Source organism: Musca autumnalis, unplaced genomic scaffold, assembly GCF_047663935.1.
Source record: "Musca autumnalis isolate F117 unplaced genomic scaffold, ASM4766393v1 scaffold_5, whole genome shotgun sequence".
Lineage (NCBI taxonomy): Eukaryota > Metazoa > Arthropoda > Insecta > Diptera > Muscidae > Musca > Musca autumnalis.
The window spans coordinates 203,292,783-203,436,961 of NW_027412088.1; positions in this window are offsets into that span (position 1 = coordinate 203,292,783).

The following is a 144,179-nucleotide window of genomic DNA, read 5'->3' on the forward strand; positions in this document are numbered from 1 at the left end:
AACTCATAGATAACTACGCGTAGAAACTACGGCCGTTATACTTTATACTTTTTTTCTGAAATTTATAAGTAGGGATCGCCCTTTAACTAAAATTCAGCGCTCACATTTTGAACTTTGGTGAAATATTTGAAATATAGTGTGTACCCCACTCAGCACGTAGGCAGATGGATGTTTTCGTGCATGAAAATATTCTGCAAAAATTGTATGTAGGGTCGGTCCACTAGGACAAGAAATCGATATTGTCATGTTTTCATTGTCCTTTATCATTTTTGCCCGAACCTTTCTCATGAAAAATCTATGATAATGTTTTTCATTGAATTTCGTATATGCAGTTGATTGTGTAGACAACTCGGGTACACATGAACTATATCTGTTCCTGGCGAATAGATCCGGTCCTGACCGGTTTTAACATGGCAAAGCCCAGGATTTATCTTGGTCCCTCTTTCATCTCAAGTGGACACTGACCTCCCCGTGGTGTCACCTGGGGAACTGCCTTTAACACCCGTTAAAGGTAATGAGCTAACATGTGCCGCGCGTTCAAAAACGTTTTAAGGACCATGATCTGCGAATCTGCACCTGGAATGTTCGCACTCTTTATAGAGAAGGTGCAGTCTTCGCATTGGCAGACGTACTTGGAAAGTACAAAGCCGATATTACTGCCATACAGGAAATACGATGGACTGGGAAAGATGTCACAACAACACCTAAAGGTGACGCACTGTATTATAGCTGCCATGACACAAAGCATGAGTTTGGTTGCGGTTTTGTAGTTGGTCGGAGGTTAAAACATCTGGTCTCCAGCTTCACCCCAGTAAATGAAAGACTTGCTACAATTCGATTTAAAGCAAAATTCTTCAACATCAGCTTTATCTGCGCTCATGCCCCAACCGAAGACAAGGACGAACAGACCAAAGATATATTCTACGAGAGCTTAGAAGAAACATATGACCGTTGTCCTGCCCATGACATTAAAATTGTTCTAGGCGATTTTAATGCCAAAATTGGAAAGGAGAATATCTTTGGACAAACAGTTGGGAAATTCAGTCTACATAGTGAAACATCAGACAATGGAATGAGGCTGATAGACTTCGCAGCGGCAAAAAACATGGTAGTTAGCAGTACCAGATTTAAGCATCTCGATATTCATAAGGGCACTTGGCTGTCTCCAGACCAAAGAACAATAAATCAAATTGATCATGTTGTGATAGATGGAAGACATTCATCGAGCGTGTTGGATGTACGATCGTTCCGAGGAGCAAACATAGATTCGGACCATTACCTCGTTGCAGCAAAGGTACGTACCCGTCTAAACGTTGCAAATAAAGCACGGACAGACACAACACGAAAGTTGGACATCGCCAAGCTGCAAACACAACAGATAGCCACAGCATATTCCACTCAACTGACCCAATTGCTTAATGATAGCGCTTCTCGTCCCGATAACATATCAGCACAATGGCAAAATATTGCCCACTCCATGCAAACAGCCGCAAAATCAGTACTTGGATACCAGAGACCTCCACCAAAGAATCCGTGGTATGACCAGGAGTGCCGTGCTGCTACCGAAGAAAAAAATGCGGCATATAGGGCTACTTTACAATCAGTAGCAACGCGTAGCGCACGAGAGAGGTATCGGGAGAAAAGGAGAGAGGAGAAACGTCTTTTCCGCAGGAAAAAGAGAGAAATGGAAAAGAGGGAGTGTGAACAAATGGAGATGTACAGGAGACAGAACGAAGTCCGAAAATTCTACCAAAGAGTGAAGCATCAAACTGATGGCTTTGGTACAGGAATATCCTCCTGTAGAGATCAACAAGGTAATTTGGTAACTGATACAGATAGTGTGCTCAGGATATGGAAAGAACATTTTTCCAAACTGTTGGTATCCGATAGCAGTGAAGACGGCGAAGATACCACAGATCCAATCCCAGATGATGGTATTGAATGTATACCGCCCAGCCAAGATGAGGTAAGGACAGCAATAAACCGGCTCAAGAATAAAAAGGCGGCAGGAGCAGATGGCCTACCAGCCGAGCTGTTCAAAACCGGAGGCGACACGCTGATAAGGTGTATGCATCAGCTAGTTAGCACCATCTGGCAGGAAGAACGCGTACCCGACGATTGGAACGTGAGCATCCTATGTCCAGTCCACAAGAAGGGTGATAAGACTGTGTGCTCCAATTATAGGGGCATAAGTCTGCTCCCTATTGCATATAAGATAGTATCTGGCATATTGTGTGAGAGACTAAAGCCTATGGTCAATGAAATTATTGGACCCTATCAGTGCGGCTTTAGACCTGGCAAATCCACCATTGACCAGATATTTACCTTGAGACAAATCCTGGAAAAGACCCAAGAAATGCAGATCGACACCTTCCATCTTTTCGTCGATTATAAAGCAGCATTCGACAGCCCTATACGTTCAAAGGTGTTCCAAGCCATGTCTGATTTTGGTATTCCTGCAAAGCTCATTCGACTTTGTAGAATGACATTAACTGAGACGAGATCCTCAGTTAAAATTGGAAAGAACCTCTCCGAAGAGTTTACTACCAAAAGAGGTTTCAGACAAGGAGACGGCCTGTCGTGTGATCTATTCAACATCCTGCTGGAAAAGGTCATACGAGACGCGAAGGTCAAAAGAAATGGAACGATATACACGAACAGCCACATGTTACTGGCTTATGCCGACGACATTGACATCATGGGTCGATTGGTAAAGGAAGTAACTGACACCTTTGGAAAAGTCGAAAGAGAATCTGCTAAAGTTGGTCTGGCAGTAAACGGCGTAAAAACCAAGTTGATGGTATCGACGCGTAATATGTCCATAAACACCGCACCATCTGTGAATGTTGGTACCTATAATTTTGAGGTAGTAAAGGACTTCGTCTACCTCGGCACCGCCATAAACACAACAAATAACATCAGTTGTGAAATACGAAGAAGAATAGTGTTGGCTAACAGATGCTACTTTGGGCTGAGTAAGCAGTTTAGAAATAAAGCCACCTCTCGTCAAACAAAAATAACACTGTACAAAACACTGATACTACCCGTGCTAATGTATGGTTCCGAAGCATGGGTACTTGCTCAAGCAGATAAGGCAGTGCTTTGTGTGTTTGAGAGAAAAATTCTTCGAAAGATCTACGGGCCAATCTGTGTTGACGGCGAATATCGGCGTCGTATGAACATCGAGCTGTATCAACTATACAATGACATCAATATAGTTGAACGAATCGAGATACAACGATTGCGATGGCTAGGCCATGTTATAAGAATGAGTGATGATGAACCCGCTAAAAAGGCGTATAAATACGGGCCGCATGGAGGTTCTCGCAGATCTGGAAGGCCAAAGCTTCGTTGGAGCGAACAAGTGAAACGAGATATCACAAAGCTACATATCCCAGATTGGGAAAATACAGCAGCAAACAGAGAGGATTGGAGATTTTTTCTTAGTTCGGCTTATGGAACAAATGTTCTGTAAAAGGCCAGCTAAGTAGTAAGTAAGTACATCTAGGATTCATTATATAATCAATGAGGGCTGAGTATATAATGAATCCTAGTAGAAAGATTCGCTGTTTGTCAGACTTCTGAGTTATAGCTGGATGAATCTGTCGTTAACCAACAACGAATTTATGATGCCTAATTCAGAAGCGTAACCATCCGAATTTTATATGTATATAGTTAATAGGTTATGCGAAATTTACCGAAATACATAAACATACGGTTTTTTTGAGAAAGTAACGAATAAAACTGAAAAAGGACAATGAAAAAGTGACAATGTCGTTTTCTTGGATATGGGAAACCTACATATAATTTTCGGTGGAACATTTTCCTCCTCCAGATCTTAACTTCCATTTTGTGTCACAGGGTATTCAGTAAGATTTCCCATAGAGTTCACAATGTTTTTAATAGACAAGACAAGGATGACTTCTCATAAAAAACAAGATGAGAATACCAATAGATCTTTCTGAGAAGACCAGTAAGACTTCTGACGAAAGAGGTTAAAGGTCCAATCTTAATTCGATTGTCATAGATCTTTACTTTTGTTTGCAAAAATGTAACGAATCAATTGGATCAACAAAATAGGGATAGTAAATATCCTGTGAATTGTCCTTTAACTTAGTATAATATATAATTTGCATATATATTTTCTTATACCTTCCTTTTAAAAAAATAATGATTTTTTAAAAAAAGTTCTTGTTCCAAATTTAATGTTATATTTCTATAAAGTGGAACAAATTTTGCCCGGAGTCGGAGTCGAGTTATTTTTTTCGCCTCAGACTCCGACTCCAGCAAAATTGCTCGACTCCGACTCGTAGACTCCGACACTGACTCCGAAACGCTGGTATGTAGGCGTTCTCAAGTCACTTTGACTTTTTGCCACCCAATGCCACATCTGTTTTACAACCCATAGACCAAGGAGTAATAAAATCATTAAAATCGCATTATTGGGATCGACAAATATCCACTATCCTGGCAAGAATAAAAAACGATGAAAGTACGAAATTAAATGCGTTGGATGCAGTGTTATTGTTGGATGATGAAACCTTGGAAAATTTAGCGTCTTCTGTCATCGCTAACTGTTTTCATTATGCGGGATTAATGGTCCTTTGAACGATTCTGAAGACATTTGTCTTTATTCCCATTTCTCCCAACATGTAGTAGATATTGATGAATTAGTTGCCATCGATGCCATGTATAATGACGACGACATAATATTGGAAGTTTTAGATGAAAGCAATTCTAACTAAGAAATTGAGAATACTACAGAACCAGAATTTCAATTACCGTCAGTGTCAGAAGCATGCCTAAAAGTAGAAACTCGTTAAAAATCTCTTTACTCAGAAGATATTACAACAAAGAATGTGTTTTTGAAACCCTTTCAAAACTCAGATCTGAGTTAAATTTAAACTTATGAATATGAAAGCCAAAACTAAAATAACAGAATAAATAAAACCATATTCTACGAATATATTGACGAAGAATGAATTGAATGTACTTATATTTTATTATTTTGTTTTTAAGTTTTGTATACGTATATAGAATGAAAATGTACAAAAATTTAATTGAATTTATTGATTTACTTAATAAAACAACGTATTTGTACCCAAAAGACACTATACATAATATAATTTGACCTCGTTTATTAATATCGTTTATAACGACTTTCGCTTATAGCGTCCGAATTTGTTCGGTCCCTTGACCGACGTTATAAGCGATTTCGACTGTACGTTGTGGGTTTTAAAATGATTATTTTGAGCAGTTACAAACGGAATGACAAACTTAATGTACCCCCCATCATAAGGTGGAGGGTATAAACAATCTCTATTCTGGCATGAAGTTTTTTGTTGTGAACTGTAAACGAGAGAGTTTTGAATATAAGACCATCAAGTGGTGTTCTATGGCAATATTAGTCCAGTTACTTGTCTTCTTAAGAAGTATAAGACCTCTCATGTCTTATATAATAGTCTTACTGGTCTTATATAATAGTATAAGACCAGTTACTGGTATTCTATAGCAGTATAAGACCTCTCACTAGTTTTATATAGCAGTATAAGTCATCTTACTGGTTTTTTATAATAGTATAAGATCAGTAACTGGTTTTCTATAGCAGTATTATATCAGTTATTGGTGATCTATAGCAGTATAAGACCAGTCACTGGTCTTCCATAAGAATATAAAGCCATCTACTGGCCTTCTATAAGAGTACAAGACCAGTTACTGGTCTTCTAAAGAAGTATAAAACCAGTAACTGGTCTTCTATAGCAGTATAAGACTAGTTACTTGTCTTTGTTAGCAGTATAAGACCAGGCACTGGTCTTCTTTAGGAATATAAAGCCACCTACCGGCCTTCTATAAAATGACAAGACCAGTTTCTGGTCTTCTATAGCACTACAAGACCTCTCACCAGTTTGTTATGTACGAAAACCTCTTGCTGGTCTCTTATAACAGTATAAGATCAGTTACTGGCCTTCTAAAGCAGTATATGACATCTCTAATCTTATATAACAGTATAAGACATCTAACTGGTCTTCTATAATAGTACAAGACTAGTTACTGGTCTTCTATAGCACTAGTCTTATATAACAGTATAAAACCTCTTACTGGTAACAGTATAAGAGTAATTACTAGTCTTCCATAGTAATATAAAACCTGTTACTTCTCTTTCATAGCAGTATAAGACCAATTGCTAGCCTTCTATACCAATATAAGACCAGCTACTGGTCTTCTGTAGCAGTATAACCAATCCACTGGGTTTCTTTAGAAGAATAAGACCATATACTGGTTTCTACCAAAGTATAAGACCACTTACTGGTCTTCGAACACCGAATAAAACCAGTAACTGGTCTTCTATAGCAATATTAGATCTCTCACTAGTCTTCTATAACAGTATAAGAGGTTTTACTGGTCTATAGCAGTATAAGACCTGTTACTGATAGCAGTATAAAACCTCTTATTAGTCTTGTGTAACAGGATAAGACCTTTTACTTTTCAATCCCACGCCAGGGGGTTCTCTCGTACCGAATTGACCCAGGAACCACACAACATCCGTGTTCCGGTTAGCGGCTGCCACCTCAGTGTACACATGTTTGTATTTGTATTGTTTTTCTGTGTTGGGAGCAGCATATCCCGGGACGGAGGATAACCCAGGACCAAAATATTTGTGCTCGGTTTGTCACATCCGCATTATCACGAAAACCCCATCTTCGGTGAGATGCAATAGATGTCGGGAGTGGGTGCAACTCAGGGGTTGTTCTGCATGCTGCGTGAACACAACCCCCAGTGAGTCATCGTCAGAATAACCGACTCCCCCGCAGTCGCCCCAAGAACAGTCGCACACACCGCACTTAACACCAACCGTTGTTGCTCCGAGGTAAGATCGTGGAAATAGTGGATTTCATGAACGGTAAGAATATCATGGTCGCAGGAAACCAAGCTCAATAACTGCAGCTTACAGCGATGTGCAAGTTACATCATAATGACGAAGGATCGCACCAGAAGTGGAAGTTCGGCTTTTCTATTGCACCAGTCTGTTCAATACAGACCTATCTCACTTGGGTCTGGCTCTAATGACCCGCGCATGGAATGTATGAGGATAACAGGCAGGTGTGGAACTGCCGAGATAGAGTTGATGAACGTATACATCCCGCCGGTAAATAGGTGTTCTCCAGGTTATAAGCCTAACATTAGCCCGCTTTTGGAAGGTCATAACCGTCTGGTCTTGGGGGACTTTAACACATTCGGTCCTCGGAAACGACCAGAGGTGTACCGGGCTGGATGGACAGATTGATAGCTCTACGTTTTGTACGTTCAATGAGGATGTCCCTAGCAGAATTAGCGGAGAGTGTCACAGTTCGCCAGACATAACCATCGTATCACCCGGTCTGACAAATGACATCATCTGACAACCCGTCGTTTCTCTTGGATCAGACCATCTCACCATAGTTGTCTCCATCAGTGGACTGGCCGATTTCATCACTTCTAAACCCAGTGCTTTAGTCAATCATGGGAAATCTAATTGGCTCAGTTTCAGAGAGTTCAGTAATCACGGGGTAGCGGGAAGGACGTTCCGAGACATCATCATTGAGACCAAACTTCCCAGCAGAGGCGGCAGGACTAGCAAATGAGGGTGATGAGCTTTGTCGTGCAAATCCCAGCAAACCCCAGAGTTAATGATCTGCCACTGGAAGTTAACAGGTTGGTCGGTGAGCACGAACGGAACAAGTGGTCAAATCATTTGAAGAGTTGCAACATTGGAGCCGGTATAAATGAATTGTGTGTAACGGTGTGTTGGCGCCAGTCGTAGGTGAAATTCCCCCCAAGATGGGGGGATATTTCCGGAAGTTTTTAACCTCTACCTCTATTATATTCCACCTATTATATTCTACCTCTATTATAAAGCAACCGAGAGAGTCATCCCAATCACCACATGGTGGATAGGCCCCGACCACTCAGGCAGGCCAAGAGGGATCTTGATGATCTAGATGGAGAGGTCCAGCGTTACAAGAGAGAACCCCTAGATCATCAAACATATAGCATCGGTTTGAATAACATTCATACGGACTCAATAGCAAATGCCATAAGGAACGATCGGCGGAGGAGCGTTAGCTGCCACGACCAACCAGATTAGTTTTGGGTCAACTACGCTCGGAATGGTGCAGCCGCCTGAATTCCTATAGGACAAGGATCGAAGACACCGTGCAAAACGTCTACCTAGCATGCGGCACAGACAGCTTTTCACTTCCTGCTTCACTAATTCCATTGGATCTGTGGTCACATGCCATCGAAGCAGCCACATTCCTGGAAATGGAGATTTATCCAGGGCCAGATAAAGCAGAAGAACGAACATATAACAATAAACACTTTTACAACAACAACAACCTTTTACTGGTCTTCTATAACAGTATAAGACCAGTTACTGGTCCTCCTTAGCAGTATAAGATCAATTGCTGGTGGGTGTGGTAAATATCAAATGGAGGTGATGGTATTAGGCCAGAATAGCAAACCCTCAAATGTATTTTAAATTCTCAGGCCAAGTTTTCATTTTATAGTAAAGTCCCCATATAAAGGTACCTCCCCATATGAAGGTAAGTCCCCATGGGAGGTACCATTGTATGAGGACTTTATCATAACATGAAATTTTGAACTGAGAATTCAAAATTCGTTAGAGCGCTTGCTCTCCTGGTCTAATACTATTACCACCATGTGAAATTTACCACACTCCATACCAAATCGGTTGGGAACCTGGACTTGGGAGGTACCTTTATGTGGGGTCTTTTCCATAAAACCGAAATATGGCCTGAGAATTCAAAATACTTTTGTGGTTTTGCTCTCCTGGTCAATATCATCACCTCTATTTGAAATTTACCACACCCCATACCAAATCGGTTCGGAACCTGGACTTTGGAGGTACCTTTAAACGGGCACTTTATCATAAAATAAAAATTTGGCCTGAGAATTCAAAATACTATTTAGATTTTGCTCTCCTGGTCTAATGCCATCAGCTCCATTTCGAACTTACCACGCCTCATAACAAATCGGTTCAGAACCTGGACTTGGAAAGTACCTTTATATGGGAGAGTTTATCATAAAATGAACAATTGGCCTGAGAATTCAAAATACATTTGAAATTTAGCTCTTCTGACCTAATACCATCACCTCCATTTGATATTTACCACACCCCTACTGAATCGGTTCGGAACCTGGACTTCGGAGGTACAGTTATATGGGGTCAATACCAAACTATATATACCTACATTGAAAATCTTCTGCCGAGACATTGTCTACCCCAAAAGAAACCGAAATACAAAATGTCAGCCAAATCGTTTGGGAAATATGGACAAGACCATCGAAATAGTTAAAATCAGGAGCTACTTTTATATGGGCGCTACTCCGCAACATGGACCAATATAGAAAATTTTCTACGAAAAGGTGTGGTACCCTTTGATAAACGAAGATGCCAAATTAGAGCCCAATCAATTGAAAAATATGGCCAAGTCCCTCGAAATAGCAAAAATCAGGGGGTATCTATATGTGAGGGCTACACCAAAAGGTGGACCTTTATTAATGATTTTTTCATAGATAAGAACTAAAAGTACCCATATTTGGCGAAATTAGTTGGAAATAATGGGTAATACGTAAAAAATGCTGGAAATCGGGATATACCCTTATAAGGAGGCTATACCAAAAAGTGGACCGACATGACTAATTTTTTGTACCAATGACTCTATATGTAATCCAAAAGTCTTTATTAATTTTCAAAGCATTCTCTTTAATCTTGCGAAGGTTATGTTTTTATATAGGGGACTCTAAAAAAGTTTGGCCTGAGAACCCTTTTGGGGTTTTTATTGCACAGTGTTACTAGTCGTCTGTTCGATTCCCCGGCCAAGCAACATCAAACATTTTTCAACGGTGGCAAAATACCCCTCAGTAATGTTGGCGACATTTCCTGAGTATTTCAGCCTTGAAAAACTTCTCCATAAGTGGTGTCTTAAGACACGCCGTTCGGACTCGGCGATAAACAGTAGATCCCATATTATTGAGCTAAATATGAATCGGGGTGCACTCATTGATATGAGATGTTGTGGATGTATGGGATGTTGTGGAACAATGTTTTTTTTTTTTTGTTTTTGTTTTACTAGTCGTCTATAGCAATATAAGACCAGTTACTGGTATTTTGCTGCAGTATGACGTCAGCTATTGGTCTTCTATACCAATATAAAACCAACTTCTTGTTTTCTATAGCAGCATAAGACCAGTTGCTGGTCATCTAGAGCAATATAATGTCCAACCAATAAGTATGATAACGCATTGTGGAGTAGTAGCCACTAACCTCTGGTATAATTACAAAATTACACTGTACAACAAAATCGAACTTTTTTAAAAATTACAAGAAACCCCGCACATGTTATGAAAGAGGACCGAAAAAAAGAAGACACGTATATCGGCGTTTTGAAAATTTACGTCGGGAAGTAACCTAAATAGGCGTGGCAAGTTCCGCCCATTTCTACAGGTTTTGAAATATTCGACATAAGATTCCTTGGAATCCTTGCATTTTAGGTATAAAGTGTCTTTGGCAATATTACTGACAACAATACGGGGTATCTTTTTATGAAAAAAATTAACCCTCATGCGGGTCACCAAAGAGGTCTTTTTGGTCTCTTTTTTCAGAAACGTTTAAAAACTCCTTTAAAATGTGTTCGTATCAAATCAAACTATTCTACAAAATTATTTGTCATAAAATTTTACTATAGGTCCCCGAATACACCAAAACTCTAAATCGTACCTAAACGCCAGGAATCTGCCAAAAGTAAAATCACGATTTAGGGTAAATGTTGTAATTTAGCTGAGTTTATTAAGTTTTGTCCCACAAAACTTCATTCTAGATAAAAGACGTTAAAGACAAAAATGTTCTCCATCCAATTTCAATGTAAGTCGCCAAATAAATGAAATATGTATTTGCAATATATATCAAGAAAATATATACATCAAGTTTGCCAACAAAACACCCAAATATTTTTTTTTTAATAAATTTGTTTTGTTCTTTTTTCGAGTTGATGCATGAAAGTAACATGAAATTTAGTTCTAGACGAAAGGTGTTAAAAGAAGAAATATTCTACACAAAATTTCATTGTAAGTCCCAGAACAAACTAGATATCGAAGTAAAACACTTCGTTAAGAAAATGACGTTACAACAGTAGATATTATAGGTAGAAATTATTTGTTAAATTTTTTTTTTTTTGGGGATTGTGTCAAAAGCAGAAATGTTCCAAATCAAATTTCATTATGAGTCTCTTACCAAAAGAAATTTGTAACTATAATGTTTAACATCTCCAGAAGCTGTCTCTTTTTATATATGATTTAGGACCATATTCTACCGTTTTTATTCACAGTTTGGTTATCTGCGGTCACAAAATATATTTTATTGAAGTTTTTTCATAATAAATTCTTTCAGAAGATTACATGTGCTCGATCCAAACTGTTTTTGGAATATCTATGGTGAATGTATATAGGGAAAATATTGACAACCCAGATCGCACTTTGTCTAAAAGTTTAACAAATAATTTCTACCTATAATATCTAATGTTGTAACGTCATTTTCTTAACGAAGTGTTTAACTTCGATATCTAGTTTGTTCTGGGACTTACAATGAAATTTTGTGTAGAATATTTCTTCTTTTAACACCTTTCGTCTAGAACTAAATTGCATGTTACTTTCATGCATCAACTCGAAAAAAGAACAAAACAAATTTATTAAAAAAAAATATTTGGGTGTTTTGTTGGCAAACTTGATGTATATATTTTCTTGATATATATTGCAAATACATATTTTATTTATTTGGCGACTTACATTGAAATTGGATGGAGAACATTTTTGTCTTTGACGTCTTTTATCTAGAATGAAGTTTTGTGGGACAAAACTTAATAAACTCAGCTAAATTACAACATTTACCCTAAATCGTGATTTTACTTTTGGCAGATTCCTGGCGTTTAGGTACGATTTAGAGTTTTGGTGTATTCGGGGACCTATAGTAAAATTTTATGACAAACAATTTTGTAGAATAGTTTGATTTGATACGAACACATTTTAAAGGAGTTTTTAAACGTTTCTGAAAAAAGGGACCAAAAAGACCTCTTTGGTGACTCGCATGAGGGTTAATTTTTTTCATAAAAAGATACCCCGTATTGTTGTCAGTAATATTGCCAAAGACACTTTATACCTAAAATGCAAGGATTCCAAGGAATCTTATGTCGAATATTTCAAAACCTGTAGAAATGGGCGGAACTTGCCACGCATATTTAGGTTACTTCCCGACGTACATTTTCAAAACGCCGATACACGTGTCTTCTTTTTTTCGGTCCTCTTTCATAATCTTGTCGATTTATCTTGTAATTTTTTTGTGTTGTACAGTGTTATCTACTGTTCTTTTAACCAGCAACAAGTTATTCATCGACAAACTGTCAACCAAAACAGTGATTATTGATACTCCATCATTAGGGCAATCAAATCCATACAGTGAAACAGAGAACAACGAACAAAAAGAAAAAAATAATGAAAAAGGAAAGGAATTAGGGAACGGTGAATATTTTTTATGGGAAATCAAATACTGGCATAGATCCACACGCATCAATGTAAATAGCATACAGATCAATGCGAAGCTTACACACAAAGGATTGTGTGTGTGTACTGACACACACACATACATTCGTGTACCATTAATATTTACAAATGTCAACAGACACGCTCTTAGCTATGTAAGTAGGCAAGTATGTATGTGTGTATCTCAGACACTTAAGCTCGCTTAACGACGAAGAAGAGGCATATTTTTAGTCTAACACAGCAACTCAATTAAACGTAGGCTTCCACATAAGGCTTGGTGGGTATGTGTGAATGTGTATGTGTGTGTGTGTGCGTGCGTCAATGATATGAGTTAATCACTATTTAATCCAATGTTGAAATGTTAATTGGATTAGGTGTTTTTAATTTATGTACCTACACCAATGCTCATTTACAATTTACCCATGGCAAACTCTGGCAAGTACGTATGGATGTATGGAGGAGCAGGTTAGGTGCAAGGGACAAAGAGAGGGTCGCTTGCAATGGGAATAGAGACACAAACCTATATTGTCGTCGCAGAAGATAAGAAAATGCGACTTGGGTTGTGGCAATTGCGTTGCTGTGATTACATTTTGATTTGGTCTACAACTTAAAACATGACTACGCTTGTCGTTTAGATAGCAGCTAGCTAAGTTCGGTCGGTTGTGTGACAGGCAATCCAGCAACCCTAATGAACTACTTGTTGTTGTCGTTGACATGGAAATGCAAAATTAGATTATATTCTATTTGTTATGGTGAACTTTGACCTTTGGGTGTATGTGTGAACACAAGTGTGCGTGTGTTTTGTCAACACAATATATTTTCATCAAGGATTAAATCTCTAGCAGGATGTTGGAAGTTATAAATTAAGATATACAATTATTTGACAGGAGAACCAGAAGCACTTATTCGGCCAGGCTGGATTACAGGAAATACCACGATCTTCTATAGAAAAATTTGTTTTTCCAAAAGAAAACGTTAATTCCTATTGAAAACGTTCTTCTGCCAAGCGAATAGTATGTTTCTCAAAATAAAATAATAGGTTTCCTGTAACAAATCCCATTCAACATCCTAATTTTTTGTAACTACTGTTTGAATCTATGTAGAACAAATATTTTCCTCTACAATATTTATTTGAAAGTTGATTGCAAACACCAATGTTTACAAACATCATCTCGACCATATTGCCAAAACAAAATCAACTTCAACCCTGAAAAGGGACGGAAATCGAATATTGCTTCTATTTTTATGACACTTTGTAAATCGGAAATAAACGAAACTCAAATCAATGACCACAGAGAAGCTATGCAAGAATTAACAATTCCAGAAAAAAATTTCCTTTTCATTGTTAAAAGAAAATTGAATGACAAACTCATGCGGCAAAGAATACCTTCCAAGGAAAAGGAAAATTGAATAGCATTAAAGCTCACCTTGGAATTAATTTTTTGGAAACAAATCGCAAAAAACTATAGGCAAAAATCTCGTCAATCTTTCAATTTTATAAATCTCAAAACTTGACAAATTTATGTATAAGTTACCACACCTACACTTTAAGGCAATAGGGAAATACATTCAAAGTTCCTTTTTTAACTCCTTGCCTGAAATTTGCTTGCTTGAAATTTGAAAACAAACACTTTCGAAAAATCCCATTTTGTTTCAAGTGGTAACCTCAATGTGTCACATATAAATCTTAGGTTACACACATACATATATGTGTTACAATGTAAGCCACAAACACACATATGTATGTACTCCATAAGTATTTACAATCATACTCCCTCTATGTGGCTTTGAAGATTCTCCTGGCTTTCAGTAGCTTCAACTGCCATCAGTGATAAATGTTATGCCAATATAAGAAATACGTTTTCCTTATATGATTAGAATGGTAAGCAGGAAAAAATGCAGAAAGTGTTGTTGTTGGCCTTTGCGGTTCAAACCTATATTCAGAAAACACGTAAATCATGTAACAGCAGAATGCACAAAAGCACACTTTTTTAGGAAGAAAAAGAAATCGATAGAAAAACCAGTAAAGAAAGGATCATAGTCGGGCGGGGCCGACTATATGATACCCTACACCACTGTGAATATGTAAAATATTCAAATTTTATCAAAATCGGACGTATATAGCGTGTTTGGTGCAGCAAATACGTGAAATCGGTCGAAAATATATATGGGAGCTATATCCAAATCTGAACCGATTTTCACCAAAAGCAATAGCGTTATTCCTATGGCTAAAAAAATTGTAGTCCCCAATTTTCAGCTGAATCGGACAAAAAATGCGACAGACGGTCGGACAAGCAAAAATCGACTCTTTACCACTGTGTGGTGTAGGGTATAACAAGTAATCAGCGAAACGGAAAACACTATTCGCCCAGGCTGAATAGTATATTTCCTAAACCGTTCCTATGGAAAAGAGACCAACGTCTGGTTTATATTGCTTTAGAAGACCAGTAACTGGTTTTATATTGCTATGGCAGACCAGTAACTGGTCTTATACTACAACAGAATACCAGCAACTAGTCTTATATTGGTATAGAAGACCGGCAGTTGATCTTATACTGCTAAAGAAGACTAGTAACTGCTCTTATACTGCAGTCGTTGATTATATAGAAGACTAGGAATTGGTCTTACACAGATACCGAAGACCCGCAGTTGGTCTTATACTGCAACAAATTACCAGTAACTGGTCTTATATTGGTATAGAAGACTAGCAATCGGTCTTATACTGCTGCACAAGGCCAGCGGCTGGTCTTATACTGCTAAAGAAGACCAGTAACTGGTCTTATACTGCTAACGAAGACCAGCAACTGGTCTTATACTGCAACACAATACAAGTAACTGTTATTATATTGGTAAAGAAGACTAGCAGTCGGTCTTCTACTGCTAAGGAAGACCAGTACCTGGTCTTATACTTCAAAAGAATACCAGTAACTGGTCTTATACTGCTAAAGAAGACTAGTAACTGGTCTTATACTGCTAAAGAAGACCAGTAACTGGTCTTATACTGCTAAAGAAGACCAGTAACTGGTCTTATACTGCACAAGAAGACCAGTACCAGGTCTTATACTGCAGAAGAAGATCAGTAACTGGTCTTATACTGCTAAAGAAGACTAGAAACTGGTCTTATACAGCTGAAGAAGACCAATAACTGGTCTTATACTGCAAACGAAGATCAGTATCTGGTCTTATACTGCAACATAATACAAGTAACTGGTCTTATATTGGTAAAAAGACTAGCAATCGGATTTATACTGCTGCAGAAGGACAATGGCTGGTCTTATACTGCTAAAGAAGACCAGTAACTGGTTTTCTACTGCTAACGAAGACCAGCAACTGGTCTTATACTGCAACATAATACAAGTAACTGGTCTTATATTGGTAAAGAAGACTACCAATCGGTCTTATACGTCTACAGAATGCCAGTAACTGGTCTTATACTGCTAAGGAAGACCAGTACCTGGTCTTGTACTTCAAAAGAAGACCAGTAACTGGTCTTATACTGCTAAAGAAGACCAGTACCTGGTCTTATACTGCAAAAGAAGACCAGTACCTGGTCTTATACTTCAAAAGAAGACCAGTAATTGGTCTTATACAGCTGAAGAAGACCAATAACTGGTCTTATACTGCAAAAGAAGACCAGTATCCGGTCTTATACTGCTAAAGACGACCAGTATCTGGTCTTATACTGCTAACGAAGACCAGCAACTGGTCTTATACTGCAACACAATACAAGTAACTGGTCTTATATTGGTAAAGAAGACTAGCAATCGGTCTTATACTTCTACAAAATGCCAGTAACTCGTCTTACACTGCTAAGGAAGACCAGTACCTGGTCTTATACTTCAAAAGACGACCAGTAACTGGTCTTATACTACTAAAGAAGACCAGTACCTGGTTTTATACTGCAAAAGAAGACCATTACCTGGTCTTATACTTCGAAAGAAGACCAGTAATTGGTATTATACTGCTTAAGAAGACTAGAAACTGGTCTTATACAGCTGAAGAAGACCAATAACTGGTCTTATACTGCAAAAGAATACAAGTAAGTGATGTTATATTGGAATAAAATACCAACACTCGGTCTTATACTGCTGAACAAGACCAGTAACTGGTATTATACTGGTGTAGAAAAGCAGTGGACAGCCTCATATTTCTAAGGAAAAGCAATAATTAGTCTAATACTGCTATATAAGACCAGTATCTGGTCCGGTTTTGGCTGGTTTTATGCGGCTAAAGAAACTGGTTTTATACTGCTATAGAAGACCAGTATATGGTCTTATACTGCTATAGAAGACCAGTATATGGTCTTATACTGCTAAAGAAGACGAATACCTGGTCTTATACTGTTAAAGAAGACCATTAACTGGTCTTATACTGCTAAAGAAGATCGGTACCTGGTCCTATACTGCTAAGAAGACCTTATACTGTTAAAAAAGACCAGTAACTGGTTTTATACCAAAAACAGAAGATCAGTTTTTTGTCTTATACTGTTAATAAAGACCAGTATCTGGTCTTATACTGCTAACGAAGATCAGTACCTTGTCCTATACTGCAAAAGAAGATCAGTAACTGGTCTTATACTGCTAAGGAAAATTGGTACCTGCTCTTGTACTGCTAAAGAAGACCAGTACCTGGTCTTATACTTTTAAAGAAGACCAATAACTGGTCTTATACTACTAAAGAAGATCAGTACCTGGTCTTATACTACTAAAGAAGACCACTAACTGGCCGTATACTGCTAAAGAAGACCAGTAACTGGTCTTATACTGTTAAGAAAGGTCAATACCTGGTCTTATAATGCTAAAGAATGCCTGTAACTGGTCTTATACAGCTAAAGAAGACCAATATCTGTTTTTATACTGCATAAGAAGGTCAGTAGCTGGTCTTATACTTCTAAAGAAGACCAGTAAATTTTCTTATACTCATGTAGAAAAGCAGTAGATAGCCTTATATTCCAAAGGAAGACCAGTAATTAGTCTAATACTGCTATAGGTCTTATACTGCAACGCAATACCATCAACTGGACTTATAAGTTACTGGTCTGGTAGGTTATATAAAAAGACCAGTGGCTTGTCTTGCACAGCTAGAGAAGACTAGTAGCTGGTCTCATTCAGCAACTGAATACCAGTAACTGGTTTTATATTGGTATAGAAGACTAATTGGTCGTATACTGCTAAAGAAGGCAAGTAGCTGGTTTTCTACCGTTAACGAAGACCAGTAACTGATGTTATACTACGACAGAATACCAGTAATTGGTTTTATACTACGATAGATTACCAGTAACTGGTCTTATAATACAACAGAATGCCAGCAATTGGTCTTATATTGGCATAGAAGACTAGCAATTGGTCTTATACTGGTAAAGAAGGCCAGCAGCTGGTCTTATACTGCTAACGAAGTCCAGTATCTGGTCTTATACTACAACAGAATGCCAGTAAATTGTTTGATATTGGTATAGAAGACAAACAATTGGTCTTTTCTGCTAAAAAATGATCAGTCGTTAGTCTTATACACTGCTAAAGAAGACCAACAACTGGTCTTATATTGGTATAGAAGACTAGCTATTGGTCTTATACTGCAAAAGAAGGCCAGTAGCTGGTCTTATACTTCAGATGTACTTAAATTTCTAAAGAAGACCAATTATCGGTCTTGCACTGAAGAAGGAAGATCAGTAACTAGGGTTTTCTATGTGAAAACAACTATTCAGCCTGGTTGAATAGTGTTTCCCATAGGAAACCTAGTATTTAGCCTGGCTGAATAGTGGTTTAGCCATTGAAAACTCTATCTGTCAAGCTAAATAGTGGTTAACCTATCGACAACCATATTCAGCTTCGCTGAATTGTGGTTTTCCTAGTGAAACCCCTTTTCAGCCAAAATAAATAGTGCTTTTTTCTACTGAAAATCGTATTCAGCTAAGCTAAATTGCTATTTTCAGCTTAGCTGAATATCTAAATATAGTCAATTCTAAATCATTTACTCTATATCTTTAAAATTTCCTTACGAAATTTATCACCTCACCTATTTGTCACTTTTCAACTGCCTAACAATTAAGCTTTGCTGCGGCATCGAGATAAGGCAACGAAAGAAAAACATAAAATTGAATTTCAAGATGTGTAAACGATAAGGTTCCGAATACAAATACCATAAACGAATCGTTTAGGATAAATTATGGTTACGAATGGTGCATTCTACACAACCGTAACCTTAACTAAAAAAATACAGCCAAAATATCAAAGTTTACAGCCACACAAGGTGAGGAAGAGCCTGGGAATCCTTCGAAGAAGAGAAAAAAAACGAAACTGTAAAAAAACTCATTTGCGTGCCATACATAAATAACAGTTTATTACCATTCCTCTTTGGTGGTCAAGTGACTTTAAAGCTAAGAATTTATTACGAGTTTTTCTCTGCCTAGACATCCCAACCTCCCTCAATCAACTCTCTCAGGCTATTGACTATCTAAAGTTATTTGAAAATTCAGGGTCAGCTTTCTAAAAAGTTAAGTAGGCAACTAAAAGGTTTGAAGTATTTTAACTTAATTTATAACAAAAACGTGATGAAAACTTCATCACATCAAAAGTTTGCGAAGTGCCAGCACACACAGACACACACCTAAGATCATAGGTAGATACAGCACCAGAACATACATAACTTGTGGGGAGAAAATTAAACATGGAAAAGTCAAGGAGTCAAATAATTTGTAAACGAAAACTATAGCCCAAAGTGGATTAGAATAACAATAACAAAAACACAAAAGAAAAAGATGCAAAGAAATGGAAACTGAACATCTTGTTTTCATGTCAAATTAACATAAAGCTGCCGAGGTCATGGTGAATAGCAGCACATCGAATTGATGATAGAGATAACGAAGACAGCCTGGTTGAGTATTGTTTTCAATGGGAAAGGAACTATTCGTCATGGTTAAATAGCGATTTCTATAGGAAAACAAATATTCAGCCTGGCTGAATAGGCTTTTCTATAGGAAAACAACTATCCAGCCTGGCTGAATAGGCTTTTCTATAGGAAAACAACTATCCAGCCTGGCTGAATAGGCTTTTCTATAGGAAAACAACTATCCAGCCTGGCTGAATAGGCTTTTCTATAGGAAAACAACTATCCAGCCTGGCTGAATAGGGTTTTCTATAGGAAAACAACTATCCAGCCTGGCTGAATAGGGTTTTCTATAGGAAAACAACTATTCAGCCTGGCTGAATAGGGTTTTCTATAGGAAAACAACTATTCAGCCTGGCTGAATAGGGTTTTCTATAGGAAAACAACTATTCAGCCTGGCTGAATAGGGTTTTCTATAGGAAAACAACTATTCAGCCTGGCTGAATAGGGTTTTCTATAGGAAAACAACTATTCGGCCTGGCTGAATAGGGTTTTCTATAGGAAAACAACTATTCAGCCTGGCTGAATAGGGTTTTCTATAGGAAAACAACTATTCAGCCTGGCTGAATAGGGTTTTCTATAGGAAAACAACTATTCAGCCTGGCTGAATAGGGTTTTCTATAGGAAAACAACTATTCAGCCTGGCTGAATAGGGTTTTCTATAGGAAAACAACTATTCAGCCTGGCTGAATAGGGTTTTCTATAGGAAAACAACTATTCAGCCTGGCTGAATAGGGTTTTCTATAGGAAAACAACTATTCAGCCTGGCTGAATAGGGTTTTCTATAGGAAAACAACTATTCAGCCTGGCTGAATAGGGTTTTCTATAGGAAAACAACTATTCAGCCTGGCTGAATAGGGTTTTCTATAGGAAAACAACTATTCAGCCTGGCTGAATAGGGTTTTCTATAGGAAAACAACTATTCAGCCTGGCTGAATAGGGTTTTCTATAGGAAAACAACTATTCAGCCTGGCTGAATAGGGTTTTCTACAGGAAAACAACTATTCAGCCTGGCTGAATAGGGTTTTCTATAGGAAAACAACTATTCAGCCTGGCTGAATAGGGTTTTCTATAGGAAAACAACTATTCAGCCTGGCTGAATAGGGTTTTCTATAGGAAAACAACTATTCAGCCTGGCTGAATAGGGTTTTCTATAGGAAAACAACTATTCAGCCTGGCTGAATAGGGTTTTCTATAGGAAAACAACTATTCAGCCTGGCTGAATAGGGTTTTCTATAGGAAAACAACTATTCAGCCTGGCTGAATAGGGTTTTCTATAGGAAAACAACTATTCAGCCTGGCTGAATAGGGTTTTCTATAGGAAAACAACTATTCAGCCTGGCTGAATAGGGTTTTCTATAGGAAAACAACTATTCAGCCTGGCTGAATAGGGTTTTCTATAGGAAAACAACTATTCAGCCTGGCTGAATAGGGTTTTCTATAGGAAAACAACTATTCAGCCTGGCTGAATAGGGTTTTCTATAGGAAAACAACTATTCAGCCTGGCTGAATAGGGTTTTCTATAGGAAAACAACTATTCAGCCTGGCTGAATAGGGTTTTCTATAGGAAAACAACTATTCAGCCTGGCTGAATAGGGTTTTCTATAGGAAAACAACTATTCAGCCTGGCTGAATAGGGTTTTCTATAGGAAAACAACTATTCAGCCTGGCTGAATAGGGTTTTCTATAGGAAAACAACTATTCAGCCTGGCTGAATAGGGTTTTCTATAGGAAAACAACTATTCAGCCTGGCTGAATAGGGTTTTCTATAGGAAAACAACTATTCAGCCTGGCTGAATAGGGTTTTCTATAGGAAAACAACTATTCAGCCTGGCTGAATAGGGTTTTCTATAGGAAAACAACTATTCAGCCTGGCTGAATAGGGTTTTCTATAGGAAAACAACTATTCAGCCTGGCTGAATAGGGTTTTCTATAGGAAAACAACTATTCAGCCTGGCTGAATAGGGTTTTCTATAGGAAAACAACTATTCAGCCTGGCTGAATAGGGTTTTCTATAGGAAAACAACTATTCAGTCTGGCTGAATAGGGTTTTCTATAGGAAAACAACTATTCAGCCTGGCTGAATAGGGTTTTCTATAGGAAAACAACTATTTAGCCTGGCTGAATAGGGTTTTCTATAGGAAAACAACTATTCAGCCTGGCTGAATAGGGTTTTCTATAGGAAAACAACTATTCAGCCTGGCTGAATAGGGTTTTCTATAGGAAAACAACTATTCAGCCTGGCTGAATAGGGTTTTCTATAGGAAAACAACTATTCAGCCTGGCTGAATAGGGTTTTCTATAGGAAAACAACTATTCAGCCTGGCTGAATAGGGTTTTCTATAGGAAAACAACTATTCAGCCTGGCTGAATAGGGTTTTCTATAGGAAAACAACTATTCAGCCTGGCTGAATAGGGTTTTCTATAGGAAAACAACTATTCAGCCTGGCTGAATAGGGTTTTCTATAGGAAAACAACTATTCAGCCTGGCTGAATAGGGTTTTCTATAGGAAAACAACTATTCAGCCTGGCTGAATAGGGTTTTCTATAGGAAAACAACTATTCAGCCTGGCTGAATAGGGTTTTCTATAGGAAAACAACTATTCAGCCTGGCTGAATAGGGTTTTCTATAGGAAAACAACTATTCAGCCTGGCTGAATAGGGTTTTCTATAGGAAAACAACTATTCAGCCTGGCTGAATAGGGTTTTCTATAGGAAAACAACTATTCAGCCTGGCTGAATAGGGTTTTCTATAGGAAAACAACTATTCAGCCTGGCTGAATAGGGTTTTCTATAGGAAAACAACTATTCAGCCTGGCTGAATAGGGTTTTCTATAGGAAAACAACTATTCAGCCTGGCTGAATAGGGTTTTCTATAGGAAAACAACTATTCAGCCTGGCTGAATAGGGTTTTCTATAGGAAAACAACTATTCAGCCTGGCTGAATAGGGTTTTCTATAGGAAAACAACTATTTAGCCTGGCTGAATAGGGTTTTCTATAGGAAAACAACTATTCAGCCTGGCTGAATAGGGTTTTCTATAGGAAAACAACTATTCAGCCTGGCTGAATAGGGTTTTCTATAGGAAAACAACTATTCAGCCTGGCTGAATAGGGTTTTCTATAGGAAAACAACTATTCAGCCTGGCTGAATAGGGTTTTCTATAGGAAAACAACTATTCAGCCTGGCTGAATAGGGTTTTCTATAGGAAAACAACTATTCAGCCTGGCTGAATAGGGTTTTCTATAGGAAAACAACTATTCAGCCTGGCTGAATAGGGTTTTCTATAGGAAAACAACTATTCAGCCTGGCTGAATAGGGTTTTCTATAGGAAAACAACTATTCAGCCTGGCTGAATAGGGTTTTCTATAGGAAAACAACTATTCAGCCTGGCTGAATAGGGTTTTCTATAGGAAAACAACTATTCAGCCTGGCTGAATAGGGTTTTCTATAGGAAAACAACTATTCAGCCTGGCTGAATAGGGTTTTCTGTTGGAAAACAACTATTCAGCCTGGCTGAATAGGGTTTTCTATAGGAAAACAACTATTCAGCCTGGCTGAATAGGGTTTTCTATAGGAAAACAACTATTCAGCCTGGCTGAATAGGGTTTTCTATAGGAAAACAACTATTCAGCCTGGCTGAATAGGGTTTTCTATAGGAAAACAACTATTCAGCCTGGCTGAATAGGGTTTTCTATAGGAAAACAACTATTCAGCCTGGCTGAATAGGGTTTTCTATAGGAAAACAACTATTCAGCCTGGCTGAATAGGGTTTTCTATAGGAAAACAACTATTCAGCCTGGCTGAATAGGGTTTTCTATAGGAAAACAACTATTCAGCCTGGCTGAATAGGGTTTTCTATAGGAAAACAACTATTCAGCCTGGCTGAATAGGGTTTTCTATAGGAAAACAACTATTCAGCCTGGCTGAATAGGGTTTTCTATAGGAAAACAACTATTCAGCCTGGCTGAATAGGGTTTTCTATAGGAAAACAACTATTCAGCCTGGCTGAATAGGGTTTTCTATTGGAAAACAACTATTCAGCCTGGCTGAATAGGGTTTTCTATAGGAAAACAACTATTCAGCCTGGCTGAATAGGGTTTTCTATTGGAAAACAACTATTCAGCCTGGCTGAATAGGGTTTTCTATTGGAAAACAACTATTCAGCCTGGCTGAATAGGGTTTTCTATTGGAAAACAACTATTCAGCCTGGCTGAATAGGGTTTTCTATTGGAAAACAACTATTCAGCCTGGCTGAATAGGGTTTTCTATTGGAAAACAACTATTCAGCCTGGCTGAATAGGGTTTTCTATTGGAAAACAACTATTCAGCCTGGCTGAATAGGGTTTTCTATTGGAAAACAACTATTCAGCCTGGCTGAATAGGGTTTTCTATATGAAAACAACTATTCAGCCTGGCTGAATAGGGTTTTTATTGGAAAACAACTATTCAGCCTGGCTGAATAGGGTTTTCTATTGGAAAACAACTATTCAGCCTGGCTGAATAGGGTTTTCTGTTGGAAAACAACTATTCAGCCTGGCTGAATAGGGTTTTCTGTTGGAAAACAACTATTCAGCCTGGCTGAATAGGGTTTTCTGTTGGAAAACAACTATTCAGCCTGGCTGAATAGGGTTTTCTGTTGGAAAACAACTATTCAGCCTGGCTGAATAGGGTTTTCTGTTGGAAAACAACTATTCAGCCTGGCTGAATAGGGTTTTCTATTGGAAAACAACTATTCAGCCTGGCTGAATAGGGTTTTCTATTGGAAAACAACTATTCAGCCTGGCTGAATAGGGTTTTCTATTGGAAAACAACTATTCAGCCTGGCTGAATAGGGTTTTCTATTGGAAAACAACTATTCAGCCTGACTGAATAGGGTTTTCTATTGGAAAACAACTATTCAGCCTGGCTGAATAGGGTTTTCTATTGTAAAACAACTATTCAGCCTGGCTGAATAGGGTTTTCTATTGGAAAACAACTATTTAGCATAGCTGAATTTCCCATATTCTTCAATTTTATTGTTAAACCCTGAATTTGAATTCAAATATTAATTGAAAAATTCTTATAACATTGAAATACGACCTTCCCTCTAACCACAAGTTGTGTTGAATTTAGTTGCGGAACAATGAAGAAGGGTCAAAATGTCTTAGACAAAAAGATAACAGCCATAACGTGTCATGGTGTCAAATGGAAAGTGTGGGATCTGGGTCTTGTGTTGAATTAACTTTAAGCGTTAAAGCTTAACGCGCATAAAAACACACCTACTTCGTTCGCTTGTTTCTTTCGAGAAACGTAAACACAATGGTCTTTGTGTTTAGGCACGTAAGTTATTGCTGGGCAGACGCCTAAAAGTGTGCTTCTCTTTTGTTTATTATTAATAATACCTTTCACTGGCTGTGTCACTGTGTGTGTGAGTGGTGAAACAACGAAAAACTGAAGTTGTTTATTATTGTTTGTCTGTTAGGTTATTTATAATTTTAAACTAGTTTACACTCTGCGCGCTACTACAACTCCTTCTCCTCCTCGTCTTATCACCAAAACTTGTGGTCGTTGTCCTGTCTGCTTGTACCTCCTTACTTGTCCTCCCTCCCCGGCTGTTGAGTAAATAAAAAATATATTTCATAAAGCTGCCATTACAGTTCTAACCAAAAATAGACATGAACTAAAAATGTGTGGTGTTTGAAGATTTTTTTGTTCGAGAAAGTTATGACCACCATAGCGAACGTGAGAAAATTTATGAAGCTATTTACCGCCACCATTCACAGGCTAAAAGTTAAAATTAATTTATGATTGTTGGTTGGCCTTTTTGGGCTAATTCGTTGACGTTTTTTAACACAAAACCAAACAATCCAACCAATATGTTACGTATGCAGACCAAAAAATAAACAGACATGTCCTAACAATTTCCGCCACGTTTTAAAGAAGAAGCACCACACGCACTTTGCTTTTCCAAGAAAAGAAAAAAAACCAGGCAGTCGCAAAATGATTTATTTGCTTACGGAAGTTAATAGTTGTTTGCGCGTCGTATGGTTATTTTTCTCGTAGTTATTGTTGTTGTTGTTGCTGTTTGATTGCCTACTTGTGGGCCTGTTCAGTTGCTGCTGGGTGGTGGTATCCTTGCGTTTTAAATAATAATGACATCAATATTAATTCCCATTAAAATGGTGTTTATGAGCATTTAATAAAACAAAGAGTGAAAAGAACAAAAGAAAAGAACAGAACAGATACGCAGGTCTTCAGTTGACATCAGCAATTACAAGCTACTTTTACGCTCATAGAAAAATAAACACGCCGACACACACGCTTATACACTCCCCCTTTGGCAATGTCATAAATGACTAAACATGCCTTTACATACCTCCTTGAAACGGAGGGGTCAATGAGTTTCTGTTGCCGGGTGTAATGCTGTGTCTGTTTGTCTCCTCCTCCTCCCTATTAAAATAGGTGTGTTGTAGTTTATATTTGTGTAAATGTGACGGCGTGTGTGTGTTTTTTTTTTTTTTGTTGGTCAGTCATTAAATTATATTAATAAAAACTATTGTTATTTTACGTACGTCACAATATTTGACAGTTTCCCACTGATGTTTCGAGAAATTTAATATGCCATTTCTACCTTGCAAGAGTTAATTACACTCGAAATTTGTACGGGAATTTTTGTAAGGAGAACGTCCATCTCACATATCCCAATAATACCTTAAAAAAAACCATCCTTCATTCGAAGCTGATAAAGATGGGGCAATGTGAAGGCGTAAACCTATACCTACAAATTTCAGGTGGAAAGTTCTGCAACCCCAACGATAGATTATTGTGTCCATAACCTTGAAAATACCGAAAATCGGGAGGTACCGTTCTATGGGGGCTATATGAAGGCGTGGACCTATACCGGCATATGGAAAGTTTTATACCCCAAATGAAGACTAAATACCAAATTTCAGCCATTTCGGTGGAATATTAAGGCCACAACGTTCAAAATACCGGAAATCTGGAGGTACCTTTCTATGGGGGCTATATGAAGGCGTGGGCCTATACCTTCAAAATTCTGGGGAAAAGTGTTATACCACCAACGGAGACTAAGTACCAAATTTCAGCCGTTTTGGTGTGATAATGAAGCTATAACCTTCAAAATATCGTAAATCGGGTGGTAACGTTCTATGGGGGCTATATCAAAACATGGACCGTACATAGCCCATCTTCAATACCAAACATCCTTGGAGTAAAAGAAACTTCCATACCAAATTACAAAGCGCTATCTTAAAAAATGTGAGCTGTATCTTGATTTCAACAGACGGACATGGTTATATCGATATAGAATTTTACCCTGATCAAGAATATATATACTTTATAGGGTCTCCGATGAATATTTCGATGTGTTAAAAACGGAATGACAAATTTAAACCGAGAATATGCTAATTATCTACTTTTAAAGCATCCTCTCTGAGAGAAGGTGCTTTTTGAAAATAGATGAATGCTCTCACCGTGCATTTGTATGCAGAATCGTAATTTAAATTAAAGATGTGTGCTCTTTTTGGTCATCACTGTTTTAGAGTTTCATCTCAAAGACTACCTTCCTGTTCCCTCAAAAAGAATTTTCATTTTGGTGCATTTTCTCAGTGAGAAGGTGGTCTTAGTGTGAGAAGTTACTTTATGCACCTTCCCTCTGAGATATGGCGGTCTATAAAGCATTTTCTCAGAGTGAAAGTGCCTTTAATATTTTTATCCAAGAGAGGAGGCATTTTTAGAGACTACTCTCAGGGAAAAATTGTTTTTGAAAGCCATCTCTCGATAAGAGGTGTTGGCGTTAGAGGTAAGAAGTTATTAATTGTACTAATCCTCTCAGCGAGAAGGTGCCATCTCTCCGAGAGAAAGTGCTTTCAGAGCTTCATCTCAAGATAATTTTCCAACCATCACACTCTAAAGCAGGGGTGCTCAGAAAAGTTGGTGTATTAGTAGTGGTAAGGCACTCTCCCCATTGCTAAGCAATGACAAATCAGAAATAAAGAGAGAATACGTGTGGTTTGTTTTTACGCTACCGTAAGGAAGCGAGCACCAATGCTCTAAAGACACACGTTGAAACTTTCATATTAAACTTTCACAGGTGAAGGAGCTCCTTCATCTCCGCTCACTCCCAAAAGCTGTTAAAGTTTCAACGTGTGGCTTTAGAGTAAGATAATGTTCTTCTTGTTGCACATTCTCAGTGAGAGCATGCTTTTTAGAGTCTTCTCTTAGTGAGAAAGAGCGTAATAAGCAATGATGAACACGAAGAGCGAATTTGAATGGTGTTCATCTATGGTTATGAGCCCCTCTTTCTCCTAGAGATTGCCCATTTCAGTGAATTATCTCAGTATAAAGGTGCTTTGAAAAGCCTTCTCTCAGTGAGATTGCGTGTTTAAGGCTTTTCTAAAAGAAACGTTACTTTTGAGAGCCTCCTCTCCTATAGGAGGTTCATTTTATAATCTTCTATCAGAGATACGACACATTTGAGTACACTCTCTCTCAGAGAAAAAGTGCTTTTTAGAGATTTCTCTCAAAGACTTTCCTTGTCGTTTGCAGGTCAGGAAGTGCTTCTTACAGACATCTCTAAAAGAGAAGGTTCTTCAATGTCTTCTATAACATTAAAGGTGTTTTAGTATCTTCTCTGCAATAGAATGTGCTTGTTGAACCTTTCCCTAGGAAAAACTGCCGTTTAAATCCTTTTCTCAAAGAGAAATGGTTTCAATAATTCAAAAAGAATAATAATAAACTTATCGATAGAGAATAGTAGAGCTTCTCTGAAAGAAAATGAATATGTTATTACACCACAACTATCACTAAGGATGAAGTTTTCTTAAGGTCATTATCTAAGGGAGGAGTCCTCTTGGAGCTTTCTCTAAGAGAAAAATGATTTTTACAGCGTGTTTTTGTAAAAAGTTTTTGCCCTTTCGTTCGTCGATTTCATGAAAGAAGACACAATTTGGTTTTCATAGCGGTTGACGTTTGTATTCGTGTGACAAACAAATGAAAGCTTTTTATTTTCGTAATTTTTTGGTTTTCGTAACAAAATCAGACGAACGTATACATCAAAAATAAACGAATGGAAAAGACCCATCGTTTTGAATGAAAATTAAATAATTTGAGTAATAAATGGCACAAAACACACGAAAACTGGAAGGGAATGCAATTTTATTTATTTCCATAGAAGCACACGCGTATATGTACATCCGTTTCTTCATATTATCAAAATTATTTTTGGACAAATTTGATTACATTTTTTCTTATTTCTTGTTTTTCATCTGTTTATCGGGGTTGCCATCAAGTAACTCATTTTACGTGCAGATGCCTATGCAAAATTCACAAAATAAGTATCATGGAAACCCTGAAATATAAAAGCTTTTATGAAATAGACGAAAGCTTTCAGATAAAAATGAATGGTTCGTAAAATTTTACAAGAACCAAAATTTGAACGTATACGTTTTAGTACGAACGGTTCGTGTGACAGGCAAGCATTTTTACAAAAACACCCTGTTAGTACTCTTTTGGTCTCTCTCAAACAGAAGTTGCTGTTTAGAGATTGCTCAACTCCAAGTGAGAAGAGCTTCACACAGCCATTTCTAAGAGAGAATATTCCTTAGCATCCTCTCTCCCAAAAGAAGAAGTGATTTTAGAACCCCCTTTCAGATTAAAACTATTTTTGGAGATTTCACTCACAGAGAGAAAAAGTGTTTGAGAAATGTCACCATAGACAAAAGATGCGGTTTTTGGCCTCTCTAAAAGAAATAATATTTTTTTATTGCCTTCTCCTCGAGAAAGTTTGATCTTGTAAGCACTCTCTAAGGGAGGAGATGCTCTTAGTACTTTCTGTACTCCTTCGATATTTCGCTAATAGAAAATTGTGTTTTTGTGAGAAGTTTACCTTTTTTAGAAATTTATTTCTTCATATGAAAGGTCACACCTTGAGCAACATCCGATTTTTTACTAAAGCAGTTGGTGGTGCCCACTGTAGCTCAAAATTTCGATGTTAACGAAAAAAGTTTACAGTTTCTTCGCTATAAATCCGTAAAAAAAATTTCAAAGTCTCTCCCATAACGACAATCTTTTTGTGTGTGTGTGTGTAATAATCCCACAAAAACATATGAAGATCGGATAACGAATTTTCCCTTTCTAACGCTCATATCTCAGCCCTTTTTTGTCCGATCGATTCGAGCCTCCTCTATCCGTACCTTAAAATGAGCCAATAAAACAATCCGATTTTTCTTTTTAATTTGTAGATGGCCGTAACCCCTTCTAAGAGAACAGGTGTTATTAGAGCACTATGAGAGTTCTAAAGGGCTCTCTTCAAGAAAAATTGTGCTTTTACATATTTCTTCGGAAGAAAAGGTACTCCTTAAGACTTTCTCAAAGAGAAGGTACCTTTTCATGACTTTCCTCAGAAAAATGTGATTATTAGAGCAATCTACCAGGGAAAGGATACCTTTGGAATCTCCCTTAGGAGAGAATGTACAGTTTAGTGAATTCTTTTTAAAAGAAGATAAAAATGCCCTTGGAGATAATATGCCTTTCAGAGCCTTCTCTCAGAGATGTTTTTTTAGCTGTCGTACTAAAACAGAGTTCTATAAAGACCCAAAATTCTTCTGCATAGAACAGAGGACTTAACTGATCTTCTTTTTGATGTCTTTTGCAACACAAAGGACCGCATAAGACCTGTAATGTGTTTTTCGAAGCCCCTAAGAGAATTCGAAGGTCTCATAAAAGGTCCACGAACACTTTTTATAACTCCGGAAGGTTCTTTGTAAATCACAAAAGCCTTATGAGGCCACATAAGTCCTCTGGTTTACACTGTGCAACATTTTTAAGATAATCTTGTGCAAACAATTTGAACTGAGGATTTTTGGAAAGTACAAACCCAAACGACAAAAACCCAAGTTGGGTTTTGTTGTGTCAGATCCAGCTTGGATTTTATGGCCCCATCTAAACATGGTTAAATATTGACTTTTTAAAGCTTTACGGGGCTATATCTCTGAAACTAATGCGAATCTTCTTCTGACCTCTGAAGCAAATTTTTAGATAAGGGCAAGAATAAAATATTTGGAGTAATAATGAACTCGAAAAACTACATTTATTGCCTCAAATTTTATAAAATATCTAAAATGCCGATAATTTGTATACATTTCGCAACATATCTCCAAAACCGTTAATTTTTTTCTTAATGGTTTCTTTTGGGAAAATATTCGCTGGAATGTGATACACAACTCCTCGGAACATACAATTGTTGTAAATTGTTTCTAGTATATTTGTCAACGACCATTTATCAATTATGTGGTGAAATCCGAAATGCGAGAATAAACTGTTGGTGTGAACTGTATTTGAAATACGTGTTGTTGCAAACTACCGCTGAAACAACATGAAGTAAGCAGTTTAGAGTTTCAGAATTTTCTGAAAAATTTTAAGATCTTTATTTGGAATAGGTTACTTGGTTCAACTCCCAGTAGTTAAGCTGATACTGACCAGAATTTCAGCAATTATATAAAATTTTCTATATTTTATCGATTTTGATGCCCTAGATGGAGTTTTTCTTATATGTTCAAAATATAGGTTTTACTAGTTTAGGGCTACAATATTGCCAAAGATAGCAAGGCCAAATCCCTAATCGTTTCTGAGATACAGGCCCGATAAATGCAAAACACTTTAGCTTTAGCCCGGTTTAGATGAGGCCATAAAATCCGAACTGGATCTGACCCTACTTGCGTTTTTGTAGTATCAATATGTACTTTCAAAAAATGCATACTAGAAGTTGTTTGCATTTATTCTTTATATCCACATACATATCTTTAGTCTTTTGTATTGTTGTAGAAGGTTGCCGGAGACCACCGAAACCTCTGGGACATTCTATATGTTTCCAATTGATTTTACAAATTTGTATACACCCAGAAGGTCTCTAAAGATCATTCAATAGCCCCAGAAGACTTTTGACACCTTGTGCGGCCTAATGTATTCTACCAATCTTCTCCGCGAACTTCAGAAGACCCCCTAAAGAGTTCTTTATAGCCCCAGAAGCTTCCTATGAACGCTATCTGCGGAATTCGAAATAGCTTACAGATAAATCGTTTTTTAGTTGTCGTACTAAAATTACGTTTTCTCAACGTTGAGTAGATGGTGATTTTAAGTAGATTCTACCATGATGCTTGGTGGTACCACCGCTCAAAGAAAGTACTTTAAGGGACTTTTTTTATAAAGGGAAACTTAGTTGCTAAATAAATTAAAATTAGCATTTTGGAATCTTCTCCCAAAAAAGTGTGTGATTGAATATTTGTGCTATTTTAATAACACAGTAATATCAAGATCTGAAATGACCTGGAATACCATTGCTCGTACTGGGATTTCGAAGGCAATTTTTAGTTAATGAGAGAATTAAATTTTTTTCATGGATTTATTGTCGGATTCAAGCCTAAATCAATATTGTTGTTGTTGTAGCAGCACAGAAACCTACGTAGATGCATAGGTTTAATGCTTCATGATTGATATTGTTCGGTTGTCGCGCTGGCCCTATAATACCTTCCCAAATTATTGATTCTTCCTTATTTTTATGTCACCACACATTTAAGCAGGTTCGTCGTTTTTACTCTATGTTTAAAGGATAACATTATAACACTGAAGTTTCTTGGAACGATTTCAATTGTGACAGTTGTGCATTTTTCCCTGAGTGTAGTTTCCTCATCACTACTTCAAAAGAATGCAATAAATGGATGAATTTTATGACATTTTATTAGCCTTCGCATATGACTTGTAATTTGTTCTCCGCAATATCAACATCAGCGTTAATAACAACAACGTCAGGCGTAGTAATCAATTATAACGAGCAAATATTTGTTTGACATTGGTTGGCATCATTCATGTTCCCAATTCGCAAGAACTGGAGGACAGAAGAAGTTCTTGTTAACAACACAAAATAATATGTGATAGGACATTTGCCCACAAGACAGCTAAGCTATTTTCCAATATTGTGAAATTATTAGTATTTAAGCCTCATATAGACAAAAATTTCCTCCATTTTTTAGACGTAACATGGAGAACAAACAAGGAACTAATTATGATCATATCCTCCACATATGTATGTATGTACCTAGTTCTTGAGTTCACAATATTGCTATTAATAGCATACATCTTTAATTAACTTTAGCCAAGGCAACCTAAGTCAACATATTTGGTAATTCCTTTAGCCAGCATCACTTTTTAGCCTGAACATTGTTGGCATTGCACCACAGAATCGTTTGTAACCTAATACAAATTACTTTTTCCCATATTCAAATACTAAGATGACTCTTTTAATATTGAAAAGTGCACAGCCTAGTTTGATTTGCTTTCATTTTACGGCGCCTCCATCCCCGTCTCCCTCTCTCCCCCCTTGATATGTCATTGGATTTATGCCAGTTATGGTTTGTTTACTTACTTACACCATGACACTGTTACCAACTGTAGAGCAAAAAAACGACTAATTCCACTCCGTTAAGAAACTAGAATACCGCTTTGTACCACACATTTGCAGACAAAAAGACCGCCGATGCCACCAAACTGTGAATGCAGGATGCTTCTACAAGGACTCACAGCACTTCATGCTAAATTACATTTACCCGCTGCACTAAAACTAAGAACTGCACTTAGATGTTAAGAAGTGAACTGTTGGCTTGTGGTTTCCAGTTTGATGCACAAACTTAGAAGATGTTTGAGGTTTCGACAAAAACAAAATGAACACAAAACTGCATTAACATTCTAGCAAAAATTTGTGTGACACAAAATATGAGTGTAAGTTAATGTGTGTGTGAAGGATAAAATGGGTTATTAGATAAGTAGCAGGACATAGATGAAAAATTTGACGAATGATATTCTAAAATTAAAAGGAAGACGATGTCTCGATAAATATTTAATATTTCCTGTCCTCCTTTGGTAGTATGAAATATTCGCCTAAAATTATGCACAAAAATTTAAAATAATTTGTCTATGCGGTATATTTTGAAATATAGATGGCGCCATCGTATACAGATATTACAGTTAAAATATTCGTCTTGCAGTTTTCGTTACTTTTTAGGACAAAAAAAAATCTTTTAAAACTAAAATTCTCTCAGAAAGACTGAACTTTGAACTTAGAACTTTTACTTAAAGATAAAATGCTTTTCACGACATTCTCTCAGGGATGCTTTTACCTATCGTACTAAAACAAACCTCTATAATGGCCAGAAATTATTCTGTATAGCACAGAGTTCTTAGCTTATCTTCTTTTGATGCCCTTTGGTCCACAAAGGACTACACAAGACCTCTTATGAGTTCTTCGAAGCCCCTAAGAGACTCCTAAGGTCTCATGAAAGATCCACGAAAAGGTGTTTATAACTTTAGAAGGTTTTTGGGGTTTCTGTATAGTTACATATAATCTCCGAAGTCGCGTATAAGCCTTGTCAGGCCACAAAAGTTCTCTGAACTATTTTTTATATTTCCGAGAAAGTTTCTGAAATTTTCGCATAAAACAATTTGTCCATGTCGTATATTTTGAAGTATAGATGCGCCATCGTATATATATATATTACAATTCAAATATTCCTCTCGCAGTTTTCGTTACTTTTTAGGAAGCATATTTCAAAAATACCACGTGATCATCTAACTTATAATAAGCAGTTGCAGACTGTAGCAAAAGTTCAAGGCCCTAGATTAAGCCGTTTGCCTAGGGAGTTCATAATCAAGCAGTAAGTGAATTTCCATTAAATGTTGATAACCCATAAGTAGCTGAACAAAGAAAAAAATCCGACGAAAAATATTGAAGAACAGAAGCTAGAAAATCGAAGACGATGTCTCAATATAACATATTCCGCCAGGTAGTATGTTCGTAAAACTTGTCTAAATATGATGCTGCTTCTGAAATATAGAAGGCACCGTGGCATATATACAGCTCTACAAGAATCTTTTCAGGGTAAATACAACGCAAACGTTTTAAGGACCATGATCTGCGAATCTGCATCTTGTATGTTCGGAATGTTTATAGAGAAGGTGCAGTCTTCGCATTGGCAGATGTACTTGAAAAATACAAGGCCGATATTACAGCCATACAGGAAATACGATGCATTGGGAAAGGCGTCACAACAACACCTAAAGGTGACGCACTGTATTATAGCTGCCATGACGTAAAGCATGAGTTTGGTTGCGGATTCGTAGTTAGTCGGAGACTAAAACATCTGGTATCCAGCTTCACCCCAGTGAATGAAAGACTTGCTGCAATTCGAATAAAAGCTAAATTCTTCAACATCAGCTTTATTTGCGCTCATGCTTCCACTGAAGAAAAGGACGAACAGACCAAAGATATATTTTACGAGCGCTTAGAAGAAACATATGACCGTTGCCCTGCCCATGACATTAAAATCATTCTAGGCGATTTTAATGCCAAAATTGGAAAGGAGAATATCTTTGGCCCAACAGACTCCACAGTGAAACATCTGACAATGGTATGTGGCTGATAGACTTTGCAGCTGCAAAAACATGGTAGTTAACAGTACCAGATTTAATCATCTCGATATTCATAAGAGCACCTGGCTATCTCCAGATGAAAGAACAAGTAATCAAATTGATCACGTTGTGATAGATGGAAGACATTCATCGAGCGTGTTGGATGTACGATCGTTCCGAGGCGCAAACATTGATTCGGACCACTACCTTGTTGCAGCAAAGGTACGCATCCGCTTAAACGTAATAAACAAAGTACGAACAGACACAACACGAAAGTTAGACATCGGTAAACTGCAATCACAACAGATAGCCACAGCATATTCCACTCAACTAGCCCAATTGCTTAATCAAAGCACTCCTCATCCCGATAACATATCAGCGCAATGGCAAAGTATTGCCCACTCCATGCAAACAGCCGCAAAATCCATACTTGGATACCAGAGACCTCCACCAAGGAATCCATGGTATGATCAGGAGTGTCGTGCTGCCACCGAAGATAAAAATGCGGCATATAGGGCTACTTTACAATCCGTAGCAACGCGTAGCGCACGAGAGAGATACAAGGAGCAACGTCTTTTCCGCAGGAAAATATCAGCGAAACCGACGAAGATACCACTGTCCAATCCCCGAAGATGGTATTGAATGTATACCGCCTAGCCAAGATGAGGTAAAGACAGCAATAAATCGGCTGAAGAATAATAAGGCAGCAGGAGCCGATGGCTTACCAGGCGAGCTGTTCAAAACCGGAGGCGACACGCTGATAAGGTGTATGCATCAGCTAGTTAGCACCATCTGGCAGGAAGAACGTGTACCCGACGATTGAAACCTGAGTATCCTGTGCCCCGTCCACAAGAAAGGAGATAAGAATTTATGCTCCAACTATAGGGGCATAAGTTTTCTCCCTATCGCCTACAATATAGTGTCAGGGATATTGTGCGAACGACTAAAGCCCATTGTCAACGAAATAATTGGACCATACCAATGCGGCTTTAGACCTGGCAAGTCCACCATTGACCAGATATTAACCCTGCGGCAAATCCTGGAGAAGACCCAAGAGATGCAGATCGACACCTACCACCTATTTTTCGATTATAAAGCAGCCTTCGACAGCCCGCTACGTTCAAAGGTATTTCAAGCAATGTCTGAATTTGGTATCCCCGCAAAGCTCATTCGGCTTTGTAAAATGACTCTAACTGACACAAGATCTTCAGTTAAAATAGGAAAGAACCTCTCCGAAGAGTTTGGTACCAAAAGAGGTTTCAGGCAAGGAGCCAGCCTTTCGTGTGATCTTTTCAACATCCTGCTAGAAAAAGTTATACGAGAGGCAAACGTCAAAGTAAGTGGCACAATCTACACAATAGTCACATGTTATTTGCTTATGCTTATGATATAAACATCGTGTGACAATCAGTAAAAGAATTAACCGATACCTTTATGAAGGTCGAAGGAGAATCTGCTAAAGTGGGTCTGGCGGTAAACGGCGAAAAGACCACGCTGATGGTATCGACGCGCAATGCGTCCATTGATATCGGACCAACTGTTGAAGTTGGTTCCTATAATTTTGAGGTAGTAAAAGACTTCGTATACCTCGGTACCGCCGTAAACACAACAAACGGCATGAGTTGTGTAATAAAAAAAGAATTGTATTGGCCAACATATGCTACTTTGGCTTAAGTAAGCACTTTCAAACAAAGCCACAACTCGTCAAACAAAAATAACGCTTTACAAAACACTGATACTACCCGTGCTGATATATAGTTCCGAAGCCTGGGTACTTGCGCAAGCACACAAGGCAGTGCTTGGCGTATTTGAGAGAAAATTTCTTCGAAAGATCTACGGACCGATCTGTGTTGACGGTGAATATCGACGACTTATGAACCACGAGCTGTATCTGCTATACAACGACATCAATATAGTTAAACGTATCGAGATGCAGCGATTGAGTTGGCTAGGCCATATAATAAGAATGAGTGATGATGAACCCGCTAAAAAGGCGTATAAATTCGAGCCACATGGCGGTGCACACAGAATTGGCAGGCCAAAGAATAGATGACGCAAACAAGTAGATGAAGAGATGACAAGACGCGGTATTCCAAAAAGCGAAGCACGAAACAGAGAGAATTGGAGATCTTAGTTCGGTCTATGGAACAAATGTTCTGTAATGGGCCAGCTAAGTAAGTAAGTATATTTTGAAGTATAGATGGCGCCATCGTATACATATATTACAACTCAAATATTTGTCTAGCAGTTTTGTTTACTTTTTAGGACAAACAATCTTTTAAAATTAAGATTCTCTTAGAAAGACTGTGCTTAGAATTTTTATTTTTCAGGACCTTCTCTCAGAGATACTTCTACCTATCGTACTAAAACAAAACTCTGTAATGGCCCAAAATTATTCTGTATAGCACAGAGGACTAAGCTTACCTTCTTTTGATGCCCTTTGGACCACAAAGGACCATATAAGACCTCTTATGAGTTCTTGGAAGCCCCCCGAGACTTCTAAGGTCTCATAAAAGGTCCACGAAAATTTGTTTATAACTTTAGAAGGTTTTTTGGGGTTTCTGTAAAGGTACATATAATCTCCGAAGTCCTATGTAAGTCTTGTCAGGCCACATGAGTCCTCTGAAACTATCCGAACAATAATTTAAAACAATTTGTCTATGTCGTATATTTTGAAGTATAGATGGCGCCATCGTATGCATATATTACAATTCAAATATTCCTCTGGTAGTTTTCGTTACTTTTTAGGACAAATATTTCTAAAATACCGCGGAATCATTTAACTTATAAGCTGTTGCGTCCTCTAGCAAAAGTTCAAGGCCCTAGATTAAGCCGTTTGGCTAGGGAGCTCATAATCAATCAGTAAGTGAATTTCCATTAAATGGAGTATCAAATAAGTAGCTGGACAAAGAAGAAAAATCTGACGAAAAATATTCAAGAACAGAATCTGGAAAATCGAAGACGATGCCTCGATTTAACTTATTCCGCCTGGTAGTATGTTCATAAAACTTGTCTAAATATGATGTTGCTTGTGAAATACAGATGTCACCGTGGCATATATACAACTCTACAAACCCTCTCGCAGATTTTAGAATCTTTAAATACAGCGAAAAATACTGCCGCTTCATCCAACTTTGAAGTAGTTTCGCTCTCCTGCAAAATATCACGGCCCTAGATTAAGCCATTTGGTTCGAGCGTTCGTGATCAATCAGCAAGTGATTTTTTATTAAATAAGTTATCAGATAAGAAACTGCACAATGTTGAAGGGTATTCAAGGACAGAAATCAGAAAATCAATGGCAATGCTTCGAATTAATACTTATGGCCTGCTTCTCTAAGGAATTCGAATCTAGGGATTCGAATTAAAATTCTTTCGAATTAGTACCTACCAAACTCCTGCTGCTGTAGAACAATTTTGTTTCTATGACAACAAAAACCAATCATAATGTTGTTTACTTGGAAGTATAGATGACAACGTTGCACATTTTAAAATAAAGATGGCGCCATGGCTTACATTACAACTGAAGGTTCATTAGGGGTTTCTGTAAAGTTACAAATTATATCCGAAGTCTTATGTAAGCCACAAAAGCCTTGTGAGGCCACATAAGTCCTCTGCACTATTTTTATATCCACAGAAAGTTTCTGAAATATTCGCATAAAAGAATGCACAATAATTTAAAACAATTTGTCTAATGCTGTATATTTTAAAATATAGATGGTGCCAGCATATACATATATTACAATTCAAATATTCCTCTAGTAGTTTTCGTTACTTTTTAGGACGCATATTTGAAAAATACCACGTGATCATCTAACTTATAAGCAGTTGCGTTCTGTAGCAAAAGTCCTAGATTAAGCCGTTTGCCTAGGGAGTTCATAATCAATCAGTAAGTGAATTTCCATTAAATAGGTTATCAAATAAGTAGCTGGACGAAGTTGAAACATCTGACCGAAGGCGATGCCTCAATATAAACTTATTATTTATCCTCCTCCCTAAGTTTTATTACAAATCAATATCAACATTATCAACAAATACCAGCGCATTATCCAACTTTAAGACCAAAAATAAAGCCGATTGTCTTGGGCGTTGATCATCAAGCAGAAAGTGACTTTTTCAGTGCGCTGTGAACTCTTTTGTGTTACCGTAACAGATCAATTTAGCCTCCAAAAAGCCTATGAGGACTTCTAAATAGCTATAAAAGTTTTCTGTGGCCACATGTACCTTAATGGTAGACGTACTTTAGGTTATAGCGGGCCACCAGAAATAGTATAAGGAATCTCAAAGGCGTTTGACATACCATAAATATCCTACAGATTTATATTAGTATCCAGAAGTTTAATTTTGGTCTTCTGGGTTCTTTTGGGTCTTTTAGGTACCAATATTAGACTTGATATTGGAGTTCATTAAAAACGTAAAAGTCTCTTTGGGATTTCTATAGAGCTAAAATGGTCTCTGAGACCGTTTCTTTATGCCACGCGTACCACGTGCGACCTACTTCATATTATTACGAAAGTAACTGGTGTATTTTAGTTAATTTGGACAAATTTCTGCTAATTTGGGAAATTTGAATTGTAACGTAAATTTTCATTAAGCATTTAGTTTATTTAAATCAAATTTACAACAACAATTACAGTATAGAATTCCAGTCACTACTTTTATTTTAATCAAATTTACAACAACAATTACAGTATAGAATTCCAATCACTACTTTTCTATGTTTGTTTTGTTATAGTTCTTATCATACGCTTTTAGTTCTCTATTTCTCTCTTTTGCAACAACAACTGTATGGAGTTTCCAACAATTATGAATTTATCGCTTAGTCTTAATTTGCACTGTTTACCTAGCTATTGTTGTTGTTCTATTTCTTTTTATTTATTTTGACTATTCGATTATGCTTCTGCATTGAACCCCTTCTTCTCTCCCTTATTTACTACCACAGCCCCGTCCTTAACACTCACCGGTCTGTTTGTATGTGCGTACATGTGTGTATTTGCCAATCGGTTACCAGTTCGCCTGAACATTGTAGAACATCCCAGATCAATGGCACTAGAACAGTCTATGTAGCAGCGGGCACATATAAATACGGGAAAGGAGCGGCTGGAAGTTTAGTTGTGATTTATAACGCGATCTGAAACCGTAAGTGTAAGTAAAGAAGTAAAGTGAAAACTAACTGAACTGAAGTCTTGTGTGAATAACTGAAGTAAAGTCAATAAAGCATTGTATAATCGTAATCTAAAACGAACCCTCGTTTTATTTGGTACAAATCGTACCGGGGAATAAAACAACGTCTACACGGGATTAAGTTAAACCCTAATTCCGTTACAATATCACACATGACATTCTCCATTGCATATAAGTACTTTGCGGTTGTCCTTATAGCCAAAGAAAGTTTTGGAAGTCTCTTCGAGATTTCTATGCCGACAAAAAAGGACTTTGAGGTGTTCCACATCTCACAAAAGCACTTCTTCAAATGTCGTATTAACAGTATAAAGGCTTTAAAATGTTATTCTTAGCTATAGAAGTCTTTGGCGTAACCAAATCAAGCTTGTGAGAATTTTTTTAAGGCCGTATTAGTCTTTCCGGGATTTCTATGGACCTAAAAATATCTCAGAGAGTTTCTGTGTGATACCAAAGACATGTGCGATCATTACATGCTCGTCTTTATAGCCGAATAAGGTTTTTTCAAGTATCTTCGAGATTTTTATGCCGCTGAAAAAGGTATCTGCGGCATTCAATATGCCACAGAAGTCGTGTGGGGCCCTCTACATGTCGCCCAACAACTTCTACATGTGTTCTTAGGACTTAAATGGCATTTTAACAGCCCCAAAAGGTTGGTGAAGTCGTCTTCATGCCACCGAAGAAGGCTTTTGAAGCCCTGAAAAACATCCCTGAAGTATTCTGTATACCATAGAAGGATTTCTATGGAGCTGAAAGAGGTCTCAGATGGCATTGACAGGCCACACAAGTCATCAACTACCATTACAACACCTTCTGCATGTCCTATAACTACTTTGAGCTCGTCTTTATGCCAATATAAGGTTTTTGAAGGGTCCTCTAGACTTGTGTGCCGCTTAAAAATATCTCTGATGTATTACGTATGCCACAAAACACGTGTGAAACCCTCTAAATTTCACATCAGAACTTCTACATGTACTATGAGAACATCAGTGCCGTTTCTTCATGCCACAGGTAACAGCAGGTTTTTAAAAGCCTGGAAAACGTCTCTGAGGTATTCTGTATATCATAGAAGGATTTCTACGGAGCTGAAAAAGGTTTAAGATGGCATTGGTAGGCCACACAAGTTTCGAAGCGTTCTCGAGTCCTGTATGCCGCTGAAAAAGGTATGAGGTTTTCTGTATGCCACAGAAGTCATGTAAAGCCCTCTACATGTCACAAAAGAACTTCTTCATGTACTATGAGAAACTGAGTAACATTTTAAAACCCCAACAGATTGGTTAATTCTTCCTCATGTCGCAGATAGCCACGGATGGTTTTTGAAGCCCCCCCCCCCCCCTGAAATTTATGTGTCGCTGAAATAGGTCTTTGAGATAATCTGTATGAAACAGATGTTGTGAGAGACCATCTACATGTCAGATAAAAACAACTAAAAATTCGGAGTTTGTCTTAAAAGCCTCGAAATTTTGTTTGAATGACTTCTGCTTAACGAGACAAGGTTACTGAGGTCTTATATATGGCACAGAGGCCCTTGATGTAAACTTAAGACCCCAAAAGATTTTTTCTATAGACTTCTACTGATCTATAGAATGTCCAGTCTGTCCTTCTTTAAAGCTGTATAACACAGATAAATCAGTCAGTCTTCATTTGATAGCTTTGGGGCAACAGAGAACCACTTAAGGCATCTTACAGGGTCTTCGGAGCCCCCGACAGTATTTTAAGGCCTTTTGAACAGCCCATAGGTTTTCTGCAGACTTCTACACAGCCAGAGGTGAATTACTGGGACTGATTTATTACTATAAGAGGTCCACGGGAAGTTTTTTATTTCCAGAAGACTCTAAGGGACTTCTCTACAGTCACAAATGTTCCCCTGACGTCCTATATATATGTTACAGAAGTCTTTTGGGCCAACATATGTCCTCTGAGTTAATCAATATATCCAATGAAGGTTTCCTTAGTCTTCTGTATAGCTGTAGAAGGGATTCGAGAGACCAACTAGTCTTCTGAAGTCTTCCGTATATTATCAGCTAATTTTGAGGATTTTAAACATCCGCAAAAGGAATTGTTTATGCCGCAAAAGTCGTTAAAGACATCGCTATGTTAGCAGAAGGCTCCTTAAGTTTTTTGTGTAGTCGCAGAAGATTTTTGTCACCACAGACAGCTTGTGCGGTCTAACGTATTCCACAAAAGGACTCTGAGAACCACATAAACACTCTAAGCAGTTTTTTGTAGCTCCAAGAACTTTTAAATAGCCACAGAAGACCTTCAAGAAAATCCCAAGAATTATGAGAAGAAGTCATCCAGAACCACAGAAGACCTCAGAGGAGTTCTTTAAAACTCCAAAAGCCTTGAATGAAGTTTTAAATAGTCACAGAAGGCCTTTGTTGTGAGGAGTCTTTTATAGCTCCAAAAAGGTTAGGCAAACTATCATCCAGTCTGTGGGGACTGCCGTATACCACAGAGAGCACCTGGACAACGCAAATTTCGGAGGTTTTATATAGCCACAGAAGACTCTAGAAGACTAGATCCAGTTTCGAAAACCTTAGAAGACTTCCATGGAGTTATTTACAGTCCCAACAGGCACAGAAGGCCTCTGAGAAAATTTGGAGAGTTGTGAGGCGTCTTTCATAGCTTCAGAAAGCTTCTGCAAAATATTATCTATTGAGGTCTTCTGTGTGGCATATGAGAATGCATAGGAATACCTAGATCCTTAAAATGTCCGAGGGATGTTCTTATAGCAACAGAAAACTTCTAAATATATTGAGAACTTAAAAAGGTATGAAAAGCCCAAATATTGTTTTCGAGAACACAGAATACCTTTGTGGGACTCTTTATAGCCTCAGAAGTCTTTTGTTGGGGTCTATCCTTCCACAAATGGTCTCTGAGGACTTCAGCATGCCCACAGAAAACATCTGATGAGTTATTTATAGACACAGAAGGTTTCTAAGGGCATAAGGCGTTCTTATAGCTCAATGAGGCTTCTGTGAGGTATCCTTTGCATTACAAAAGGCTTCTACGATCGTAAGAGACACACGAAAAACTATTTGCAGCCTCATAATGTCACAAAATATTCCTAAGGTACTTTTTGGACTCTAAGGCCACAAATGATCCTTGAAAAGTTCTTCGTTTACCTCAAAAGACTTCTGCGTATCTCTATAATCCCACCGAAGATTTTTAAATTTTTTTCATGAGACCTCAGAGGACCCTAAAACACATCAGAGGAGTTTTTTCGTAGCCACAGAGGGCCGAATAGTTAAAAGGGGTCTTCCATAGCTCCAGAATGGTTATACAGACTTTTATCAGGACAGCTACTGAAGGCTTCTTCACTGCATATAATTTATCTTCAAAATTTTTAAAAACACTGGAAAATTCCTAAGATTTTTTGCTTAGACACAGAAGACTCCTGAGACCCCATAGGACTAGTATACCACCACGGTGCTCTTGAAACAATTTTAAATGGAAGGTGCTTACACCTCGGAAGTTTTTGCGGATTCTGAAACTACAATGTTCACAGATGAGAACAATCAAAAAACAAAAAAAATCGCCGGAGCGCTTTTTAAATAAATCGCGATTTAAGTTGACATTTTTAGGGGTTGTTTAGGTTTTCGCGATTTTGCTTAGAAACCGCATTTCCTATCAAAATGGGACTAAAGCAAATATTGTAGCTATGAAAATTCTCTACAAGATCGACCTTTATGGTATTTTCGTAATTTTTACCATTTTTGAGATATAGAAGTTCAACTTGGGATAATGCACTGACTGTATCGCCCCCTTATAAAACAATGTCATGTAGGGTGCGCCTTAACTAACTTTTGATGATAACCGCTTACACAGGGATAGTTTTTGTGAATTCTGAATCAGCAGTGTTCATAGATGAGAAAAATCCAAAAACAAGAAAAAATCGCTGTAGGGATTTTTAAATAAATCGCGGTCAAAATTCACATTTTTACGTGTTTTTTAGGATTTTACGATTTTGGTTGCAAACCGCAAGTCCAATCGAAATGGAGCTAAAGAAAATGTTGTAGCTGTCAAAATTCTCTAGAGGATTGACTTTATCATTTGTTCCCAGCTTGTACCATTTTTGAGATAGGGAAGCTTAGTTTACATTTTTAGTTTTTTTTGTTAGGGTTTCGCGAATTTGCTTGAATACGGTAAGTCGTATCGACATGTGACCTGAGAAAATCTTAAAGCTGTGAAAATTCTCTACAAGACTGGCTTAAGTAACTTATCCTTAGTTGTAACATTTTTATACCCTATACCACAATGTGGAAAAGGGTATAATAAGTTTGTTTTCCCAAAAATTCATGTAACGCCGCGAAATATTCGTCGTAGACCCCTCATGTGGTATACCAAACTTCATATCTCGACGAGATAAAGCGATTTAGCGATGTGTGTCCGTCCGTCCGTCCGTCCGTCTGTCCGTCCATTAAAAATTGTAATCAAGCTAGAGGCCGCAATTATGGACCGATTGTCACGAAATTTAGTATGGAGGTCGGGTTTGGACCAGAATAGAACTGATTAGTTTTTGGCGATGATCGTGAAATGTTAAAGGGATGAAATGGACCAAAAACAAAATTTTTGCTCGATTTTGTAGCCGCTCTGTAGGTCGCAATAATAGTCCGATCGGCGCGAAATTTTAAACGTAGTTTTGGTTTGAGATGAAGAAGTAGCGTGCAAGTCAACGGTATGATCGGATAATATTTAGCGGGTTAAATTGATCAAAACTTTTGTGTGAAAATTGGTAAAATTTCTAATGCACATCTTATAACAGCTAGCCCGGAAAGCTAGTGCACAGGGATAGTGGTATAGGGTATCACATGGTCGGCCCCGTCCGACTATAGTCTGTTCTTACTTGTTTTAGATATATAAGTTTAAGTTGGGAATTTGCAGTCATGACATTGTTTTATAAGGGGGCGATACAGAATTGAATTGAATTTGAATTGTCCCAATTTGAACTTCTATATCTCAAAAACGGTAGACCCACGAGAATATCAGAAAGCGCAATCTTTTAGAGAATTTTCATATCTACATCATTTGTTTTAGTCGCATTTTGATAGGAAATGTGGTTTCTAAGCAAAATCGCGAAAACCTAAACAACCCCTAAAAATGTCAACTTAAATCGCGATTTATTTAAAAAGCGCTCCAGCGATTTTTTTTGTTTTTTGATTGTTCTCATCTATAAACATTGTAGTTTCAGAATCCGCAAAAATTTCCGAGGTGTAAGCACCTTCCATTTAAAATTGTTTCAAGAGCACCGTGCCACACAAGTTCTCTGAGGGCTACAAAAGACCTATGTGAAGTTCCAAAACCCTCAGAAAACCTCTCAGAAAATTATTTGTAACCCAATAATGCCACCAAATGTCCATTAGGTACTTTTTCGCATCTAAGGCCGCAGATGACTCTTGAAATGTTATTTATTTACCTTATGAGACTTCTGCTTACCCGTATATTTCCACAAATTAATTCTTAGGTGTTCCTTATGCGAACTCAGAGGACCACAAAACATATCAGAGGAGTTTTTTGTAGACACAGAAGGCCGCAAAATATTTAGGAGTCCTTCATAGCTCCACAATAGTTATTCACACATTCTCCATAGCTCCAAAATAGTTCTTCAGGCGTTTATCTAGAGAACTAGCGAAGCCTACTACATGACCATATAAGGAATTCATAATCACACCGGAAAATTCCCAAGTTTTTGTATATAGACACAAAAGATACCTGCGACTCCTGAGACCTCAAGAAGGACTAATGAGGACTTAAGTATACCATAGAAGTTCTCTAAAGGCAGCGAAAGACCAATGCAAAGTTCCGAAACCCTCAAAAGACCTCTGAAAAGTTCTTTGTAGCCTCCGATGAACTTCAAATTCGCCCTCGAGAAATTCAGAAGTATTTTTAGGAGTCCGTTATAACTACAGAATGGCTTTGCTGGCTTTTATCTTGTGTTTGGGCACTTCTGTATACCACAGAGGTCTTCTGTGTGAAATAAATAGCAGCTGAAAATTTCCAATTTTTTAATATAACCCCAGAATCCACGAGGGGATTAACATTGTGTAAAGTTTAGAAGGTTTCTGAGACATTTCTCAGTGGCCTCAGAAATGGTAAAAACATGGCCCACTAAATAAATTTTAAAATTTGTCTTAATTTTTGAACCTATAACCTCCACACAAGGCCACACAAACACCTATGTAGTGCATACATGTCATACAAGTTAATGTACTACAACATAAAAAACGCAACAACAAAGCTAAGTATGTGTTGACAGTAAAATTCGATGCCAAACATAACCCTTTACACAACCACATAACATGTCCTTTTCGTTATACGACATGATGCGTTGGTAAGATGTAGTGCACTCCTTCGGTTTCATCAGGGGAAAAAACCAGGGACAGAAGGAAGTAACAAACGAACGAACGTAAAAAAAACAGAAAGTGTGATGGCTTTGTTGGGTTTTAAATTCAAAATGTTTAGCTGAACTATTGCCAAAAGTTCAGTAAAAGACCAACTCTCTACCCCTGGGGTGTTTGAGTAGGGGACAGAGAGGAGAGAGCAGACGTGTGGTTATGTGCGTAAGCAGCACAGGAATCAGCTCCTTTATTGTAGCCACAGCAAATTGTGTTGCAGCTGCTGGTGCTGCATTCGTTGTGGTTTTTTTGTTAAATAGAATTTGTTAAATATGCTAAGTGGAAAAAAGAGAAGGAAAGTCATGTAAAGACTCCGTTTTTTTTTTTGCTTATACATTTTTGTTGCTTTCTGTGTATGTAGTTGTGTGTCAGCTCTTTCGGTTTTGTCGAGTAGCATCTTGCGTTTCCGTTGCAAATAATTTTACAACAATTTGTGTGACTTTGTTTAGCGGTCACTGCGTAAAGTCGCCTGTTTCCTTCCGTTTTGCTATTTTTGGTTTTGTTTGGTCTGTTGGCCTGCCTTTTTGTTGTTGGCGTTCGGTGGTTTCCTTTTAATGTGGTTACAACAGCAGCAATCAGCGCCAGCGTTACGTTCCACTTCCTTTTTTGGCATAGAAAATATTTTTTTACAACATCATCTCCGTCTTAAAGTAGGAAATAATGTTGTTACGTAAGCAATGAACTTTGCTTTATGAGTTCGACTTATGTTGTGGGCTAAGGTAGGTATTGGAAGGAGTTTGGGGGACATACTCATTTTTACCTTTGTTCAGTGGGTGTTGCTCATTTATGGGTGTTTATTATAGGAAGCGTGTTATAGTTTCTGTTTTTTTTTTTTTTTTTTTTTTTTTTTTTTTTTTTTGATTATTCATTCGTCATTATGATGATGAAGGAAAGTCCGCTGATGGTTTGTTGGGAAGAATTGAAAGAAGAAGGAAGGAAGATGTTAATAATCCATCAGAGTCTGCAATGTAGGGCTCCTTCTTTCCACAGAAGACCCCTGACCCCACTTCCACTAAAAGCATGCAATGTCTTCTGAAAAGCTCTGATAAGGTCTTTATAAACTCAGAAAGCTTCTGAATACCACTGTAGGGGGATCCGACCTTCATAAACTTCTTACGGCTACTTAATCCCACTGAAGGGGTCCCACGTCTTCTGAAGACCTCTAAGGAAGGCTTCTAGATCCCACTGAAGCCTTTTCAGATCCTCTTCTTTCCACAGAAGATCTCTAAAGACCCCGAATGATCAACGATATCTTCCTTGCAGCCCCAGAAGGCTTCCGCGGACTTATTGGCATAAGCAAATGCTCTTTGCGAACATTTGTTATGGCACAAAAGCTCTCCGCAACCACTGAAAATCTCTAAGATGGTTATAGCCAGAGAATGCCACAATGCAAGAATGTTGCAAGTCCCAAAGTAACTCTTGATAGCCCCAAAACACATCTTCGGATTAGTATTGTCCTCTGAAATTATTTTGTGCCACTGAAGACCTACGATTTTTCTGAAGACTCCTGAGGAGTTTCTTATAAACCCAGAAGCTTCCAAATGTCGTTGAAGGTTTCTTAGATGTGCTTCTTATTTCCACAAACAACCTCTGAGGACCACAAAAGAGCCCTGAGGAGATCTTTAAAGTCCCAGAAGGCCTCCATGTATTCATTAGCATCCGCGAATGCTTTCTGAAATGTTCTGTATGTTTCCTCTGAAGTCTCTTGACACAAAAGCTCTGTGCACTCACATAAAATCTCTAGAAAGTGCTACAGCCGCGGAAGGCTGTAAACACGCGACCACAGAAGACTGTTGAGAGATTCTTCATAACAATAGATGTCTTTTGTAGGTTTCTATTCACGCACAAATGGTCTGTAAGACTCTCTGAGACTCCCAATGTCTTCTTAAGTTCTCTGAGAAAGTCTTTATATACCCAGAAGGCGTCGGAATGCCTCCGAAAACTTCGTATATCCTCACCTTTCCACATGAGATCTCTGAAGACCTCAAAAAACATACAATGACTTCTTTGTAGTCCCAGAGAGCTTCAGTGGACTCATAGACATATACAAATAAATTTTGAGATGTTCTGTATGTCTCCCCTGAGGACACTTGTATGACTGAAACCACCTCAAAAAAGGAGTTATAGCCCCAGAAGGCCTCTATATACGAATATAAGGCCCACAGAAAACTTGTGTGGAGTTATTTATAGACTTAGAAGGTTGCAAAGGTACTTCTTCATGCCGCACAATAATCCTAAGTAGTTCTTAATAGCCCCAAAAGACATTTTCGAAGGTATATTGTCCTTTGAAACTTTTTTATGCTCCTGAAGATTTTCGATGTCTTCCGAAGGCTTCTGGGAAGGTCTTTATATATGCATAAGGCTTCGGAATGACACTGAAGGCTTCTTGAACCTGTGAAGACCACAGATGACCAGTGATGCTTTCAGAAGACTTCTGAGGACGTCTTTAAAGCCTCAGAAGTCCGTATGCTAAAAAATTTTCTGAGGAGCGATTTATAGACGCAGAAGGTTGCTAAGGGAATCTACACGCCAGAGAATCCTTCTTCTTGTCATTGAAGACCTCCGAGGATTAACGGATTTCGCTGAGGCGCTTTTTATGCCGAACAAGACGTCTAACTTTCTAGAGACCGCTGAGGAAGTTATGTACCCTGATGGCTTTTGAATGCCTCCGAAAGCTTCGTAGATCTTAAACTTTCCACAGAATATCTGTAAGGACCTCGGCTCCGGTGGACTTATAGGTACCTGCAGATCTTCTGTAAGTCTTTCTGTGGTCATTTGTACGACTCTATAGACCTTTGTAACCACAGAAAACCTATAATTAAGATTATAGCCTCAGAAAGACTCTATACAGGTACGAAAGGCCCACAATTTGCTTCCGGGAACAAATAAGAACTTTGGGGATTCTTCATTCTTTTGTAGGCTTCTATTGACCCACAAATACTTTCAAACACACCCTTTCTGAACAGTTATTTATGGAAAATTGCTGAGGCACTTTTTATGCCACTGAAGCCTTCGAAGTCTTCTGAAGACCTCTGAGGAGGTCTTTATATTCCTAAAATCGTCTGAATGCCTCTGAACATTTTACAGGTCTCCAACTTTCCACAGAAGCTCTCTGAAAACCTTAAAAAACCCAACAATGACTTCCTTTAGGCTCCAGAAGGCTTATTTTTGCATGTCTCCTTTTAGACCTCTTGTATGACACAGAAGCTCTCTGCAACCAAAAAAAAAAATCCAAAAAGGGTTATATCCCCCAGAAAGGCTCTATATAGATATGGAAGGGCCCCAAATTACCGCGAATACAGCATATATATTTTGTCCCTGAAGACTTAAGTCTACCCACAGAAAATTTCCGAAAAGTTATTTATAGACTCAAAATTTTGGAGAGCGCTTCTACATACCAGTGAAACCATATTTTTCTTGTCAATGAAGACCTCTGAGGATTAATGAAAATCGCTGGGGCGCTTTTTATGCCACTGAAGCCGCCAATCCTCTGCTGGAAACCTCTGTGGAGGTTTTTAATTTCCTAGAAGGCTTATAAAGGCAACTGAAGGCTTTATAGTTTTTTTTTTCCACAGAAGAGGTCTGAAGACCACAGAAGAAGGCCAACAATTACTTCTTTATAGCCCCCAAGTCTTCCGTGGACTTATAGGCACTGAAATCTTTTATGAGGTCTACTACATGTCTCCTTCGAGGACTCTTCTATTACCCAAAAGCTCTCTGCAAACACAAAAATCCTCAGAAAACTTTGAGAGATTCTTTATAGCCGCTTAAGTCTTTTATTGGTTTATGTTCAGTCTCTAAAGACTTCAGTCTATCCGCAGAAAATTTCCGAAAAAGTTTGGTAAGAACTTATACGTGCAGAGAATCCCACTTCTTCTTCTTCTTGCCATTGTAGGGGTCTTCAATTACAGGATTACTGAAAGACAATTAGGCGCATTTTATACCACCATAACCTCCTATGACTTCTGAAGGCCTCTGAAGAAGTCCTATATAGGTATAGAAGAGCCACAATTTGATTCCGAGAACACAGAAGGCCTATGAAATATTCTTTATAGCCACAAATGTCTTATGTGGGCTTCTATCCAATGTTCTCCGAGGGTTGCTTTATGCTTTTGTATCCTCAAAAGGTCGCTAAGGGCTATAACATGTCATATAATGATCTGAAGAATTCATTGTCAAATGGCAAAATTCTGGTGAATTGGCGAACTATTCACTTTGTGAACTTTTGAACTTTAAGTGAACCAGTGAGCTGATGAACTCATAGTGAACTGGCGAACTTCTAGTGAGTTGATGAAATCTTTGTGAAAATATCTGTTGGGATTGTTTATTCATTGCGAAATGCGAATTATATTGAGCTGGTAGACTTGCAAAGAACTCATGGGAAGTTTTGAACCCTTAGTGAACGAACCAGTGAGCGGATGAACTCATAGTGAACTGTCGAACTTCTGGTGAGCTGTTGAACACAATGAAAACTGTAGATCTTGTTGTGAGCTGGAGAACTCATGGTAAGTGGCGAACTAGTGGGCTGGTGTGAAGTTTTGAATTCTTATGTGCATTTTTGAACTCTTAGTGGACCAGTGAGCTAATGAACATATAGTGAAGTGTCGAACTAGCGAAGTATTCTGATCTGAAACTCAATATGCACTGACGAACTTCTCGCAAGACGACGAATTTAATGAAAACTGATGAACTAATAGTAAAGTGGTAAACACAGTATGAAATGACGAACTCTTAGTGAGCTGCTGAACTCATTGTAAATTGGCGAACTTCTAAGAAGTTTGTTTATTTATTTAATGCGGATTTTTATGAGAGAGAATGCATCTTCTTGTCATTGAAGACCTCTGAGGATTAAAAAAAGACAATAAGGCGTTATTTATAGCCATAAAGGGCTACGTGAATTATAGTACATCCAAAAATGGCCTTTGAGGTATCCTGTATATCACAAAGAGCATCTACGACTATGAAAACTATGTTCATCATTCACAAAAAAATGCCTAAAGTACTCGTATACTTTTGGCTTCGAAGACCTCAAGGACTTGTGCGTACCTATATATATAGCCACAGGAGGTTTCCCAGGTTTTCCTCATGTGTCAAAAGCCCCCAAACGGACCAAAAAATATTTCTAAAAAGGTTTTTGTAGCCGCAACAGACGTCTGGGGACTTTTGCATACCCGCAAAAGGCCTCTTTGAAGTTACTTTGCTATGGCTTTACTATACAATATAAATACGAAAAACTCATAGGACTTCTATATATAAGTTTCGGTGTTTGTGGGCAAGGTATATAATTAGAATTTAAAAAAGTGATGCGCAGCCACAACGAAATACAAGTCACTGTGTGTGTGTGCGCGAAATGTAAGTCACTCTGTGTGGCCCAAAACACGTGTTTTCTGTTTTTTTTCTGTTTTTTTTTTTTCATGGCCCAAAACAGTTAGCGGAAGTCCTCCGGTGTTATATTAAATTAAATTTCCAACCACGTATTAACGTAGATATGAAATTCACACATACTTACATGAAGGCTTTAATTTGCATCCAAGTGGGACGGGGGGAAATGCTTAAAAAAGAAGCCTTTACCTCAAGCATTGTACATTACAGGTCGCTGAATTTCCAATTGGATTGAATGGGTTGTGAATTGATGATGACATGTATATATGTATGTATGTATGCTGAGGTTATTTATTTTTCCAAAGGAATTAAGCAGTGCTTCCATAAAAAACGAAAGCCAACAAGTCACCCACATTTCCCAAAGCTTGATGACGGTTATCAGGTTAAAGTGTTGAAGTTAAATTGGGGGGGTTATTTTTCTGATTTAATTTCTTCGCAGTTAATTAGTTAGTTAAATTTTGTTCGTGAATTGTGGGTTATGAATGCTGTTATTACAAAAATAGTGGAAAACCCATCCAAAGGATATTCTTGGGGTTGTATGTTCCAGAAATATTGATAGCTATTAATGTAATAATATGCCGTCCTGCAATGGATACAAATATGGAGTTTATTTACAAATAATCTCCAAGCTATTGAATTCAATAAAAATGCTAATAGGAAAGAACTTTATGTCATGTTCACACGAGCGTTTCAATTACGTTGTTCGCCTGTCGAACTACGTACACGAATTAACCCGTTTCCGCGACACCATTCGTAATTAACAGAAACACAAACAAAATTTCCTTCATTTCACGAAAATTTGAACCGAAAACACATAAAATATACAATAAATGAATAGGAAAAGCAATAGACTTTCCTTCAAATGTATCTTTTATATTTAACTACACACATTTCATTCATTTTTTCTATAAATTCTGAATAATTTTGTATTTTCAATATATTTTTATACGTTTCTATTTTCAAAATCATGGTGTAATCATGGCTCGCCTGGGGGGTTCAGGCATGTCCACCAGATGGTGATTTGGGTTATCTTGCCTATAGCATCCAACCAAGAACTGCATCGTCAACATCCTGTTGTGTCGACGCACAGGAAGGATCTTGGTCTCCTCATGTAAATGGTCCACTGCAAATATTCTGGCAGATTTGTAAGTTATCCCATTGCGTATCACTTACATCAGCAAACCACGCTGGCGACGCATAGCTTACCACAGACCGACCTATCGCGTTGTACTTGGTTAACAAGGTTTCTTTATCCGCACCCCAAGTGCTGCCGGCTAGAGACTTGAGGACCTTGTTCTTGTTTCTCAGCTTATTGCAGATAACTGTGGCATGCTCGGACGACTTATGCATGCTATCGATTGTGACCCCTAGGACTTTGGGGTAGTTTATGGTCAGAATAATTGCACCGTCGACCTGTACATTCAGTGGGAGCTTCATTTGCGCCGTCCTGAGGTGAACAGTGTGGCTGTTGACTTAGTGGTGGATATTTTCATATTCCTCGCGTGGAAAAACAATAAATAAGATAGGCGTTTAGCCTGTCACAAACGTTACCGATGTTGGAACCTGACGGGTACGTAATTAACTCAATGCCGTAGGGAGGGCGTGGAATTGCAGAAAGGTGGAGGTTAAACAGTTCCGGAGATATCACCCCTCCTTGCGGAACTCCCTGCTTCACTCTACGGGGTTTGGACTTCCTGTCTCTGAATTCAATTTATGACTGGCGACCACACAGATAGTTGATGACCCAGCGTTTCATGAGTCCTCGTCCAATATATCAGGAAATGGCGTGCAGCGCTGTTGTGGTACTATGCTGCTTCCGGAACCCGTGTTGATGATTCGCAACTGGATAACACGTTCTTTATGCTGGGGAGGAGTAACGCCTCGAGTATCTTTGCTACTGGCGATAGAAGTGAAATCGGCATGTATGACTCACCTTTGCTGGCATCTTTATCAGGTTTCAGCAGCGGGACCACCCTGCCCATCTTCCAGGCATAGGGAACTATTAGGGTGGCTAGCAATAAGTTGAGGACCTTACATAAATACTCGACTCCCGGGTCATCCAGCTGTTTTAGCATCACCATTGAAATTCCGTCACGTCCAAACGCTTTGGATGACTTTGCGCCTCGGATAACATCTGCAACATCATCCATCGCAAATTGTGGTGGTTCTTCCTCGGCTGGAAGAGATAGCAAACGACGTAAAACACTTCTCTTCGCCCGGTCGCTATCGGGGTGCTCGATAAATTGTCGGCAGAAATAGCCTGCGCACCTCTTCGGATCTATCACAGCCACGCCGTTCAACATGACAGATGTCCGATCGTCTCCCGTACCAGGATTCGATAGCGCCTTAACCGTTGTCCACAATTTATTACAACCGGCTCCAATGTTGCAGCACTTCAGATGTTCTAGCCACTTTTTCCCGGCTAATCTATTAACTTCCATTGTCAGTTCTCTGACTCTGGGGTCATTAGGGTTCGTGCGGCAAAGCTCATCACGCTCATTAGGTAATCCCGTCGCCTTTGCTGGGAAATTAGATCTTATTTCAGGTATTCGACATATTTCAGAGTTAAACCACTATAACTTAGAAATTTTTTAACCGATTTAAAAAAATAATAACTTGTTCGAAAGATATTATTCGCCCCTTTAAAACGAATAAGGATCAATAGAAATCCGTTCTGAAAGAAAGAAAATATGTCCGTTTAAATTTGAAAATGTAAGAAACCCTGATTTTCACTACTTTTACCGTTATAAAAAATAAAACGAAGTGACCCAAACGAACTAAGGGCATTGTCGTTGTCCATGGATTCCAACAGGATATAATTTTGCATCAGAACGCTTGAATATTTTTCTGGCCAACTTTTGTAGCACAGTGCCATTTATTGACATTTTTCTAAAAAGTTTGCACCTTCTCAAGGCCAAAACTGCCAGAAGTAGCGTTCCAATGCTTTTGCAATGTATTAGAGAATTCTTAATTACTGCCTTGGCTACAATTTTTGTCCTTGTGTTGGATCGAAAATCTCAATGGTTTGGCTGTTATATGCCAAAATATCTAAAAACGTGGATAAAAAACTTAAAGTCAAAATCGGGAGGCTCGATTTTCACCGACGACCTATGGTCGGTGGACTTTTTTGCTTAGTTCAATCCCAGGAATAAGAAACGCGAAGGGCCCATTAAGGTTTTCAAATCGCCCCGGCCTAGTGATGATGTCTCGGAATTTCCTCTCTGCTACCCGAACATCAGAGGGATTGGGCAGTTCTCTGAAGGGTTGATTAGGTGCCTTGTTTTAGCTGTTCTACATTTTTTCTCACACTGTATAGAAATCTCTCCTATGTATCCTTTTTGTTCCAACAAAGGTCACAAAAATTCTATCAAAATAAAATATTGTAGATTGAAAAGATATTCTTGTTCGGATTTATGGTGCAAGCAAGCCCAAACCACGAACCACCTACACCAAAACTACAATTATTTATTCATTCAAAGCTTATTGGAATGTGAATGTTTTGTATCACTATTTTGTATCTATCGCCATTCAGGCCATCAGCAGCAGCATAGCAGTTAGTGTGTAGTAGCATACAACAACTACAACCCATAATTTACGATCACCATTGGATGGTTTTATGTGAGATTCCGATTCGTGATTACAATTCATTGTTAACATGGTTATTACATTAGATGTTTTAGTATGCGGAGGGAGAGATGGACAGCTATGTGGGCGAGGGGGGGCGATGAAGGACAAATTGTAACAAGCAACTGACGTGCTGATAATAACATACCCGGTCACACGCACACACATATACACACTTCAATCAATTATATTAACTGCCAAAGTATATATTTCAACTAAAATCTAACCTCGTTGTTAGTTGAATAGAGACAGGATTATGGCAACTGAGTTGTATATTTAAGCTATGAATTTCACATCTTCATATGTGATATAAACATGTTTTCATTTCAATAATCCCTCAACAATACCCCTATTTCCGCCATGGTCCATTTAACTAACCCTTCTGCCATAGATACCATCCCAATTACCGCTATCATTCTATCACTTGATAACATTGCAAATTGCTATCCATGCCATTCCGATGTGCAATGCATTGCAATTTTGGTACTAAACAAATTGTTATCATTTTTATTGTTGTTGGCCTTTATCCTTATCCCATATTATTCTCTATCTCTCTCTCTTTCTCTGTGTTGAAATTGGAATTCTAACGACTTTCAAATGCACAACAAATGCATTATTGATTTATGATGCCATCCATGGGTGGTGTGTGTTTATGTATGTGTGACTCTGTGCGTGGTCAGTCATTGGCATTTTATGCCAGGCATATAATTGATGGAATCCAATTGATAATTTCGATATGGATGAAGGAAGATATTTATATAGAATTTGGAATTACTATAAATTGCATGTAAAATATAAACGATATGTGGTATTATTTTTATTTCGGGATAAAAATCATATTCGACAAAATTAATGTTTGCCAAAGGATGGCAAGCACAACTGAGGTAGGTGGGAGTAATCACTCGGTCATTGGCCAGCAGAGAGTTCAATTGATTTCAAAATATTAACGAATAAGTATTTTATATAAAGAGTGGCAAAAGTTACTGAAAACTAAAATGTCCTAGTTAGATGGGCTACTTCTATTGAGCTGATGAACTTCCACAGACTACAGAGTTCTTTATAAATGATTCTCTGGGTATCTACAGGTAGTGAGAGCAGGTTTCAGATGTGCTATGATGGTTTCTTCGTGTCAGAGAAGACAGCTAAGTAGCAAACACTTTTGCGAACTTCTTTAGTCCTCAAAAGAAATTTGAAGAGTTCGTCATAGCCACAAGAGCCTTCTGAGGGCTTATACAAGCTACAAAATTATCTACAGATGTTATCTACTACAGACATTTTATGGGGTCAGAACACATATACATACATATACAGCAGTCATACGAAGTCTTTCGGCTGCGACTTGGAATAGTTCCTGGATTCCTTATGAAGCCTTCAGAAATCTGCTGAGAATATGTAAAAGACGAACATATCTCTGGGGACCATAGAAAACTCATCAGAGGTCTTTTATGACATTGAAATTTACTCAGAGGTTATCTGGGGCCTCGATTACCCTTTATGGAGCTATACATATCTTTTCAGAGAACTTCAAAACTCATTCGTGTCATACAGAAATAAGTTCACTGACATACCATGGAGCCCATACAAATTCTTAGAACGAGAGAATTTCTGTAGCTAATGTTGTGGCTGTTATAAGTCCTCAGAAGGTTCTATAACAAAAGAAATTATCTCCGAAATATATGAGACTTCAGAAGATTTCTGTAGAAATATGAAGGATTCAGAAAATTTTATGGTTAAAGGTATGTCTATAACAAGTAAAAAAGTATCAATCGGCTTTGCCGACAGAGATATACCCTCAGCCTGTGTATATTGACACAATTTTTTCCCATGTTGGTTTTAAAAATTTTGGGCGTTTTAACCGACAAAAATTTTGATTAGGATTAAAGATCAAAAGTTTTGCGGAGGAGATACTAAAAGGAATGGATCGACATTGACCTTTATGGAAGTGGATCTCCAGCCACTACACTAGGGGGTTTTTACAACCTTCGGGCTGTTTGCTCAAGAAGTATGGACTTGCCCCTGAAAAAACTTTTACCATCGTAATTGAGGCAGCGAATGCAAGTTGTTTCGACAAAAATCAAAGTGATTCGATAACTTATCCGAAATTTTGTGTGGGAGGTACCGGATGGAGTGGACAATATAGTCCATATTTGAACCTGATCTATATCTGATAGATATATTAGGATGTGTAAAGTATGGACCAAATCAGCCACTCCCTTCAAGAGTTACCGTACGAACAATTTTTCCGAAAATTGTTGAACTTTTGTGGGGGAGGTTCCTGAAGGAGTGGACCGATATGGCTTATCTTCGAACTTAAGCTATGTTTTGACAAAACATAACTAAGGCCAAATTTTAGACCGAATCGGCAGATCCGTTCTAGAGTTATCTTGCGCTCCAACCCCCTCACACGGTGTCATAGTGGTTTTTTGCAACTTTCATGCTATTTTCTCAGGAAGTATGGACTTGCCGCTAATGAAACTAGTACCGTCGTATGGGGGAAGTGAATATAAGTTGCTAAAAAAAAAATCAAAGCGATTCGATAGATGGCCCTAAACTGAACTTATCCGAAATTTTGTGTGAGAGGTACCCGAAGCAGTGGACCGATTGAGTCCATATTGAAACCTTATCTAAGTTTGGTACAAATTTTACGATGTGCAAAGTATGGACCAAATCGGTTACTCCTTTTAAGAGTAATCGTGCGCAAAAATTGTCCGAACATTTTCGAACTTTTGTGTGGGAGGTACCGGAAGGAGTGGACCGGTATAGCCCATCTTAAAACTTAAACTAAGTTTGGGCAAAATATAACGAAAGCCAAAATTTGAACCGAATCGGTTCATCCCTTCGAGAGTTATAGTGCGCTCCAGCAAGACAGACAGACGGACGGACATTGCTCAATCGACTCCAAATTGTCTGAAACACAATTCGTCCAAACATACTTGGGGTCTAAAACCATTATTTCGGTGAGGCACATTTTGCCCGTATGAAAGTGTACGTTAGCATAAATGCTGAGGCTCGTTAGCATAAATGCTGAGGGTATAAAAACTTGTCCCTGGCCTTGACCTAAGGTTTTATATATGAATCCGAAGAAGCCCTCTGGATCCAGGGAAGTCCTCCGAAGGTTTCTTTGGCTGCAATAAGTCTGTAGAAGTCGTCTGGGTCTATAAATAATTTTCTGAAATTTTGAGAGTATACAGAAGACGGTAGAAGTCTTTCCGCTGTGACGTAAAAAGTCCCTGGAGGATATGTAAAAGACAAAAAATCTCCGGGGGACCACCAGCGTTTGTCTATAACATATAGATCTACACAGAGGTTATGCGAGACCTCGGTGGCCCTTTGTTGCAATACAAATTTTTAGGAAGACTTTGCCTGCCATAGGAATGGCTTTCGAGCTATACTTGTACATATATTTTCAGATGGCTTCTGTGGGTGCAAAACCCTTCTATGTGATACAGAAAAACGTTTTCTGACATGCCATGCACCCCATAAAACTTCTGTAGAACGAGATAACTTCTGTAGTAGAGAACTTCTGTAGATAATTTTGTGGCTGGTATAAGTCCGCAGAAGGCTATTGTAGCTATAACTAAGGAAGTTGTCTCCGAAATATAGGAGACTTCAAAAGACTTCTGTAGAATTATGAAGAGCTCGGATAATTCTATGGTTTGAATAATTCCATAAAAATTTGTCACTGGACTTCTAAGGTTATATAGGGAACTCTTCATTATTCAACAGTATTCTTCTGAGGTCACCTATTTGTCGGAGACAATTCCTTTTTCCAAGCATTCTGTATGACACAAAGGACCTCTGAAAAGATAGTTATATGTAGCTCAAAAGTCATCTATATGACAATTAATGGCTTCCTAGATGTTTTTAATAGCCACAAGTGGTCGCCAGGACCACGTCATGTAATATGAGAACATCAATCAAGGGACGTTTATGTAACCACCGAAGAAGTATTTTTTCTGTGACATGAAGAATACATAAGTAACCTTCTGTGAATATATACAAGTCGAAGAAGTCTTCTGTGTCTACAGATAACCCCTCACAAGACTTCTAAAGACCACTAATGACCTCTGGGAAGCTCTTTACTGCCGCCGAATACATTACTGTGGTTTTTTAGGCACACACAAACATATCGAAGGAATTTTTTATATACCCAAAACACACTTACGTACTCTTATAGCAACAAATGGCTCGTGAAGCTTTAATACAGCCACTGAATGCGTTAAAGAGGTGCTATGAGAACCGCAGAAGCTAGTTGAGGAATTTTTATAGTCTAGTCTATATAGTTCTGTTGTCCTCCATATGCGAAGGAAGGCTTTTGAGTTTTTCTGGATATCCACAGTATCCTTTTGAGGTCAACCGAATAACAACATGTGGAAAGAGAGGCATTATCAGATCTTCGGCACTGCAACAGTTGGTCTAATGGGGATTTATATAGATACAGATGGCTTTTAATGCTTCAATAGAATCGCTGAAAACTTGAGAAATGATCTGTAATAGCCTCTGAGGACTAACCTTGAGAAATGTCTAAGGACCTCCACAGATTTTAAAAACTCCTCTGAAGCCTCATGTATGCCTGGCATGTATGGAGTGATAGGAATTTTCTATGCCTCATAGGGTATTCAGTATTGTTACCGAAGGCTTCAAAAAGGTCCTTCGAGGGCCACAGAAGACCTCTGTGACTTCTCAAAGCATAAAAAAGTTATGCGGACTTCTTTATGCCTCAAAAAGTGACTCTGAAGTTTTCTAGTCTTCCTTAAAGCCTTAGACGTTATATTACGTCTTCAGTATTGCTGCAGAAGGTTCCTGTAGCTATAATAAAGCCAATGAAGCTTTAGAAAGGACCAATGGGGACCACAGAAATACTGGTAAGACCTCTCTATGGCCTCAAAAAAGTATGGCGGAACCCTATAACCTTAAAAATTACCTCTAAAATCTTCCGTATGCCATATGAAGCCATTTATGGTCACCATAATGCTCTATAAAGCCACTTAGGGAGAGTAAGGTCTTCTCTTAAGCCATAGAGGGCTTGTCTGGTCGTCAGTATTGTCACAGTAGGCCTTCGGTTGATTTATATATTCACCGAAGGTTCTTGTGGCACCACTAGAGTCATTGAATGATTTTGAAAAGACCTTTAGGGACTTGTCAATAATTCATTTTTGATTAGGACTTAGTGACCATGTATCGAGTTCATCTGATATTATTGATTTTATCCTCTGCTGATTTTAAATTCTATTACATTTTTAGGCATAAAGCTTCCATCTTAATGCAACTCTCTTTACATTGCATACTTGTGTATGTGTGTAATTAATTTGCAGTATCAAAACGAAAGGGCAACTGAAATATTCAAAGGAAAATTGTAATTGCAATCAAACTGCAAAAAAGTTATTGTCCTTTTTCTGCAAAAAGGGCACAACAACTTCAATGTTTTGGACAGCTACACGTGTGCATTACATACATGCACAAACTGAGTGCAGCTAGGACTTTAAAACATTTGAGGTTATTTCACAATGCAAATATTTGGGTGAAAGCTACCTACAAGGCTACCTAAGAAAGATATTAAACCCCTTTAAATGCAGGTTAAGTTTCATTGAACTTTGTTATTGGAGTTCAAAAACGAATTTCATTTGTCTTCATGGAATTTCCCTTATTTTTGGTATTGTAATACACACAAATATTTTTGTGTTCTGTAACTTCAGGTTACAGCAAAATTCAAAGACATTGTTAAGCTTGTTATGAAGCTGGAATATGTCATTCTTAGAATATGCTTTAATTACAATTGTTTATCCAAATCCATGTTCTTGGGTATACCATAGTGTTGCTGTTGTTTTGTGTGGCTACGGTCACAAGCAGAATATCTCACTTTGCAATTGTGACAGTGACATTGTTTGGTCTAACCTAACAACAGGTTACAAAACTTGTGTGCATGTAGGTGTACGTAGGTATGTGTATACACGTGTCCAAATGACCATGGAATATGTTTATGTGATTGCATGTGGTCTACATATTTGATGGAGCACAATAAATGGAAAGAATGAAAGAATTTGTTATTCGGAGCTTATTTGTTTAATCAGTAATTGGTACTGGGTAATGCATTAGTAATATTCCTCTAATATCGTTCATACGTTCCCATGTTACCTATTAATATTAGTTATACGCTCCCTGGGAAATGTACTTGATTTAGAGTTCAATATAGACTTTAGGCAAGAAATAACTGAGCGGACACCTCAGTTGTTAGAAACAAATATTATGAAATATACAAAAATAAAAAATTAAAGAAAATTCGTCTTGTTATGTGCTTATTTCTGCTAAACTCCATATTTTGTTGTTCACAGAAGACATCTGATGACTTCTTTGTAGCTTAAAAAGACTTCTACGGACCTCTATATTCTTTCAAAAGGCCTTGGAACTTCTCTGTATTGCACAGAAGAAGGCTTCCGAAATTTTCGGAATATCCACAGTAGGCCTCTGATGTCATCAGAATGTTCCATGGAAGATCATAGAAGACCTCTGAGGACTTCCTTGGAGTCTCAAAAGACCGCTTACTTACTTACTTAGCTGGTCCATTACAGAACATTTGTTCCATAGGCCGAACTAAGAAAAGATATCCATTTCTCTCTATTTGTTGCTTCGCACCCTGGAATACCGCTACTTTTCATCTCATCCTCCACTTGTTTGCGCCATCTAATCCTTGGCCTGCCAAGCGGCCCGTATTTATACGCCTTTTTAGCGGGTTCATCATTGCTCATTCTTATGGTATGGCCTAGCCAACGCAATCGCTGCATTTCGATACGTTTAACTATATAATTCCTTGGCCTGCAAATTCTGCGTGCACCGCCAAGCGGCCCGTATTTATACGCCTTTTTAGCGGGTTCATCATCGCCCATTCTTATGATATGGCCTAGCTAACGCAATCGCTGCATCTCGACACGTTTAACAATATTTATGTCGTTGTATAGCAGATACAGCTCGTGGTTCATGCGACGTCGATTGGTCCGTAGATCTTTCGAAGAATTTTTCTCTCAAACACACCAAGCATTGCCATGTCTACTTGCGCAAGTACACAGGCTTCGGAGCCATACATCAGCACGTATAGTATCAGTGTTTTGTAGAGCGTTATTTTTGTTTGAGGAGACGTGGCTTTGTTTTTAAACTGCTTACTTAAACCAAAGTAGCATCTGTTGGCCAATACAATTCTTCTTTTTATTTCACAACTGATGTCGTTTAATGTGTTTACGGAGGTGCCGAGGTAGACGAAGTCTTTTACTACCTCAATATTATAGGAACCAACTTCCACAGTCGGTCCGGGCTCAATAGACGCATTGCTCGTCGACACCATCAACTCACCGTTTACCGCCAGACCCACATTAGCAGATTCTCCTTCGACCTTCATAAAGGTATCAGTTACTTCTTTTACTGATCGTCCCATGATGTCTATATCATCAGCATAAGCAAGTAACATGTGACTATTGGTGTAGATTGTGCCACTTCTTTTGACGTTTGCCTCTCGTATAACCTTTTCCAGCAGGATGTTGAAGAGATCACACGAAAGGCTGTCTCCTTGTCTGAAACCTCTTTTGGTACCAAACTCTTCGGAGAGGTTCTTTCCTATTTTAACTGAAGACCTCGTGTCAGTTGAAGTCATTTTACAAAGCCGGATGAGCTTTGAGGGGATACCAAATTCAGACATGGCTTGGAATACCTTTGAACGCCGCGGGCTGTCGAAGGCTGCTTTATAATCGACAAAAATGTGGTAGGTGTCGATCTGCATCTCTTGGGTCATCTCCAGGATTTACCGCAGGGTAAATATCTGGTCAATGGTGGACTTGTCAGGTCTAAAGCCGCATTGGTATGATCCAATTATCTTGTTGACCATAGGCTTTAGTCGTTCGCACAATATCCCTGACACGATCTTGTAGGAAATAGGGAGTAGACTTATGCCCCTATAGTTAGAGCATACAGTATTATCTCCCTTCTTGTGGACGGGGCACAGGATACTCAGGTTCCAATCGTCGGGTACTCGTTCTTCCTGCCAGATGGTGCTAACTAGCTGATGAATATACCTTATCAGCGTGTCGCCTCCGGTTTTGAACAGCTCGGCTGGCAAGCCATCGGCTCCTGCTGCTTTATTATTCTTCAGGCGGTTGATTGCTGTTTTTACCTCATCATGGCCGGGTGGTATACATTCTATACCATCTTCTGGGATTGGATCTGTGGTATCATCGTCTTCGCTACTATTGGATACCAGCAGATTGAAAAAATGTTCCTTCCATATCCTGAGCACGCTGCCTGTATCTGTTACCAGATTACCTTGCTGGTCTCTACAGGAGGATGTACCTGTACCAAAGCCATCAGTTTGATGCTTGACTCCTTGGTAGAATTTTCGGACTTCATTCTGGCTCCTGTACATCTCGATTTTTTCACACTCCCGCTTTTCCATCTCTCTTTTTTCTGCGGAAAAGACGTTTGTCCCTGTATCTCTCTCGTGCGCTACGCGTTGCTATGGATTGTAAAGTAGACTTATATGCCGCATTTTTCTCTTCGGTGGCAGCACGACACTCCTGATCATACCATGGATTCCTTGGTGGAGGTCTCTGGTATCCAAGTATGGATTTTGCGACTGTTTGCATGGAGTGGGCAATGCTTTGCCATTGCGCTGATATGTTATCGGGATGAGGAGTGCTTTGATTAAGCAATTGGGCTAGTTGAGTGGAATATGCTGTGGCTATCTGTTGTGATTGCAGCTTACCGATGTCTAACTTTTGTGTTGTGTCTGTTCGTACTTTGTTTGCTACGTTTAAGCGGGTGCGTACCTTTGCTGCAACAAGGTAGTGGTCCGAATCAATGTTTGCGCCTCATACATCCAACACGCTCGATGAATGTCTTCCATCTATCACAACATGATCAATTTGATTTCTTGTTTTCTGATCTGGAGACAGCGAGGTGCCCTTATGAATATCGAGATGATTAAATCTGGTACTGCTAACTACCATGTTTTTTGCAGCTGCAAAGTCTATCAGCTTCATACCATTGTCCGATGTTTCACTGTGGAGACTGAATTTCCCGACTGTTGGGCCAAAGATATTCTTCTTTCCAATTTTGGCATTAAAATCGCCTACAATGATTTTAATGTCATGGGCAGGGCAACGGTCATATGTTTCTTCTAAGCGCTCGTAAAATATATCTTTGGTCTGTTCGTCCTTTTCTTCAGTGGGAGCATGAGCGCAAATAAAGCTGATGTTGAAGAATTTAGCTTTTATTTGAATTGCAGCAAGTCTTTCATTCACTGGGGTGAAGCTTGATACCAGATGGTTTAGCCTCCGACTAACTACGAATCCGCAAGCAAACTCATGCTTTACGTCATGGCAGCTATAATACAGTGCGTCTCCTTTAGGTGTTGTTGTGACGCCTTTCCCAATCCATCGTATTTCCTGTATGGCAGTAATATCGGCCTTGTACTTTTCAAGTACGTCTGCCAATGCGAAGACTGCACCTTCTCTATAAAGAGTGCGAACATTCCAGGTGCAGATTCGCAGATCATGGTCCTTAAAACGTTTGCGGGGTTCGTCAACTTTAGAGGGGTTTGTTTTTCTTTTCTTTCGTTTTTTCATAGTAGGCTGTTTTTCTAAGGGAGGGTTACTAACCCGACGCCCAAACCTACGTTTTTAACGTTATTATGGGTGAACGCGCGGCACTTGTTAGCTCACTATCCTTAACGGGTGTTAAAGGCAGTTCCCCAGGTGACACCACGGGGAGGTCAGTGTCCACTTGGGATGAAAGAGGGACCAAGATAAATCCTGGGCTTTGCCATGTTAAAACCGGTCAGGACCGTTGCTTGGTATCTTCCATCCCCTACGTCACCCAAAAGTATTAGTAACACTCACTTTATATCATTAATACGCTCCGATGCTCCATATTAATATTACCCAGCAAAATAAATTGGAAGTAGTGCAATGTGGACTAGTTCTGTCACGGCATGTTTTGATGCAGTTCAAACGGAGTCGTGAAAAAGGCACTCCAGTCCTCACATTTTAACTGCATTTGGATGCAATCCAAAGAATCACATCCACTTGTCACATTTTAACAACATCCGGATGCAGTTCAGCGGAGTCTTGAAAAAGGCACTCCAATTCCTCACAATTTAACAGCATCCGGATGCAGTCCAAACGGAGTCATGAAAAAGGCACTCCGTTCGCTACATATTATTAGCAGTTGTTAGAGATCCCTACATGTACATAAATCAGTTTGTACATCTCTACAGGCAGCGACATAAATTTTCCAATAAGAGATAAGCGTGTTAATATTTTCGAACATTTGTTAATACAAACTGAATAATATTTCATTTGTGAACATTTTTCCGGTAACTCAAGAGAAGAAAATTTCGGAATGGAGTGCTGTTGGAGTACATGTCGAAATCTTAACTGGTGATGGGAAGACAACCCATTTAGCAAATGAAACAAAAACTGTTCAGCTTGGAACAAATGGAGAGCGGAGGAAACACGCATGTTTGCGATTGAATTCAATGGAGAATTTTCATAATTTGTGTTAATGTAATAAAGTTCTTAATATTTTTGTCTTACACAAATAATGCATTTTATTTGTTCTGACATATTTTGTAATGGCTTGCGCAATTTCCGCAGAATGCCTGTATCAAAACACGTGCTTTGGACTGCCTCCTATTCTACCCCAAAGGGTTAGTTAAAATGCAATGCCAAAGGGTCAGTTAAAATGCAGTGCCAGAGGGTCAGTTAAAATGCAGTGCCAAAGGGTCAGTTAAAATGCAGTGCAATGGAGTGCCTCTTTCCGTAGTCACGCTCTTGTAAAAATCATGAGTGAAAATGCATAATTTGATGCACTTCCAGATCACTTGTACATATCATTTAACTGCCTCTTTGGAGGCAAATTTTTTGCTGGGTAGTTATACGCTCTGAAGTACATGCTATTTTATTTAGAGCGCACTAATAACTTTAGGCAAAGAAAATTAAGGCAAGATGCCCAGAGGCTGGATTATTGTTCTAGGAAAATTTGAAATGAAAAATATTTCCTTCATAATTTTTTTCATTTTACATTTATTTCCTTTATAAGGCCAAACCCTAAAACCATGCGTGCAGCGTGTGCCTTCAAAAAAAAAAAAAAAAAAAATACATGTATTTCAATGTCAAATATATGTATTTTGTTTTTGTCTTTTTTTTGACGCACACGCAAAGATGTAGGTTTTGGCCTAAAGCTTTTCATTTCACATTTTCATAGTAACAGAATTGATACCCTGGTATGAGAAAAAATTATAAATTATGAAATATATAACAATATTTAAATATACAACAACTACTCCATCCCAGCCTACATGGTCTTCTGTTCATAAATTATGTTAGAACCCAATAAGACACAATGAACTGTCCCAACTTGTGGACATCTCCTTATCTCTTTACCTATACTGACCAGAGAACAATTTCCATTTAATATTTTTTTTAATAATTTAAACTTTACTTTTACCTTTTGGCCTTCATCTTCGTGACATATAGAATTCTTTTGATTTCAATTCATTGCATTTTATGCTAAACATTCCAGATATACGTAGATGTTATCAAAATGACATTTCAGCATTGAAAAGTTCAAATAACTATGCATTTGTTTTGTGAAAATGGAAAGTAGATGATTTCCTTTTCAATTTCATTTCTTTCTTTGTAGATTTCCTTATTGCGTTACACGTTTTTTTGTTAGAGGTCATGTTGTTGATTTTTATCAAATTGTATGAAATATAAGACAGGAATAAACAAGATGAGAGAATAAGTAAATACACACTTATTCTCTGAGAAACACTCACACGCTTTTCTGCATGCCAATACATTTGGGAGGTGATGCAGAAATAACATATTTTGGCCCAAGGCTTTCAATTGCCTTGAATAAGTTTTTTTTTTAGAATAAGCTGTCCCCAGTTTCTTTTCGCCAGAAGTGCTATAAGAAAACAATTAGCATATTCCCATTTTGATGGCATAAAAATATCATTTTTTTCAGGAAAGTTACACAAACAATAATCATCATAATGATGTGTTGCTACTTAAATATACATAGGCATAAATTGTTTCCACGAAGTATATAAATATATTTTTTTGACAGGGAACAAAGAAGAAAAGCATATACATACATATGTAGCGGCAGATTTTGAAACGTTTGAGTTGAAATGCTATTATCACCATCTCAACGTATAACACTCAGATTTGGCCAAGGTCATCAGAATGCCCCACATCGCAACATCTGGACTGTTCGGTCATTTCTAAAGCCATTGAAGCTTATTGTGTCTTAAGTATTGTTAAAGTAGACTTAAGGAACCTCTTAAGGCTATACAAATCCTTAGAATGTTCTTGAAATTTCCAAATAGCTACTAAAGTCTTCAGAAAGAACCTCTGTGGACCATAGCAGCCACAGATATACATAAACCATCTGAAGACTTCTTATCATACGTGGAACTCTAGAGACTTTAAAGGCAACTTTAAAGTATGCCTCAAAGCTCCTGAAACTTCACTATAACCGCTACAGGTATCAGAAAAAATACCTTGAGACTATAGAAGCCAGTGAAAGGAGTTATAAGAACTACAGAAAGCCAAATAAGCTGTTTTTATATCCTCAGCATTTATGCTAACGAGGTAAAATGTGCCTCATATAAATAATGGTTTTAGACCCCAAGTATATTTGGACGAAATCCCCAACAATTTCGAGTCGATTTAGCCATGTCCGTCCGTCTGACGGACAAAAGTCCAAAAGTTGGCTTTCGAAATATTTTCTTCAAACTTAGTTTAAGTTCGAAGATGGGTTATATCGGTCTACTCCTTCAGGTACCTCCCCCACAAAACTTCGAAAATGTTCGGAAAATGTGTGCACATGATAACTCTTGAAGGGAGTAACCAATTTGATCCATGCTTTGCACATCGCAAACTTTCTACCAGACTTAGATGAGGTTCTAATATGGACGCAATCGGTCCACTCCTTCGGGTACCTCCCACACAAAATTTCGGAAAAGTTCGGTTTAGGATCAGCTCTCGAATCGCTTTGATTTTTATTGCAGCAACTTCCATTCACTGCCGCCATCCATCAGATTCGAAAACACAAAAATTCGGATAAGTTCATTTTAAGGTCTGCTCACGAATCACATTGATTAGTGTTGAAGCAATTTGCGTTAGCTGCCTCAATTACGACGGTAAAATTTTTTCAGGGGCAAGTCCATACTTCTTGAGAAAACAGTCCGAAAGGTGTAAAAAACCCCTATGACACCATATGTAGTGGATGCAGATAACGATAACTCTCGAACTGATCAACTGATTTGGTCCAAAATTTGTCATGTTTTGTCCAAACTTAGCTTCATTTCGAAGATGGGCAATACAGGTCTACAACTTCCGGTACTTCCCCCTAATATTTAAAAAATGTCACTAAAATGGTATGCACTATATCTCTTGAAGGGGGCAACCAATTTGGTCACGGCATGACTTCCAAAATAAGACCCACATCCGCAACACTTTTGACCTTAAATCTCAATCCACATTTTTGTTTGCAAGTTCAACTGTCCAAAACAGGCCACAAAATTCTGAAAAGACCCTAAACACATTCGCTCCGTCCATAGATGAAACCTTCAATTCACACAAGCTGTGGGTATATCTCTGTCGGCAAAGCCGACTGATACTTTGTTACTTGTTAGTATGTCACTAAATTCTTCTAAGGTCATAGAAATCCTCCATATGGTCATTTCTGGACATTTGATTGAAGTCTCCTCTATAGACTAAAACAGACTACAGAAAACCCTGAATATTTCTTATAGCCTGAAAAATGTTGTGAACTGTTAAAAAATGACCCCTAAGACTTCCGTGTGCTACTGAAGGCTTCTAGAAGCTTTTGAGGTCACCAGAGTACTCCATACAGACAGTGTTCGTATGGACAGTTATATAGTCATTTATGGACAGTTAAAGCCATAGTATGCTTGTCTGGCCTTCGGTACTGCATAATAGGCATTCTAGAGGTTTATATAAACACTGGAGTTTCTTGAAGCTCTACTAGAGTCATTGAAAGTTTCAGAAAGAACTTTTAGGGACCACAGAAGACCTCTGAAAATTTTTTGACAGACTACAGAAAACCCTGAGCATTTCCTATAGCCTATAAAATATTGTGAACTGTAGAGGATTTTCTGCATCCTCAAAAGACATCTGTGAATATTTGTATGTTTAAAAAAGCCCCCTAAGTCTTCCATGTTCTACTGAAGGCTTCTAAAAGCTTCTGAGGTCACCAGAGTAGTCCATATAGACAGTGTTTGTATACACAGTTAGGTCTTCTCTAAAGCCATTGAAGGGTTATGTCCTCAGTATTATTACAGTAGGCCTTCTGGTGATTTATTCAGGCACAGGAAGTTCCTGCAATTTCAATAGAGTCAATGACGGTTTCAAAAGCCACTAAGGGCATCAAAAAGAAGCTCTTGCGACCATAAAAGCCACAGGAGAAATCTATAAGGACTACATAAACCCACTGACTACTTCTTATAACCTGAAAAAATTACGTAGGACTATTGAAGCTTTTAAATTAAAGTTGATGTTTTCAGAAGGTCTCTAAATGGTTCGTAGGTCATCGGAATGAGCGACATAGTCACTTATGGACAGTTAAAGCCATAGAATGCTTGTCCGGCTTGTTCGGTACTTCATACTAGGCATTCTAGAGGTTTATATAAACACTTGAGTTTCTTAAAGCTCTACTAGAGTCATTGAAAGTTTCAGAAATAACCTTTAGGGACCACAGAGGACCTCTGAAAACTTTTTGTAGCCTCATAATGCTTCTAGGCGCCTATCTAGATCTCTTAACTCTTCCGTGTGCCATATGGCAGATAGATCCTGCAGTTTGAACTTTGAAGATGCTCTGAATGCCTCTAAGAGCTCCTCTATAGAATAAAATAATTTTGCTGACTTCTTTTTGTCTTAAAGTATCCTGTAAAGTCTTTGTGATGATGATTTCTGCATAACCAAAGGAGACCTTTGAGGTCATCAGAATGCCTCACATAGCCTTACATTGACTGTTGGGTCTTCTCTAAAGCCAATGAAGGATTTTCATATCTTAAGTATTGGTATAGTAAGCATAAGGGCCTTATGTGGATATATAAATCTTAAGAAGGCTCCTGCAGCTTCATTAGAGCTACTAAAAGCTTCAAAATGGGTCTATGGGACGACAGAAATCCTATGAACCGATCACAGTTTGATAACACGAAATATAATTTATTTTGTGAATAAGTCCATACTTCTTGAAATAATAACTAGAAAGCTCTATAATATTGCTGCCGTGAACGTTTAAAATGGCTGCCGAGTGTAACCACCTTGCAAATCGCAATATTTTCCCCAACCATAAATAAATTTCAATGATGGACTACTTCGAGTATCTCCTCCACAAAATATCAAGTTTTCTTGTTGAAGTGCTGATTAAGGGTTGTTCGCGGATCTTTTGTGATTTTTACTGAAGGTAGTCTTCGTGGTCCTTATTAGAATGATATGTTTTTTTTTTAGGAAAGTTCATGCTTTATAAGATAATGACCCGATATCCAAAAAACGTCCTACTGATATCAACTAAAATGGTTGCGAAAAGTGCCTCCGCACCACTACTGGGATCCCTTTGAAAATTTTAATAGAGGATAATCCTTGTGATAATAACTACATCCGTGTCTTTTCTTCATAGGCAGTACGAAGATGGGCTATACCGTTCCACGTTTTGGTATAGCCCCCATATAACGGTACCTCCCGATTTTCGGTATTTTGTGGATTTTAGCTACATTTTTACCGAAATATTAATAATTTGAAATTTAAGTATCCCAGTGATCGTAGGGGATGAAAGATATCAAGGAACAGTCCTGAGCGGCTTTAGCATGGCAAAATCCAGGATTAGTCTTGATCCCTCTTTCATCTCAAGTGAACACTGACCTCCCCGTGGTGTCACCTGGGGTAGCTGCTTCTAACACACGTTAAAGGTAGTGAGCTAAAATGTGCCGCGCGTTCACCCATAAGAACGTTAAAAACTTGGGTTTGGGTGCAGGGTTAGTCACCCTCCCCTAGAAAAAGCAGTCTACTATGAAAAAACAAAAGAAAAGAAAAACAAATCCCTCTAAATTTGACGACCCCCGCAAACGTTTTAAGAACCATGATCTGCAAATCTGCACCTGGAATGTTCGCACTCTTTATAGAGAAGGTGCAGTTTACGTACGCATTGGCAGATGCACTTGAAAAGCACAAGGCCGACATTACTGCCATACAGGAAATACGATGGATTGGGAAAGGCGTCACAACAACACCTAAAGTTGTCCCATGCTCCCACTGAAGACAAGGACGAACAGACCAACGATATATTTTATGAGCGCTTAGAAGAAACTTATGGCCGTTACCCTGCCCATGACATTAAAATTATTCTAAGCGATTTTAATGCCAAAATTGGAAAGGAGAATATCTTTGGCCCAACAGTCGGGAAATTCAGTCTCCCCAGTGAAACATCTGACAATGATATGAGGCTGATAGACTTTGCAGCTGCAAGAAACATGGTAGTTAGCAGCACCAGATTTAAGCATCTCGATATTCATAAAGGCACCTGGCTATCGCCAAATCAAAGAACAAGAAATCAAATTGATCACGTTGTGATAGATGGAAGACATGCATCAAGCGTGTTGGATGTACGATCGTACCGAGGTGCAAACATAGACTCGGACCACTTGTTGCAGCAAAGGTACGTACCAGATTAAACGTAGCAAACAAAGTGCGAACAGACACAACACGGAATTTGGACATCGGTAAGCTGCAATCACAACAGATAGCCACAGCATATTCCACTCAACTGGCCCAACTGCTTAATCAAAGCACTCCTCGTCCCGATAACATATCAGGACAATGGCAAAACATTGCCCACTCCATGCAAACAGAAATCCATGGTATGACCAGAAGTGTCGTGCTGCTACCGAAGAGAAAAATGTGGCATATAGGGCTACTTTACAATCAGTAGCAACGCGTAGCGCACGAGGTATCGGGAGAAAAGGAGAGAGGAGAAAAAACGGGAGTGTGAACAAATCAGATGTACAGGAGACAGAATGAAGTTCGAAAATTCTACCAAAGAGTGAAACATCAAATTGATGGCTTTGGAACTGGCACATCCTCCTGTAAAGACCAGCAAGGTAATCTGGTAACTGATACAGATAGTTTGCTAAGGATATGGAAAGAGCATTTTTCAAATCTGTTGGTATCCAATAATAGCGAAGTCGACGAAGATACCACAGATCCAATCCCAGAAGATGGTATTGAATGTATACTACCCAGCCAAGATGAGGTAAATACAGCAATAAACCGGCTGAAGAATAATAAGGCAGCATGAGCTGATGGTCCACCAGCCGAGCTGTTTTAAACCCGAGGCGACACGCTGATAAGGTGTATGCATCAGCTAGTTAGCTCCATCTGGCAGGAAGAACGCGTACCCGACGATTGGAACCTGAGCATCCTGTGTCCCGTCCATAAGAAAGAGATAAGACTTTATGCTGTAACTGTAGGGGCATAAGTCTACTCCATATTGCCTACAAGATCGTGTCAGGGATATTGTGCGAACGACTAAAGCCTATGGTCAACGAGATAATTGGACCATACCAATGCGGCTTTAGACCTGGCAAGTCCACCATTGACCAGATATTTACCCTGCGGCAAATCCTGGAGAAGACCCAAGATATGCAGATCGACACCTACCACCTTTTTGTCGACTATAAAGCAGCCTTCGACAGCCCGCTACGTTCAAAGATATTTCCAGCAATGTCTGAGTTTGGTATCCCCGCAAAGCTCATTAGGCTTAGTAAAATGACTCTAACTGATACAAGCTCTTCAGTTAAAATAGGAAAGAACCTCTCCGAAGAGTTTTGTACCAAAAGAGGTTTCAGACAAAGAGACAGCATTTCGTGTGATCAAGGCGGGTGAGCATACCATTAAACCACGGTGGCACCCATCCATGTTTTGGTATAGCACCCCACACCCCACCCCTCTAGGGTGTAGGCAATTGCATACAGAGAGGACCAAAAGCTATGGGTTACAAACCTAATGGCCTGTTTCACTAAGACAATTCCAATACAAATTCGCTCGAACTGCTATAATTGATTAATTCTTATTTTCAATCGACCAAACAGTTCCTACAACAACAGGATTTGTTTGGTAGTAATTCGAACGAATTTAAATTCGAATCATCATATAGAAACATAAATTTTTAAATTCAAAAACAAATTTAAATTTTAGATATTATATTATTAGTTTTTTTATTAAATTTATAAACAATACAAAAGTCTGCATTTGTCACATGTTATTCGATATTTCAACCTTCAAAATATTCGTAGACATTCATATATAATGCAGTCGAAAGAATATGTCTCCTGCTGTTACATGCTACGGGTTATTTACATGGAGACAACCAATTTTTTATAAATAAATTCAAAGCAGTGGTGGTTATTTAGAATATTATAAATCCTATTCTAAGACTTTCTCAATCTATTCCCCTGGAAGTTAAGGGAGCTCAGAAGGATAGTCAAGTCATTGGATTAGGTCCGTCCCAAAAAAATGTTCTAGAATCTTTATTTCAATGAGGAATATTTCAGATCCTGACAAAGGGTATACACCTGCAGTCATACGACTGAGTGTGCTACCTCCTATAACAGCCCTTTAAGACCCCCTTTTTTTGAAATACAACAAATTTCCTTTAAATCTATGCCTTTCATATCAACTTCTTACATATCTTTGTGTAATAGGCAATGTTTTTATCTATATCACATCTTCTCTCTAAACGAAAAACAACAACAAAAACTATTTCATAATAAAAAGTTAAATTTCAAGTGAAAACAGATATCGTTTTGACATTTATTATATAAATTACATAATAATAGAGATGTCTACAAGGGCCATGTCATGCAAACATGTCTCTTTAAAAAGTTCAAAGTTGTTCTTTTTTATTTTATTCTTATTGTTGTTCTTGTTCGGTTTTTTTACATGGCTTGTATTGTCTTGTACAGGTAGTTGGTTGTTAGGTAGGCACAGCTACACAGTCAGTCAGTTAGACATGTTTAGGAAAATTTTGTTGACATTCAGCAGAAACTTGAAGTGAATGACTTCCTTTCGCATTACTGCATCTGAAACGGCAGCACCAACAGCTACAAACAGTTATAGTAACTGTTACTTATATGATGACATTTATGTCATTTTAACTGTGAGACTTTGTTAGTGTTGTTTGGACTATGTTGCCTTCGTATTGTTCTTCTTCTTTTTTTATGACATTTTATGTGAAAAGTTTGTTATGCCGCCGCATCCAGATGATACAGGAAGGATGTAAGATGTTACCTTTGACAAAAGTTATTTGCATTTTGTGCATAACATTTGTTGTTTTTATTTTTGTGTTTTTTTGTATATTTATGTCAGATGTTTGTTTTATAAATAAGAATATGATGACACTCAGATAGAACACAAAAATACAATAGGAATGAAATCACATAAGCAAAAATGTTCAATAAGTTGAGAGGAACAAGTTAAAATCTTTTCCTGTGGGGCATTGTGTCAAATCTGTAATATTACGCATACACATGTAACTTAGAAGTTACATGTCTTCAAATTATTATAAGTTATATACATACATATATACATAAGTATAGCTTTTTGTATTTCATTGATTGATAATGTTTTAGATTAAGCAGTAAAAGCAAATATAAATGATATTTTTCTCTAAAATAACTCGAATCAAAATTTGATCCATTCAATACCAAACTCATGCAGGAAGCTAATTACCAATGGCATATTAGGCGTATAAGTGGTGTCAACACGTATACGTCTCAGATGTTTTAAAGAAAAAATTTAATAACTACATAATCTTTTTAAAGTTGGCAGTTTCTCTATAGGAAAACTTAGTATTTGGTTATAGAAAGAAATTTAAGAAGAAAGAAATTGATATTTATGTTTGCACGCACACGTTACCCTTTCAACAGCACCATGAAAACTATCAAAACTATCAACTCTAATATAAAGTTTCTTCAACTCCAATATACATTTCCATTTGTTTAGAACTTTCGATAAAATTTACACAATGGCATGGTATGTACATACGAGTACATACATACATAAACATATATACATACAAGAGCTTGGCGTAACATAAATATTAAAGTGATCAAATAAGAATGTCAATATAGCAAATGTAAGAAAATCTCCAACAGAAGGGAAAAAGATACATGGTGAATCCTTGACTAACAGTGGAACACCATTGAATTATAAGGGTGTTATATTCATCGGAAACACTATAAAGTATGTATGTATATTCTTGATCAGGGTAAAATTCTAAAGGTAAGGTCACATTAGGCAAATATTTGCTTCAGCGACCGGCAGTGTGCGCTTACTGAGAGCAAGTGAGCGTAAATAATGCATTAAAATGTATGCTCACTTGCTCTCAGTAAGCGCACACTGCCGGTCATTGGAGCAAATATTTGCCTAATGTGACCTTAACTTAAGTCGATATAACCATGTACGCCTGTCCGTCCGTCTGTTCAAATCAATATACAACTCGCAATTTTAAAGATAGCGCTTTGTAATAGAAGTTTCTAATACTACTGGGATGTTTGTTATTGGAAATGGGCTATATCGGTCCAGGTTTTGATATAGCCCACATAGAACAGTACCACCCGATTTTCGGAATTTTGAAGGTTTTAGCTTCATTAACGCTCCGAAATGACTGATATTTGGTATTTAGTCTTCTGCCCAGTTTCTCTAAGACGATTCGAACTCAAATTCGTTCGAATTACGACCACACTCCTGTTATTGTAATAAATATTGATTGAAAACAAAAATGAATGAAATATTTTTCATAAAACAGAAGTTTGGTAGTCTTTCGAACGAATTTGAATTCGAATCGTCTTAGTGAAACAGGCCATTCATTTGGGGTATACAACTTTCCATATCGATTTTGTCGGTATAGGTCCACGCCTTAATTTATCCCCCATTAAACGGTACCTCCGGATTTCCGTTGTTTTGAATTTTGTTGTCTCAATAGGTGTAGGTCCACGCCTTCATATAGCCCCCATAGAACGGTTCCTCCCGGATTTCCGTTGTTTTGAATTTTGTTGTCTCAATAGGTGTAGGTCCACGCCTTCATATAGCCCCCATAGAACGGTTCCTCCCGATTTTCGGTATTTGTTAGTATAAAACTTTGGGTATAATGTTGGTTGGGTATAAAACTTTCCCCCAGAAATTTTTTCGACACCGGATCACGTCTTAATATAGCCCTCATAGAACGGTAACTTCCGATTTTCGGTATTTTGTATTTGTCGATATAGGTCCACGCCTTCATATAGCCCCATAGAACGGTACATCCCAATTTTCGATATTTTGAAGGTTGTGGCGCGAATATTCCACCGAAATGGCTGAAATTTGAAATGTGGTCTTCGTTGGGGGTGCAAAATTTTCCACCTTAAATTTTTAGGTATACGTCCACGCCTCCATATTGCCATCATGGAATGGTACCTCCCGATTTTCGGTATTTTTGTATTGTGGCTTCAATTTCCACCGAAATGGCTGAAATTTGTCCGTACAGGTCCACCCCTTCATATAGCCCTCATAGAACGGTACTTTCCGATTTTCGGTATTTTGAAGGTTTGTGGTCACAACCTTTAAAATACCAAAATTCAGCCACCGAAATGGCTGAAATTTAGTCTACTTTGGAGGTAAAACTCTCTCCTACCGAAATTCGTCGGTATAGGTCCACGTTTCAATATAGCCCCCATAGAACGGCAACTTTCGATTTTCATAATTCTGCAGGTTGTGATGTCTATATCCCACCGAAATGACTGAAATTGGGTAATAAAATATTCCAGAAGAGAATTATGACTGAAATTGGGTAATAAAATATTCCAGAAGAGAATTATCGTCGCCTTCCTATATCCTATTGTTTCTCTTCTGTTACTTTTTGATCTCAGCCTTTGATTGGTAAGCCTTTCAAAAAAGTGACTAAGTGCACCCTCATAGATAGAGAATGTAATAACATTATGTACAATTGAACATCCCTTCGTTCAATTTTTAAAGTCCCACATTGGAACCTTAAGTTGTCCATCTGGATGAATTCAAGTCTCTTTTGGGGGCCCTCAAATCCTTTGAGCGAGAACTTAAAGCCCTCTATTGAGGATCACAAGTTCTCTATTGAGGAACTCAACCTTTCTAGTGAGAACCTTATTCCTCTACGAACGTCTCAAGTCCTCTATGGAGGACTTCAAGTCCTTAAATACTCAATTGAGGGCATCAAGTCTCATACTGAGACCCCATGACCTCAGTTGAGGAGATTAAGTCTTCTTTTGAGTAGCTCAAGTCTTCTACTGACTTCAAGTCCTCTATTGAGGCTTGCATGTCATGTATTGAGACCCAAAGTCGTCTTATGGCGGATTTCAAATCCTCTATTTAGATCTTAACTTCTCTGACCGAGGATTTAAAGTTCTTCAAATACTCATGTGGAGGACTTCAAGTCCTCACGTAAAGGGCTTCAAGTCCTCATGTGGAAGACTTCATATCCTCTGACTGAGGACCTTAAGTCCTTAGCCCTCTGTTGCTGACCTCAAGTCCCTCTTATGGAGGACTTCAAGTCCTCTATTGAAGACCTCAAGTTCTCTATTGAGGACCTCAATTCCTCTATTGAGGACCTCAAGTCCTCTATTGACGATCTCAAGTCCTCTATTGAGGATCTCAAGTCCTCTACTGAGGACCTCAAGTCCTCAATTGAGGACCTCAAGTCCTCTATTGAGGACCTCAAGGACCACGAGTTCTCTATTGAGGACCTCAAGTTCTCTATTGAGGACATCAAGTCCTCTATTGAGGACCTCAATTCTCCATTGAGGACTTCAAGTCCTCAAGGCCCTTAAGTTCTCTATTGAGGACATCAAGTACTCTATTGAGGACTTCAAGTTCTCTATTGAGGACCTCAAGTCTTCTATTGAGGACCTCAATTCCTCTATTGAGGACCTCAAGTCCTCTATTGAGGACCTCAAGTCCTCTATTGAGGACCACGAGTCTTCTATTGACGACCTCAAGTCCTCTATTGAGGACCACGAGTCCTCTATTGAGACTTTAAGTTCTCTATTGAGGACCTCAAATTCTCTATTGAGGACATCAAGTCCTCTATTGAGGACCTCAATTCCTCTATTGAGAAAATCAAGTCCTCTATTGAGACCTTAAGGCTTGCATTGAGGACCTCAAGTCCTCTATTGAGGACATCAAGTCTTTTATTGAGTACATCAAGTCCTCAATTGAGTACATCAAGTCCTCTATTGAGGACCTCAAGTCCTCTATTGAGGACCTCAAGTCCTCTATTGAGACCTTAAGTCTTGCATTGAGGACCTCAAGTCCTCTATTGAGACCTTAAGTCTTGCATTGAGGACCTCAAGTTCTCTATTGAGGACCAGAAGTCCTCTTTTGAGGACCACGAGTCCCTTATTGAGGCTTTAAGTTCTCTATTGATGACCCCAAGTCCCCTATTGAGGACCTCAAGTCCTATATTGAGGATATCGAGTCTTTTATTGAGGACCTCAAGTCCTCTATTGAGAACCTCAAGTCCTCTATTGAGACCTTAAGTCTTGCATTGAGGACCACAAGTCCTCTATTGAGGACCACAAGTCCTCTATTGAGGACCACTAGTCCTCTATTGAGGACCACTAGTCCTCTATTGAGGACCTCAAGTTGTCTATTGAGGACCTCAAGCCCTCTATTGAGGACCTAAAGTCCTCTATTGAGGACCTCAAGTCCCCTATTGAGGACCTCAAGTCCTATATTGAGGACATCGAGTCTTTTATTGAGGACCTCAAGTCCTCTATTGAGGGCCTCAAGTCCTCTATTGAGGGCCTCAAGTCCTCTATTGAGGACCTCAAGTCCTCTATTGAGGACTTAAAGTCCTCTATTGAGAAAATCAAGTCCTCTATTGAGGACCTCAAGTCCTCTATTGAGGACCTCAAGTTCTCTATTGAGGACATCAAGTCCTCTATTGAGGACATCAAGTCCTCTATTCAGGACCTCAAGTTCTCTACTGAGGACCTCAAGTTCTCTATTGAGGACATCAAGTCCACTATTGAGGACCTCAATTCCTCTATTGAGAAAATCAACTCCTCTATTGAGAAAATCAAGTCCTCTATTAAAACCTTAAGTCTTGCATTGAGGACCTCAAGTCCTCTATTGAGGACATCAAGTCCTTTATTGAGGACATCAAGTCCTATATTGAGGACCTCAAGTCCTCGATTGAGGACCTCAAGTCCGCTATTGAGGACCTCAAGTCCTCTCTTGAGGACCTCTAGTCATCTATTGAGGACCTCAAATCCTCTATTGAGGACCTCAAGTCCTCTATTGAGGTCATCAAGTCCTCTATTGAGGACCACTAGTCTTCTATTGAGGACCTCAAGTCCTCTATTGAGGACTTCAAGTCCTCTATTGAGGACCTCAAGTCCTCTATTGAGGACCTCAAGTCCTCTATTGAGGACATCAAGTCCTCTATTGAGGACCACGAGTCCTCTATTGAGGACCTCAAGTCCTTTATTGAGGACATCAAGTCCTCTATTGAGGACCTCAAGTCCTCTATTAAGGACCTCAAGTCCTCTATTGAGAACCTCAAGTCCTCTATTGAGAACCTCAAGCCCTTTTTTTGAGGACCTCAAGTCCTCTATTAAGGACCTCAACTCCTCAATTGAGGACCTCAAGTCCTCTATTAAGGACCTCAACTCCTCTATTGAGGACCTCAAGTCCTCTATTGAGGACATCAAGTCCTCTATTGAGGACATCAAGTCCTCTATAGAGGACCTCAAGTTCTCTATTGAGTACATCAAGTCCTCTATTGAGGACCTCAAGTCCTCTATTCAGGACCTCAAGTTCTCTATTGAGGAAATCAAGTCCTCTATTGAGGGCCTCAATTCCTCTATTGAGAAAATCAAGTCCTCTATTGAGAAAATCAAGTCCTCTATTGAGAAAATCAAGTCCTCTATTAAGACCTTAAGTCTTGCATTGAGGACCTCAAGTCCTCTATTGAGGACCTCAAGTCCTCTATTGAGGACATCAAGTCCTCTATTGAGTACCTCAAGTCCTCTATTGAGGACCTCAAGTCCTCGATTGAGGACCTCAAGTCCGCTATTGAGGACCTCAAGTCCTCTCTTGAGGACCTCAAGTCATCTATTGAGGACCTCAAGTCATCTATTGAGGACCTCAAATCCTCTATTGAGGACCTCAAGTCCTCTATTGAGGTCATCAAGTCCTCTATTGAGGACCACGAGTCCTCTATTGAGGATCACGAGTCCTCTATTGAGGACCACGAGTCTTCTATTGAGGACCTCAAGCTCTCTATTAAGGACCTCAAGTCCTCTATTCAGGACATCAAGTTATCTATTGAGGACCTCAAGTCCTCTAATGGGGACCACAAATACTCTATTCACGACTCAAGTCCTCTATTGAGAACATCAAGTCCTCTATTGAGGACATCAAGTCCTCTATTGAGGACATCAAGTCCTCTATTGAGGACATCAAGTCCTCTATTGAGGACATCAAGTCCTATATTGAGAAAATCAGGTCCTCTATTGAGACCTTAAGTCTTGCATTGAGGACCTCAAGTCCTCTATTGAGGACCTCAAGTCCTCTATTGGGGACATCAAGTCCTCTATTGAGGACATCAAGTCCTCTATTGAGGACCTCAAGTCCTCTATTGAGGACCTAAAGTCCTCTATTGAGGACCTCAAGTCCTCTATTGAGGACATCAAGTCCTCTATTGAGGACCACGAGTCCTCTATTGAGGACCTCAAGTTCTCTATTGAGGACATCAAATCCTCTATTGAGGACCTCAAGTCCTCTATTGAGGACCTAAAGTCCTCTATTGAGGACCTCAAGTCCTCTATTGAGGACATCAAGTCCTCTATTGAGGACCACGAGTCCTCTATTGAGGACCTCAAGTTCTCTATTGAGGACATCAAATCCTCTATTGTGGACCTCAAGGCCTCTCTATTAAGGACCTCAAGCCCTCTATTGAGGACCTCAAGGACCACGAGTCCTCTGTTGAGGACCTCAAGTTCTCTATTGAGGACATCAAGTCCTCTATTGAGGACATCAAGTCCTCTATTGAGGACATCAAGTCCTCTGTTGAGGACCTCAAGTCCTCTATTGAGGACCTCAAGTCCTATATTGAGAAAATCAGGTCCTCTATTGAGACCTTAAGTCTTGCATTGAGGACATCAAGTCCTCTAGTGAGGACCTCAAGTCCTCTATTGGGGACTTCAAGTCCTCTATTGAGACCTCAAGTCTTGCATTGAGGTCCTCAAGTCCTCTATTGAGGACATCAAGTCCTCTATTGAGGACCTCAAGTTCTCTATTGAGCATCTCAAGTTCTCTATTGAAACTTTGAATCTATTGAGGACATCACGTCGTCTTATAAATGACCTCTTGTAAATGATATCAGACCCTTTTTGAGAGGATCTTAAAGCCTCATAGTTATATTTTAGGGAACCAAAAGTCCACTTATAGAGGACCCAAAACCCTCTTATAGAGGATCTCACGTCCTCTTATAAAGGACCTCAATTACTTTTATAGACGATGTCTTATAGAGATCTTCATGTTATTATAGAGGACCTACAGTCCTCTTATAGAGGACCTCAAGTCCTCCTATAGAGGACTTCAACCCCTCTTATAAAGGACAATCATGTCTTCTTACAGAGGACCTCATGTCATCTGATAGAGGGCCTCAAGTCTTCCTGTAGAATACTTTAAGTCTTCTTCTAGAGAATTCATTTCCTCTTACAAAGCTCCTTAAGTCCTCTTAAGAGAACCTCAAGTTTTCTCTTAGAGGACCTCAAGCCCTTTTTAACATATATTGAAACCCATGCTATGTAGAGGTTTTTTCGAGTCCTTTTATCAATATTGTCAGTTATAATTGTTTCACGAACATCCCAGAAGGGACAAGGGAGTTCCTTTATTTATTTTCCGTTAATACATTTCTATTCCATTTTCTGACCCCTCTCATGTTTACGAACCCATCGTGTAATGTCATCTCCAACTTCTGTGCAGGCATTCCATGCAATTTGCAACTGCGTTTTAAATGTTCTGTTATCCATAATCAGAGAGGAAAATAAGACCGCGATAAACACCCGTTGGAGCAATACAAGCGATACAATTGAAAGGTTTATTGTTATTACAGCTGTCGTCTGCCGATGCTGATGCTACAATTACGGCCGTTAATGGACGGTCTTGAAATGATTTCACTTGTATGTGTGTGTGTAGTTACCCAAGATACTCTATATTGCTTCGGTTTCACATACACACGCAAATGTTAATGAATCAATAGAGTTCATGGAGGGTGTGTGTGTGGGTGTGTGCTTGCTGTACGCATTTTGGAAGTTCGAGATGTGAGTGAACCAGTGGGTGAAAGAATGAATGAGAAATTTGTTTTGATACCAAAGAAAATAATCAGCAGCATCATCCTCACCATGGTAACGTCAGAGATTTTTTAGCTCGCTTTTTTATTGACGTTGAAACACAAACGCTGCTGCCGTTGTTGTTGGTGTTTAAGACAGCTTTTGTTTGTTAATAATTTATTTTGATAATAAAAGCTACAATTGAAAAGTTTAAAGTGGGATGTTCTGCTAGCGTAAGAAGAAGAATAGGGAGGAACAGTTTCGTACTATGAAAGCAAATCTATTCGATTTAATATAGGTACCTTCCTTTCTATACGTATGATGAAGTCATACATGGTGCGTAGGCCCTGGTAATGGTTGGTATGGGAAAAAGATAATAGCAATAATGTGGAACTATGTTCCTTAATGGGGAATAATGGATGAATGATTTTGTTCTGATTTTTAGGATAGTCATATTATTGTGAGTAAGTTTGCATTGTTGTTTTCCTCTTTATCTGTTTCCCGCCGCCTTATAACAAGGATATTTTATGGAAAGTCGTCCTCTTAATAACAGCACCTTATATTTGTATATATAAAAAACCTTTTTTTGCTAACCTCTTCAGAGCTTAAGACTCAAAAACTTTGAGAATGTCCATGGTTTGCCCATACAACTGTTTTATGGTTTGGTTTTTTTTTTCAATTAGTCAGCAACTGCTTAGCCCCCATTTCGTGTGGCATTGCTCTGCAACTTCCCATTGCAATTGAAATTTATTAGGTAGTTGAATTCCAAAGGCGACCTTCAACATTTCATTTTATAACCTTGAACGAAGTTCAAAAGACAATACTCGGCAAAGATGCTGCTGTTGCTGTATTTATTGTTGTTGGTAAAACTATGTCTTTGAGGCAAATGGTCCCCCCTCCAAACTACTTTGGCAATTAGTAGTGGTCGTTTGCTTCATTGAAAACTTAATGCCCACATGTAGTTCCTTCTTCAACTTCTTCTTCTTCTTCTGCCCCTATGCAATTGATTCTCAAGACATTATTTTTTTCTTGTTCTACAGCTTTTGGAATGTCCTTCAAACTAACAGCAGTTGCTATATATTTGTTTGTGTGTGTTTGAAAACCGGATGCAGCTATACTCAATGGAAAACATGCGGAAAAAATGAAACAAACTTTCTCAACCACACCATGACTAACACGAGCCACAAAAGTCACAATACAGCGAACATTCTAAGGATTCCGTCATTTCCCATTGAGCAAATATTGCTTAACGCTGTTGTTGCTATCGTTGGCAGTACCTATCATTATTGGAACCTACGCACTATTGATGACATCATATCTGTACCTCCACCAACAAAAAAAAAGAAGTTATTTCACATCTATTCATAGAAAGTTCACAGATTTGTTTTTTTAAGGCATACCTCCGCTTCTCCACCTACTTCTTCTCGACTTTATTTTTCTTACTCTAATGGAAGAAGATCCCACTTTAAAACTGTCATTTGTCGTTTCTATTATCGAAATAAATTATGAAATAACAAAAGCTGGCTCTGGAGCTGTAGCAGAGAGTTGTGGACGTCAAAGAGAAAACAAAAAACTAACCATAAAATTCTATGACGTTACCATGCTGATGATGATGATGCTGCTGGTGATTTTTTACTCCACATTCCCTTAACACCATTTTATATTTCATTCATAGTTTCATTGAAGAACTACCAATACACACACATTGAGAAAAGACTCCATTGCCTCCACACATGTATATCATATGGGTATCTGTATTGGAAATCAAAGAAACGTATCGTATCACACACAGCCATAACAACTCGCTTAATATTACACCATGAACATCATCAATGGACAGCTGTAATAACAATAAACCTATCAATTGGATAGCTGATATTGGCCCAACGGGTCTTTATCTCGATTTTTTTCCTTCAATGACATGGGTAATGATAGCTGAATATTTAAAATGCAGTTTAAAATTGCAACGAATGCATGCACTGAAGTTCGAAGATGATGCTGTGTGCTGGCTGGAATGGTGTTTTTAGGGTGGATTGAAAAGTAGAAGTCCAAGGGGATTTGGCATTTCAAAGAGCACCTCTTCAAGTGGTCTTGAGGTTCTCTACATGAGGCTTTGAGGTCCCCAATAGAGGTCTTAGGGTCTTAATAAGAGGACTTAAGTGTCTATAGAATACTTTCCATAGTCCGTAAGACGACTTAGGCTATCAGTAGAGAACTTGATGTCTTCTATAAGAGGACTTTTAGTCCTTAGTGAGAGGACTTGTAGTCCTCTATGAGAAGACTGGTAGTCCTCTATGAGAGAACTTGTAGTCCTATATAAGAGGACCTGTAGTCCCTATGAGAGGACTTGTAGTCCTTTAAGAGAAGGCTGGTAGTCCTCCATGAGAGGACTTGTAGTCCTCCATGAGGGGACATGTAGTCCTCCATGAGAGGACTTGTACTCCTCTATGAGAGGACTTGTAGTCCTCCATGAGAGGACTTGTACTCCTCTATGAGAGGACTTGTAGTCCTCTATGAGAAGACTGGTAGCCGTCTATGAGAGGACTTGTAGTCCTCTATGAGAGGACTTGTAGTCCTCCATGAGAGGACTTGTAGTCCTCAATTAGAGGACTTGTAGTCCTCTATAAGAGAACTTGTAGTCCTCCATGAGAGGACTTGTAGTCCTCTATGAAAGGACTTGTAGTCCTCCATGGGAGGACTTGTAGTCCTCAATGGGTGGACTTGTAGTCCTCTATGAGAGGACATGTAGTCCGCTATGAGAGGACTTGTAGTCCGCTATGAGAGGGCCGTGCAGTCATGTAGACCTTTTTATGGGGCTTGTAGCCCTCTATATGAGGACTTGTAGTTCTCTATGTGAGGACATGTAGTTCTCTATGAGAGAACTTGTAGTATTCTATAAGAGGACCACTAGTCCTCTATATTAGGTTTTGTAGTCCTCTATTGAAGACTTGTAGTCCTCTATAAGAGTATATGTAGCCCTTTATGTGATATTTGTAGTTCCTTATAAGAGGACTTGTAGTCCTCTACTTGAAGCTTTCTGTAAAAGCACTAGAGGTCGTCTAAATGTGTAGATTATGTCCTGTATAAAAAGATTTGAGCCTTGAAGACCTCAAGTCCTCTTTTAAAGGACGTTAGGTCCTCTATAAGAGGGCTTGAGTTCCTCCTTAAGAGGACTTGAAATTTTCTATAACAAGACTAGAGGTCCTCTAAAAGTGTATTTAAGGTCTTATATAAAACGACTTGAGGTTATCCAGGAAAGGCCTTGAAGTCCTCTATAAGAGGACTTTAGGGCCTATGAGAAGACTTGTGGTCCTGTATGAGAGGAATTGAGGTCTTCTATGAGAGGACTTGAGGTCCTCTTCAAGAGGACTTGAATTCCTCTATAAAAGGGCTTGAGTTCCTCTATAAGAGGTCCTGAGGTCCTCTATAGAGGACCTCTATACGAGACTTTATGTCCTATTACAGAGGACTTGAGGTAGTCCATAAGACGACCTGATGTCTCCTATATGAAAGGACATGACGTCTTCTATAAGAGGACTTGAGGTCCACTAGAAGAGGACTTAAGGTCCACTAACAGAGGACTTGTGGTCCATAATAAGAGGGCTTGAGGTCCACTTAAAAGAACTTGAGGTCCTCCATAATAGAAACTAAGGTCCTCTGTGAGAATACTTGAGGTACTCAATAAGAGGACTTATGGTCCATAATAAGAGGATTTGAGGTCCTCTATAAGACGGCATGATGTCCCCTATACGAAAGGATATGTAGTCCTTTATATGAGGACATGCGTTCCTCCATAATAGGAACTAAAGTCCTCTATGAGAGGACTTGAGGTACTCTATAAGAGAACGTGAGTTTCTTTATAAGAGGTCCTCCATAAGCAGACTTGAGGTCCTCTATAAGCAGGACTTCTTAAGGAGGACTTGGGGTCTTCCATAATAGGAACTAAGGTCCTCTATGAGAATACTTGAAGTCCTTTATAAGATAACTTGGGGTCTTCTTAAAGAGGACTTGAGGTTCTCTTAAAGAGGACTGTAGGTCCTCTATATGAGGACTTGTAGTCTCTATAAGAGGACTTGTACTCCTCTATAAGAGGACCCTTAGCCCTTTAAAAGATGACTTGAGATCCTTTGTAAGAGATATGAGATCTTCTTGCAGAGGATTTTAGATTCTCTATAAAGCAACTTGTGGTCCTCTATAAGAGGACCTGATTTTCTCTATAAGATGAATTGAGGTCCTCTATAAGCGGATTTGAATCCCTCTACAAGAGGAATCGAGGTCCATTATAAAAGAACTTGAGCTCCTCTAAAAGAGGATTTGAGGTCCTCTATAATACACTTCTGGTCCTCTATAATACATTTCTGGTGCTCTATAATACATTTGAGGTCTTGAGGAATTAGGGTCCTCCATAAGAGGTCCTCTAAAAAAGTGACTTCAGTTCATCTACACGATAAATGTAGGTTCTCGACAAAAGAGTTTGAGATCCTCTATTGAAGGACATGGCCCCTCTATAAAAGAAGCGGGCCCCTTATATGATAACCTGAGATTTTGTATTAGAGGACTCTATACTAAATCCTCGTCCTGTATAAAAGTTCTTGAAGTCCTTTGAGAACTTAAAGTGCCTAAAGCTGACTTACCCCCAGTTTTTGTAACTTATTTTTGTTCGTTCGTCTATATTCGCAATAATTTAGGCATCTATAGCTCAGCCCCCTGAAGAATTCCTCGTTTAAAAATCAGCGCTCTCTATTTGCGCTAAAGCGAGTTCATCGATCTACAAAATTTGACAATTTGTGTGAGAAGAATAAAATTTTTTACAAAAAGAGGGGGTTTACGTCCTCTAAAATGGTCCTTTAAAGCAGGCATGACCAAAAAGAGAACGGAGAAAATATGAATGTATTCAAAATATTGGCAACTTATAACAGTGTGTTAGTAAGTTTGTATTCGCGCAAGCTATAAAACAATAACAAATCAAAACATTTGTTTTCTTTTGTACGCTCTTTCTGTGCATTCGGGTCGTGTGCGTGTAAATTGCCGAAAATCATCGGCATCGCCGTGCCAAATGTGGCCATGCTTGCTTTAAAGCGGACTTGAAATTCTCTAAAGGTTGTGTTTTTAGACTTCCGACCAAAATTTTTGTATTATATATTTTAAAAGAAAATTGTACAAGCCCTGATTTTTAGACTGTTTTTAATTCACAAATCCCTCATAGTACCTGCTACTTGTACTATTATTTCCCATTGATGCAATCATCTTCAAAATCCTACAAATCTGCTTATGAGCACAAAGAGCACAAGAAGAACAAGAACAGAAACGAATACCTACTTGATGCAGTGATGACCCACAGAGGTTCAAGGGTTCGCCTTACATTAATTTTTCCATCCATTGTTGCTGTTTGCATTCAAACCTCACTTCGTTGCCATTTACAGCCTCATTTGCTCACCTTGTTATTTACACGTTACGTTACGCTGCACACATACATATGCATGATGCCATGCCGTTGTGTAAATTGTAGCCAAAGGTCTTGGCAGAATATTGGAGTTGCACAACGAAAAACCAACGTGGGATGAATGAAATCATGGCGTTTGTGAGGTTTCTGATATTGGAGTTGATAGTTTTCATGATGGCAGTATTGGTAGTTGTACACAGATGCTGCAGTGTGTGCCTGTGTGTGTGTGCATTGTGTATTGATTCATTTCGTTACATGTGCACTTTTAGATCCAATTCAATAATGCAAAAGGGCAAATTCATCGATTGTGTGGGCGCTAAATGATGTATCAAAGTTATTCCATAATTAAAATGGAAAATGTAAAGTTTCGATATAATGAGGGAAGAAGTTAGACTGCAAAATTTCAATAAACATAACTTTTATTTAAAATTTTATGTTCATCGAGTATTCTGAGACTTATACCTATTGTTAGCACGTATAAGAGGACCTGATTCGATTTTTTGCAGAAGGGAAAAGATAAAATGAAAGGTTTCTTATAAGGAGAGATGGATGGCTGTATCAAAGGGATTTGTACCAGTATTTAGAGGCACTGAGGCGCACACGATTTGATGCCCTGTGGACGCTTAATTCAAAATGTAAAATGTCACGTTACCTTATAAAGAGATAGATACTGAACAGTTCAGGTTCTACGACAGTTTTATTGAACATGTTATCTTAACCGAGGGTTCTGACAGAAGATCTTTAAAAAATCTTTAACGTGCCCAAGACCTTTTATAAGACTTATATGGACAAAAGACAGTCTAAGGTTTTTTTCAGCACCAGAACAGCTTATAATTGCTTTCGAGGAACAGAAGACGCTCTAAGGTCCTATAAAGACAAAGACCTACAAAATGTCTTCTAAGGACGGAAGGCTTTCCGAACGCAGTCTAACGACAGAAGACCTTCCTATGGTCCTTTGGGACAGAATACCTTAAAAAAGTCTTCTAGGAGAGTGGACTTTTTAAGGTTTTCCAGGAAGATGGGACCTTCACAAGATCTTGATGGGACACCATACCTTTTAAAGGTCTCCTATGGATAGAGTACCTTCTAAACGTCATCGAGGGATTGACGACTTTCTAAAGGTCATCTATAGACAGACGAGGTTTTAAAGATCTTCTAGGTCTTCTAAAAGTCTTCTGAGGACAGAAATCCTTCTAAAGAAACAAAAGAAAGGTATTCTATGAGCAGACGATCTTCTGAAGTTCCTCTACGGAGAGAGGACCTTGTAAAAGTCTTCTGTGGCCAGAGGACCTTCTAATGCTCCTCTACGAAAAGAAGACTTTCTGAAAATCCTCAGTGGGCTGAGGACCTTCTAAAGTTCCCCTATGAAACTTCCAATGGACCGCAATGGATAGACCTTCTAAAGGCCTCAATGGACAGATGACCTTCTTTAGGTCCTCTACGGACGGAAAGAACTTTCTGAAAGTCCGCTGTGGACAGATGAGCTTCTAAAAGTTCCCAAGCGACAAGATCCCCATAAACTTCAAACCTTCAAAGGGTCAATGTACGGAGGACCTTCCGAAATTACACTACGAATAGGAGACTTTCTAAACGTCCTCAATGGACATAGGATCTTAACATCCTCTGTGAGCAGGGGATCTTTTAAAAATCCTCTCTGAAGAATGACCTCTCGAAGGTTTCCTATGGCCAGAAGACCTTCTAAAGGTCATCAATTGGCAGAAGTTTTTTTGGAAGTCCTCTATGGGCAGAGCACCCTCTCTATGGGCAGAGAACCTTCTAAAGGGCAGAAGTTCTTCTAAAGGTCCTCAAGAGACAGAGGACCTTCCGAAGGTACTCTATAAATAAAAGATTGTTTAACGGTCCTCAATAGACATAGGATCTTCTAAACATTCTCTGTAAACAGAGGATATTCTACAAATCCTCTCTGAAAAAAGACGTTCTAAAGGTTCCCTATGGCCATAGTACCTTCCAAAGATCCTAAATGGACCGACGTTCTTCTAAAGGTCGTTAAGGACGGAGGACCTTCGAAGGTACTCTATGTATGGAGGATTTTCGAAAGGTCCTGAATGTACATAGGATCTTCTAAACATCCCCCGTAAACAGAGGATCTTATAAACATCCTCTATAAACAGAGGACCTTCTAAAAATCCTCTCTGAAAAAATGGCCTTTCAAAGGTTTCCTATGGCCAGAGGACCTTATAAAGGCCATCAATTAACAGAAATTCTTTTGAAGGTCCTCTATGGGCAGAGGACCTTCTAAAGGTGATATACAGACAGACGACCTTCTTAAGTCCTCAATGCACAGAAGAACTTCCAAAGGTCATCTATGGACAGAGGGCCTTCCAAAAGTCTTCTATGGACAGAGGACCATCGAAATGTTTTCCTCAATAGACAGAGGACCTTCAAATAGTGCTATATGTGCAAGTTCCTCCGTGTACAGATGATCTTCTGAACGTCCTCTATGGACAGAGAACCTTCTATGGACATAATATCTTCTAAAGCCCTCTATGAACAAGAGACCTTCTAAAGGTCCCCTACCGACAAAATACTTTTTAAGGGTCCTTAATAATGTCTTGTGACCCTACAATACCCTTAGAAAATCATCTGACTTTCAGAGGGTCTTCTCACCCTAGAAAACTTTTAGCACGCCTTCCGAACCTAGAAGATCTTTAAAAGTTCGTCTGTCCATAGATAACCTTCCGTCCCTTGAAGACCTTTAGAAGCTCTTTTGTCCCTCGAAGACCTTAAGAAGATCTTCTGTTTCTAGAATACCTTATGGCGTCCGTAGAAAACCTTCTCTTTAGAAGACCTTTAGAAGGTCACCTTTCCCTACAAGGGTCTTTTATCCCTAGAATACCTTTAGAAGGTCTTTTGTGTCTAGAATAATTTTAGAATGTTTTCCGACCCAAGAACACTTTTACAAGGCCTTCCAACATCTGGAACCTTTAACAGGCCTCTATGGACAGAGGATCTTCCAAAGACTCTCTATGAACAAGGGACCTTCTAAAGGTCCCCGATGAACAAAAGACTTTCTAAGCGTCATCTATGGCCCCAGGGTCATCTAAAGATCCTCTAAGAATAGAGGACCTTCTAAAGGTCCTCTATGGACAGAGGACCCTTTTAACGTCCCCTATGGAGAGAGGACCTTCTAAAACCCACTATAAACAAGGTGCCTTCTAAAGGTCACTGCGAAAAAAACATCCCTCTATGAAGAAAGGGCGTTCTAAAAGTCCACTACGGACAAACGACTTTCTAAGGGTCCTATATGGACAGTTCCCTACGAATAGAGGACTTATTAAAATCGTGGACAGGATATCATTCTTGGACAGAGGACCTTTTAAACGCCGTCTATGGACCGAGGACCGTTTTAAGGTCCCCTAGGGGTAAAGGAACCTCTTAAGGTTCACTAAAGGCAGGGCCCTTTTAAAAGTCCTTAACAGATAAAGGACCTTTTCAAGTCTATACAGGACCTTTAGAAAGGACAGAGAAACTTCTAAAGATAATCAATGCACAGGGAAGGACCTTCTCCAAACAGGACCTATAGAATGGACAGAGGACCTTCCAAAGATAATCAATTCACAGGGAAGGTTCTCTATGGATAGAGGACCTTAAGGCCTGGGTACATAAGCTGCCTCGCCTGGTTGCCTTGCTTTCCTGCTTCATGTCTGACATAATAAAAATAAAAAAATAAAGAAGGCCGAGCAAATTTCGAACTGGGTTGCCCTTTTCTTTTTTATTCTTTTGTCAGAAGCAAGCAAGGTAAGCAGGCGAGGCAGCTTATGTACCCAGGCCTTTAATATGGTCTTCTATGGACATACGACTTTCTAACCGCCCTCAATTTTCAGAAGAATTTCTAATGATCCTTTAGTAATAGAGAACCTCCTAAAGGCCCTCAATTTACAGATAAACTTCTAAATTACTTTGTTCCTAAACGTCTTCTATGGACATAGGACTTTCTAAAGATTTTCCTTGGATAGAGGCATTGCTAAAGGTCTTTTATGGAAAGAAAACCTTCTAAAGGTCTTCCTGCGATAAAAATTCGTATCAAGGTCTCCTAGAGAGAAAGCCGCCTAAAGGACTTCTAGGGACAAAAGAACTTCAAAAGGTCTTCCACAAACAGAGGGTCCCCTACACTCCTTTTTTGGCATAAGATCTTTTAAAGACATTCCACGGACAGAACACTTCCCTAAACATATCCGGTGCGAACATTCTGTGAGTGTAAGTTTCATAGGTTTACCTCTTGGGACCCTATGGTGCATTTTCTTTAGGATTTTAATTAATTTCTTCAACAAAACCCAGACCAGGTTAGTTAACACTCTTTCCAATACTACCCGACACACATTAACATCATATTTCGCTTTCTTATGTGCTGCTTATAAAAATAAATGCTGTGGTCTTGCTGAGAATTCATCTCCATTACGGCAGGGTGACTCTGGTTACTCTGACACATCATTAGGTAGTATTGTTACCTTCTTGCTTACCTTCTTCTTGTTAAATGACACAATTCCAATGATAACCTACCTACCACCAACCATACTCTCACGAAAATTTCCACACACATTTTTACACTCACACACACGTAGAGTGTGTAAAACAAGTCGAGATTTGGTTGGAGACAGTGGTAATCTAAAAATCCAAGATGCGACATGCGTAAGGCTTGTTCCATTCAAATGAAATACTACGTTCCATAGACCCCAGGAATGGGTCACATGGTGGTAGCGTGGCGGCGGCGGCAATGTGGTCCACACAAAACTCATTCATTGAAAACGATTCAGAACTATTGCCGCCAATACCGCCTCCACACGAGGGCATGCTGTTGTAGTGTATCATCCACTACCTCCGATGTTGGACTGGTGGTGGGTAACTCCTTCGCCATTCAAAAGACACTGCTGCAAGTTTAAGAAAAATTATGACGTATGCGTGGGTTAAATCTTATAAAGTTGGCCGCACACACACACTCAGTCACTCACACTAGCAGCAGTAGTACAAACGGCGTCTTATGGCTTTGCTTTATGGCACCAAACCCGCACCAAAATGAAAATATCCACAACCTTTAAGATGTTGTCGACAATGACTTTTGGCCACAACAATGGCAACGTTATGTCTCCTTTTCAGAGGCATTGCGAGGGAACTCTTACAGCTCCAACAGAAACTACCATATGAGGTAAGGTAAACGGCAACAACAACCACAACAAAACCAACAGCATTTTATAGATGACTCAAGTTTTCCTTAGATGATTTTCTTGCATTCTCCTATCCTTACATTTTGCACCGAAGCAATGAATAATAGTGACTGGAAGCTGTGACTGTGCCTTATAGGCTAAAGTCATTTTATTGTTGCCTGTTGTGGAGGATTGCTGTTGTGTTAGTATCTATGTGTGTGTGTGTGTGAAACATTTCGCCTATAAAATAAAATGCTCGTTTGGTTCGTTGTTGTTGCTTTGCATGTTCCGAATGCTGTGACTGTTATTTTGAACAAAAACAAAGATGTTTTATAGCATCGCGTGGTAGAAATAATAGTTGGCCCTAAACCAGTTGAACACAAACACAGACATCCAAACCCAGAGAACGTAATAATGAAATTTGTTTTAATAGCACATGTTATGTCTTTGGGGGAAAGCTAAGGACTGTTGTGGTTCCCTCAAGGCATCGAAAAAATAAGACAAAAGACCGCCTAAAGTTATTCTTGGGACAGGCAAGAACCGAGGGTCAAAAGGTATTTTAGAACCTTCCAAAAGGTTCTATAGTCACCTTAGAGGACTCATAGGGAAAGAAAACCTTTTAAAGGACAAACACATTATATGGGTCTTCTAGGAACAGAACAGCTTTTAAAGGTCTTCTACGGACAGCACATATTCTAAAGGACTTCTCAGGACAGAAGAACTTCTGATAATATTATAGGCACAGAAGACATTCTAAAGGTTTTTTAGATACAGAAGACCTTCTAAAAGTCTTCTAGAGGCAGAAGACCTCCTAAATGTCTGTAGGGACAAACGATCTTTTACAGGTACAAAAGACCTTGTACAGCTCTTCTAGGGACGGAACACCCACTGCAATTCTTCTAGGGTCAGAAGACTTTCGAGAGGGCTTTTGAAAACAGAAGACATTATAAATTTCTTCTAGGGACAGAAGATCATCTAAGGGACAGAAGATCATCTAAGGTCTTCTATGGACGGAAGACCTTCTAAAGGTCTAAAGCTTTTCTAGAGACAGCAGACCTTCTGAAGGACTTCTATGGACCTTCCAAGGTCTTCTACGGACGTCTGAAGGTTTTCTAGCGCAAGAAGACCTTCTAAAGGTCGTCTAGGGACAGGATATCTCCTAAAGATATTCTAGGGACAGAAGACCTTCTAAAGTTCTTCTAGGGAGAAGAAACCTTTTAAGGACAGAAGGCCTTATAAAGGTATTCTAGAGACGAAAGACCTTAAAAAGGTCTTCTAGGGACAGAAGTCCTTCTGAAGGTCTTCTATGGACAGCATACCTTCTAAAGGTTAGAAGGACAGAAGATCTTCTAAAGGTCTAAAGCTTTTCTTAAGACTGTAGACCTCTTAAAGGTCTTCCAGGAACAAAACACCTTCTAAGGTCTTTTAAAGACAGAAGATCTTCTAAAGGTCCTCTACAAACGGAAGACCTTCTAAAGGTCTTCTAAGGACAGAAGACCTTCTTAATGTCTTCCAAGGAAAGAAGACATTTTAAAAGTTCTAAGGACAGCAGGCCTTCAGAAGGCCTTCTATGGACAGAAGGCCTTCTAAGGGCCCGCTATGGAAAGAAGACCTTCTAAAGGTCTTCTAAAGACAGGAGACCACTTGTAGGTCTTGTAAGGGCAGAAGGCATTCTAAAGGGACAGAAGACCTTCCAAAGGTCTTCTAGGGAAAGAAGACCTTCTGAAGATATTCTATGGACAGCAGGCCTTCTAAAGGTCAGAAGATCTTCTAAAGGCCTAAAGGTTTTCTTGAGACAGTAGACCTTTGAAAGGTCTTCTAGGGACAGAAGACCTTCTAAGGGACTTCTAGAGACAGAAGACCTTCTAAGGTATTTTAAAGACAGAAGATCTTCTAACGATCCTCTACAAACAGAAGAAGAAGATCCTCTACAAATGGTCTTCTAAGGACAGAAGACCCTTTAAAGGTTTTCCAAGGAAATAAGACCTTTTAGCAGTTCTAAGGACAGCAGGCCTTCTGAAGGCCTTCTTTGGACAGATGGCCTTCTAAGGGTCTTCTATGGACAGAAGACCTTCTAAGAATCTTCTTTGGACAGAAGACCTTCTAAAGGTCTTCTAAAGACAGGAGACCATCTACAGGGCAGAAACCCTTCTAAAAACCGAGTACATTCTAAAGATCTTGAGTCCATTCTCAGTGGTTGCATTAGTCATGGGTACTTCCCGCTCCTTAAGTCGTCTGGAGATTATTATGGTGGCAAGGCTTGGGGAGTGCCGCGGCGTGGCTCCTTCACCGCATCAGTTCGGCTTTGTCGAAGGTAGAGCAACAGTGGACGCGTGGATGCATGTACAGAACAGTCTGAGCGGGTCAAATATGTCTTAAGCATATTTGAGGACTTTAAGGGCGCATTTGATTTCCTTTCGTGCGATAGCGTGCTTGCTAAGCTTTCTGAGATTAGGTGTCGGGAGTTTGTTATTTGAGTGCTAGAAGTGCTTGTGTCGTGAAAGCCAATGAGACGGTCTGGACAGATATTGAGCGAGGCTGCCCTGAGGGGTCTATCTGCGGTCCATTTATTTGGATTGATGGATTCTGTGCTGCGGGAATTAGCGACCACTTTCAAGATCTGTGCGTATGCTGATGACCTCTTTACCATGATCGAAGGAACGACGGGCTGAGGAGGCCATGGGCATGGTGTTGGTCTGGAGTGACCGAGTGGGTGCTGCTGAAAGGCAGATTAGCGCACAGTCGACCTCCCCACGTTCGATTTGGTGACTATGACATGCGGTACGTCAAGCAAGTCATGTAGCTGGGAATAACTATGGCCTAGAGGATGAACTTCCTGCCGCACTTTGATCGATTGAAGGACAAGTTAACTGCCGTTGCTGGTATGGTCAGAAGGGTCTTGCGGGCCGACCGGGATTTGAACAGGCGTTCCGTGCTCACCATATATGGTGGACTTTTTGTTGCCTGTGCAACATATAGTGCAGCTGTATGGTGTGCCGCAGCGGAATCTGTTATCGTGTCAACGTGTGGTCATGTTAGCATGTCTTCCAGGGTGTCGCACTGTGTCCACGGACGCAATGCAGGTGTTACTTGGCGCAGGGCGCCTTTGTCCTGGAAGCTGAAGTGTGGCTCGCAACTGTCTGAGGATGATTGGCTAGGGCCATCCGATTTGGTGAATGGATCGGGTGCGTGTTGCTGATAGGTGGCGGACTAGGTGGACGGACAGCTACAAAGGGAGGGTGACGCACGAATATATTCCTGACTCTACGTTCGTACTGGACCGCCAAGACTTCGGCTTTAGCATGATTCTTGGATTCTTACTGACGGGGTATGGCTCTCTTAATGCATTTTCGCATGCAAGAGGCCTGTCCGGGACAGATTTGTGTGGGTGTGGTATGACTGAAAACTGGCGGCATATACTGACGGAATACCGGTACTATGATGACATTAGAGATTTATTCAAGTAGGACACTTGAAGACAGTCGGACCTTTAGTTGTTTAAGTAGTTTGGCACGTCTAGTGTTTGTTAGGAAAAGGACCAGACATAGTGGAGGTAATTTCTACACATAGTCATCTGTACAATTAGGCGTATGGGTGTTGAAAGAGGAGAGTTGGTGGAGTTGGAGTGGTGCGGCGTCGGGTCCTGGTGTGGATGTCGTGCCAGTCATCTGTGAGGGTGGCTACGTTTATTGTTTGTGTTGCGTTGTCCGTTGCCGCGGTCCCTTTGTGCAGGCCGTGAAGACAGCATGTTAATTGTTTGTGGTCCTGTGTTGTTTGTTTTCCAGCTGACTGAATTGGTGGAAGTCACCAGTCCAGGGCCTGACCGGAGGCTATATTCTGGTACCGCGGGTGCCAGGTGCCCCCAGATTCTTGGATCTGGCCTGGCTGTTGGTGTTGGGTGCCTTGTGGGAGGATCGCGGCGCCTGTGGTTAAGAACCAAATCGCGGGGAGAGCTTCGGCTCGAGTGTGGAGTTGCTATAGGCTCCGCTCCTAACCAAGGAATTGGTACTCTTTTCTTTTGTGCGGGGGCGTTGGTAGACACATCGTATTCACCCGGTGTTAAGAGCACTGTGTGATAGGCCGCATGGCAGGTACCCATATAAAACACCACGACGTATCTTCTATGGACAGCGGAATTTCTAAAGGTTTTCTAGGAACAGACGACCTACAAAGATCTCTTAGGGAAAGAAGGTATTTTAATACTTTTACTCCACTGCGTATAAGTACTGCCAAAACGTATACGTCTACATTTGCAAACCCAGAACATTCCTTATCTGCCAGCTCATCTTCAAAATTTAACAACTACAAAACAATGATTCCCTACCACCACAACAATTACACTACTCAGCTGCTGCTGCTAACGTTAAAATATTATTGTGGCCAATACTTTTAGTATGGCAATTTTCAGAGAAACAGATAGAGAGAAAATCGTGTGTGGGTGCTTGCTTTTGTATTCCGTTCCATTCATTGCAACAATAAAAAACAACAACAAAATGAAACAATAACAAAATTTTAACTAGAATTTACGAGTGTGGATGAATTCCGTTGCTGCTTTTTTGTTACTCCGCTTGGTTTTTTTCATTCATTGCTTTGGTGTTGTTGGCCAAAAATTGCTACAGTTTAGGCGAAGAAGATGTGTTTTTGTTTCGTTGTTTTGTCATGAGATGACTCAAAAAATAGAAAGAAGAAACAGAACAAGAAAAACTATTTGAATGATTCTAGGAAAAAGTAGGAAGGAGGTGGGTGGATGTACAATGACTACTGCACTACAACTCACACACATGTATGTATGTAAATGATTTTTTTTGTTTGTCTTTTTTCTCTATGACAGAATGTTTTCTTGTTTCGACTATTTATTTGAATGGCCAAGAAATTTATGAATTGAAATGAGAAGATGAATGGACAAAACGTAACTATTTATTGTGATGGTATGGGCGAAGTATTGTAAATGTCGTGTGATGTAGTATGTGTGCGTGTGTGCGAGTGTTCTTGTGCTTGCTTTTTCGCTGCTTGTTTCTTGTCAATTTGGCAATTATGAATATAATATAACGAAATAATAAAATCCTAAATGGAAGACTTAAGTCATTTTTAAAATCGTGACCCTGATCTAAGTGTATTTATTTTTGGGGTATGTGTGTTTGTTTGTGTAATGGTTATGACTTCATTTTTTTTTTTTTTTTTTTTTTGTTTTGCGGTTGTTGGTTTTCTGTTTAATTTATTTGCATAAATTATAAATTGGCAAAAATATCCAAATTTTATTTCATATACTCCGCATAAATTCCATCAGAGTAAAATTAAATGGAACACTGCTGCGAAGAAAATTAGAAAAAAATCATAAATAAATAGAAGATAATGTTTTGTTACTGTACAAGAAAGAAATTGATTCCCCTCCCCCTTGAAAACATTAAGAGTGAGCTAAAGAAAAAATCTTTTCAATTAAAATATTCATTATTTCCACAGATTCAAATATATTCTTATCAGTACATAAAAATTCTTAGAGTTGCGGCGAAAGGGGGGTTTATTGCGGACAAGAAGAGAAACCCTTACTACGATTCCAGAGAAGCGTATACGTGTTGACATGTGTATACGATAATATATGTTACCAACATCCAGGCCCGCATAACTACATTTTAACACAATCCCACTACGGCCGGTTCTATGTACTGGATTGACCCTAGGAACCATCTTCTCGGCCAGGGGCCGTCACCTCAGCAACTACTTGTTCGTGTTCGTCTTTATTTTTATCTTGGGAGCGGCATGTCCCGGAATGCCAGCTCCGGATTCTTTTGGTCCGTGCCGGGATTGAAAGTAACCCCGGGCCATGGTTCTGCACCGTTTGTCAACGTCTCATCCACCATAGGTCGGTGTCAATGAGATGCAACGGGTGCAAGGATGGGTGCATTTTAGGAACTATTCAGGCCTGACCTACCTGAGGGAGTATAACTACAGGGTTGCCTCGTGCTGCGCCAATATGAACCCCAATGAGTCTTCATCATCAACATCATCGGATTATGAAACTCCCAGACAGCAGTATCAGCAGCAGCCATTAACACCGCGTATTGCTGTCCCAGTTCCGGCGATAAGCTGAGAAACAGGAACAAACTCCTCAAGTCCCTAGCCGGCAGCACTTGGGGTGCAGATAAAGAAACCTTGTTAACCACATACAACGCGATAGGTCGGTCTGTGGTAAGCATTGCGGCGCCAGCGTGGTTTGCTAACGTAAGTGATACGCAATGGGATAAACTACAAATCTGTCAGAATGCTGCCCAGAGAACAGCTACAGGGTGTCACCTCATGTCTGCAGTGGACCATTTACATGAGGAGACAAAGATCCTTCCTGTGCGCCGTCACAACAGGATGTTGAAGATGCAGTACTTGCTTGGATGCTGTAGGCAAGGCCACCCAAATCACCATCTGGTGGATATGCCTGAACCCCCCAGGCGAGTTAGGGAGGATCATAGAGATCTAGAGAGAGAGGTCCAAAGATATAAAAGAGAACCTCTAGATCAACGTGCATACCAGGCAGGTTTAAGAGACATTCATACTGATGCGGTTGCAGAGGCTCTGGAAGCATACAGTGTGAATATCGTCCTCGAAGACCGTCCACCACCCGTGGCAGCGGAAGAACAACAGCTGCCACGACAAACGAGAGTCGTGTTGGCACAACTAAGATCTGGTTCGTGCAGCCGCCTCAATTCTTACTGGGCCAGGATTGATGGCACGCGGAATATCTGCCCAGCATGTGACACCGGTCCGCATACTACGCAGCACCTGTTTAACTGCCCAGCCAACCCGACTGACTTAACTCCTCTCTCTCTTTGGACTAATCCTAGACAGGTGGCGTCCTTTCTGAACTTGGAGCTGGAGGCAGAGCCGAATCAATAAAATAAAGATGTACATGTACTTGTGGAAGCTGCTACAACAACAACATTTTAACAAAAACCCGTTTGGACCTGTGAAATAAGACCTTTTACTGTCCCCTAGGAACAGACGAACATTTAAAATACTTCTTAGAACGGAATATCTTCTATAGGAGAAAATAACTTCTAAGAAACAGAATACCTTCTATGGGTCTCCTAGGGAGAGAAGAAATTCTAAAGGTCTTCTATGGACAGAAGACCTACTAAACGCCTTCGAAGAACAGAAGACCTTCTGACAGTCTTCTAATGACAGAAGAACTTCTAAGGATCTACTATGAACAGAAGACCCTCTAAAGGTCTTCTAGGGACACAAAACTTCTAATTGTCTTCTAAGGACAGAAGTCTTCTAAGGATCTACTAGGGACAGAAGACTTCCTAAAGGTCTTCTAGTAACAGAAGACCTTCTAAACTTCTTCTGGGAACAAAAGACCTTCTTAAGGCCTTCTAGTAACAAAAGACCTTCCAAATGTCTTCTAGAAACAGGACACCTATCAATTGTCTTCTATAGACATACGACCTTCTAAAGGTCTACTATGCACAGAAGACGTTCTGAAAGCCTTCGAAGGACAGAAGACCTACTAACAGATTTCTAAGGACAGACGACCTCCTAAAGGTCTTCTAGAAACAGAAAGCCTGCTAAGGGTCTTTTAGGGATAGAAGATCTACTAATTGTTTCTATGGACAGAAAATCTTATAAAGGTCTTCTAGAGACATAAGACCATCAAAAGGTCTTCTACGGACATAAGACCTCCTAAAGGTCTTATAGGGACAGAACATCTTCTAGAAAATCTTCTAAAGGTTTTCTGGGGACATAAGACCTTCTAAGGCTGTTCTGTGGATGGAAGACCTTGTACAGGCCTTCTAGGACAGAAGACCTTCTGAAAGTACAAAAGACCTTCTTAAGATTTTTATCTATGAAATATTTGTATTCTTGAGCGTAGGTTGGGAGAGCATCGTTCATTGCAGCAAGTCTTTCATTCACTGGGGTGAAGCTGGATACCAGATGTTTTAGTCTCCGACTAACTACAATCCATTGTATTTCCTGTATGGCAGTAACATCGGCCTTGTACTATTCAAGTAAGTCTGCCAATGCGAAGACTGCACCTTCTCTATAAAGAGTGCGAACATTCCAGGTGCAGATTCGCAGATCATGGTCCTTAAAACGTTTGCGTTGTTCGTCAACTTTCTTTTCTTTCGTTTTTTTCATAGTAGGCTTTTTTTTCTAGGGGAGGGTTAATAATCCGACGCACAGAGGGGAAACATAGGCCTAAAGTTGCTCAAAACTCAAAATATGAAAAACGTTTTTTTTATGAAAAAATGTTTATAAACGGCAACCAGACTCTTTTCTACATTTGCTATAACCATCCTTGACTTTGTAAGATTAACCAATCAAATGCAGCAGTCGATTGAACTCAGCCATACTGAAAACAAAAAGTAAATTTTCGAAAACTAAGAAATTAGGTGAACATTAAAATGACATTATTTTCGCGAAATTTTATATTTTTCAAGATTTATTGTTTTTGTACAGTCTCCGAACAAGATTAGCATTTAACATTTTCAGATTGATTTTACATATTTGCTCTTTAATAATGATGATACATATCCTCTTTATGAAATTTTTTTATGATAATTTTTAAGATTACTACAATTTCAATAGTGAAAAAGTCTATTTCCCCGTCGTTTCCCGACCATAGTTTCTTCTAATGTTTTATGCGCTTGAGTCTCAAATATCAGATTCAATCATAAAAAATTGCGCATATTTGCGCCATTCCGAAAAAATCTATTTTTTCTCAATTAAAATATGAAATATTTTTATATGGAATTGCAAGGTTTACTCACACTAAATTTTGCTCCGCTTTATAACCGGGACTCTTATTTATCAGACTAAACCAACACCTATCAAATATGTTTGCATTATTCAGAAACATTCACGGTTTTCTCATGTGAATTGAGAAAAAATTAATTTAAGTAAGTTTCAAAAAAATAAAATTTGGAATGAAATATATGTATATGGGACTATATATGGCGAATAACAAAATTCCTTTACAATTCCATTTGAAAAAAATTAAAATTTTTTTTTACAAGCACATCTACGATTTTTGGTACAGAGGTAAAGGAAAAAAATCCGGTTTCAAATCTGCTCGCGTTCACGAAATTGGCCAATGCGCGCAAAAGTTATAGCGGTTTTTATTCTCATATAAAGAAAAAATATTTAAAAATATCTTTTTTGTTGTTATGAGAAAATGTATGCATAAATCGTTAACAGCAGTCCATATCTATTCGTAGATGTTTAAATAGTTATTAAATGTATTATTATTTTCGCGGAAAGTCAACAAATAATAAAAAAATATTGAAGTAAATCCAAATTATCCTGTCCCAGAATCCGTACAAACCCTCAAAAAATAAATTAAAGAATATATGCGGAATCTAGACAATGCGTAGAAAAATATGAGACCAAATTTATAGAGATTGGGTACATAAATTGCATATTATAGCAACAACAAAAGAGAAAAACTTATTGTTGGAAAATATTGTTGCAAATATTTTTTTGGTTTGATTCTAAAAATTAGAAAAAAATATTTGGGAGTTCTCCAACTATTTTGCTAAAATCCCATAGAATAATGAATGATACTGTTAAAACTTCATCAAAAAATATGGTTTACCATCGCGAGAGTTTAACTGATTTCTGTGATAACTTATAAGGGTAGGAAATTAAGAGTAATATTGAAATTACAATCATTCAATTAATATTATAATTAAAAAGCCTGTTATTCGCGAATTAGATAAAGTCGGTTGATGCGCATCCGATTTTGGATACAGCGAATCAATCTCTGTCAAAATTTATGCATATTTCGATGTTTCACTCAGGGGCCATTGTGTGCCACCAGTTGCATCATACACTGCAAAAAACCTTAAAGTTGGTAAAAGTCGCGCAATGTGCATACGATATTGATGCGCATCCGGTTTCGTCAGCGCCTATCAAAAATACGTCCAAATATACCAATTTTAATTAGATTCTTCAAGAACCGCGGATGTGCCTCCACATTCTATTTTTGGTGAAAAACCCATATTACACGCGAATCTCTGTAATTTATGACACGCGTTTTCGCAAATATTATAATCGCGTATAAAGGATTCCATTTACGTAAAAAAATTTCAAGAAAATCGCGGTTTAGTACGCGGATTTGTCGAAATAATTTTCTGCTGCTTTTCCTATTTTCAGGGTATCTATATCCGCGGTTTTAGTGGATGGATTCGATCGCGGAAGGTCTCATTAGATCCGTCGCGTAAAAAAACTAAATTCACACGGGGTACAAAGGAAATTGAATGGCACTTGTAAATTTTAAACGCAAAAAATAGGTTTTTTAAAAAAAATCACGCATCAAATATTGGCCTTTAGACTCCAATTACTAGGATGCTGTAAGGAGCACACTCATGAGATATGCATTAAACGACGTAGAATCACGAGTTTTATAATCCTAATGTGAGTTTTGAATATTATCTTGTTGCGCGTCCGAATTATTAAAACAATTCAAAAAACCCCGAAATTCCGGCTTCAAAATGTCAGCATCAATTTTAGGTGGATGCAGTGGATATATCGAAAAATGATACACTAGTATCATATTGCCCATGAAGTATTCTTTGAGTCTTTCTTTGGGCATATGTCTATAAAATGTAAGGTTAAGCCTAAAATCGGAAGGGAGCATAAAAAAACTTGTTGGCTTCAACCCATTTTTACCTATTTTTCTACATTGATGCCAACACAGCTTCCACGTAAATTAATTTTAACGGTCGACCTTATGGGATTCCTCCTAAAACACTTCAGTTTAAAGAATGTATATCATACTATATAGAATATGTTAACAGTTCGCGAATTCTGAAAAGGTGAAACTCGGATTCATCGATTGTAAAAAATTTTTGTTTTTCGCCATATACATCTGTACCGATTTGTTTGAAAATTGGCTCAATGTTTTTTTAGGCTAGTTCAGGTTGCATGTGTCAAATTTCAGTGATTTTCGTGCATTTTTATCTCATATCAGCTGCGAATATACATGGAAGCTGCATCCAAATCTGGACCGATTTTCATTATTTTCTATAGGATTAATCCTTGTACAGAAGATATACTTTGAGCAAAATTTTATATCAATCGGACTATAAATGAGCTTTCTAGGGCTTTTGATCAACTTTTAACACACATTTCCCCTCTGTGCGACGCCCAAACCCAAGTTTTTAACGTTCTTATGGGTGAACGCGCGGCACATGTTAGCTCACTACCTTTAACGGGTGTTAAAGGCAGTTCCCCAGGTGACACCACGGGGAGGTCTGTGTCCACTTGAGATGAAAGAGGGACCAAGATAAATCCTGGGCTTTGCCATGTTAAAACCGGTCAGGACCGTTTCTTGGTATCTTCCATCCCCCTACGTCACCCAATGTTCATAGGTGAGAAAAATCAAAATACAAAAAAAAATTGCCGCAGCGCTTTTTAAATAAATCGCGATTCAAGTTGACATTTTTAGGGTTTTTTTTTAGGTTTTCACGATTTTGCTTGGAAACTGCAAATCCTATCGAGATGGAACTAAGAACATGTTGTAGCTATGAAAATTCTCTAAGGCCTTTATAACAATTTCGTAGGTTTTACCGTTATTGAGATACAGAAGTTCAAATCGGGACAGTGTATTGACTGTATCGCTACCTTATAAAACAATGTCATACATGGTGCGCCTTAACTAACTTTAAGTGAAACAGCAATGTTCATAGGTGAGAAAAAATCCAAAAACAAGAAAAATCGCTGCAGGGATTTTTAAATAAATTGCGGTCAAAGTTCATATTTGTAGTTTTTTTAGGTTTTCACGATTTTGTTTGGAAACCGCAAGTCCTATCGAAATGGGACTAAAAAATTTTGTAGCAGTGAAAATTCTGTACAAGATTGACCTGCATAATATTTTCGTAGGTTTTACCGTTTTTGAGATATAGAAGTTCAGATCAACCATTCAGATTTTTTTCTCAGGTCTTCAAGATTTTGCTTGAAAACCACAAGTCCTATCGGAATGGTACTAATGAAAATGTTGTAGCTGTGAAAAATCTCTACGAGATTGACTTTCGTAACTTTTTAATAGGTTGTACCATTTTTGAGATATATAAGTTCAAGTTGGTAAATCGTAGTCATGACTCTATTTTATAAGGAGACGATACAGTCAGTGCATTGTCCCAATTTGAACTTCTACATCTCAAAAACGGTAAAACCTACAAAATTACCATAAGGATCAATCTTGTAGAGAATTTTCAAAGCAACAACATTTTCTTTAGTCCTATTCCAATAGAACTTGCGGCTTTCAAGCAAAATGGTGAAAACCAAAAAACCCCTAAAAATGTCAACTTTAATCGCGATTTATTTAAAAAAGCGCTCCGACGATTTTTTTTTTTTTTTTTTTTTTTTTGTTTTTTGATTTTTCTCATCTATGAACATTGTAGTTTCAGAATCCGAAAAAAAACTTCCCATGTGTAAGCACCTTCCATTTAAAGTTGCTTCGAGCGCACCATGAATTGTCTAATAATATGCGGTTTTTTATTTTTACTTTTCTAATGAATCTTCCTGAGGCTTTCCTCCACTCAACTCAGTTTCACATTAAAATATCGAAACTAGTCTTACCTGCCTTACCCCTTGGCGAACAATGCCAAAATTTTTCACTAATAAATTAGTTGTTTTAAAATAATAAAGCAAGAACAATGGGATTTTGAAAAAAAAAACAAGTAAGAACGGCGTTAAGTTCGGCCGAGCCAAACTTGTTGTACCCTCAACCACGATTTGTAGTGAAGTATAATGGAACAATTTCTGTTCGTGTATGAAGAAGACAAAATTCCAAATTTCAGCAATTTCGGTAAAAAATGTGGCTAATTTTCACAATAACCACATTCGGGAGGTAACGCTCTATGGAGGCTATATTAAGATATGGATCTGTACCGACAAATTTCTGGGGGAAAGTTTTATATCCCCTACGAAGACTAAGTACCAAATTTCAGACATTTCGGTGGAGTATTGTGGCCACAACCTTTAAAATACCGAAAATCGGGAGATGCCGTTCTATGGAGGCTATATTAAGATATGGACCTGTACCGACAAATTTCTGGGGGAAAGTTTTATATCCCCTACGAAGACTAAGTACCAAATTTCAGACATTTCGGTGGATTATTGTGGCCACAACCTTTAAAATACCGAAAATCGGGAGGCACCGTTCTATGGGGGCTATATGAAGGCGTGGACCTATACCGGCAAATTTCTGGCGGAAAGTTCTATACCCCCAACCAAGACTTCGTACCAAATTTCAGTCATTTTGGTGGATTATTGTGGCCACACCCTTCAAAATACCGAAAATCGGGAGGTACCGTTCTATGGGGGCTATGTGCAGGCGTGGACCTATATCAAAAAATTTCAGGTGGAAAGTTTTATACCTCCAAGGAAGACTAAGAACTAAATTTCAGCCATTTTGGTGGATAATGAAGCTAAAACCTCAAAAATACCGAAAATCGGGAGGTACCGTTCTATGAGGGGCTATATCAAAACCAACCAACCATTTTCAATACCAACCATCCTGGAAGTAATAAAAACTTCGGTACCAAATTTTGACGCTCTATCTTAAAAATTGCATCTTCATTTCAACAGACAGACGGACATGGTTAGATCGACTTAGAATATGGTGGAGGGTATAATAAAAACTTCAAAGTACCTGAAAACGGGGGGGGGGGGGGTATCTTTATATGGGGGCTATACCAAAACGTTTTTGACCTACAGAGACCCTAAATGCCAAATTGTATCTAATCCGGTCTGAAAATGTAGCGAAAAACACCAAAATACCTAAATAGGGAGGAACCGTTATATGAGGGCTATACCAAAACTTTATTTTTATTTTTTGTAGATATGTTTTTTGACCTCCATGTATCCTAAATGCCAAATTATAGCTAATTCGGTCTGCAAATGTGGCAAAAATCGTGAAAATACCTCAAATCGGGTGGTACCGTTATATGGGGGCTATACCAAAACTTGGACCTATATACAAAATTTTTTGTAGATATGTTGTTTGCCCCCCCAGGAACCCTAAATGCCAAATTATAGCTAATTCGGTCTGCAAATGTGGCGAAGAACGTCAAAATACCTCAAATCCGGAGGTACTGTTATATGGGGGCTATACCAAAACTTGGACCTATATACATAATTTTTTGTAGATACGTTTCTTGGCCCCCAGGAACCCTAAGTGCAAAATTATAGCTAATTCGGTCTGCAAATGTGGTGAAGAACGTCAAAATACCTCAAATCCGGAGGTACCGTTATATGGGGGCTATACCAAAGAGTGGACCGATATAGACCATCTTCGAACTTGACCTGCCTATGAAAAAAAGCCCCTCGGGTGCAAAATTTCAGCCCTCTATCTCAATTATTGCGGACGGTAGAGTGATTACAACAGACGGACAGACGGACGGACATGGCTAGATCGTCATAGAATTTTATCCTGATCAAGAATATATATACGTTATAGGGTCGCAAATGATTAGTTCGTTGTGTTACAAACGGAATGACAAACTTAATATACCCTCCATACTATGGTGGAGGGTATAAAAACAAACTGTATTAGCTATCTCAATAAAAAACGACGCCACCAATGTTCGATATCACACGTGAGATATGCTAACAAAAACAACCATCTCCGCCGACAACATTAAGCCTTTATCTTTAAAGCCTTTATCTTTATCGCAAAAATATTCCAAAGAGCAAAAAAAAATAAAATAAATGTGTTTCTTTTTGTAGAGAATGCTACAGTTTTCGTCTTTTTTTTTTTTTTTTTTGGACATTTAATGGACCTTTGTCAAAATGTATGGTATTCAAGGTACAAATGAATTAACATTCGGACGAATAAGTGCTGTCAACACATATACGCATCGAAGCTTTGGGTTTTAATAGATGTTTTATTAATTGTTGTAATTTAACTTGGAAAGTAGGAAGAAAAATGAATTAAAATTATTATCTTTCACTGTACAACTAGCCGAATTGTTGCTTGTTTTGCATTATTGTCATAATATTGGAAAACATCGAATACTCGATCGAGGTGAATCCAAGGATGATTTTCTAAAATGTCTCGAAAAGTATGGCGACGAACGTAGTTTCGTTGGGGAACAAGAAATTAAAAAAAAAACATTTTGGCCGAATGAATATTGCCAACATGTATACGCCTCAATGCTCACTGTATTCTCAGCATCATTTACATGCACCTTTTCCTAAAATTTGAAAGTTAACATTGGAGAATATTTCCAGAATCTGCAGGCATTAAAATTGCAAAAAAAAAAATTATTTTTGAAACTTCCTGAAGCTTTCCCCTATCCAATTCTGTTTCATAGTCAAACTTCGCGCATGCAATTTTCTAAGAGAAATTATGTCGCCTACATTAAAACACATTTATGACTTGGTAATTATTATCAAGAAATTTATGAAAGTCTTCAATACGAAAGAGAGCAACAAAATAAAGGAATTTTCTATTTTACAATTTCCCAAAACAAATAAAGATGGCTGATTTTTTTACAAAGGACTGAAGTGTTCTTCTTTACTGGCCGTTTTTTAAATGTTATTGTTGTCAAGGTAAAAAATATGTGAACAAGCGGGCGACAACATGTTGTCAACACGTATACGCATCAGAGTCTTGCTTCTTGATAGAATTTTAAATCAACATAACATTATTTTTTCCAATTTCCTCAGATGGTATGGTGACAAACGATAAAAATAGAATAAATTCTACCCTTCAATGTATAAGAGATTTAAGAATATTCGGAGGAATTAGTGTTGTCATCACTTATACGCATCGCCGTTTAGACCACCATATCTTAAAATTTTAACAATTGTTATTGTTTGCTAGTACAAGGTACGAGGTTAGTAAAAATGGAGCGCTCCACAAATGAACAAAGCATTCTCATTGTCAAATTGTTTTACCAAAATGGTAAAAGTTTTGCGGCTACAGTTCGCACATTGCGATCAATTTGGGATTACAACAATACTCCAAAAGAGTCAACTGTAAAGATAAATTTGCCGAAACTGGGTCTGTTAGTGATGTAAAGACAACAACGCGCGTTCGACCAGTTCGACTGATCGAAAATATTGCAGCTTTACGTGATGATGTCGCTCAAACTCCATCCACCTCAATTCGACACCGAGCTTCAGCAAATTGGTGTCTCCAAATCCACTATGCAGCGAATTTTGACGAAAGATTTGCATCTTCATGCATACAAAGTTCAATTGACTCACGAACTGAAGCCACCTGACCATGCACAGCGAAGGTAGTACGTTAATTGGGTATTGGAGAGACAACATAACGTCACTGAAATGCTGATAAAATCATCTTCAGTGACGTGGCCCATTTCCATCTTAATGGCTTCGCCAATAGGCAGAATTGTTGCATTTAAGGTAAGGAAAATCCTCAAGTGATTCACGAAAAGCCAATGCATCCTCAACGTGTCACTGTATTGTGTGGTTTTTGGGCAAGAGGAATCATTGGACCCTTTTTTTATGAAAAAGAGGCAGGTCAAGCGCAAACAGTCAATGGTGTTCGGTATCGTGAAATGATAACCAGTTTTTACTTGAATGGGGAAGGAATGTGGTTTCAACAAGACGGCGCCACATGTCATACAGCCAGAGAAACAATTCAATTGCTGCATCAGTCATTTCCCGGTCGTGTTATTTCACGTTTTGGAGACCAGCTTTGGCCGCCTTTAGATTTTTTTCCTTGGGGTTTCTTGAAGTCGATGGTTTACGTGAAAAAGCCGACGACGACTAAAGCCTTAAAAGAGGAAATTAGACGCTGCATTAATGAAATACCGCAGCATTTATGCAAACAGGTCATTAAAATTTCATTAAAAGATCGCATGTGTGCCAGCAAAGCCGTGGCGTCCATCTGCACGATAAATTGTTCCATACATAAGCTCATTCTGTCTACTTTGCGATATAATAAAGTTTCACGATTTTTTTAAATATCTTTATTTTATTTAAAATTTTAAAATTGCATTCTAGTTGGGACACCCTTTACTAGCAGAAACTGATGATGAAAGAGGTGAAAAAAATCGTATGTTTCCAGTCCCCAATAAAACATATAAATTTGTGCCCTTTTTGTAGGGAATGTTACTGTTTTCCTCTTAACTAGTTATTTGTAAAATGTTATTGTATTTAGGGTAGAAAAAATATATGTACTACTTGCTGCCGGCACGTATAAACATCAGGGTCTAGCTTATAACTAGAATTTTCACTCAACATAACATTATTTTCCCACATTTTCTCGGAATGTATGGCGACAAACGAATAAGAGTTAATATCTCTCCCTTTCTTATATCTTTTTATTAAGTTTCCTTTATAGTGGAGATTAAAATGCTCAGTGGACCATAGCTTGACTGACTTTTCACGAAAAATGTGACAAATGATGACAAAAATGTCTTACCTTTCAAGAAACAAGAAACTAAAGAACATTCGGGCGGATGAGTGTTGTCAGCACGTATACGCATCGGTTCATCGGATCATAATTTTAAGTTTGAGACTTTTCAAAGATATTTCCATATTCGAAGAACTTTAAAATACACAATAATTTGTTTCTAGGTCTTTCAAGAGTTCCTCCTACAATTTATCATGTGTATACAATTATGATTCTCTTTATTTCTGTTATTCCATTGAATCTTCCTGGAGCACTCCACTCTGTCTCACACTAAAATATCAAACTTGCAATATGCTCGCAATATTACCCACCGCCTACATTAAACGACATTTATGCCGTGATAATTATTACCAAGAAACACAAGTACGCCTTCAAGACAAAAAATCGGAATTTTCTATTGTAATTTTTTCCAAAGAGAAAAATATGAATTCATGCCTTTTTGTAGAGATATCGATATTCTTCTTCGATAAACGAATAAGTGTTTATATCACTCCCTTTCTTATATATTTTTATTCAGTTTCCTCTATAGTGGAGATTAAAATGCTCAGTTGGCCATAGCTTGACTAACTTTTCACGAAAAATATGACAAAAAATGTCTACCTTTCAATGTAAAAGAAGCAAAGAACATTCGGGTGGATGAGTGTTGTCAACACGTATACGCATCAGTTAATCGAATCACAATTTTTAAGTTTGAGACTTTTCAAAGATATTTCCATATTCGAAGAACTTTCAAATACAAAATAATTTGTTTCTAGGTCTTTCAAGAGTTCCTCCTAAAATTTATCATGATTCTCTTTATTTCTGTTTATCCATTGAATCTTCCTGGAACCTTACACTCTCTCTCACACTAAAATATCTCACTTGCATTATGCTCGCAAAAATATTACCCACCGCCTACATTAAACGACATTTATGCCGTGATAATTATTACCAAGAAACACAAGTACGCCTTCAAGACAAAAAAATTGGAATTTTCTATTGTAATTTTTTCCAAAGAGAAAAATATGTGCTTTGTTCCAGAACCTGCAAGAAGCTACAATTTTTTACTACGATAGCATTTTTCCCTTTATGTTATCGGAAAAAATAGTAAAAATTAGTAGATTCTTGCAGTTCTGGAACAGACCAATGAATTTATGCCTTTTTGTAGAGATATCGATATTCTTCGATAAACGAATAAGAATTAATATCACTCCCTTTCTTATATATTTTTATTTAGTTTGCTTTGTAGTGGAGATTAAAATGCTCAGTGAAACATAGCTTGACTGACTTTTCACGAAAAATATGACAAATGATGACAAAAATGTCTTACCTTTCAAGAAACAAGAAACTAAAGAACATTCGGGCGAATGAGTGTTGTCAGCACGTATACGCATCAGTTCATCGGATCATAATTTTAAGTTTAAGACCTTTCAAAGATATTTCCATATTCGAAAACTTTAAAATACAAAATAACTTGTTTCTAGGTCTTTCAAGAGTTCTTCCTAAAATTGCTCGTGTGTATACAATTATGATTCTCTTTATTTCTGTTTTTCCATTGAATCTTCCTGGTGCCTTCCACTCTGTCTCACACTAAAATATCAAACTTGCAATATCCTCCCAAAAATATTACCCACCGCCCACATTAAAAGACATTTATGCCGTGATAATTATTAGCAAGAAACACAAGTACGCCTTCAAGACAAAAAATCGGAATTTTCTATTGTAATTTTTTCCAAAGAGAAAAATATGAATTTATGGCTTTTTGTAGAGATATCGATATTCTTCTGCTCATTTTTGTTCATTGACTGGACATTTGTCAATTGTTTATTGTATAGATTTCTCAGAGATTTTTTGGCAATAAAAATCTCAAGCATTTATTGGCTAAATGTGCGGGTGTCGATAAGAAAAGCCCAAAGAAACTAGACAGTATAAAGAGATTATTATTGGCGCAATGTGGGGGTGTAAAATGGGCCTAAGGAAATAAAATGCGAGAAATAGATCATTCATAATTTATGTAAACAACCCCCACCTTCTGCTTCCAAATAAAATGAACATAATTGTACCCAGCAACGATTTTAATAATTGTATCCAAAACTCCCACACAGCAGTTATATTCTTTGAAAATGCTAACAATAATTGCGGGATACAATTAATTCTCAATTGTAAGATTTGTTGTGTTAGTTGAAAAGCAATCTAAAAGCATGGAGGAGCATAAAAAAAATTCTTCACAATCAAAAAATCTGGCGCCATGGTTTCACATTCTTCTTCCTCGCCACAATTCCCCTTTGTAGTTGTTCCATATTGATCCCTTCTTTTTTGCTGCTTTTTCGTTTGGATGGTCATTCATTTCCATCTGTCAGCGATTCATTCATTCTTTCACTCATTGTTGAGGTTTTAATGGAACTGTAAACAAAGTTGGACACATTTTCGTCACCAACTGCAATTGCTGCTGGTTGGCCAGCCCAATGGCTTGTGGTGACTTACGGATGGCTGGCTGGCAGGCGGGATGATTGGCTGTTCGCTCAAATCAAACTTTTTAATAGCTTTAACTTGACTTTTAGTTAGTTGCCGATGTCTCCCGGAAGTTCAATGGATTTCTTTACTTTGATTATTTGCTGTTTATATTTGTTTGATTTAGTTCATAACCTTGTCAATTCTGGATTTGATGTTGCTTCGGGTGATGATATCCGCCACAAAACTTTGTGCTTAAACAACTTTCTCCAACTTGGCTTTGGATTTATAACCAACTTCAGCGCCACCGCCGCCAGCAGTAGCATCATCATCATTATTATCCCGAACTTAGTGAGCTGTGGAAACTTTGTAATTTGTTTGAATGTGAAAACATAATTCCGTGTTCCATTTTTCCCATGCTTCTCAAAAAATTTTGTTGTTTTTGGAAATTGCTGCTGCTCTGTTTTTTTGTTGCCATGCTAAAGGGTGTTAAATGTTTCATCCCGACATTACAGTTGTTGGTGTCTTTTTCATCACAAATGTTCCAGAAGCTCCTAGTATCTGACACTGATGATGACGCATGTTACGCCTGTAATCTAATAATGTCAGCATTTATGTACGTGAAAATTGGTTTATCTCAAAATGTATACTTATTTTGGGAAACAAAATGAAATAAGTTTATAAAATAAAAAAAAAAAAAAGATTTGTATTTTTCGTCGCAGAATCTGGAATTGAAAATTCTATTTTTGTTCAAAGCAAACATTGCAATTTTTTGTTAAATTACATAAAATTAACCCACGCAAAAGACACAAAAACTGGGAATAAATCAAAAATAACATTCTTTAACAGCCATAAAACATCATCAAGAATTTTACGCCATTTGAAAATTAGCTCAAAGGGTGAGGCGTATAAGTAATGTCAGCACGTATACGTATAGGTGTTCGCACAAAAATTCTACTTTGTTTATAAATTCTTCTTAGACTCTTTGGTCTTCTTTGACAAGACTTTATGTCATCTATCATAGTCTTCTATAAGAAGACCTTATGGTCTTCCATGAAAAGAACTTGTGATCTTCTATAAGACGATCCTATGATATTATAAGACGACCTTACTGCCTTTAAATAGAAGTCTTAATGGTCTCCTATGAGGAGACTTAAAACCCTTCTATGAGAAGACTCATTGAGAAGTCCAAATTATATTCTATGAGAATAAATAATGGTATTTAAAAAAAGTCCTAATGGTCTTCTACGGGCATGGTATTTCATGAGAATAGTTGTTTTACTATAGAAAATTCTTTTCAGCCAGGCTGAATAGAGTTGACGTTAGGAAAACTCATATTCAGCCTGGCTGAAAAGAATTTTCTAGGAGTTTTCCTATCGTCAACTCTATTCAGCCAGGCTGAATAGGAGTTTTTCCTATCGTCAACTCTATTCAGCCAGGCTGAATAGGAGTTTTTCCTATCGTCAACTCTATTCAGCCAGGCTGAATAGGAGTTTTTCCTATCGTCAACTCTATTCAGCCAGGCTGAATAGGAGTTTTTCCTATCGTCAACTCTATTCAGCCAGGCTGAATAGGAGTTTTTCCTATCGTCAACTCTATTCAGCCAGGCTGAATAGGAGTTTTTCCTATCGTCAACTCTATTCAGCCAGGCTGAATAGGAGTTTTTCCTATCGTCAACTCTATTCAGCCAGGCTGAATAGGAGTTTTTCCTATCGTCAACTCTATTCAGCCAGGCTGAATAGGAGTTTTTCCTATCGTCAACTCTATTCAGCCAGGCTGAATAGGAGTTTTTCCTATCGTCAACTCTATTCAGCCAGGCTGAATAGGAGTTTTTCCTATCGTCAACTCTATTCAGCCAGGCTGAATAGGAGTTTTTCCTATCGTCAACTCTATTCAGCCAGGCAGAATAGGAGTTTCGCTATGGGCTGAATAGTTGTTTTTCTATGGGAAACCCCTATTCAGCCAGGCTGAATAGTTGTTTTCCTATGTGAAACCCTATTCCTGTGGGAAACCATATTCAGCCAGGCTGAATATTTGTTTTCCTATGTGTATAAGAAGACTAAATGTTATTCCTTGTTTGTAATACATTTTACCAAACAACCTGTGGCATGTCCATACATTCCATCCATTCATTATCTCCCAAATCCGTAAAAAGCTGACTACAAATTTCCAACTTAACCCAAATGGCTGGTGTTGGTCACATTTTTATCGTAAAATACAATCAAAATGCTCGCACAAACAAACAGTTACACGTTTCCATGGACTTTTTACAAACTAAATTTCTTGTCACTCTTTTGTCTTATCAGATTTCATTCCATTTTGCTGACTTTGTTTATGTGTGTGTCCTTGTTAAAAGATAGCAGCCGAATAATGGTGGGTGGGAGGGTGGATGGACGACCCGGAATTATTTCATGTGAATTTCATACTCCCATTGCCCTTCGTTGTTTTGTTCGTTCCATTCACTCAATTTAATGGAACAAATGTCATAAACATAACGGGGCAACTTTGATGACAATATGTCAACGCCATTTTCTTGTTTTTTGGAGCATGTGTGTGTATGTGTGTGAGAGTGTTTTTATGCGTGTGTCAACAATTCTCTATTCACTTGCACACTTTTGCCGAATAGATTCTGGTTAAAGGGAAATACATGGTGACTCTATGGATTACATGGAAATACAACTACAAAAAATTACGAAAATGTTCCACAACACATACACACAAGGTCACATCACACCACGCTGCACATTAAAGCCTAGACTAAGAATGTGCGGGCATTGTGGCGGCAGCGTTGGATTCACGTTAACAGGTGTTCTCTTGTTAAACTGTCATGGTGACAGTTGTGAAAATACCAAAAGTATTATAACAAAATCTCATTGAGGCTGTAACAAAAAAACGCACACACATAGGGGGCTATTGGTTTTGTTAATAGGGTGGAATGGGAATTATGTGTTTATTAGAATCAAAGGATGGAAAAAATTCAAATAATACAATAAAAGTTTGGGTAAAACTATTTGAAAATATCGGATTATGATTGTCTAAAGGCGGAATACGGTCTTCTATTCGAATTGCCGTTACATCCTCAGGTTTCTCCAGTCATGCTTGCAGTGTTACAAGTTATGAAGACAACAAAAGCTATTGCCAACTGTCAACCGGAATGCCTGTTTTTCATTTGAAGAATATTGCTTTGTGGCTTTTCCTTGTCTTGTGTTATCTTTTAAATTAAAAAATAACCCCAACTTGTATTCTTTTGCCTTTGTTTTTCTTGTTTCCTTTTCTCACATTCTCTGTTGGAGAAGAAACAATAACAACATCCACTGTTTTAATATTAGAAAATTAAAAACATTAAGTCACTAATCACAACAGTCTTGTATGCCTAGGTCATTCAACAGATCATTACAATATTTAGTGTAGCATATTTTTAGGCTGTCTCTTACAATTTTCGGTGGAATACAATATAGAAGGCGCGTGTCAATAAACGGTTTATTAACTTCATTGGAGGATTTCAAATTGGTATTGTTGTCGTTGTTCGTTCCTATTTCTGTTGCCCCCACCCACCCTCTTAATGTAAATGAGCCGGTAATTAGAAACCCAATTTAAGTAATTGTTAAAAAAGTCGGCTAAGAAATTACTCCCACCGCCACTGCTGTTGTTTTGTCTTCTTCTGGTCACTGACTCACTCATTGTTAAATATTAAAAGCTGAAAGTTCAGCGTTCCGAAAATGGTTAACTGCTGCCGCTGCAACAATAAACAAACAAATTACATTTCAATAATTATTTTTAAATCTATTGCCCAGCACTGTATTCGTGTGGTTTTTCGAAAACAGTTCTCATTATACCTGCATCAAGGGTACATTATTGTTTTATTTAATGCCACAATTAGCGGTATCTCATTATGACCGTCCTGCTGGTAGCTATGACAATTTTTAATAGGGTTTTGATTCTCTTTTTTAATTTATAAAATGGGTTAAGAGTTTTAGATGTTAATGTCAATAAACCGCTCAAAGGTATTATCAAATCTGCTCCAATACTGACTTCTTTAGAAGCACACATCTTTCTCTAAAAAAATTATAAAAATTCTCTGAAAAATACCGCAATTTCTAAATGTTACATAGGGCGTATAAGTACTGACAACACGTATTCGCATCGGTGCACAGTTTGTGGATAGGAAGCCATTAAGTAAAACGTGACCTAAGGCTTCTTTTAGAAAACTATTATAGCTTCTTATAGAAGAACATGAGGATATATTATAGAAGCTTTCATATGTTCTTTGGCCTTATGGTATTGCAAGGCCTTTAGACCGTTGGAGTTCTTATAGAAGAACGTAAGGGCTTCCTAAGGAGCTCTACGAGGAAATAAGCAAACAGACTATAACCTTTCTTCAAGATGTCCTAAAGACCTTCTATAAAAAACCCTAATTGCCTTCCCTAAGAAGCCTTAACAGAATTCCATAGAAAGCCCTTACGACCTTCTATAAGAACACCAACGGTCTAAAGGCCTTGTAATACTCTAAGGCCCAAGAAAGTATGAAATCTATTATATGTTCTTTTATAAGAAGCTCTAACGGACTTCTAAAAGAAGCCTTAGCTGATATTTTACCTAACGGCCTTCTAATCACAAACCGATGCGCATAAGTATTGTCACTACTTATACACCCTATATAACTCTAGAAATTCGAAATAAATTTGTTTAGCTTTAAGGCCACTACTAAGGCCTAAGAAGGTGTGAAATCATTCTATAATATATCCTCGTGTTTTTTATAAGAATGCCCTAACGGCCTTCTCCTTCTATAAGAAACCCTAAGTGCATTTCCTAAGAAGCCTTAACAGAATTCCATAGGAAGCCCTTACGACCTTCTATAAGAACACCAACGGTCTAAAGGCCTTGTAATACTCTAAGGCCTAAGAAAGTATGAAAACTTCTATACTATGTCCTCGTGTTCTTTTATAAGAAGCTCAAACTGACATCTACAAGAAGCCGTAGCTCATAATTTACCTAACGACCTTCTATTCGCAAACTGTGCACCAATGCGCATACGTATTGTCACTACTTATACCCCCTATAAAACTTTTAGAAAATCAAAATGCCTATTCTTTGCTTTAAGGGACTATGGTATTACCTAAGGCCTAAAGAGGTATGAAATCCTTCTATAATATATCCTAACTACGCAGCACGTCGGCTCCTGTTTTAAAGAGCTAGGCTGGTAAGCCATCGGCTCCTGCTGCTTTATTATTCTTCAGCCGGTGCATTGTTGTTTTTACCTCATCTCGGCTGGGTGGTATACATTCTATACCATCTTCTGGGATTGGATCTGTGGTATCATCGTCTTCGCTACTATTGGTTACCAGCAGATTGGAAAAATGTTCCTTCCATATCCTGAGCACGCTATCTGTATCTGTTATCAGATTACCTTGCTGGTCTCTACAGAAGGATGTGCCTGTACCAAAGCCATCTGTTTGATGTTTCACTCTTTGGTAGAATTTTCGGACTTCATTCTGGCTCCTGTACATCTCGTTTTTTTCGCACTCTCGCTTTTCCATTTCTCTCTTTTTCTTGCGGAAAAAACGTTTCTCTTCTCTCCTTTTCTCCCGATATCTCTGTCGTGCGCTACGCGTTGCTACTGATTGTAAAGTAGCTCTATATGCCGCATTTTTCTCTTCGGTAGCAGCACGACACTCCTGGTCATACCATGAATTCCTTTGTGGAGGTCTCAAGAAACCAAGTATGGATTTTGCGGCTGTTTGTATGGAGTGGGCAATATTTTGCCATTGTGTTGTTATGTTATCGGGACAATGAGTGCTCTCATTAAGCAATTGGGCCAGTTGAGGGGAATATGCTGTGGCTATAAGTACTTACTTACTTACTTACTTACTTACTTACTTACTTACTTACTTACTTACTTACTTACTTACTTACTTACTTACTTACTTACTTACTTACTTACTTACTTACTTACTTACTTACTTACTTACTTACTTACTTACTTACTTATTTACTTACTTACTTACTTACTTACTTACTTACTTACTTACTTACTTACTTACTTACTTACTTACTTACTTACTTACTTACTTACTTACTTACTTACTTATTTACTTACTTACTTACTTACTTACTTACTTACTTACTTACTTACCTACTTACTTACTTACTTACATACTTACTTACTAACTTACTTACTTACATACTTACTTACTTACTTACTTACTTACTTACTTACTTACTTACTTACTAACTTACTTACTTACTTACTTAGCTGGCCCATTACAGAACATTTGTTCCATAGACCGAACTAAGAAAAGATCTCCAATTCTCTCTATTTTTCGCTCCGCTTTTTGGAATACCGAGCCTTTTCATTTCTTCATCCACTTGTATGCTCCATCGAAGCTAATGCTTCCCGCTTCTGCGTGCACCGCCATATGGCATGTATTCATACGCCTTTTTAGCGGGTTCATCATCGTTCATTCTTATGATGTGGCCTAGCCAACGCAATCGTTGCATCTCGATACGTTTACCTATATTCATGTCTTTGTATAGCTGATATAGCGCATGGTTCATACGACGTCGATATTCACCGTCAGCGCAAATCGGCCAGTAGATCTTTCGAAGAATTTTCCTCTGAAACACACCACGCACTGCCTTATCTGCTTGTGCAAGTACCCATGCTTCGGAGCCATACATTAGCGCGGGCAGTATCAGCGTTTTGTATAGTGTTATTTTTGTTTGACGAGATGTGGCTTTGTTTTTAAATTGCTTATTTAAACCACAGTAGCATCTGTTGGCCAATATAAATTCTTCTTCTTATTTCACAACTGATGTTGTGTTTATGGCAGTACCGAGGCAGACGAAGTCTTTAATTACCTCAAAATAATAGGTACCAACTTCCACAGTTGGTCCGAGCTCTATGGACGCTTTGCCCGTCGACACCATCAATTTGGTCTTTTCGCCGTTTACCGCCAGACCCACTTTCGCAGATTCTCCTTCGACCTTCCTAAAGGTATCAGTTACTTCCTTTACTGATCGTCCTATGATGTCTATGTTATCAGCATAAGCAAGTAACATGTGACTATTGGTGCAAATTGTGCCATTTCTTTTGACATTTGCATCTCGTATTACCTTTTCCAGCAAAATGTTGAATAGGTCACACGAAAGGCTGTCTCCTTGTCTGAAACCTATTTTCTTACTGAACTGTTCGGAGAGGTTCTTTCCAATTTTAACTGATGACCTAGTGTCAGTTAAAGTAACTTTACAAAGCCGGATGAGCTTTGCGGGGATACCAAATTCAGACATTGCATGGAATACCTTTGATCGGAGGGGACTGTCGAAAGCTGCTTTATAATCGACAAAAAGGTTATATGTGTCGATCTGCATCTCTTGGGTCTTCTCAAGAATTTGCCGCAGGGTAAATATCTGGTCAATGGTGGACTTGCCAGGTCTAAAGCCACATTGGTATGGTTCAATTATTTCGTTGACCATTGGCTTTAGTCGTTCGCACAATATCCCTGACACTATCTTGCAAGCAGTAGGGAGAAGACTTATGCCCCTATAGTTGGAGCATAGGGTCTTATCTCCTTTCTTGTGGACGGGACACAGGATGCTCAGGTTTCAATCGTCGGGTACGCGTTCTTCCTGCCAGATGGTGCTAACTAGCTGATGCATACACCTTATCAGCGCGTCTCCTCCGGTTTTAAACAGCTCGGCTGGTAAGCCATCGGCTCCTGCTGCTTTATTATTCTTCAGCCGGTTGATTGCTGATTTTACCTCATCTTGGCCGGGCGGTATACATTCTATACCATCTTCTGAGATTGGTCTGTGGTATCATCGTCTTCGCTACTATTGGATACCAGCAGATTGGAGAAATGTTCCTTCCATATCCTGAGCACGCTATCTGTATGTTATCACATTACCTTGCTGGTCTCTACAGGAGGGCCTGTACTAAAGCCATCTGTTAGATGTTTCACTCTTTGGTAGAATTTTCGGACTTCATTCTGCCTCCTGTACATCTCGATTTTTTCACACTCCCTCTTTTCCATTTCTCTCTTTTTCTTGCGGAAAAAACGTTTCTCTTCTCTCCTTTTCTCCCGATATCTCTGTCGTGCGCTACGCGTTGCTACTGATTGTAAAGTAGCTCTATATGCCGCATTTTTCTCTTCGGTAGCAGCACGACACTCCTGGTCATACCATGAATTCTTTTGTGGAGGTCTCTGGAATCAAAGTGTGGATTTTGCGGCTGTTTGCATGGAGTGGGCAATATTTAGCCATTGTGTTGTTATGTTATCGGGACAAGGAGTGCTCACATTAAGCAATTGGGCTAGTTGAGGGGAATATGCTGTGGCTATCTGTTGTGTTTGCAGCCTATCGATGTCCAACTTCCGCATTGTGTCTGTTCGTGCTTTATTTGCAACGTTTAGACGGGTACGTACCTTTGCTGCAACAAGGTAGTGGTCCGAATCAATGTTTGCGCCTCGGAAAGATCGTACATCCAACACGCTCGATGAATGTCTTCCATCTATCACAACTTGATCAATTTGATTACTTGTTCTTTGATCTGGAGACAGCCAGGTGCCCTTATGAATATCGAGATGATTAAATCTGGTACTGCTAACTACCATGTTTTTGCAGCTGCAAAGTCTATCAGCATCATACCATTGTCAGATGTTTCACTGTGGAGACTGAATTTCCCAACTATTGGGCCAAAGATATTCTCCTTTGTAATTTTGGAATTAAAATCGCCTAGAATGATTTTAATGTCATGGGCAGGGCAACGGTCATATGTTTCTTCTAAGCGCTCGTAAAATATATCTTTGGTCTGTTAGTCCTTTTCTTCAGTGGGAGCATGAGCGCAAATAAATAACAAGGCATTTATAGCTTCTTTAAAAAAAACCTGAGGACATATTATAGAAGCTTTCATTCTTTCTTTGGCCTTAGGGGCAAGGCCTTTGGACCATCGGTGTTCTTATAGAAGAACGTATGGAATTCTAAGAGCAAACAATTAGACAGTCCGTAATCTTTCTACAAGAAGCTTTAAAGGTCTTCTATAAGAAAAAAAGTGCCTTGCCTAAGAAGCTTTAACAGAGTTCCATAGAAAGTCCTTACGATTATCTATAAGTATACCAACGGTCTAAAGACCTTGTAATACCTCAAGGCCTATGAAGGTATAAAAGCCTTCTATAATATGTACTTATGCTCTTCTATAAAAAGCTATAAATGCCTCCTAAAAGAAATCCTAAGAACCTTAGGTCATCCATAGGTAATGACCTTATATTCAAAAACAGAGCACCGATGCGCATACGTATTGTCAGTACTTATACGCGGTGTATATATTTTAGAAATTCGAAATACATTTCCTTAGCATTAAAGGACTTTTATTGTATTTTATTTCCTATAACTTCCCTCTAAAAGAAATCTTAAGTACTTCAGGTCATCCTTTACCTAATGACCTTTTATCCACAAACAGTGCACCGATACGCACACGTATTGTCAGTACTTATTCGACCTATATACATTTTTATATTCGAACTACATTTTCTAACATTTAAAGGGCAAGACATTAATAGAATTGTAATCCGAAGTTCATGCCTGGAAGTTGTGTCAATTGAAATGGATATTGACAATTGAAAAAATGTTGCCACTTCAGTAGGCTGTAATCACAAATCGATAGCCGTTAAATTCTTGGGTGCAAACGGGCCAGTTGAATAGATGCTGGGCGTGGTGAGAACTTCGATTGCAGTAGAGTCACCTATTTAGAGTACCGGGGACAATACGTTCATCGTTGGAATTGAGAATGCTACTATACGTTGTGGAAGTTTGTAACTTATTTGACTTGAACGAAGTCGTTCACTATCTGAATTTACTGGTGGATGTTGATTTAGGACTTCGTAGCATCTGTAGCCATTGACGGCTTCCGAGAACGTCTGTTGATGCACGGTGTACAGAGAGTTCGGTATAGACTATCAACAATTGGTTGACGTTCGATGGAATTCTTCTTTTTCTTCTGTTATCCTTCACACCCTGTGAATCATAGGGCCTCAACCATCCTTTTATATCGAACTCTGTTGTGCGATGCTTGATCCATGAATAGCTTGCAGCTTGTAGTTCTGCGTCGATCAACCTACTCCACGTTTTAGATCGTGCACCAACACGCCGGCCTCTACCCTGGAGATTCCAAAGAAGCGCTTGACGAGCAATGTTTTCGGCAGGTCTTTGTAGCGTGTAGCCTATCTAACGCCATTTCCGTTGACAGACCTCTACAAGAGCTGCAATTTGATTGGCGATGTTCAATAGTTTAGCATTCAGTATGCGTTTCGACCACCAAATGCTTCAAATTTGCCGCAGACATTTATTTGTGAAGCTTTGTAGACGAACTCGTGTGTTTCCAGGTTTCGCATCCGAAGCTTGGTGTGTGTTGAGATTTGTCGGGATCTCCAAATAGGCTGAACATACCGAAAACAGCCTTTGCTTTATTTAATCAAAGGATGATGTCTTCTTCAGCTCCACCCTTTATCGTTGTTTGGCTACCATGGTAATTGAATTTGTCCACCCATTCGATGTGAACATCGTCAATGCGGATGTGTCAATCAGAGTTCGCTCCATAACCTCTTGGCATGGTCTTAGCTTTGAGATGTTGATTTCGAGCCCAGCTGAACGCGATGGAATGGCGTCTTGGATATCCTTGGATGTTTTCTCGATGACACCTGAAGTCCTTACTGATGCGTCCGCGTGGTGACTCACTCATCACAATGTAATGGTTATGGTGACTCGGCTGATAACATGCCCGCAGGAACTTTCTATACAGCAACACATTATGTTGCCTGACTGACAGCATCCTGATTTCCCCATGAAAATGATCTACATTTGTCATCTGGATGTAAATCATAGCAATTCGGAGAGCATTATTTTGTGACGTTTGCAGGATTCTACATTGCGTGTCGCTGAGGAAGGAAGTGCAGAACGGGGCGGCATAAGTGAAGATAGAGCGACCAATGGCCTTTTATGCCGCGATCAAAGTATCCTTATCTTTACTGCAGGAGATGCCAGCTAATGTTTTTAAGACTTTCTTCCTGGAATTGACTTTCTGGTTGATGTGGTTGGCGGACGAAGTGATAAAGGTGTTGACACCGGTTGAAATTATAGTGCTGTCATCCGCATAGCACACCACCAAAATATCTGTTGATGGAGTTGGGAAATTAGCAAGATAGATGTCAAATAAAATGGGGGCACAGTAATTTTGCGGAAATAGATTTTTGGCTTCGGTCTTCAGCTATGGATTGCCTACAATTTATGTAGGTAGTTGGCTATCCAACGTTTGACATCATTAGAAAGAGTAGAATACCTGATATCGGAAACCAGCATGGAATGATTGACCTTATCGAATACCTTGGCAAGATCAAGTGCTGTCGCAATGAGCCGTTCCGGTTATCGTCGCTGATTTAGACATTTGCAATCTTTGTCTTTTAAAAAAGCCCGTGTCTCACTGAAACCATGTTGATGTGAAACAATAGAAATTTTTAAACATGTGTTACATGTAGGGATTTCGTGTTGTACGATTCTCCCTTGGAATGTAGCGCTTTGACGCATTGAGGATTATTTTTCGGAATATCCTTCTGCCAGATGAGGGACGTAAAGAGTCATCAATAAAATTCGTGAAGCCATGCCAGTTGGCTTTATTATAATTAAAGTGTACACGCTGGTCGGGCTCAACAAAATCGCAATGTTTCTCCACCTCAAAAATATCGTCAAATTGATAATAATATTGACAAGGTTTGTAGCTAGAATATGTTGCGTTGCGTCCTCTAGCCAAACAGGGGTTATGTTTATGATATGGTGCATGCAATTATCACTCTGAGGTTTTGGTCTATAATAACGATTGAATCTCCCTGCGGCAGTAGTATACTAAGGCCCACACGATCAGTGTAATGTGATGGCGCTTTTGCATGGTTCTGTAAAATCTACCTATGATATTAAATATATATCAATTATTGCATAATTTGTGGCCCGTATCCAAATGCAATCTTTCCCCCTTTATGCTCCAATAATTGTTAATGAGATCGATACGAGATTTGTGCCAGAATATCATATGTGGCGCCTTCTAGTGGCAAACACACAAATATCCTTAGGCAATGCGAGTATCATTACTGATAACAGGGGTTGTGTCTATGGTACGGTGAATATAATTATCACTCTGATGTTTGTGTCTAAGATTGAGAGTGAATCACCCTGTGTCATAGTGTAATACTGCCCGCACGATATGTGTAATGTAATAACGCTTTTGAATAAATGATGAGTATCGTGTGGTCCCACTCCACATGCTGGGCATATGTTGGGTATCGTGGCGTCAATTCTGGCCCAATACGAATTGAGGCGGCTGCATCGTCCGGATCTTAACTGAGCTAAAACCACTCGTGTTTACCTTGGCAGCTGGCGTTCTTCTGCTGCGATGGATGGGGGATGGTTTCCAAGTACGGCATTCACACTGTATCTTCGTACTGCTTTCATACCTTTGGGCCTCTCTCTCTAGATCATGAAGGTCTCTCCTGACCTGCCTGGGTGGGGGGAGCCTGTCCATTAAATCGTGACAGGGATGCTCACTGCGGTAACACCCAAGCAGGTACTGCATCGACAACATCTTATTGTGCTGACGCACCGGTAAAACCTTCGCCTCCTCATGAAGATGGTCCACTGGTGTCATGAGGAGGCACCCTGTTGCAGTCCTCAGTGCGGCATTCTGGCAGGTTTGAATCTTCTTCCACTGCGATGCGCTAACCTTTGCGGACCACGTTGGTGCCGCAGAGCTTACCACAGACCGGCCTATTGTATTGTAGGTGGTCAACAAGGTTTCTTTATCAGCACCCCAAGTGCTGCCGGCCAGCGACTTGAGAACCTTGTTCCTACTTCTGATCTTTTTGCAAATAGCTGTGGCATGCGCGGACGACTTGAAAATGCTATCGAACGTTACACCCAGTATTTTAGGGTAGTTAGTGGTCGGAATCAGCGCACCATCGACCAATATGTTCAGTGGGAGCCTCATCTCAGCCATCTATGTGGTGAACAGCGTGGCTGTGGATTTAGCGGCGGATATTTTCATATTCCTCAGATGGAGGAACTGCACTAGGTACGCTATGTAGACATTTAATATATCACATATGTCATCGACGATAGGACCCGACGCAAAGATCGTACAATCATCCGCATACATCACGATCTCTATGCCGTCTGGAGGGTATGGAATTTCAGAAAGGTTGAGGTTAAACAGTTCCGGAGATATCACCCCTCCTTGGGGAACTCCCTGTTTCACTCTACGGGTTTTGGACTTCTTGTTTCTGAATTCTACAAACGACTGGCGTCCACACATATAGTTGAGTACCCAACGTTTCAAACATGGTTGGATATTAGTTTTCTCTATATCTACGAACAGCTTGGCATGGTTGACGGTATCGAAGGCCTTCGATAGGTCTAGAGCCACCATGACTGTTCGGTCGCACGGCCTTTTCTGGTTCAGTCCTCTACTGATATGTGTGGATATGGCGTCTAATGCTGTTGTAGTACTATGCATTTTCCGAAATCCATGTTGATGTTGGGCAACTGAAAACATCTTCTCATCGTGGGGAGGAGTAGCGCCTCTAGGATCTTTGCTACTGGCAACAGGAGTGAAATCGGCCTGTACGATTCACCTCTGCTAGCATCCTTGCCAGGCTTCAGTAGCGGGACCACCCTTCCAACTTTCCAGGCATCCGATACAACATGGGTGGCTAACGATAGGTTGAGAACACTTGTTAAATACTCAACTCCAGGTTCATCCAGCTGCTTAAGCATTACCATCGATATTCGGTGTGGGCCCACCGCTTTGGATGATTTAGCGTTTCGGATGGCATCTGCAACATCGCTCATCGTAAATTGTGGTGGTACCTCCTCGGCTGGAAGAGCTCTTCTTATACGGCGTAGCACTTTTCTCTTCGCCCTATCACTCTCGGGGTGCTCTATGAACTGCCGGTTAAAATAACACGCGCACCTCATTGGGTCAGTTACTGTCACGCCGTTGAAAGTAACAGCCGTTCTGTCATCCTTCTTTTCCGGACTCGAGAGTGATTTATCCGTTGTCCACAATTTACTTATTCCTACACCAATGTTGCATTGCTTCAGATGGTCTAGCCACTTTTTCCGCTTATGTTCGCCCACTAGCCTGTTGACTTCAAGAGTAAGTTCTCTAATCTTGGGTCTTCGGGGTTCGTGCGACGAAACTCATCACGTTCATTTGCTAGTCCCGTCGTGGGAAATTTGGTCTTATTTCGGGTATTCGACCAGCAGGTATGTAGCGAGCGGCTGCTTTAGTGATGATGTATCGGAAAGTTCTCTCAGCTACCCGAGGATCTGAGGGGGTGGGCAATTGTCTGAAGCGGTGATTGGTAAATTCTCTGAAACCTTGCCAATCAGCTTTTCCATGGTTCAGGAAAGTACGGCGTTCAGAGGTTATGAAGTCGGGTGGTCTGTTTACGGAGACGATGATAGGGAGGTGGTCCGAACTAAGGCAAATGACTGATTGCCAGGATACGTCATTTATCAGACCTGGTGCCACAATGGTGATATCTGGCGAGTAGGAGCGTCTTCATTCACCGCGCAAAACGTGGAACTATCGATTTGCTCTGCCAGCGATGTACCCCTCTGGTCATTACCTAGGACGGAGTGCTCATGATGAGCATTGAAGTCCACTAGCACCAGACGGTTATCGCCCTCTAAAAGCAAACAATCCCACGACGGCCGGTTCTATGCACCGGATTGACTCGGAGGAATCTTCGACCAGGGGCCGTCACCTCAAAAATTATGTGTTTGTGTTCGTGTAATGGATAATTTTTAGAATATTTTATTGAAGGGCTGTTTTATAGATATTTTCTCAAGTATTTCGTTTAATCTGAAAAATATTTATATAGAATGAAATTTGATAACTATGTATATGTCGATGAATTTGAATACTATCTTATTGTATGCCTTCAGTTGAAATTTGTTTATCGTACAATATCTGTTCTCTATAGCATCTAATGGCAAGCCTTCGGATCGTTTTAAAGAATTGTTCTCAAGTATTCAATTTATTTTGAAAAATATTTATATTTAACGCAATCTGATAACCTTAAAGATATTTTATTGAATTTTAATATAAACTTATTTTCTATCTGCCTTTGAGACTAGTTTATCTATTTGCCATACAATATTACTTCTTCCTATAAAGTAAACTAGAGATGAAATAGTTTTCATGCTCCCCACACACACACAACTTGTTTTTGTCTTTCGAAGAATCTCTATTTGCTAGAAAAATAAAATTTAGAAGAAATACTAAATGGAAAAACTTTGATATGAAGTTTTTGTGTCATATCATACAACACACCCATAAGCATTCTTGCCATAGCTTCTGTAGAAATATAAATAAAGAAATGCACAATTTTTTAGATTAAAAATTAAATGTCTTCGTATTAGAATAAGCCAGGGGTTAAAAACTAAACCAATTTCTATGATAAAGATAGAAAAAAAGGAAATGAAATGTCCACAACTGATTTCAATTATTTCAACAACAATGCTTATATAGTCTTTTCTCTTTCCCCTACTTCTTAGGTTGACACTTGCTATGACCGCTTCCATTATTTGTGGTGGGGTGTTAAAGAGTTTCGGTTTTGTTGTTTTTTATTTTTCCATTTCAATTATTGTTATTTCTTGCATACATGCGTTGAGAAATCTCCCTGCATAGTAACAAATTTTCAATTTCAAATAACACACATTTTCAGAAACCCTTTCAAAATTGTCTTTTATGCAAAATAGTTTGGTGTGAACTTTTTTGCTTTCCTACAAACAAAAATGAGTTTGGGAATTGATGTATTTGTTGATCTTGCATATTTTATTCTCTAATATCCATTCCATTAGCAAGTTCTTTGTTTTGTATGACGGTAATTTGACAGCGGATATATAACACTTCGGCAAAAAATTTAATACTAATGGGTGTTAGCCAGCCAGAAGAAAATTTATAGAATAAACTTCAAAACTAATAACTGCAAGAGAAAGGGAATGATGTGTTTAGATTGGAAACTAGGCACACGTAAAGATGAGATTTCTTGAAATTAATAGAGCAACAAATTTCAGTGAGTAAGAGATAAACAGGAATCTTGCTATTTCACGAAAGCTTTATTTGCAAGGTTTTATTAAAGTAAAAAATATTATTAACAACTAAATATTACAATTTTACTTAACCTAACTTAGACTAGTATGTAAAAAATAGAGGGAGAGTGAACAAATGCTTACGACCGCATTTTCCATACAATCTTATGAGAGGTCATAAACACACTACGTTATCTCACAAGTGGCAAGCAAACATGCTATACATGATCATCAGTCTACAGTCTAGATTACATCCAGCAATCTAACTCAGACATACCACAAGTTGCAATGGAAATTTTAATCCCATTTTATTACATTGGGTGACGTAGGAACGGTCCTGACCGGTTTTCACATGGAAAAGCCCAGAATTTATCTTGGTCCCTCTTTAATCTCAAGTGGACACTGACCTCCCCGTGGTGTCACCTGGGGAACTGCCTTTAACACACGTTAAAGGTAGTGAGCTAACATGTGCCGCGCGTTCACCCATAAGAACGTTAAAAACTTGGGTTTTGGCGTCGGGTTAGTAACTCTCCCTAGAAAAAACAGCCTACTATGAAAAAAACGAAAGAAAAACAGACCCCTCTAAAGTTGACGAACCCCACAAACGTTTTAAGGACCATGATCTGCGAATCTGCACCTGGAATGTTCGCATTCTTTATAGAGAGGGCGCAGTCTTCGCATTGGCAGACGTACTTGAAAAGTACAAGGCCGATATTGCTGCCATACTGGAAATACTATGGATTGGGAAAGGCGTCACAACAACACCTAAAGGTGACGCACTGTACTATAGCTGCCATGACGTAAAGCATGAGCTTGGTTGCGGATTCGTAGTTAGTCGGAGGCTAAAACATCTGGTATCAAGTTTCACCCCAGTAAATGAAAGACTTGCTGCAATTCAGCTTTATTTGTGCTTATGCTACGAACAGACCAAAGATATATTTTAAGAGCGCTTAGAAGAAACATATGACCGTTGCCCTGCCCATGACATTAAAATCATCCTAGGCGATTTTAATGCCAAAATTGGAAAGGAGAATATCTTTGGCCAACAGTCGGAAAATTCAGTCTCCACAGTGAAACATCTAACAAACATGGTAGTTAGCAGTACCAGATTTAATCATCTCGATATTCATAAGGGCAAATTGATCATGTTGTGATAGATGGAAGACATTCATCGAGCGTGTTGGATGTACGATCGTTCCGAGGCGCAACCATTGATTCGGACCACTACCTTGTTGCAGCAAAGGTACGCACCCGCCTAAACGTAGCAAACAAAATACGAACAAACACAACACGAAAGTTAGACATTGGTAAGCTGCAATCAAAACAGATAGCCACAACATATTCCACTCAAGTAGCCCAATTGCTTAATCAAAGCACTCCTCATCCCGATAACATATCAGCGCAATGGCAAAGCATTGCCCACTCCATGCAAACAGTCGCAAAATCCATACTTGGATACCAGAGACATCCACCAAGGAATCCATGGTATGATCAGGAGTGTCGTGCTGCCACCGAAGAGAAAAATGCGGCATAGAGCTACTTTACAATCCGTAGCAACGCGTAGCGCACGAGAGAGATACAGGGAGAAAAGGAGAGAGGAGAAACGTCTTTTCCGCAGAAAAAGAGAGAGATGGAAAAGCGGGAATGTGAAAAAATCGAGATATACAGGAGCCAGAATGAAGTCCGAAAATTCTACCAAAGAGTCAAGCATCAAACTGATGGCTTTGGTACAGGCACATCCTCCTGTAGAGACCAGCAAGGTAATTTGGTAACTGATACAGATAGAGTACTCAGGATATGGACAGCACAGTTTTCAAAACTGTTAGTATCCAATAGCAGCGAAGACGACGAAGATACCACAGTCCCAATCCCAGAAGATGGTATTGAATGTATACCGCCCAGCCAAGATGAGGTAAAGACAGCAATAAATCGACTAAAGAATAATAAGGCAGCAGGAGCCGATAGCTTGCCAGCCGAGCTGTTCAAAACCGGAGGCGACACGCTGATAAGGTGTATTCATCAGCTAGTTAGCACCATCTGGCAAGAAGAACGTGTACCAGACGATTGGAACCTGAGTATCCTGTGCCCCGTCCACAAGAAGGCAGATAAAACTGTATGCTCTAACTATAGGGGCATAAGTCTGCTCCTTATTGCTTACAAGATCGTGTCAGGGATATTGTGAGAACGACTAAAGCCTATGGTCAACGAGATAATTGCACCATACCAATGCGGCAAGTCCACCATTGAGCAGATATTTACTCTGCGGCAAATCCTGGAGAAGACCCAAGAGATGCAGATCGACACATATCACCTTTTTGTCGATTATAAAGCAGCAATCGACAGCCAAAGGTATTCCAAGCCATGTCTGAATTTGGTATCCCCGCAAAGCTCATTCGGCTTTGTAAAATTACTTTAACTGACACGAGATCCTCAGTTAAAATAGGAAAGAACCTGTACGAAGAGTTTGGTACCAAAAGAGGTTTCAGACAAGGAGACAGCCTTTCGTGTGATCTCTTCAACATCCTGCTGGAAAAGGTTATACGAGAGGCAAACGTCAAAAGAAGTGGCGCAATCTACACCAATAGCCACATGTTACTTGCTTATGCTGATGATATAGACATCATGAGACGATCAGTAAAAGAAGTAACCGATACCTTTATGAAGGTCGAAGGAGAATCTGCTAAAGTGGGTCTGGCGGTAAACGGTGGAAGACCAAGTTAATGGTGTCGACGTGCAATGCGTCCATTGAGATCGGACCAACTGTTGAAGTTGGTTCCTATAATTTTGAGTTAGTAGAAGACTGGCCAACAGATGCTACTTTGGTTTAAGTAAGCAGTTTAAAAACAAAGCCACATCTCGTCAAACAAAAATAACGCTCTACAAAACACTGATACTACCCGTGCTGATGTATGGCTCCGAAACCTGGGTACTTGCGCAAGCAGACAAGGTAGTGCTTGATGTGTTTGAGAGAAAAATTCTTCGAAAGATCTACGGACCAATCTGCGTTGACGGTGAATATCGACGTCGCATGAACCACGAGCTGTATCTGCTATACAAATACATCAATATTGTTAAACGTATCGAGATGTAGCGATTGAGTTGGCTAGGTCATATCATAAGAATGAGCGATGATGAACCCGGTAAAAAAGGCGTATAAATACGGACCGCTTGGCGGTACACGCTGAATTGGCAGGCCTAGGAATATATGGCGTAAACAAGTGGATGATGAGATGAAAAGGTGCGGTATTCCAGAGTGCGAAGCAACAAATAGAGAAAAATGGAGATCTTTTCTTAGTTCGGCCTATGGAACAAATGTTCTGTAATGGGCCAGCTAAGTAAGTAAGTAAGTTATTCCATCGACATCCTACGAGAATGCGGTCAGCTTACCACATGTTTATCTTTTTTAAGTGGACTCCATTCAAAATAGATACCTGTTTCATTAGAAATATCTATGATATGCACACGCAAACCTCACCAAGACATTCACTATCGTTATTAGAAAATCAGCTTGTTCGCTACGTGAACAGTAAGTCTTAGGCCAATAGACAAATGCGCCTTGCTTCTTTTTATACCCTCCACCATAGGATGGGGGTATATTAAGTTTGTCACTACGTTTGTAACTACTCGAAATAATAATTGTAGACCCCACAAACTATATATATTCTTGATCAGCGTGCAATTCTACATCGATATAGCCATGTCCGTCCGTCTGTCTGTCTGTCCGTCTGTCCGTCTGTGGAAATCACTCTAGCGTCCGAACGGATTGACGTAGGTGGATGAAAATTTGGGAAAATATATTATTTGTACGTAGGACTTTTGGTATTGAAAGTAGGCTATGTAGGTCCACGCTTTCGTATAGCCCCCATACAAAATGACGCGTGACGCGTCGTCGTTTTAAGGAATTTTTAAGATATTTGTCCGATTTTACCACCGAATTGGTTGTAATTTGGTATTTTGTGTCTCCAGAGGCCAAAAAACATTCCTACCAAAGTTGGTTTATATAGGTCCACGTTTTGGTATAGCCCCCATATAACGCCCCATATAAAGTACGCGTCATTTTAATATATTTTGAATGTATTAGTCCCATTTGACAACAGAATCGGTTGCAACTTTGGATTTTGTGTTTCCAGCGGCTAAGAAACATTTCGACCATAAATTGTTTATATAGGTCTACGTTTTGATATAGCCCCCATAGGACGATATCTACCGATTTTCGGTATTTTGAAGGTTTAGGCCTCATTATCACACCGAGATGGCTGAAATTTGGTATTTAGTCATCGTTGGGGATATAAAACTTCCCCCCAGAAATTTGTAGGTATAGGTCCGCGCCATCATATAGCCCCCATAGAACGGTAACTTCCGATTTTCGGTATTTTGAAGGTTGTGGCCACATTAATCCACCGAAATGGCTGAAATTTGTGGTGGAGGGTATAAAAAGCTCGGCCCGACCGAACTTAACGCTTTTCCCACTTGTTTTTAATCTTCCTGGGAAATTGTTTTATTTTTTCTTGTATAATTGGCGACTATGTATACATGATTTGTAGAGAGAATATCGATCTGATGAAACTAACGCCCTCTGTTTGCAATCTCTGAAACGTCATTGACACCAAAAATGGATTGTGTCTTGGGTCGGTGGTTTCTTTCTAGTATAATGACCGGATCGCCCTGTCTCATTAGTGTAATATAGCTTATGAAGGAAATATGTAATGTAAAAGCGGTGATACACTTTTTTGCATGGGATGCTATAAAATACCTACTGATTGTTTTCAAGAAAAATATTAATTTAATTGAAATCGAAGATTTGAAGAAGATTTTAATTACTATTTTTTGGATAGAAGACCTAACAGCTTACAAAAGAAGACCTCCTATGCCAAACCCTAACATCCTTCTGTGAAAAGGCCTAACGAACTTCGTTTTGAAACCCTAATGGCCTTCTATGATAAGACCTAAAGTCCTTTTATATGAAGAAGACCTTTGGGCTTTCTAAGGAAGTTCTTTGAGAAGTCATTATGGCCTCCAACAGAGCTCTTAAAAACCTTCTACAGGAAAAATTTTTTCGCTTGAGCTTTTAATTAACAAGAAGAAGTACATATGTTTCTGCACATATGATGTTGTAAAATTGGCGCCCTCTAGTCGATACCCCTGTAATATCCTTTAGTAGCCAAGTACACTACATAGACTAATAAAAGTATAGACAAAAAAATCCTCTCACCTAAATTCTCTCACTGAGTGTAAATTGAGTCCGTTGGCTACTAAATTTTTAAAATGGCAATAACTATAAATGTTTAAACTATTTATTCTGGTAAAAGACAATATGTGGGTAATCTTGGACGCATCTACATCTTCATATAAAAATATTCAACAAAATATTGTAATTTACTCGAAAACATTGTGCAATTGAGTGAAAAGATTAAGCAGTTTCCGTAAGGGCGACACCTAGAAAAAAGAAGCACATTAAAATTTCTCTGTCTATACTTTTATTAGTATATGTTGTATCACTCTACTGATGTTCTTTAACAAGTTCTAACAACCTTAACTTCACTCTAAAAATTTTGTGAGAAGATTAAAAGTTATTTTATTAGATATCCTAACCCGCTCAAAAATATTGTAAAACAATTATTAAAGGCTTTTTTAAGAACAGCCTTTTTAAGAGAATAAAAGCAAGCTACATGAAGTCATATGGGTCCTTGACAACAAGCCCTAAAAATTTCCTAGATGAAGAGGTCTTCTTTAGAAAGAAAGATGAACATCTATGAGAATACAAACACAAAAATAGATTTTACGAGAAAACCTATGGATCTGTTAAAAGAAACCCTTACGACATTACAATAAATAGGTCTTCTCAATAAATCCCCGTAAGTCACAGGACAATAGACAATATACAATAGACAACACTTCTCCCTATTACAAAGCAAAAGTCGATTTTTCGATCTTTTAATTTTTAGTTAAAACTCAAAAATCGATCTTTTGATTTGATCTCAAAAATCGACTCACCAGACCATTCGATTTTATTATCAACAGATTTTTAGCGTTATTATAATATTTTTTCATTTTGCTTTTCTTATCGTTACATACTAAAAGTCAAAACAGAAATCGATCATTCGATTTCGACTGCAAAAATCTAAAAATCAAAATATAAAATCGATCTTTCTGTTTTATATGGAGTCAAATATCGAGTTTATATCACTGTGCAACACGAAAATTATTAACCATATTCTGACACCGCAGTGTGATAGAACACCAAAAATAAGAAGACACGTGTCTCGTCGTTTTTCTCTATCTCATCAACTTTCTCGGTTATAGGCCTCTAAAGGTTTGAGGCTTTGATGTAAAAAGGGCCATTTATTCAGGGCTATATCTTCCAAACCGTTAGGAAATTTGAATTTATCTCGGAGGCAAAGTTGTAGCTCTTGTCTTAAAGAACAAAAATTGTGAACACATATAATCCATGCAGCTTCATCTGCAAGCTCAAAATCGCCATGGTCAAATTTCTTTTAACATGTTTTCTCAAGTTTTGTTATAATGTCAAACCGATCAAATTTGAAGCAAACAACCAACTACAAAAATGTACCTCAGATCTCAGTAAACATCTTTCTAGAATATACGGACTCTGTAGAAATGGATCTTAATGGTCAAAATAGCAAACCAATTGCAATTTTTATCCTCTTTTCTAGGATTCTGCTCCATAGATATTAAACCGTTCAAAATTCAAGAAAACAATCAACCACAATAGCGTAGCGAAGGCATCAATAAACAACTTTCTGAAATATGCAAAATGTCTATGAATGGTTTTTAATGGCAAAAAAGTAAAAATCTTTTGAAAATATCCAATTTGTATACTTTTTTCTCCGACTCTGGTCCAAAGATACGCAACCGCCCAAAAATTAAGGATACCATCAACCACAAAAATGTACCTATGATTTCAATAAACAACTTTTTAGAACATATGAAGGTTCTAGGAATGATTCTTAGGGCTGAAATTCACGAACAATTAATTTTTTTTAACATTCCCCTTGCTCAGGTTTGGAAATAACAAACTGTTAAAAACTCAAGGAAATTTTAAAGGTTTGTTATTTACGGACCTGAACAGGGAAGAATGATCTAAAATAATCGAATTTTGAGCCTGAAGAATCGTTCCTAGAATCTTCATTTGTTCTAGAAACTTGTTCGAAGGTACATTTTTGTAGTTGACTGTATCCTTAATTTTTGGTCGGTTGCGTATCTTTGGACCAGAGTCGGAGAAAAAAGTATAAAAATTGGGTATTTTCAAAAGATTTTTGCTATTTTTACCATTAAGGACCGTTCATAGACATTTCGCATATTCCAGAAAGTTGTTTTTTGATGCCTTTGCTATATTATTGTGGTTGATTGTTTTCTTAAATTTTGAACGGTTTAATATCTATGGAGCAGAAGCCGAGAAAAGAGGATTAAAATCGCAATTGTTTTGCTATTTTGACCATTAAAACCTGTTCCTTCAGGGTTCGTATATTCTGGAAAGATGTTTATTGAGATCTGAGGTACATTTTTGTACCGATTTTGACCTTGCAGATGAAGTTTGGTGGGTTATATGTGTTGAAAATTTTTGTTCTTTAAGACAAGAGCTACAACTTAGCCTCTGAGATAAATTCAAATTTCCGAACGGTTTGGGAGATTTAGTACTGACTAAATGACGCTTTTTACATCTATGCCTCAAACCTTTGGAGGCATATAACCGAGAAAGTTGATGAGATAGGGAAAACGGCGAGACACGTGTCTTCTCATTTGGTGTTCGTTCTATCACACTGTGGAGTCAAAATATGGTTAATAAAACATGACTCAAAAAATTACACACAGTGTATATAACCGGATTTAACAAACCCACTGGGTTTCAAATGCCAATTCCTTGGCGTATACGTCAAATAAATCCTCATTAAGAATGTTAACCTTGCAAAAGGCTATAATATATATGGCCTTAGATTTTTTAAGTCAATAAGTCGTCGAATCGATAAATCGAAATTGTAGATTAGGGATACCTAAAATACAAATGCATCTTGCTATTTTTTATTTTCATGGGAAATTGCTTTATTTTTATTTGTAAAAATGACACATAGTTCGTAGATGAAATATCGATCGGGGTATAACTAGCGCCATCTACTCGCAATCTCAAGAACATCATTAACTACCAATTACGGTTTGGAACTTGAGTATTATGAATCTAACTATCGGAGCGAGATTTGTGTCTAGGATAACGACTGAGTCGCCCTGTCACCTTTTAGAGTTTATGCACGAATTATGTGGTGTAAAAACGCTGTTACACTTTTGCAAGGTCCGCTAAAATATACCTATTGATTATTTTCCTAAGTATGATATCAAATGAAATAATTAAAAATGTATCAGTCGACTTTGCCGACAGAGATGTACCTTCAGCCTGTGACATAATGAAAAGAAGTAAACCCAGTATAGGTAATTTTTTCTAAAACATTGCTGTTGTAATGAGTATTGCGTCTGAACCTGTTCTTAAGCCTAAACACGGTGCTCTTGAAGCAACTTTAAATGGAAGGTGCTTACACGTGGAAAGTTTTGGCGGGTTCTGAAACTACAATATTCATAGATGAGAAAAATTAAAAAACAAAAAAAAACGCCGGAGCGCTTTTTAAATAAATCGCGTTTCAAGTTGAAATTTTTAGGGTTTTTTTAGGTTTTCACGATTTTGCTTGGAAACCGCAACTCCTATCGAAATGTAGACATGAAAATTTTCTCAAGATTGACCTTTTTGATAATTTCATAGGTTTTACCGTTATTGAGATATAGAAATTAAAATTGGGACAATGCATTGACATACTAATCTATTCTAATAAGACATTGTCCTTCCACAAGAAAATATATTCACCATTCAAAATATGTACCATCCATTAGTTTGCTATTAAAAAAGAAATCTCTTGTTATTCATCATCTATCAAATTATTATCCTCCCACCAAGGAAATTTGTTACTCTTGTTACTTTGCAACAAGTTAAATGGCAATATCCAAAACTTTCCATTTTCTAACTAAAAAAGTCTGAGTATGCCACTAAATGGGATAATTGAAGTACAATATCCTGACAACGTCTCAACAAGTAACAAGATTTTGAGGAATAAAGTTTTGCTTTCATTGGCAAAAAGAGGCAAAGAACCACTTCTGTGACATTTAAACATAATTTCAAAAGAAACTTGTTTACATTTTTCCCCCAAGAAAAATATTTACTAAACATTACCATGGGGGAAGGGAGAGGGCAAGTTTCACTTGCGCTCTTTTAGTTAGCAAGAAGAAGTACATATGTTTATGTATGCATAATTTAATCATGTGACCAAAAAAAAACAACTTCTGCAACATAATGAATTTTTAATTTCAGTTTACAAAGTATAGGGGAGATTTCTTTTTTAGCTCTTAATATATATCGAGGGTACTACAGAGGCAGACATACCGTAGACAATGTTGAAAAGGAAAAACACAAACTCCGTGAATTATTAATACACCAAAAATGCCGTTTGGGGAAAATTTGACTTAAATTTTATGCACCCTTGATGTTGTTGTAAACCGGGAGAGGGACATTGGCATAAATTAGGGGAAATATTAATTAAATAAAGCGAATAAAAATATATTAAAATGTTTATTTTTATTAATGGAACTAGCAACAGAGGTCAAATTTTTTGCCGCTTAGTTTTAAACTCATCTGGATGCCAAATATCTGTTGTTAATATTTTGACATTTATTCCAAGCAAATATTATTCATTTATTCCTAGCAATAAAAATATTTTTCCTTCTTTCAATCCATTTAGCAATATTTTACGACTACAAGTGTGCTTATTTGTAAAACTAACTAACCAATCCCCCCACCCATGTGGCGGCAATGGTAAAATATAGATGGCGCTCATCAATCACTTCCAATTGGCAAATGTTTGTTCTTAATATTTATTATTAGATTTGTACGATAACTCAAGAATTTGTACAAATTTGTTCTAACTGTTACAAAATGTTATTCGATAACAAACGTGTTCCGTACAAGATAGCGAGCTGAGATAAAAAGTATTTGCAAGTACTTTTTGCTTGCGATGTTATTGAAATTGATATGCTAATTATGAGATTTTGCTATGAAAAACTTGAAGATCTATATTTTTACTTTTTTATTGTAATTGAAAACAAGTAAAAAAGTATCAGTCGGCTTGGCCGACAGAGATATATCCTCAGCCTGTGTATTATGAAACAATTTTTTCAAAAAAAAACGTATGTATTTAACGAGTTTTAAAAATTTTGGGCGTATGAAACGACAAACATGTTGATTAGGATTAAAAAAGTTTTGCGGAGGAGATACCAAAAGGAATGGATCGACATTGACCGTTATGGATGTGGATCTCAAGCCACAACATATGGTGACATAGGGGGTTTTTACACTCATCGGGCTGTTTGCTCAAGAAGTATGGACTTGCCCCTAAAAAATTTTACCATCTTAAAGGAGGCAGCGAATGTAAGTTGCTTCAAAAAATTCAAAGTGATTCGATATCAGGTCTTAAAGTGAACTTATCCGAAAAATTTGTGTGGGAGGTATCGGATGGAGTGGACAAATATAGTCCATATTTCAACCTGATCTATATCTGGTAGATATATTAGGATGTGTAAAGTATAGACCAATTCGGCCACTCCCTTCAAAGTTACTGTACGAACAATTTTTCCGAACATTTTTGAACTTTTGTGGGGAAGGTACCTGAAGGAGTGGACCGATATGGCTTATCTTCAAACTTAAACTATGTTTGGACAAAATATTACTAAGACGATATTTTGGACCGAATCGGCAGATCCGTTCGAGAGTTATCTTGCGCTCCAACCACCTTACACGGTGTCATAGGGGTTTTTTTTTGCAACTTTCATGCTATTTTCTCAGGAAGTATGGACTTGCCCCCGATGAAACTTGTACCGTCGTATGAAGGGCAGTGAATACAAGTTGCTAAAACAAATCAAAGCGGTTCGAGAGATGGCCCTAAACTGAACTTTTCCGAAATTTTGTGTGGGAGGTACCCGAAGGAGTGGACCTATTGAGACCATATTGGAACCTCATATTACTTTGGTAGAAAGTTTACGCTATACAAAGTATGGACCAAATCGGTCACTCCCTTCAAGAGTTATCGTGCGCACAAACTTTCCGCACATTTTCGAACTTTTGTGGGGGAGGTATCGGAAGGAGTGGACCGATGTAGCTAATCTTCGAACTTAAACTAAGTTTGGGCAAAATATTACGAAAGCCAAAATTTAAACCGAATCGGTTCATCCGTTCGAGAGTTATCGTGCGCTCCAGCCAGCAGGACAGACAGACGGACGGACATGGCTAGATCGACTCCAAATTGTCTGAAACACATTTCGTCCAAACATACTTGGGGTCTAAAACCATTATTTCGATGAGGCACATTTTCATCGTATCAAAGTGTATATGAAGAAAAGACAAAATTTTTTAGTTTTCCATAAAAAAAAAATTAAAATTTTTTTTTTAAGCTACATGAAAGATTTTTGGTACATAGATTGGGGAAAAAATGCCATTCTTAAATCTGTTCGTGATACTAATTTTGGTTGTTGCGCGCAAAAGTTATGGCGGTTTCAATTCTGATAAAAAGAAAAAAATCTTTAAAAGACCCTAATCATTATATTGAGAAACTCTCTTAATTAGGGGCTCCCTACATACTATATGTTTACTGAGGTCCCATAACTTTAGTGAAAAAGTTGTGCATTTTCGCGGAAATTAGGAAAGAATTCCAAACAATTGGTAGTTTGCAACTTGTTTTAATAAAATTCAACCTGCTTATGCCTCTGAAAAATATATAAAAAATATGTACGTAATCTATACATCGCGAAGATTCAAATGAAACCAAAACTATACAAATCCGTTTAGTGGTTTTCATATTATAGCGAAAACAAAAAAATATATTGAGGAAATTTATAAAATTTTTGTAAGAGAAAATATTTATTAAAATTTATTTTGTGAGTTAGTTGAACAAAATATAAGAAAAGTAGGTCGGAGTTGTTCTTCTATTTTAGTTAAATTTCACGCAATAAATCACATTTTTTATTCTAATCACTTCTCGAAAACACGCTAACATCTAGCAGAAGATATGGATATCTTTCAAATAAATGTTGGGTTCCTTTGAATGGGGTATGATCTTGAAATAAAATTGTATCGGGTAATTTTCATTTTGAAATGCGTGTAAATCGCGAAATCCTCAAAATCACTTGATGCGCATGCGGTTTACCAATACAGCGAATTCTTCTCTTTTAATTTGTACACATTTGCCAGGATTTAAGATGTAGCATAGTCTGCAGTTTAGTGTGCAACAAACTGTATAACGCTTATATTTTGCACAACGTGCATACACTTTTTATGCGCATCCGATTTCACTATCAACCGTGAAAAAATACATCGATCTAAACATATTTCAATAAAATCCATCAAGAACCGTGGATGTAGCATCACACAGTATTTTTTGGATAAATCGGATACAGCTCCCACGCCACTAAATTTTTCAAACCGCTGTTTTCGCACAAACGCGAGTGATGATTCACTTTCTTCATTGAAATGGAAACGATCCACATAAAACGCGAATTAGTCAGCGATATTTTGAAAAACATTTTTCGCAAATTTTTCAATTTTTGCAGTAGCCATTTCCGACGTTCTAGTAGATGGATTTTTACGATCTGTGATTCATATGATCCGGATCGTCGAAAAACTAAAATATCGCGGGGTACCAGCAAACTCAAAACGATATTGTAAATACTGTACCCAAAAAATAGGTTTTTTAGAAAAAATATCACACTAAATTTTGGCCTTTGGCAGTAGATTACTCTGCTGCTGTGTGGGCTACATACTCAATATACATATCAGATTATGCGAAATCGCGAGTTCTTTAATCCTATAATTGGTTTTTCGAAATATCCGAATACGCGTCCCAGTTACATAAAAAATACAAAAAACACCTGAAATCCGGCTTCAAAATGTCAGCATCCATAAAAGGTGGATGCAGTGGAAATTTTGGAAAGAGATACATTAGAAGTGTAATCTTCATTTTGTATTCTCCTACTTTTACTTTGAACAGATGTCCGTCATTTGAATGGTTTAATCAGAAATCGAATAGCAATGTAAAAAACCTGTTTAGCTTCAACGTGTTTTTACCTATGTTTTTTCCTTTACACGGTCGTAACTACCACGTAAATTAAATTTTTTTGCTAAATTTTTGAGCTTTGTACAAAAACATCTAAATTAATCCAGCAACAGTCATAGTTACTAGTAAACTACAATAGTTCGCGTATTATAATAGTGCAAACCTTGGCTTCATGGAAACTAAAAAATTTTGACTTTTCCTCATATACCCTCCTTAGCCTAAAGGCTGAGGGTATAATGATCAATAGTTAGATTGGAACATTTAAAATTGCCACAAAATGCGGTATTCTCCTACTGACACAGGGTGATTCTGTCTATCTTCTAGACACAACCCTTAGCTTAATTCCAGCAAGAAGTTTGCATCCGTGGGTGCAGTTAAATCAGTACAAGTGTACAGCGCAAGTGCCTTTGGAGTACATCTTTTTCTATGAATTCACTCATGAATTTTACAAGAGAGTGCGCAGCTAATATCGAGTGCATCCACAGCATACAGACAGCTGGGATGCAGTCCATTTTCGATCCAAATCACTGCATTTGATGCAATGTTTTGGATTGAATTTAAATGTAGTCTAAAGATGCTATCGGGTGACGTAGGGGATGGATGATACCAAGCAACGGTCCTGACCGGTTTTAACATGACAAAGCCCAGGATTTATCTTGGTCCCTCTTTCATCTCAAGTGGACACTGACCTCCCCGTGGTGTCACCTGGGGAACTGCTTTTAACATCCGTTAAAGGTAGTGAGCTAACTTGGGTTTAGGCGTCGGGTTAGTAACCCTCCCCTAGAAAAAACAGCCTACTATGAAAAAACGAAAGAAAAGAAAAACGAATCCCTCAAAAGTTGACGACCATGATCTGCGAATCTGCACCTGGAATGTTCGCACTCTTTATAGAGAAGGTGCAGTTTACGCACTGGCAGATGTACTTGAAAAGTACAAGGCCGATATTACTGCCATACAGGAAGTACGATGGATTGGGAAAGGCGTCACAACAACACCTAAATGTGACGCACTGTATTATAGCTGCCATGACGTAAAGCATGAGTTTGGTTGCGGATTTGTAGTTAGTCGGAGACTAAAACATCTGGTATCCAGCTTCACACCAGTGACTGAAAGACTTGCTACAATTCGAATAAAGGCTAAATTCTTCAACATCAGCTTTATTTGCGCTCATGCTCCCACTGAAGAAAAGGACGAACAGACCAAAGATATATTTTACGAGCGCCTAGAAGAAACATATGACCGTTGCCCTGCTCATGACATTAAAATCATTCTAGGCGATTTTAATGCCAAAATTGGAAAGGAGAATATCTTTGGCCCAACAGTCGGGAAATTCAGACTCCACAGTGAAACTTCTGACAATGGTAAGAGGCTGATAGACTTTGCAGCTGCAAAAAACATGGTAGTTAGCACCGGGCACCTGGCTGTCTCCAGATCAAAGAACAAGTAATCAAATTGGTCATGTTGTGATAGATGGAAGACATTCATCCAGCGTGTTGGATGTACGAAGCGCAAACATTGATTCGG